The sequence below is a fragment of the Globicephala melas genome, chromosome 3 (genome assembly GCF_963455315.2).
Source record: "Globicephala melas chromosome 3, mGloMel1.2, whole genome shotgun sequence".
Taxonomy (NCBI): domain Eukaryota; kingdom Metazoa; phylum Chordata; class Mammalia; order Artiodactyla; family Delphinidae; genus Globicephala; species Globicephala melas.
In genome coordinates, this window is record NC_083316.1 from 126,782,665 (window position 1) to 126,894,973 (window position 112,309).

The 112,309-nt window shown below is 46.1% G+C and overlaps 2 protein-coding genes across 3 annotated transcripts; one reads left to right on the top strand and one right to left on the bottom strand.

Annotated features, from left to right (window-relative positions):
• Positions 1–30,455: 30,455 nt before the first annotated feature.
• Positions 30,456–100,485, bottom strand: CCDC69 (coiled-coil domain containing 69). 2 transcript variants are annotated; one of them, XM_060296512.1, is made up of 9 exons: positions 100,307–100,485; positions 52,070–52,139; positions 48,935–49,041; positions 48,344–48,431; positions 36,656–36,729; positions 35,655–35,756; positions 35,047–35,166; positions 34,036–34,133; positions 30,456–33,065 (listed from the first exon to the last, which is right to left on the bottom strand). In XM_060296512.1, the coding sequence occupies exons 1-9, from the start codon at positions 100,400–100,402 to the stop codon at positions 32,888–32,890; spliced, it is 933 nt and encodes a 310-aa protein (XP_060152495.1). In that variant the 5' UTR covers positions 100,403–100,485; the 3' UTR covers positions 30,456–32,887. The 2 variants fall into 2 exon arrangements, with proteins under 2 accessions (XP_060152495.1, XP_030689904.2); XM_030834044.2 differs by lacking the exon at positions 100,307–100,485 and adding an exon at positions 68,187–68,336.
• Positions 89,997–103,761, top strand: GM2A (ganglioside GM2 activator). The gene is made up of 4 exons (XM_030834167.3): positions 89,997–90,250; positions 95,386–95,547; positions 100,967–101,149; positions 101,488–103,761. The coding sequence occupies exons 1-4, from the start codon at positions 90,161–90,163 to the stop codon at positions 101,641–101,643; spliced, it is 591 nt and encodes a 196-aa protein (XP_030690027.1). The 5' UTR covers positions 89,997–90,160; the 3' UTR covers positions 101,644–103,761.
• Positions 103,762–112,309: the final 8,548 nt, after the last annotated feature.

The window sequence follows — 112,309 nt, forward strand, 5'->3', positions numbered from 1 at the left end:
GCCAAATGTTTTTCAAGTCCACATGATCTAGGATGAATCTACAGTAAATAAAGCTAATTTAACTTTGTTGTTTTGATTAATACAGATGGGTCTTTAGAGTTATCAACATTAAGTACAATACTTTTATTGTATGTAGATTAACTAAAAGTCAAATAAGTTCATGTTATCTCTGTTACAAGATTTGTCAGCAAGAATAATAACTTGGTATGGTAAAATTTTCTTAAGTAAATGTAAATGTGATAAGAGTTTAGGTGAACTCTTTAAGACTAATTATGTTTTATGGTATGTCTACCTAAAAACAGTTTCCTTAAATCTTTTTGGGAACTTGAAACTGTAGAGTTTTGCTAAATTAAGTTGAATGATGGAAATTTATTGAATATCTAGATCAATCCCAAATAAAAAAGATACTGAGACATTAATTACTGAGCATAGACATCCTTTAATAAAGATGTTTGGAACTATTAGTAAATATCTTTGGTGCCATGCTGAGAAAATTTTCTGTGAGAAAGCACATGTTTCTAGAAATTATAAAAAGTATTTATAAGTTTGCCAATCTACAGAATACTAATGTAAATGTTCATAATTGCTTACTTCTTAGTTTTCACTAGAAATTAAGGTTTTTAAGGGTTAAGAATTTTAATTAATATATATAATTAAAACTACTAAAATTAATAAGGAAAACATCTTTGTATGCAAGGGTTTTTTTGTAAAGGTGTAAGGAATGGAAATGCATTTGTTAAGGGAAAAGAAGGTGATTTTGTCTTAAAGCTGGTTATTTCTAAATGGGAAAGAAAACAAGGGACAAATAAAATGGATATAGAAGGTTATAAAAGGTTTACGAAAAAAGGAATCTTGAGGAAGAACTTTTTGTCTGATCGGGACTGGCTAAAATTGGAATAAATTTAATTAAATGAATGCATTTTAATACCAAAAATAAGCTGGTGCAAAATTTAAATTTGGTTTTTCTGTCTGTTAAAAGGACAGCTTTTTCCTATTGGTCTGCTCTTGATAATAAGAGATTATAAAAGGTAGATCTTATGCTTTGCCAAAATTACACCTTATTTTCTATGTTGTCTTTATCAGGTCTTTAATTACTTAAGTAAACCTAGTCTTCTCGATATTAAAAAAGCTAAGTTTTGCTCAGAACTATATAACCTTTTATGTTTGCCTATGAAGTCTTTGTTATTTTGTTTAAATGGATAGCTAAGCATATTTTCACGGTGACCTATGATCCTGTTTGACCAAGTGTTTTGAAAACTTTTGGTATTTTTAACTAACTTTCCAAAATCAGATTCTAAATGAAGTCTTTCTGACTTAGAACTAACTCTGAGATTTGAAATATTTCAGAGGGCCCCTAAAATGTACCAAAGATTTGTTCTCTCTCCTTGTAAAAAGGGAAATGTTAAACTAATTAGGCTTATTTGATATGTTACATTATATGGGAAGCATTGTTTCCTGTTCTGTGAAGAGCAGACTCAGTGCATTGTTGGTGGTATGGACCTGATAGGAATGGGCTGAGGATAATAAGTATTAGCTACTTATTCCAGGAGCTTTGCTGCAAAGGCCAGCAAAGAAATGGGGCAGTGTCTTGCAGGGGGATAGGGATCGAGAGGAGGGTTTTGGTTCATTTGTTTTTTTAAGATTGGAGGCATCACAGCGTATTTGTGTGCTGATGGGAATGATCAGATAGAGGGGGGCAACACGGATGATGGAGAAAGAGTGGGAACTAGTATACAAGTGTGGGAACTAGTTAGTATCCTTAATTCGCAGTAAAGTTAACTGAAGTTCAGAGAAATCATGGCCTTTGCCCAAAGTCAGCCCAAGGGACTAAAGGCAGGCGTGAAAGCCAGATCCCCTTAACTGCAGAGCCCAGGGCCTTATTCCCTGAGCTACAGAAAAAAGTCTAATATACTCCTGATATTTTTGAGCTGATCATCTCATTTCTGGGAATGAGTCCTAAGAAAACAGTCCTAAGAAATTAGTCCTAAGAAAATAGTTTGAAATACAGGGAAAGCTTTTTTAGGCCCAACAATGTTTTGTTTTTTTAATAAATTTATTTTATTTTTATTGTTTCGCTACGTTGGGTCTTTGTTGCTGTGCATGGGTTTTCTCTGGTTGCAGTGAGCAGGGGCTGCTCTTCGTTGCCGTGCACAGGCTTCTCATTGCAGTGGCTTCTCTTGTTGTGGAGCATGGGCTCTAGGCACGTGGGCTTCAGGAGTTGTGGCTCGCGGGCTCTAGAGCGCAGGCTCAGTAGTTGTGGCGCACGGGCTTAGTTGCTCTGCGGCATGTGGGATCTTCCCGGACCAGGGCTCGAACCCGTGTTCCCTGCATTAGCAGGCGGATTCTTAACCACTGCGCCACCGGGAAGCCCCAACAATGTATTTTTTAACCGCAAAAAGGAAACAACCTAAACATCCAGGGGCTGGAATAGCAAATAAGCACATGTCACACAGCCTCACTGGCTGGTGGAAACAAAGCCTGGAAGGAGGGACAAACAAAGGATGACTATGATAGGAAGAGAGAACAGGCTAAGATGACTTCATCTTTTTGGCACTGACCCAAGCCCCTTCCTCCATGGGGTGGCCCTTCCAAAAGTGTTTGTAAGAGAGACTGTGGTGCTGTGATGCGTACCAGAACAAGGGACTGGGATTCCAGATTTTCTCACTTCCCTTAGCTGGGTTGTGGTTTCTGCAATTTAAGAGAGGAGTTCAAGATCTCCTGGCTGCCAGCTGGGGAAGCTGGAAACAGTCACATACTGCCACCTACTGGCAGTTCCCAGTTCTGCCGGCCTCCGTCCAGAGAGGATGCCCAATGTTGGGTGTTCCCAGAGATGGGTCTCACTTTATTTTATTTTATTTAAAAATTCTTTTTATTTTTGGCCGTGCCATGCAGCTCGTGGGGTCTTAGTTCCCCGACCAGGGATTGAACAGTTTCAGGCCCTGGGCAGTGAAAGTGAGGAGTCCTAACCATTGGGCCGCCAGGGAATCCCCGGGTCTCACTTTAAATTCACTGGAGAGGGACTTCCCTGGTGGCGCAGTGGTTAAGAATCTGCCTGCCAATGCAGGGCACACGGGTTTGATCCTTGGTCCGGGAAGATCCTGCATGCCGCGGAGCAACTAAGTCTGTGCGCCACAACTACTAAACTCTGTGCCCTGGAGCCCGCAAGCCACAACTACTGAGCCCGTGTGCTGCAACTACTGAAGCCCATGCACCTAGAGCCCGCGCTCTGCAACAAGAGAAGCCACCGCAATGAGAAGCCCACGCACTGCAGGGAAGAGTAGCCCCCGATTGCCGCAACCAGAGAAAGCCCATGCACGGCAACGGAGACCCAACGCAGCCAAAAAAAAAAAAAAAAATTCACTGTAGGAAGGGGCCCTAGTCTGTACTGTTCACATGGCCACCAGGAAGGCTCTCTTTCTTCTAACACAATTCCTCTTAAGGCCTGTTTCAGGGGAATTCCATGGCAGTCCCATGGTTAGGGCCCTGGTTCAATCCCTGGTTGGGGAACTAAGATTCCACAAGCTGCGCAGTGCGGCCAGAAGGAAAAAAACCAAAAAGGCCTGTCGCAATGCCTGGCATTTCTCCATAGACTTGAGGGTCGCTTCTGCCTATGGGAGAGCACATAAAGAGCTTCACTTGGCACAAAGCAGATTATTTTCTGCTATGGGGTCTTAGCAACATGAGGACACTTAGTTTCGGGTAGGCATGTCACTTAGAGGATGAAGAGGTGGAGAAGCAGTGTTCAAATGGAAGACAGGCTTAACAATTATCATTATAGATAATCAAAAGATGAAAAAAAATTTAAGTCATAAGTTTACAATCTAAATATGGCCTACATTATCACATCATTCTTTTTTTTTTTAATTTATTTTTGGCTGCATTGGGTCTTCATTGCTCTGCGTGGGCTTTTTCTAGTTGCAGCGAGCGGGGGGTACTCTTCGTTGTGGTGCACGGTCTTCTCATTGCGGTGGTTTCTCTCTGTTGCAGAGCATGGGCTCTAGGTGTGCAGGCTTCAGTAGTTGTGGCACGTGGGCTCAGTAGTTGTGGCTTCTGGGCTCTAGAACACAGGCTCAGTAGTTGTGGCGCATGGGCTTAGCTGCTCTGTGGCATTTGGGATCTTCCCAGACCAGGGATCGAACCCGTGTTCCCTGCATTGGCAGGCGGATTCTTAACTACTGCACCACCACGGAAGTCCCCATCACATCATTCTGTATTATAACAACAACAACAACAATAATAGCAACATTTATGGAGCACTTATGCACCACACACAAACTTTTCTTTGCAAAAAAATTGTAACATATTGCAAATATTATTTCATCTTTTATAAATCTTTATTTTGAACATCTTTTTTTTTTTGCGGTACGCGGGCCTCTCACTGTTGTGGCCTCTCCCGCTGCGGAGCACAGGCTCCGGACGCGCAGGCTCAGCATCCATGGCTCACGGGTCCAGCCGCTCCGCGGCATGTGGGATTTTCCCAGACCGGGGCACGAACCCACGTCCCCTGCATCAGCAGGCGGACTGTCAACCACTGCACCACCAGGGAAGCCCTGAACATCTTTTCATGTGATTAAATATTATTATTCAAAACATTTAAAGTAGCTATATCAAATTCCTTTATATGGTAATACTATTTACCATATACCAGTAAAGTACAATTTACTTATCTAATTGCCTATCGTTGCATGTTTAGGACGAGAGTGTACTGTGGACCTTACAGGCAGTTCATCACTCCACAGCAAAGCAGAGCTAAAAGATTCCCTTGACCCCCCAAGGAGAGAGTTCTAGGAAGCCTGGGTCACAGTGAAAGGGGCAGGCCTGAAAGCCACTGTAATGAGAGAAAGCTATGTAGTACAGTGCTTTAGAGCCCAGTCTTTAAGTTAAAAATAAAATAAGCATAGGGACTTCACTGGTGGCATAGTGGTTAAGAACCCGCCTGCCACTTCAGGGGACATGGGTTCGAGCCCTGGTCCAGGAAGATCCCACGTGCCGCGGAGCAACTAAGCCCATGAGCCATAACTACTGAGCCGCGTGCCACTACTACTGAAGCCCGCGCGCCTAGAACCCATGCTCCGCAACAAGAGAAGCCACAGCAATGAGAAGCCCATGCATCACAACAAAGAGTAGCCCCTGCTCGCCGCAACTAGAGAAAGCCCGCATGCAGCAACGAAGACCCAACGCAGCCAAAAATAAAAAATAAATAAAATTTAAAAAATAAAATAAGCATAAAAGCCTGAGGGGTCTGGTTCCACCACATTCTACCAGAGTGACCCTGAACCATTTAGTTATTTACTTTTCTGAGATTCTGTTTTTTCAGGTTGGAATTCACTGATATAATGATATAAATCATTTAGCAGCAATTAACACTTAGCAATGAGACAATCAATATAAGCATTGTTATTATTTATTAAATGGATACAGTTCTGGTCTATTAATAATAAGAGGTGAGAGCTAATCTGGCTGGGTCATATGACCTTGCACTGTAGTTTTTGTTTTGCTAGAAGGGGATGGGAAGAAATGATCTCTTAAGATTCCCTTTGTTCTTATCTGTGATGCCTCTTAGTCTGTAACATTCTAAGACTCCATTTGCTGTTGAAGAATCTGTGTTTGTCTCAAGATTCTGTAATCCTGAGACCTTCTTTCTGGGATTCCAAGATCCCATGACTCACTCAAAATTCTACTGAAAGATTCCATTTGCATGAAATGAGAGCTCTTCTTCTAAGCCTACCTGACTAGCTTACTGTTCTTGTGGGTTTCTCCTTAAATAGCACTTCTTCAGAAATTCCTTCCCAGTTCTTCCTCCAGAGCATACCCCTCTCCATTGCCTCTCCTGGAATCCTGTTTTCCCATCAAAACAGGTCCCAGCTGGTATTTATCTATTTATTTGTGATTTTGGTTAATGCCTGTCTCCATGTCTCCATTGCTTGGTAAAGTAGATTCTCAATACATATTTGATGAATGAAAAATAAATGAAAGAATGAATCCTACAATTTAAAGATTTCAGGAGTATTTAGTCCCAAGGTCTACCATTCCAGAAACTCCCCACCTGGGCTGACACCTGGGGAGGGAGTGACCTTTCCAATTCCATGATGTTGCCTGGATCATTTGTGTCCTGCCCCCCTCTGCTCCCTGCCCTTCTGTCACTTGCCTCTTTGGGAGCCCTTGGATTAGACAGAAGCCCTGGGCCATGTCTCCGCTATTGAAACTAGCCTGGAGCAGTTCATTCAGCAGATGTTTGTCTAGTGCCCACAAAGTGCCCAGCAGTGTGCTGGGGGGCCGGAACAATGGGGGAGCAAAGCAGACCTGGTCCCAGCTTTCACAGAGCTCATGCCCTAGAGGGACAGAGGTGGACATTCATGGCACGATCACACAAATTATCATAAAATTACAAACTGAGGTAAGTGCTGTGGGACGGAGAGGAACAGGGCTCTCTGAGAGTGTGTAACAGCCTGTGGTCTAGACCCAGGATCTTGGGTGGATCCCCTATGCCCCATTATCTGGGACACATGGCTGCGATCCTGGTGAAATCTCTCCCCTAGGGAATGGTCAGAGAGAACTTGAGTCCAAAGTAGTGACCTGCCCAGCTCCTAGCCCCTCGCTTGAGAGCACTGTGTCCATGAAGCTGGCAGCTAAACCATTACCTCTCAGAATCCTGCCCCTCCTCGCAGGACTCAGCCACTGAAAACAGAATGCGAAAGCCCTGGAAGGCTGGAGCTCTAGGTGTCTGTCACCCTCTTGGAACAGACGGGGAAACTGAGGCCCAGAGGGAAGAGGCTGCTCACAGTCGCACAGCGAGTGGCAAAGTGAAAACCGGACCCCAAGCCCCCCAGGCTCCCCGTGCTCTGCTGTCCCCCAGCCCTCCGCACTACCTCCCTCCTTCCAAGAATGATGGTTACGTTTGTACAGGGGGATCCTGTGTCAACCAAGAGACAGGAAGGTTTCTGCCAGCTTACAAACAGCAGTTAGAATGTTGACCAAACTCTGCAGGAGAGCAAGAGCCCCAGGCTCCGTTTGGAGCGATCTACGCTGCTGTATTCACTTAGGTCACAAACATACATGAGTGAAAACCCATCCATGACATGCCTGTGTTGAATACCATTCTTTCCATTTCACAAACATTTTCTCGGAGTAAACGTAGTGATTTGAGTCTTGAAATGCTAGCTCTTGCTCATTGCAGCGTGGTTTCCTGTAGCAAAAAAAAAGGAAACAACCTCTGAAACAGCCTAATTAACATCCGGTGGTAAGGGAATGGATGGATGGTATAGAACCAAGGCATCAGACACTATGTAGCACTTTACAAGTATAGAGGTAGGTCTACCCAGGGGCCTGCAGCACATTGTTTTGTTAAAAAAACTGAAAAGCAAGTTTAAGAAAAATATGTACAGTGTAAAACTACGTACAGAAAAAAAAAACAGCTCATAAATCAATCCTGTATTCTTCTACAGATACACACGTGCTTATATAAATGCAGGAAAAAATCTGGAAAAACACACACCAAGGCAATAAATAACCTCTTAGGCAAGGGGAGGGGGGCCATGTGTTGGGGGGAAGGGCTGGTCAAATGAAACCTCATCGGTAATTTTTTTTTGAGAATGAATTTTATTTACATATTATTTACTTAAATAAAACTATGTTTTAGAAATACCATACTTTATTTTTTTATTTTTATTTTATATTGGAGTATAGTTGATTTACAATGTTGTGTTAGTTTCAAGTGTACAGCAAAGTGATTCAGTTATACATATACATGTATCTATTCTTTTTCAGATTCTTTTCCCATTTAGGTTATTACAAAATATTGAGCAGAGTTCCCTGTGCTGTACAGTAGTAAGTCCTTGCTGGTTATCTATTTTATATACAGTAGTGTGTATATGTCAATCCCAAACTTCTAATTTATCTCTCCCCCCACCTTTCCCCTTTGGTAAATTTGTTTTCTAAGCCTGTGAGTCTGTTTCTGTTTTGTAAATAAGTTCATTTGTATCATTTTTTTATATTCCACATATAAGCGATGTCATATATTTGTCTTTCTCTGACTTACTTCACTTAGTATGATAATCTCTAGCTCCATCCATGTTGCTGCAAATGGCATTAAGAAATAACATCCTTGGGCTTCCCTGGTGGCGCAGTGGTTGAGAGTCCGCCTGCCGATGCAGGGGACACGGGTTCGTGCCCCGGTCCGGTAAGATCCCACGTGCCGCAGAGTGGCTAGGCCCGTGAGCCATGGCCGCTGACTGCGCGTCCGGAGCCTGTGCTCTGCAACGGGAGAGGCCACAACAGTGAGAGGCCTGCGCACCGCAAAAAAAAAAAAAAAGAAAGAAAAAAAAGAAATAACATCCTTTAGAGCAAGGGTTGGCAAAGTTTTCCTGCCAAGGGCAGCAGTAAATATTTTAGGATCTGTGGGCCACATGTGCTGTCATAAGTGCAAACACAGCCCTAGACAGTACATACAGGAAGGAGTGTGGCCGTTTTCAAATATGACTTTATTTATGGACACAGAAATTTGAATTTCACATAATTTTCATGTGTCACCAAATATTTTCTTTAACCATTTAAAATGTTAAAACCAGGGACTTCCCTGGTGGCACAGTGGCTAAGACTCCACACTCCCAGTGCAGGGGGCCCAGGTTCAATCCCTGGTCAGGGAACTAGATCCCACATACATGCTGCAACTAAGAGTTTGCATGCTGCAACTAAGGAGGCCTGGATCCGCAACTAAGACCCAGCGCAACTAAATATCTAAATAAATATTTTTGGAAAATAAAATAAAAATGTTAAAACCATTCTTAGGCCACAGGCTCTCTAGAAGCCAGCAGCAGGCAGATCTGGCCCTGGGGCACTGGCCAAACCCTGCTCTAAATCCAGTTCAAGCTTTTCCCTCCTACCACACTCATTTGTTTCGTCCTCAGATATTCCTGTCCTTCAGGCCCCCTCATGACCCTCCTGTGACCTGCAGTGGTCCCTCCAGCTGCCTCCCAGCTCTACCTGTCTGCCCTTGGAGACCTTCTCTCAGGGCCGCAGGGCTAGTTTTTCCTGAGCAGGGCTCCGAATGGCTCCATTCACCTTAGCAGGGGGAACCCAGAGAAAAGAATTTTGTGTGGAGTCCACTGGAGAAGAGCCAGAACTTTGATTTGCCTTTGAAATTAGCTCCCCTCCTCTCCCATTCCCAGGGGTCCCTCGCCACTTCCCTGATCACACCTGGCTGGCACCGACCATCTCTCCCCTGCAGCCCCACGGTCTCATCAGCATCTCAGCTCCAGGTGGCTCCACCATGTACCCCAGAGCCCTCTGCTTCCTGTGCCTGCTCACCTGAGTCATGTCAGGTATGGGCATCTTCTTCCATCTTGGCAGATCTTTTTCCTCCCTTGGGACTCTTGAGGACACCCCGCCCCATTGTCTCTGCCTTTCCCAGGACTGCCCTGTCGACAGCAGGGGGAGGGAAGTGAGCCCTGGATCTGAGCACTCAGCTCAGCTCCTCCCCTCACTGTCTGTGCCCCGTGGCTGGGTACTGTCGCCTCCGTGAGCTCAGCTTCCTCCTCTTATGGTGACAAGGACGGACCGTGTGTGTTATCACCCAAGTCCTTTCCAGACCCAACAGCCCTCTTTGATCTGAAAGTCAGAGGCTATAATTTTAAGTCTAGCAATGTGGGATTCATCGGTGGTACAGTGTGTGCAACTCTGAAATCTGACGGTGTAAACCCTGGCTCCTGCGATCCCTGGAAAGATTTAATAAAACCAAGACTCAGTTTATTCAGGAGTAGAGTGGGAATAACAGTAATCTTACAATTATAGGGTAGTTTCGACGATTAGATGATGTATATAAACATCTGGCCTGGAGCCTAGCACGAAAACAATAAGTGGTAGCAGTATTATTTTAATTTAAAGGAACCTGATTATACCAAGATTATGTAATTCTAAGAGTTTGAGTGTTTATTTCAGATCCTTTGACTCTAAGAATCTATGATTTTGCTTACAAATATCAACAGCTGTAGGGAGGGTCCAGCAGGGGCACAGCCTGAAGGACTTCTGGCCCAGTAGGTAAATACCCAGGGGAGGCTGAGGCCCCAGGGAGACTGTCCCTCTATCTCTCTGCTTCCAGCCATCCCAGGAAGAGGTTAGGGCTGTAATAATCTCTGCAAGAGAACAGCTGTGCTTGAAACAGGATTTAGAGAGCTGGTGTCATCCCAGACGTCCTCTTCCAGATCTGTCACGTCATTGGCAATAGCTATTCCCACGTGGTGCTATCACATGCCCTTTAGGGAGCCTCAGGTGGAAGGGAAGGGACAGGCACCCTCCTGATAAGAAGTAGCAGTTTATGAAAGGGCTGATGGTTGAGATTGGAGGGTTTATTTGAAGGAGTAGGAGTTGGAGGATGGGGGATACTGGAGGTGACGTGATCATTCATTTAGAACATGGGCACTGAGAAGGATGCTTGAGAGCTCATATAGTCCAGGAATTTAAAAACTATGCTCTGAGGAATTAATGCTATTGCCTTACTGCCTGCCTTGGGGTGGGGACAAGAGAGGAGGGGGAGAGCAGTGATTGAAAAGCTGATTGGGTGAGTCTCAGCCCCCCATCTTCTTCAACCAGAACAATCCTATTACTATTTTTCGACATTTCAAGAGAGGGTTCTGTTATCTAGACTCTGTCTATTGCTTGGTTTGTTTTTAAACTTGAAAATCTCAGTTTAGTCTAACCTCTTCATTTTATAACTGCAAAAACTGAGATCCAGGGCCAGCAAGATGAAGAATACAAAGAAGTAGCATAAGACAGGATCTCTCTAATTTGGTGACCTTGGGCAAACTATGTAACTTATGTGCTACTCATTTTTCTCATCTGTAAAACGGGGCGTGAGTGAAAGCTTCCTGGCAGGGCTTCGTAGGGTTAGGTCAGATAATGCATGGAAAGCACTCTGCACAGTGCCTGGGTTCCCAATTTTTGAGTTATGATCGTTATCATCCAAACCTGAAGTCAAGCTTGACATCTTCCTTTAATTTGCTTCAGCGACTTGTTGGCTTGGCGAACCCGTGAGCTCCAAACCTGTAGGCATCTTGTGATGGCTCCCGCAGAACCCCATCTTCCATGAAAGCGCTCCATCCTGGGAGGTAGGGCCTCTGCTATTGAAGTGTTTGCAGCCACCCTGTAATCAGGGTTTGCTGTGGGCCCTGGCAGAATCCAGCCAGGACAGCCCCAGCTCTGAGAGCTACAGGATTCCAGATTCCAAAGGTACCTCCAGCTGGCTGCTCAGACAACAGCTTCTCAATTAGGGCAATCAAAGAACCAGGGGGCGTTCCTGGCCCCTCTCTCATCCTGCCCACTGACTGGCTGGCTTCTGTTTCATGGAAGGCCCCTATCCATAGACGTTTGGCTATTAAAGCATTAGCGTTATATTTAGATTTTAAAAAATATACTGTGGTCTTGCAAAGATATCCACATCCTCACACCCAGAACTTTATACAGCAGAGAGGAGTTAAGGCCGTAGATGCAGTTAAGGTTGCCAATCAACGGACCTTAAACTAGGGAGCGTATGCTGGATTATTCATTCAGGTGGGCCTGATGTAATAACAAGCATCCTTAAATGTGGAAGAAATGAAACCATGGGTTAAATCCAGTTCACCTGCCTTCACTGATCCAGGTCATGTCCTCCAAGCAGCACGTAGCCTAAACAATGTTTGCCCGAGTTATTTTCCGGGAACTTGGAATCAGCCGTGTCTAGCTCGAGCTGGGTTGGTTTGGACTGGATAGGACCACTGACCCTTCAACAGGACATGCGCGAGTGATCTTTCGCCCGCAGAGGGCCGAAAACGCCTCAGAACGTGCAGAACGTGTAGCCTAGTTACGCCTGCGCAGAAAAGCACTTATCGCACCTTTTTCCAATCACCTTTCCCCAGGCTTCCCACGCTCTCCCCGCTCCGCACGCCTCAGACCGCGCTGCTGCTTTATCCTTTATTCGATACGTACTCTGAGCCACTTTGCCTTTGGGGATGTGGATTCGAGACTTGAACTCCCTGTTCTCAAACCCCGCGTCTCAGCGTTTTGGCTGGCTGTTCGATGAGATAACAAACCTGGTTCTGAAACCAAGGGACTCACATCAGAGAACCAGAGAGATGGCACCGTGAGGAAGCCTTGGTTCAACGATGCTGGCTTTGAAGATGGAGAAAAGGGGGCCGTAAGCCAAGGAATATGGGCAGCCTCTAGAAGCCAGAAAAGGCAAGTTAAAATCTCCCAAGAGCCCCTGCTGACGCCATGATTTTAGCCCAGTGAGACCCATTTCAGGCTTCTGACCTTCAGAACTGTCAGATAATAAGTTTGGGTCGTCCTAAGCCACTGAGTTTGTGGCGGGTTGTTACAGCAGTGATAGGAAATGAATGAGCTATTCATGATAACTGTTTATTGAACGTGTATCATAACCCAGGCATTGTGCTGTTTCACGCTTATCATTTAATACATACAGTAGCTCTGCCAAGCAGGGGTTCTTGTTCCCATTTTCTAAATGAAGCAAAAGAGACTCAGGGAAATTATTGACCTGGCCAAGGTCACACAGCTAGTGTGTAGCAGAGCAAAGGTTCAAAGCCCGGCACCACCGGCTCTAAAGGCCATATTGCCGTCAGTTCGCCCAGGCTTATCCCCACTTCTCTGGAGTGACTTAGAGAATACCTCCTTAGAGAATCTTTGTTTTCAGATGCCAGACCTCAGTGTTCTAGGCCACCTCTTCAGTATGTTGAGTCCAGCTGTTCTCTCGGAGGCTTAGTTTCTCAACTTGTAAAAAGGGGATAATAATGCTCATTGGGTGCCCTTTTGGGGCTACAGCAAGGGTTAAACCAGAATGTGGGTGGAAAAATTCTCTGCTCTGTGAAGTGCTCTCCATGTAAGAACTTCAGGATAAACCTCCCCCAAACTACCAAAACTTGCCCCACACCATTGCAACTTCCTTTCCCTCCAAGGCTGGGCATGGCTCTCAGGATATATCCCTGCCAGGGACACTAGGGAAACCTTTTACACTGTAGTGAAATTACAGAAAAAAGAAATATTGGTCTCTGTCCCCCGTTCCTGGCATGAGCTTCTAAAAACCCTTGGAATTTCCCAAGTGACAGGAGTGTCTTTTGTTCTAATGAGGTGACTCTTGGGGGCTCCTGGATGAGGGCTGGTCACCATCAAGAGCAAGCCATGACTAGAAGCTTGGAACTTTCAACTCTACCCCCATCCTCTGGGAAGGGGAGAGGGGCTGGAGAGTGAGTTGATGGATCATGCCTACGTGAAGAAGCCTCCTCCATAAATATCCCCCAAGTATGGGGTTTGGAGAGCTTCTGGAGCTAATGGGCAAGTTCTGGGAGAGTGGGGCACCACAGGAGGGCATGGAAGCTGCAAGCCCCTTCCTACACACCTCGTCCTACGTATCTCTTCCATCTGGATATTTATCTGTATCCTTCGTCACATCTTTTGGTTTTTATTTTATTATTATTTTTTAACTTTTATATTGGAGTATAGTTGATTTACAATGTTGTGTTAGTTTCAGGTGGACAGCAAAGTGATCCAGTTATACGTATATTCTTTTTCAGATTCTTTTCCTATTTAGGTTATTACAGAATACTGAGCACAGTTCCCTGGGCTACACAGTAGGTCCTTGTTGGTTATCTATTTTAATATTTATTTATTTGGCTGTGCTGGGTCTTAGTTGCGCAAGTGGGATCTTTAGTTGCGGCGTGCAGGATCTAGTTCCCTGACCAGGGATCAAACCTGGGCTCCCTGCATTGGGAGCATGGAGTCTTAACCACTGGACCACCAGGGAAGTCCCGGTTATCTACTTTAAATATAGCACTGTGTATATGTCAATCCCAAACTCCCAATTTATCCCCCCCTCCACCTTTCCCCTTTGGTAACCATAAGTTTGCTTTCTAAATCTGTGAGTCTGTTTTGTAAATAAGTTTATTTGTATAATTTTTTTAAATTCTGCATGTAAGTGATATCATATGATATTTGTCTTTCTCTGTGTGACTTCACCTAGTATGATAATCTCCAGGTCCATCCATGTTGCTGCAAATGGCATTATTTCATTATTTTTAATGGCTGAGTAATAGTCCACTGTATATATATACCACATCTTCTTTATCCACACCCCTGTCCATGGACACTAAGTTTGCTTGCATGTCTTGGGTATTGTAAATAGTGCTGCTATGAACATTGGGAGTACATGTATCTTTTTGGATTAGAGTTTTGTCTGGACATGTGCCCAGGAGTGGCATTGCTGGATCATATGGTAGCTCTATTTTTAGTTAGTTAAGGAACCTCCATACGGTTCTCCATAGTGGCTGTACCAATTTATATTCCCACCAACACTGTAGGAGGATTCCTGTTTCTCCACATCCTCTCCAGCATTTATTGTTTGTAGACTTTTTGGTGATGGCCATTCTGACTGGTGTGAGGTGATATCTCATTGTAGTTTTGATTTGCATTTCTCTAATAATTAGTGATGTTGAGCATCTTTTCATGTGCCTTTTGGCCATCTGTATGTCTCCTCTGGAGAAATGTCTATTAAGATCTTGTGCTCATTTTTTGATTGGGTTGTTTGTTTTTTTGATATTGAGCTGCCTGAGCTTGTAGATTTTGGAGATTATTTCCTCTTCAGTCACATCATTTGCAAATATTTTCTCCCATTCTGTGGGCTGCCTTTTCATTTTGTTGATGGTTTCCTTTGCTATGCAAAAGCTTTTAAGTCCCATTTGTTTGTTTTTGTTTTTATTTCCATTACTCTAGGACATGGATTGAAAAAAGATATTCCTGTGATTTATGTCAAAGAGTGTTCTGCCTATCTTTTCCTCTAAGAGTTTTATAGTGTCCAGTCTTACATTTAGGTCTTTAATCCATTTTGAGTTTATTTTTGTGTATGGTGTTAGAGAATGTTCTAATTTCATTCTTCTAAATGTAGCTGTTCAGTTTTCCCAGCCCCATTTATTGAAGAGACTGCCTTTTCTCCATTGTATAATCTTGCCTCCTTTGTTGTAGATTAATTGGCCATAGGTGCATGGGTTTATTTCTGGGCTTTCTATCCTGTTCCATTGATCGATATTTCTGTTTTTGTGCCAGCACCATACTGTTGATTACTGTAGCTTTGTAGTATACAAAGTCAGGAATCATAATATCTTTTTTTTTTTTTAACAAATCCTGGGCACAAATTTTGTTTTATTTAATTTTATTTATTTATTTTTGGCCGTTGTTGGGTCTTTGTTGCTGCGCGCAGGCTCTCTCTAGTTGCAGCAAGCGGGGGCCACCCCTCGTTGCGGTGCGCGGGCTTCTCATCGTGGTGGCTTCTCTTGTTGCGGAGCACGGGCTCTAGGAGCACGGGCTTCAGTAGTTGTGGCTCGTGGGCTCTACAGTGCAGTCTCAGCAGCTGTGGCTCACGGGCCCAGTTGCTCCATGGCATGTGGGATCTTCCCAGATCAGGGCTCGAACCCGTGTCCCCTGCATTAGCAGGCGGATTCCCAACCACTGTGCCACCAGGGAAGCCCCCATCATATCTTTTTATAATAAGCTGGTAAACATGTTTCCCTCAGTTCTGTAAACCATTCTAGCAAGTTAACAAGCCCCCAGGAGGTGGTTGTGGGAACCCTGATTTGCAGCTGGTTGGTCACAAGCATAGGTGACAGCCTGGGACTTAAGTCTGTCATCTGAAGTAGGGGGGCAGGGGTAGTCTTTTAGAACTGAGCCCTTAACCTATGGTGGTGGTGGTGGTGGGGAAATCTGATGCTCTCTCCAGGTGGATATTGTCAGAATTGAGTTGAATTGTAGGACATGCAGCTGGTGTCCCAGAATCGTTTAGGGTAGGGGTGGAAAAATCCACACATCTCGTGTCAGAAATGTTGTGAGTGTGGTCATAGTGTAAGAACAAAGGAGAAGCAAACAGGAGTGTAGTTTTTTCTTAACAGTGGTGAAAACCAGAGGACTCAGGTTTGAAAGTGGTGGTTTGGATCCTTTGTTGTTTTGTTTCTGCCCATTGGGTGCCTGTGTGTTGGTGATGGTGGTTTGGGACCATAAAAAAAGGACGATTGCTAAACTCCATTGGGACTTTTTACTATTACTGATGCCCAGACACTGTACCAGAGTCTCCTTGCCCCGATTGGCCCCTACCATCCATACCAGTGAAGGGGTTGCCCAAGGCTTTTGTAACATGGTGGTTTAAGAAGATGCATCTGATGTTGTGTGTAAGATAGTAGAACAGAGGCGAGAAGACTAGCTGGGAGGTACTGCAACAGTCTAGATGCGATCTGATCACAGGTTTGACTGTGTGGTGTTAACAGTGGTGATAGAAAAGGATGAATCTGGTAACTATTAGGAAGGAAAAGAGCCTCGGGACTTAGTATAAATTTACAACTTCCTCTGTATGAAGAGAGATTTGGGGGCTGCCGTGGCAGGCAGGCATGTGGAATGATTCCACTTCCTCTTCCACAGGGAAGATAATTAGCTCAGTGGTAAAAGCTGGAGATAGTGAGTCCATATCTGAAAGGACTGCTTTGCAGCCAGAGCCACTCAGCGTCAAGATCACTGCTGGTGGAATTACCGTGGGCTCTGGAGTCAGGCTGAGCTAGGTCTGAGTTCTGGGTCTCCTACTTCCCCACATACCCTGGGAAAGTTAGCCTCCGTGAGCCTCAAGTTCCTCATCTGTAAAATCAGAATAATACTTTGCAGCCATTAAGAGGATGAAATAAGATGTATATAAAGGGCTAGTCCTGTTCCAGAAACACTAACATTAAAGGTAGCTATTGGTATATTTAAATACCAAGCTCCCGATCATGAGACATATCTAAGTGCAGGTTAAGCTCCCTCTTTTGGAACATGCTTAGAAGGTTTTGAAATACTGGTGGAAGCTTGGGTACGAACACGTGTAAGGTCCCTTGCATAGCCTACCATCAGTTCCGCTTCTAAGGAATTCGTTCTAAGGAAGCAACCTGACTGAAGGTGCATGAACAAGATGATAATTGCAAAATGGTTTATTTGGGCTAAGAATGAAAACCCAAATACCCCCAAATCAAGATACATCACTGTCATGAAATACCATTCAAGTTATTAAAAATGTTGGTCCGCATGTGTTTGACATGGAATGGTAATCACATACTAACTGAAAATGCAGATTATTAATATGTATTATATTCCATTTTAACAATATTTATTTAAAATATTTGCATTAGAAAGCCCTGGGAAAATATGCTTCAAATACTCATGGTGGTTATCTCTGGATGGTAAGTTTTGGGGCAAATTTAATTCTTTTTCTTGGTTTGTCTGTATTTTATAATTTTTCTTTAAAGAGTGAGAATTACTTGTGTAGTAGTAGTAAGTATAAAAAACAACAGAGCTCTGTGGTTCTGTCAACTGCTCGGGTGAGGAAAGGACAGAATGGTGGAGGCTGACCCCAGACTCACCCTTTCTTCCCTGCAGCTGAAATCCAAGAGTGTGGCAGAACTCCAAAGCCCAGAAAAGAGGAGCCTCAAAGCAGCCAGCCCTGGTGAGGCGAAGGCCCCTGGAGCTCCAGGTGATAGAACCCAAATCAGACCAGAGCCAGAAGTCCCTGCAGATGAAGACGCCTGTGGAGGCCGCAGCCCCAAGCCGCCCAGCTCCCTCCATCCTGACCCAGGTGCTAAGGAGAGGCCAATTCCAAAAGGTGGGGGACTCTGAGCCTGTGGGCTGGGGAGCCCCCAGAGCTGCCAGCGGAAGGTGGTCTGCTGGAGGGCCCCTGTGAACCTGGAAGAGGAGGGTTAGGGATGCCTGAGGTATGGGATGGAAGAACTCCTGTGACAGCCTAAATGGATGCAGGGGGTGGGTCAGAGGATGTCAGGCAGTAGTTGTCAAGCACTTTGATAAGTCTTTACAGGGATTAAAATGGCCCAGAACCCACACTGGGCATCCCATTACAAGCAACTATAGGCATTTAAAAGGCACAGTAAGATGGGCTCACAGGACCCGTCAGATGCCTAGTGGTTTTACAGAATGGGAGGTAAGGCTGTCCACAGTCTTGGGATGTCAATTGTGGAGGCAGCAAACAGTGCCTGTGGGGAAAACGGTGGCAATGGTAAGGCCAAAAGACTGACCTATCTGTGCTTAGAGGTCAGGCTGGAGACCACCCTCCTGTCAGGTGCTCCATCGCAGGGAAGGCATAAATAAAGGCAAAGTTGGTCCCACAGTGTTGCCCACCCAAGTCCGGAAGAAAATCGGGCAAAGGTTGGGATATAAAACCGGGTTCAGAAAATTTGTCCTCCCTTAACTGAGTCTTTTTTTTTTTTTTTTTTTTTTGCTGCACCACACGGCATGCTGGATCTTAGTTTCCCGACCAAGGATCGAACCCATGACCCCTGCAGTGGGAGCTTGGAGTCCTAATCACCAGACCACCAGGGAAGTCCCTCAACAGAGTCTCTTAAAATGAGAGTTCTGTGGACTCTGCATCTTTTGGCAGGTGGAGGCATTCAGAGGGCATTTGCTGGCCTGAACAAAGGGACACAAGAAAGGAGCCAAGAAGGGCAAAGGAGTTTGGGAGATTTCATTTGCAATGTGTGGGCAACGTCAGTGCGGGGGAAGATGGACCAATCAGAAGTTGCACTTGAGGTCAGTGGGATAGGAGAGCCGATCAAACTGTGGGTAGGGCCAATACAAATCCTGATAGCTCGATCGGGGAAGACAGGGTGGGTGGAGTGATAAAAATTGGGGAAGGGCACTGTCAGCTAAACAGACGCTGCTCACTCGGTGTCTCAGGTTATCCCCATCTCCTGCCCGCCCCGGCCCACTGCCCACCGACTGTCTTTCAGAATCAAGCCCTTCAGCCAGCACAGTCACTTACAGCTGGTGGAATCTAAGGGCACAGAGATGGGAATACAGCTGGTGGGCTTGGCACTGCCAGGACAGCATGTGTGTAGACAGCAAGGACCTCCAGGGGAAGACCTTCATCTTCACAGGTGCCCTGGAGTCAGGGTCTCCAAGAAACAACTCAGAAAGCCCTTCAAACCTGTCTTCAGTATTTCTCCTTAGACCCACCTATAAAATGAGAGGATTGCACTCGTGGATCTCTAAGGTCCTTCTTGTGACATTTTGGGATTTTATGGCTAGTTGCATGTAGAATGGAGGAATCAGAGTCCACCTTTGTGCAACGGAGGAAAGAGATGACTCTTCTAGACTCAGCATGGTCTCTCTCTTCCTCAGTTCCAACCCTAGCAGTAATGGTAAGCTAATCTAGAGGGTCTTGATCATGACTGTCAGCTTCACCTGGGAGCCTGTTAAAAACAGATTCTTAGGCCCCACTGCCATTAACTCTGGACAGAATCTAGAAGCCTACCAAGTCCTATAGCTGATTCCAATCTTCAGGAAGATATGGGAACCAACAGCCAGTGTGTCCCAGCTATGGCTGCACATCAGGGTCACCTGGGGAGCTTTAAAACCGCTGATACCAACCCCCCGCCTCAAGCCAGGTCCCCATGGACTTAGTCTGCAGCTGGGGCCCAGGGACTGGTTACCTTAAAAACACCTCAGGTGACTCTACTGTGCAGCCAGGTTAAGAACCTTTGCATTTGTCTAATTCTAGAGCTTCTTCACCCAATACAGAAGCCACTCAACAGATAGGGCTATTTAAACCTAAATGAACTAAAAGCTGAAAATTCAGTTAAGTTGCACTAGCTACATTCATAGAGCCCTATAGCCACATGTGGCTAGTGGTTACATCTTCAACAACACAGATACAGGTACAGAAAGTTCTATTGGCAGCACTGCTTTAGAAAGCTAGTCCCCAGTTAATTCCTACTCAGTGCACCATTATGCACCGAAGAATCTGACTTGAGATTGTGTTGCTAAAAGTACCGTGAAAGAGTTTGATGAACGTTTGCCTCCCACAGGCCTGGTGCCTCATATCCAGTATCTCATTTGCTTGTTATCAACTCTGCAAAATAGGCCAGAGTGGAATTATTGCTCCTACTTGATGAAAAAAAAACAAACAAGAACCAAGGCTCGGAGGAAGAAAGTGATTCGCTTTAAGATCCCACACGTAGTGGGTGGCAAGATTAGGAAATCTGGACTTCTACTTCAGTATTTCCTATGATATTTTTCACAGAGAAGGGCCCTTAGAGACTGAGTGGTCTGAACCCCTTGTTGTACAAATGAAGACACTAAAGATCAGAGAGGGAAAGAGACTGAAGATGCACAGCAAACTGATGACAAAACTGAAACTAGCAGACTGGTCTTTAGCCTTCAGTACAGGACACCATGTGAGCCAAGAGCGTAGAGAATGGGGATAGGCAGGTAAAGTAGGATTTCAAGTCCCCACCAGGGACCTTATGCTTGTGGGTGGTGGTAGAGCATCAGGAAGCAACAAATCTGTCAAGCTCATTCTCTCTCCTTCCAGACCCAGAGGAACTCTTTGTCCTCACAGAGGATTATATGAGGTGGTGCAGCTATCAGCCAGTTCCAGTTCTCTGTCAGGTGACCAACGCCCTGGCCCAGGTGACACTGCATTGGGAGTTAGCCCCTAAGGAGGTCCCCATGGATGAGACCGACGTCTCCTTTTCAAGTTTTACTATTTTTTTATTGAAGTACAGTTGGTGTATAAGTTACAAGTGTACAATAGAGTGATTTACAATTTTTAAATGTTATACTCCATTTATAGTTTTTGTAAAATATTGGCTATAGTCTCTGTATTGTACAGTATATCCATGTAGCTTATTTACTACATGATAATTTGTATCTCTTAATCCCTTACCCCTGTATAGTAACCCCTTCTTCCCTCTCCCCACGGGTAACCACTAGTTTGTTCTCTGTATCTGTGAGGACAGACATCTCCTTTGTTGTGAAGAGGGCTTCACCATCCACTGGCCCTGAGCTTCCTTGGCTGGCTCTCTCTTCTGCTTGGCAAGCCTGGGTGGCACGAGACGAATCTCTACCAAGTACGTGCTGATCTGCATCCACTGTGCATGAACCTAGGGCTCTGGGTGGGCAGGGAAGGGGGAGGTTATGGGGAGAGATGCCTCCTTTGGGCACCTCAGGTTGGGGTTCTATGGATTATGGAGCTCTAAACAACCAACCAGATTTAACAATGCTCCACATGTTCAACCACCTTGTCTGACTGCCAGCCAATCAGCTTAAGCTAGCTTGCATCAGGTCATCCTGTTTATTCACCCACCCATTCTCCAACTGTTCCACTGATTCACCCTTCCTCCAACCAACCATTCCATTCATCCATCCTCCATTAATTCATTATACCCATTCACACGGCCTCTATCAATTCAACCATCTCAACCATTGATCCTCTTATCAATTTAACTATTCCACCTATTCATTCTATTCAACTATTCTCCCATTCTGTAGGTAGTCTTTCCATTTTGTCAGTGGTTTCCTTTGCTGTGCAAAAGCTTTTAAGTTTAATTAGGTTCCATTTGTTTATTTTTTGCTTTTATTTTTTTTTGTCTTAGGAGACTGATCCAAGAAAATTGCTATGATTTATGTCAAGGAGTGTTCTGCCTATGTTACCCTCTAGGAGTTTTATGGTTTCAGGTCTTACATTTAGGTCTTTAAAACATTTTGAGGGTTATTTTTGGTATATTTTTGTATATGGTTTGAGGGAATATTCTAATCTCATTGTTTCACATATGCTTTCCAGTTTATTCAGCACCGCTTCTTGGAGAGACTGCCTTTTCTCCATTGTATATTCTTGCCTCCTTTGTCATAGGTTAATTGACTGTAGGTGTGTGGGTTTATTTCTGGGCTCTCTGTTCTTTTCCATTGATCTATGCGTCTGTTTTTGTGTCAAGATCATGCTGGTTGATTACTGTAGCTTTGCAGTATAATCTGGTGTCTGCAAGGGTTATACCTCCAGCTTTGTTCTTTTTTCTCAGGATTGCTTTGGCAATTCTGGGTCTTTTGTGGTTCCATACAAATTTTAGGATTCTTCTAGTTCTGTGAAAAATGTCCTGGGTAGTTCGGTATGGATTGCATTAAATCTGTAGATTGTTTTGGGTGGTATGGCCATTTTACTAATATTAATTCTTCTAATCCAAGAGCATGGGGTATCTTTCCATTGCTTTGAATCATCAGTCTCCTTCATCAGTATTTTACAGTTTGCAGAGTATAGGTTTCTCACCTCATTAGTTAAGTTTATTCCTAAGTATTAATTTTTTGATGTAATTTTAAATGGGATTTTTTTTCTTTTTACTTTCTCTGATATTCCATTATGAATGTATAGAAACACAACAGATTTCTGTATATTAATCTTTTATCTTGCTACCTTGGTGAACTCATTCTCATAGTTTTGGGGTGAAGACATAAGCGTTCTCTAGAGTATCATGTCATAAGTAAATAGTGACAGGTTAACCTCTTCCCTTCCAATTTGGATACATTTTATTTCTTTTTCTTGTCTGATTGCTGTAGCTAGGACTTCCACTACTATGTTGAATAGAAGTGGTGAGAGTGGACATTCTTGTCTTGTTCCTGAATTTAGTGGGAAAGCTTTCAGCTTTTCACCGTTGAGTATTATGATGGCTGTTGTTTTGTTGTAAATGGCCTTTATTTGTTGAGATATGTTCCCTCTTTGACAGTTTTTATCATGAGTGGATGTTGAATTTTGTCAAATCCTTTTTCTGTGTCTATTGAGATCATGTGAGTTTTGTCTTTTGTTAACATTGTGTATCACACTGATTTTGCATATATTGAACAAACCAGCCTTTTGTGACTCAATCATGGTATATGATTCCTTTTATGTATTGTTGAATTCAGGTTGGTAATATTTTGAGGATTTTTGCATCTATACTGAAAGATATTGACCTGTAATTCTCCTTTTTGGTAGTATCTTTGTCTGGTTTTGGTATCAGGGTAATTGTGGCCTTGTAGAATGACTTTGACAGTGTTCCCTCCTCTTCAGTCTTTTGGAATAGTTTGAGAAGGATCAGTATAAGTTCTTCTTTAAATTTGGTAGAATTCCCCAGTGAAGCCATCTGGTCCTGGAATTTTGTTTGCTGGGAGTTTTTTAAATTACAGTTTCACTACTAATGATCAGTTTGTTCTTTTTTTTTTGGCCATGCCACATGGCTTGCAGAATTAGTTCCCTGACCAGGGATCCCCTGCACTGGAAGCGTGGAGTCCCAACCACTAGACCGCCAGGGAATTCCTGGTCAGCTTGTTTTAATTGTCTGTTTCTTTTAATATTTTATTTATTTATTTATTTGGTTTCACTGGGTCTTAGTTGTGGCACATGGGTTCCTTTGTTGTGGCATGCAAACTCTAGTTTGGCATGCACATGCGATCTATTTCCCTGACGAAGGATAGAACCTGAGCCCCCTGCATTGGGAGCACAGAGTCTTAACCACTGCATCACCAGGGAAGTGCCCCATCTGTTTCTTCTTGACTCAAGTCCTGGCATGCCATTTGTTTCTAGAAATTGGTACATTTCTTCTAGGTGTCCAATTTGTTGGTGTATAATGTTCATAGTGTTCCCTTAATGATTTTTTGTATTGCTGTGGTATCAGTTGTTATTTCTCCTCTTTCATTTCTTATTTTATTTGAGTCCCCTCTTTTCTTGGTGAGCCTGGCTAAAGGTTTGTCAATTTTGTTTATCTTTTCAAAAAAAACAGTTCTCGGTTTCCTTTCTATTTTTTTTTTTTTTGATCTGTTTTATTTCCTCTCTGAACTTTTATTCCTTCTTTCTACTGACTTTGGGCTTTGTTCTTTTTATTATTCTTTTAAGTTGTAGGTTAGGTTGTTTGAGATTTTTCTTGTTTCTTAAGGAAGGCGTGTATCACTATGAACTTCCCTCTTAGAACTGCTTTTGCTGTATCCCATAGATACTGGAAAGTAGTGTTTTCATTTTCGTTTGCCTTGAGGTATTTTCTGGTTTCTTCTTTGCTTTCATTGCTGACATGCTGGCTTTTTTTAGGAGCATATTGTTTAATTCTCACATGTTTTTCCATTTCTCTTTCTGTAGTTGATTTCTAGCTTCATATTGTTGTGGTCAGAAAAGATGCTTGATATAATTTCTAGCCTCTTAAATTTGTTGAGGCTTGTTTGTGACCTAGTATGTGATCTATCCTGGAGAACATTCCATGCAGGCTTAAAAGAATATATATTATGCTTTTTTTTCTATGTAGTGTCCTGTGGATATCAATTAAGTCCACCTGCTCTATTGTGTCTCTTAGGATCTCTGCCTTATTGGTTTTTTCTGTCTGGATGATCTGTCCATTGATGTCAGTGAGGTGTTATAGTCTCTATTATTGTATTATTGTCAGTTTGTCCCCTTATGTCTGTTAGTGTTTGCTTTATATATTTAAGTGTGCCTATGTTGGGTATGTATGTTAACGAGTATAATATCCTCTTCTTGTATTGCTCCTTTTATCATTATATAATGCTCTTTGTCTTTTGTTATAGTCTTTGTTTTAAAGTCTGTTTTGTCTAAGTATTGCTACCCCTGCTTTGTTGTCATTTCTATTTGCATAAAATAGCTTTTTCTATCACCTTGCTTTTAGTCTGTTCGTCTTTGACCCTGAAGTGAGTCTCTTGTAGGCAGCATATTAAAAGGTCTTGTTTTTATCCAATCAGCCACCCTGTGTGTTTTGATTGGAACATGTAGTCCATTGACATTTTTTCATACATATTAATTTTAATTTTTATGGGAGTATAGTTGATTTACAATGTTGTGTTACTTTCAGGTGCATGGCATATATATATATATATATATATATATATATATATATATATATATATCCATATCCATTCTTTTTTTTTAGACTCTTTTCCCATATAGGCCATTACAGAGCATTGAGTAGATTTCCCTGTGCTATATAGCAGGTTATTATTAGTTATCTCTTTTATATATAGTACTGTGTATATGTCAGTCCCAGTCTCCCAATTTATCCCTCCCCCACCATCCCTGGTAACCATAAGTTTGTTTTCAACATCCATGACTTGACTTGTGTTTTGTAAATAAGTTCATTTGTACCCATTTTTTTAGAGTCCACATATAAGGGATATCATATTTCTCTTTTTCTGACTTACTCAGTATGACAATCTCTAGGTCCATCCATGTTGCTGAAAATGGAATTATTTTGTTCTTTTTTATGGCTGAGTAATATTCCATTGTATATATATATCATATCTTCTTTATCCATTCCTCTGCTGATGGACCTTTAGTTTGCTTCCATGTCCTGGCTATTGTAAAAGTGCTGCAATGAACATTGGGGTGCATGTATCTTTATGAACTCTGTTTTTTCCTGGGTATATGCCCAGGAGTGGGATTGCTGTGTCATATGGTAGTTCTGTTTTTAGTTTTTAAGGAACTTCCATACTATTCTCTGTAGTGGCTGTACCAGTCCTTTGACATTTAAAGTAATTTTTGATAGGTATGTGCTTATTACCACTTTATTCCTTGTTTTCCAGTTGTTTTTGTAGTTCTTTGTTCATTTCTTCTTTTTGTTTCTCCCATTGTGGTTTGTTTGCTTATTTATTTAGGCAAAATCACATGGTTTGTGGGATCTTAGTTTCCCTTGGCAGTGAAAGCACAGAGTCCTAACCACTGGACCACCAGGGAATTCCCTCATTATGGTTTAATTTTCTTTTGTAGTATGCTTGAGTTCCTTTCTTCTTGATTTGTGTATCTGTTATAGATTTTTGATTTGTGGTTACCATGATCTAGTTTAAATTGATAATCATTTAAGTTCAAACACATTCGAAAAGATCTATATTTTTACTCCCCCTCCCCAGATTTTGCTCTTGATGTCATATTTTACATCTTCATCCTTAACTATTTACTGTTTGTTTTAGTTGTAGTTGCTTTAAAATTTTTTTTGATCTAAGTACTGGCTTATTTAAGTGATCTTCAATCTTTATATTTGCTTTTCTTATTGGGATTTTCTCTTTCCTGCAGAGTCTTACTACTTTTCCATTTAGTGAAGACCCTTCAACATTTCTTTTAGGGTAGGTTTAGTATTGATGAATTCTTTTAGTTTTTGCTTGTCTGAGAAATTCTTAGTTCTGCCTTCTATTCTAAATGATAATCTTATTGGGTAGAGTATCCTAGGTTGCAGCGTTTTCCCTTTTAGGACTTTGAATATGTCATGCCACTTCCTTCTGGCTTGCAAAGTTTCTGCAGAGAAAGCAGCTGATAGCCTTATGGAGTTCCTTTGTATATGAATCTTCGTTTTTCCTCTTGCTGCCTTTAGAATTCTCTTTAACTTTTGCTGTTTTGATTATGATATATTTTGGTATGGGTCTGTTTGATTTCATCTTGTTTGGGACTCTCTGTTCTTTCTGTACCTGGATATCTGTTTTTTTAGACTTGGGAGGTTTTCAGGCATAATTTCTTCAAATATATTTTTGATCCCTTCTCTCCCTTCTTCTTCTCTGGAACCCCTGTAATGTGGATGTTAGCACATTTTATTTTATCCCATAGATCTTGCATATTTCTTCCTTCCTTTCTCCCTCCCTCCCTCCCTTCCTTTCTCTTTCTTTCTTTCTCTCTCCCTCCCTCCCTCCCCCTCCCTTTCTCTCTCTCTCTCTCTCTCTCTCTCTCTCTCTCTCTCTTTCTTTCTTTCTTTCTTCTCACTTATCCTTCTGCCTGCTGTTCTGATTAGGTGATTTGCATTATTCTGTCTTCCAGATCACTTAGGCATTCTGTGTCATTTAGTCTGCTATTCATTGCTTTTAGATTGCTTTTAATCTCAGAGACTGAATTATCTATTTTTGCTTGGGTCTTTATAGTTTCTAGTTCCTTATTAAAATGATCTGTGCATAGATCAATTCTCTTAACTCAGCATTTTTATTACCAACTTTTTGAACTCATTGTCTGGTAGTCTGATTTATCTGTTTCATTATTTTTTCAAGGGTTTTCTCTTGCTCTTTAAACTGGGAGTAGTTCCTCTGCCTTTTCATTTTATTTAACTTTCTCTCTGTATGAATTTAGGCAAAACAGTTACTTATTGTGGTCTCAAAGTGGTGTTTTTATGTGGGAGCATCCCTATGTAGACTGTGTGTGCCAGTGTCTTCAGTGTGAGGGCTGGATTTGATGTGGACACCAGCCACATCTTTCCTCAGGGTGTGCTGACCACTATGACCTTGAGAAAGGGGTGTGATTGGTATTGGAGAAGCCAGAGCCTGCACAGGGTGTGAGGTGGGACTCACTGTCTGCTCAGTGGTGGTCATAGGCCTGTTGGGTGGGGCCCGCTCCCAAGTTGATGGAGTAGATGACTTGAGGGTCAGGCTCAAGCTGGCTCTGTTGCCTTTTAAGTGTGTTTTCCTCCTCCCTGCACTGGGGCCTTTGCCCCAAAGGAGGGTAACGCTGAAACAAGTGGGGCTCCCGTGCTTACAGGGGTCTGATGCACTGCCTGTGTAGGTGGCTGCTGCTCCATTCAGACCCAGCCCATGATCGCGTCGCTCCCGTTGTGTTCGTCTGTCCCAGATCTAGTGCAAAGCTGTGGTACGGGGTGGGTGGAGCTGGAGCATTCACTAGGCTGCTACTGGGGATGGTGGCCTTGTGGTGGCGGGAACTGAAGTGGCTGCGCTGCAGTCAGAAGTCTGGGCTGCTTCTGTGGTGCTGTTTAAGTAAGCGCCGGCAGTGGCCACTGCTACCCCACTTGGACCACACCCCAGGCCCCCAGGTCACCTCTGCAGCCCTAGATAGTCTTTTCCCAGGTCCGGGCTTTCCTAGATCCAGCGCCAGGCCGTGGTGTGGAGCGAGTGGGGCCAGGGTGTTCGCTCAGCTCAGGTTGGGGATTGTGGCGAGGCAGTTGCTGCTAGGGTAGACCTCTCCACCCTGTCTGTTGGCAGGCTGGTAGCCCTGTACTCCTCATGAGTGGAGTCCTGGCTTTGCCAGCATTTCTGTCCGTCCCACTGGTTCTGCAAGCAGCCAAGAGGGCTTGTCCCCTCCGTGTAGGACCCCAGGACTGGGACACCCAGTATGTGGCTCAACCTACTCACTCTCCAGGGCAAGCATCCACCTCTCTGATTTACCTTAGTCCCCTCCCAGGCTCACAGGTGCTGACCCAATGCTTTTCTTCTCACCCTACCCGATTCTGCAGGAATCTTTTCATAGCCTTGATTATACAGGAACTCTTCCAGTTTCCAGTTAGTATTCTGAGAGACTTGTTGCACACGTAGATGTATTTTTTTTTAATTTTTTAAAAAAATTATTTATGGCTGTGTTGGGTCTTCATTTCCATGCGAGGGCTTTCTCTAGTTGCAGTAAGTGGGGGGGGGGGTCATTCTTCATCGCGGTGCGCGCGCCTCTCACTATCATGGCCTCTCTTGTTGCGGAGCACAGGCTCCAGACGCACAGGCTCAGTAGTTGTGGCTCACGGGCCTAGTTGCTCTGCGGCATGTGGGATCTTCCCAGACCAGGGCTCCAACCCGTGTCCCCTGCATTGGCAGGCAGATTCTCTACCACTGTGCCACCAGGGAAGCCCCGCAGATGTATTTTTGATGTGTTTGTGGGAGGGACGTGAGCTCCATGTCCTCTTGCGCAGCCATCTTGTTCAGGCTCTGACCCAGACCTTCACTCCAGCCATTCTAACAATAATCCAACATATGTGTCCCCATCTCTCTCCCCTACTCTCCATGGCAGACCCTTCTTTCTCACCCGAACCCACCATCCAAGCTTCAGCAACATCAGTACGACTGGGAGAGAACTTCAGTGTGATCTACATAGTTCTGAGTGAGCCAGAGGTGGCTGTGGACTTGAGTTGGGAATATCCAGGGCAGAAGGTAAGAGGAGGCAGAGTGTGTATGTGGTGGTGGTGTATCGGGGCAGGGGCGTGGGAGTGAAGGCTTGGGATCAGGGCCAGGAGCCAGAGGGGAGACATGGCTTGACTGGGAATCTGAGCAATCTGCATTCTAGTCCCAACTCTGACACTGCTGCTTTGAGTGACCTTGGGGAAGTCACTTCCTTTTCTGGGCCTCAGTTTCCTCATTTGTCAAGTAGAACTACTTATCAGCTTATTGTATAAAAATATATAATTTGTTTTAATTTGTCTGACAATTATTGAGCACCTACCACAGAGCAGACGCTGAACTAGGTGCTGAGACTACAATGACGAATTAAAGAGAAAGATGGCTGCCCCCGCTCTGCAAGCTTACAGTCTAAATGGGGAGGAAGAAGTGGGAGGTGAACAAACACGATCATCTACACAATACTAAGTGCTCTATCGAGGATACAATGTGAGAGGGTCTACTGAGATAGTGGTCAGGGAGTCTTCTGAGGTGACACTCAAGCTGAGACCAAAGTGGCCCAAATCCCATGAAAATGGGTCTTGAACAAATGCTCATGCCCTGAGGCTGGGTGTGTATGTGATGGGAAATGGACTAAATGCATTAGTAACGGTTTCGTGACCAACCCATGTGGGCCCAGACCTTCCCCAGGTGGTGGTGGTGATGTTCTTTTCTCTCAAAGAACTTAACCCATAACCTCAAGCATCTAAAGAACTGTGCTAAGCAGTAGGCTACCAACCATGCGGACTTTAGGAATTCTTAAAAGACCTTCCTGGAGGGGCCGGAATTTGAGGTGCAGAGACTTGAAGGTGAGGCCCCCAGAGGCCTTAGGAAGTAGAGAGAGTGAGGTATTATTCTCCCACTTGTCAAAAGTGGAAACTTGAGACCCAACAAAGGGAAAAGAACACCCCGATGGCTGGGAGACACTGGCTTTGCTGGGCCAGCATTTCCACAGACATGTTCCTTGGAATGGCAGAAAACCAAAAAAATCATACCACCCCCTTCTCCAAAAAAAAGCGTCTTAGGAAAACACTGCCTCTTAAAGGCATTTGCCTTGGAGCTTCAAAACATACAGGGACACGTGCTAGACTCAGTGGTCTGAGTCTCCCCAGTTTCACTTTGCTTGACTATTTACCAAACAATTTTGCCCCCGCTCTGCGGAGGGAACACCCCTTAACATCCCCACAGAAGCAGAGTGCAATAAAACCCACACCGGAAAGTGCTGTTACCTCCTGCTTCTCCTTGAGTCGGGGAGGAGACCCCAGCTTCCCCCCAGGGACTTGAACAGCTTGTTTTTCCACAGAGAACCTGGCCTTTCAGGTGCTCTAATACTGAGGTATGACCTTGGCCAAGTCGCTCCTCCTTTCCCTGAAGGGGTACATTGTGCCTCTAACCTGCCCACTGTGCCCCAGTCAGAGATGGCACCTGGGGCAGCTGATGGACAGGTTTTTTTTTTGTCTCTGCAGCTGGATCCACCCGCTCATGTCAGTGAGCAGGCCCATGGCGATGTGAACAGGTACGCCAGGAAAGCCAGGTAGGATGCAGGGAACACCCTATATGTGGAAGAGACCTGGGCCGGGGACGCTGGCATTGACACCTGCCAGGCCATGAACCTTCAGGGCCCAGGGACAGCTACCACCCATGTCCTTGTGTTCCCTCGCTCCCTGGCATCCAGGTGTAGAGCAGTAGGTAGAAGCAGGGGTAGGTGACCGTATGAACCTCGGTGGTTTTGATGCCAAGGAGGTGCCCCTTGCAGAGCAGAAAGAACCTTCACGTTCACCCCCTACACTCTGCCAGCCCATCACTGCTTTCACCTCTTGTTTCAGCCTCGTGGCCTCACTCCAGGCCTCACCCTATTCTGACAGCCAGCCTTTATGCCAAGCCTGAGCAAAGCCAGGGCCCGTGGGGCCCCAGTACCTGAGGAGGAGCCCAGAACTTCTGGTGAGTCCCCCCAGGCCCCAGGACTTACTCCTCAAGGATCCCTGCCCCTAGCAGAGGCCTTGAGTAAGGACCCACCTCCACCCTCTCCCAGAAAAACAGGGGCCAAATCAAGGCAGTATCACGTGGTTTTTTTTGTTTTTTTGTGGTACGTGGGCCTCTCACTGTCGTGGCCTCTCCCATTGCGGAGCACAGGCTCCGGACGCGCAGGCTCAGCGGCCATGGCTCAAGGGCCCAGCCGGTCCGTGGCATGTGGGATCTTCCTGGACCGGGGCATGAACCTGTGTCCCCTGGATCGGCAGGCGGACTCTCAACCACTGGGCCACCAGGGAAGCCCTATCACGTGTTTTTTAGTTTCCATAGCTTGCCTGCCCCAGGGTGAGGGTAGGACCTCAGTTCACCTCCTCACAACCACCACGGGCTGCATGAGGGAAACCCCACTTCCCACAACCTGCCCCTTTTCCAGCCCTCAGCTCTCTCAATTAGAACGATGTTTTCTAAAGTGCATTCTGCAGCCTGAAGTGCTCAGGTTGGGGGAGAAACTTGTTTAGGAGATGCTGGACGCTTTGCTTCCTCCTTGGGAGTTTGCAGTGCATGTTAGCATCTTAAAGGCTCTGAGAAATCCTGCGGTTTGCAGAGCTGTTTAACTTGAGTGAACCTAGAGTTTCCCAAATTACTTGGCTACCCATTCTTTTCTTGGTTGTGACCATTAACGTCCAATGAACTAGCCTATCCTAGTCAGGCTTTGGGAAAAGTTATAGGAAGAAGTATGTGTGTGTTTCACTCCAGAGCTGTCCCCAAGGCGCCTGGAAAACCTGTTTGCCCAGGGCTGAAGAAACAGAGTCACATCTGAACCCCTAGAACTAGAAATGGATGAAGCCCACATCTGGGGGAATGAAGAAGGCAGTCTGGGATGACAGAGGAAACCTCAGTTCCTGTGAGTTGACTTTTCCTACGTGATGGTCCGGGGGGCTGGGGGACCCCAGGCATGGCCCATTGGCTCCTGTGATCTCAGTTTGCTCTCTGCTAAAGCTGGGTAAGAACCTGCTTTGAGGATCTTCTGCAAATCAAGGAGAGAGGTGTGTATGAAAGCATTTAATTAAAATGCTTATAACAGGGGTGGGATTGTTATTGGTTCCAGATGACCCAACACTTCCTGAGAAGAATCTTGAATCCACAGTCAGGATTGGACAGGCCTGCTGGGGTTAGTTATTTGAGCCACCCCTTTGCACTGACGGGAAGGCTGAGGGCCAGGATCCGTGGGCCTGGGGTCAGGGGTGGTAGAAGGAATTAAGTGGAGAGCAGGAATGAAAGAGAGCACTGGTAAGGGTGGGGGGCAGTCAGAGCAAGGAGGAGAAAGACCAAGTCTCAGACGTGACCTCCCAGAGCCTGGGGAGGAAGAAAAAGTATGATAAGGTGAAACCTGGATGACAGGTGAGGCCCTAGTCCTGGCTCTGCGGGTCCCACTCCCCGCCTTGGTTTCCTCATCAGTACAGGGATGAGGTACCAGCTCTGGCTGTCGAGGGTACTTAGATCCACTAGGTGGCCCCCGTGTCCTGATGGCACTGAGGCCGAGGGACCGGGAGTGCAGGGCAGTGAGCCTTGCCCGGTCCAGGAGCAGCAGCTCTGCCGGTAACCCCTAGACTGACCGGATTCTGGGCCTGGGACCGGTGCCATGCCCGATTCACTGCCCAGTCGGCAGGGCCTCCAGTGCCCCCCTCCCAGCCACTCACCCGCCCCAGTTTGATTCACAGCATGTGGCCCCTGTCCTCCCCTGCCCCCCAGCCCCTAGTCTAAACTTCAGACAAGCCTAGAATGGGACACTAGGGCCTTCTGTTCAGTTCCCCCAACCGGTTCTGCGGCTGAGAAAAGACCGGGGTGGGAGTGGGGCTTGGGGGGATGGCTGCGGGAAGTGAGGACCAGTGGGTTGTCTCCTCTTGGTCAGATGACCAATATGGCATGGCTGCCCCTGGGGAAAGCCTCAGAACCCCCCGATCTGAACAGACAGAAGGGGAGGGAGGAAAGGGCTCTTCTTCCTTGTCCGCTGCGCCAACTTGAGGGGCCTCCGAAGCCCCGAGGGTGAGTGTACGTGGCCCAAGCCCCCAGGGCTGACTGGCTGCACATCCTGGCTCCCCATCTCACTCTCACCCTTGTCCCCTCCTAGGGACAAGAGGCCCCTGCTGTTTTCTCTGCCAAGTCCTCGAGAGAAAGCTGTGACCACAGCATCCCGGCGGTCCAGGCGCTATGTGGCGAGGTAGGAGACCTCAGTGGGGGTGAGAGAGGCCAGCGGGAAGGCGGGGGAGGCGTCGGCCCCGAGGACCCGGTACAGCAGCTGCTCCTTCTCCTGCTGGAGCTGCCGGCGCAACTGCGACTCCTTCTCCAGGGCCTCTCGGGCGAGAAGCAGGTCCTCAGAGAGCTGCCTGTGGACACAGACAGAGCCCAGGGTTGCCTGCGGGGAACTGCCCCTCGGGGTCTCCATCAACTGCAGCGACCAGCCCACTTCTCCAGGAAGCCTTCCCCGGGGTCCCACCGCCCCGTCTGCCTGTCCCAAAAGGCAACTCTGTTTGTCTCCATCCTGGCTAAGTGGGCTCCACGGGAAAGCCCAATCCAGGAAGAAGGAAAGGAAGCTTAGGGTTCAAGAGGCCCAATGAATGAATGAATCGGTTGTAAGGGATCCGTAAATGAGAACTAAGATCATGTGTCGGATGTAATTTGTTGGTCTGTTGAAAAAAAAGCTGTTGACCAAGGAGTGTGGCCCTCAGCCACCGCCCCCCCACAAGCCCCACTCCCACCCCGGCCTTTTCTCAGCCTCTGAACCAGTTGGGGGAACTGAACAGACAGCCCTAGTATCCCATTCTAGGCTTGTCTAAAGTTTAGCAGACAGCTCTGGGTTCAGATCTGCTCCACCACTGAGACGTGTAACTCTGGACAAGGTATTCAGTCTTGGTGAATTTGTAAAATGGGAATGATAACGGGACTGGCTGTTAGAGTAATTACGAGGATTCGATGAGATAATATGTAGTCAACAAATTACATCTGACATGTGATCTTAGTTCTTATTTACGGATCCCTTACAACCGATTCATTCATTCATTGGGCCTCTTGAACCCTACGCTTCCTGTTCCTTCTTCCTGGATTGGGCTTTCCCATGAAGCCCACTTAGCCAGGATGGAGACAAACAGATATTAATCAGCCCTGTGACTTCTGTTTCCGGGCAGAGCCGGTCCCTTGGGATTTCCCTTTGCTGACCCCCCAAGCAAAGAGGAGCCGCCTTCCCCAGACAGGCCTGGGCCCACGTCAATCCATTCCCAGGGCCTCTTGGAGACTCTCCCAACTGGAAGGTCACAAAAAAAGCGGTGGGGATGGGAGGAGGGGGGTGGGAGCAGCTACCTGGACACAGCCATCTGGTTGCGGCCTCGGGCATGGAGGTCCTCGTTCTCCTGCTGCAGGGTGGTGATTTTCTCCTCCAACAGCAGGTTTTTTTCTTTCTGTGACAAATAAGAGCGAGCTCAGAAAGCCACCAACCTCGCTCGACACAATGTGTGCTGTCACCTCCCTCTTATCTGTGCTCACTGAAAACACTGATTTACTTGAGACCAAATGTCACATTTCGTGAAGCAACAAGATTACTTGGAACAATACAGCTAAGGCATGAACACAGGACTGCCAGCTTTTCGCTTTGCCAGATGAGTATTAAAAAAAGAAGAGCGCCACTACTATTTAAAATCTCCATCAGTTCACAGGAGTCTTTTGGTTCTCCAAAAGTCGGAAGTATCTAATGTATAAAAATGTAAGTGTATCTGTTATGCTATTCCACAGAAATGGTTGAAAAAAATTTATAGGGAAGCTCTGAGGTGGTCTGATTTAAAATTTAGGTTGTGCACCACACAAGAGGACAGGGAACTTCTTCCAGGACAACGTAACATAATCCGTTTGGATTCAACCCTAGGTTCCCAAGGCCTCCCTTCTCCTGGAGACAAAGCCACCTGTGTCCCCAATGCCCACCACTGCCCAGGCCTGTCCTTGCTGACTCTGGCTTTCCAAATCTGTCTGACTTTTTTTTTTTTTCAGCCTTGACTTCTTCCTCAGCCCCTGCCCGACCTGTGACATCTGCCAGCCCCTCCTGATTAGCCCGGCTACCTGCCCAGCGTCACCCAAGTGACAGCAACATGAGCAGTCAAGAAATGTATAGGACCCGGATGACAAGGAGTCACTGTTGGACCCAGACCAGCCTCAGCGGCTCAAGGGCCGGCACAGGTGGCAGGTCACAGCTGGTATGGACCAGGCTGGGCCCTCCTCAAAGTGCCTTCCCTCTGCACACCTGACAGAGGAAGTGCCCAGAAAGTAGAAGCATGAGCTGCCCCCGCTACCATCCCCCACCAGCCGCTGCCAGCCACGGACCACTGTCTCCATGAGGATGAGCCGCTTGTCTAGCTCGTGGATTCGCTCGTTCTTCATCTCGATGACAAAGTGTAAGCTCTCCAGCTCCTGCTCCCAGAACTGGCTGGGGCTCCCGTACTCCTAGACAGGAGCACAGAGCGATCTCAGCAGACCATCCGGCAGAGGGGGCAGCGGGGCACGGGCGACCTCCCTCCTCCCCACTCTGCCCCCAGCTCTGACTTTCACAAGTCACCTCCCTCTCTTGGCCCATGGAAAGTGCTTAATGTGCTTTATCTTACTCTATTCAATAGTGCATGTTGTGCTCACACCATCACAGATGGGGAAACCGTGGTTCACAGAGGTCAAGTCGCTTGTGCTAAGTGGTAGGTTTGCTCTTTGCGCCTAGTTCTGAGTCCAGAGCCTGAGCTCTTGACCATCCTATATGCCTCTCTCTGAACCTTACCTTCCCCCTCAGTGACACGGGGACACCGTTTCTTCCAGACCCTTGTGAAGGTAAGAGTGTCAGGTCTGAGCCCTGTCCTTGAAGAGGGACTGGCCTTTCCTGTTGCCCAGACCTGGACCTCCCTGGAGATGGAAGAAGGAGAAGCTGCGGGTGAACTGCTGCCTACCTGGATGTGCTTCTTGTAGTCCTGGCTTAGGATGGACTCCTCTACCCTCTTCACCTTGGCCTGGAAGGCCTCCAGCTGTGCGGTCAGTCTGTCCGTGGTCTCCTGGAGAAGGGAGGTGATGAACCCCTGGCCCATAAGGCTGGAGGTGGACTTCTCCACCCCACAGAGAGGGGTCAGTATTGGGTTCTTCAGTCTGTTGTTGCTCTGCCCAACAGTGCAGGCTCTAGCTACTTCAACCACTGCTCGAAACACACAGCCCCACCTCTCCATACCCTTGGGGACGATGTCAGGGCATTCAAGGCCGGTGGTAGTCTGGCATTCAAAATACATGCAAACCGGGCTCAGTGTCCTTGCCCTTTCTCTTCTCTCACTGCTTCCTCTACACGCTTCTCCTGCAGCCAACGTCACATCACTCTTCCAGCTGCCAGGTGCATTCCTGTCTCCATACTGCTCCCCTGCCAAGGATTTCTTCCCCCCGAACCTTGCCCATTGCCTTTAGGACAGTGCACCCCCTTACTATGGCTCACAGACTCCCACCGTCTGCTCCTTGCCTCCCTCTCTGGCCTCAGCTGTCTCCCACTTACACTCTATACCCAGTCATCTTGGACTTGTTTCAGTTCCACAGGTACTCTATATTTTTTCCCTTTCCTCATGGCTTTAAACACTTTTTATTTTATTTTTCCTACCTAAGGCACTCTTCCTACCCTTCTTCATCTGAAAAATTCTAACCCACCCTCAGACTCCCGCTTAGATCTCAATCCCTCTTGGAAGTCCCTGACCAGCCAGATTGGCTCGGACACCTCCTCTCCTGCTTCCACAGGTCCCTGTGCATCCACCCATCGCTCTAATCACACTGTGGCCCCAGGCCCATGAAGTCTCCAAGATGCTCCCAGCGGTCCTTGAAAAACAGGCCAACCCTCATCTCAGACCAAGTCCTCCTGAGCTAACATAATAGTGTGGTGGCCACATCACAGAAACTGACATGGCCCAACCCGTCTCACCTGCAGGGCTGCCTTGGCCTCCTGGAAGGAGCGGGTAAGGGCTTCTTTATCCTGCTCATGGGAGGCCTGGAGGACTGGAGGGAAAGGAGACCACTGTGAGCTCAGATCCCTGACACTTCACCCTAAAGCTGTCCGGCAGGCCCCATGAGCTTCAGAGAGCCCAGGTGACCCCCTGGGATCATGGGGACCAGGAGTCTGAGAATGCTTTTATTCCTCCTCCTATCTCATGGGCTTGGGGCTGTACCAGAACTATAGTAGATATTTAATAGAAGCTCATGGAAGGGGAAACAAATGAGATCCTGGGAAGAACTGTGAACCCTACCAGATTGTGGGTGCCACCCACACCTGGCTGAGGGGAAGATCCAAAGGTCTGCGGCAGGCTGTTAATCTCAGGCCACAGCGTGCTGTGGAAAATGCACAGGGCCAATGTTCTATAAGTTGGGTTAGCCAAATCAAAAAATCATTGACTCATTAGTTGTCAAACTGTGGCACAAAACTACAGTAAGTACATTAGATTTGGGGCCAGGAAATCTACCTGGTCCTAATTCTGCTTCTCTAAAACTGGAGGAGATCACTTGAAATACCTAAAACTCCTGTTGACTCAGTTGTGAAATGGGTCAAAAGAAGCCTGGCCTAGTTGTCTCTAAGGGGTGAGAAAAGGACATGCAAGGGCTCTCCAGGCTGGGCAGTGCTGTGCAGAGCTGGACTTATCACTCTCCAAATTCACAGAGTTTACTTTTCATCCTGCCTCCTCTACAAAGTTCCTTTTGGAAAATTCCAACCTTCTCTTGGCTGAAAGAAGATAAGAGGGAAATGACTAGTCACTGGGTGGGATGGGAAATAGGACAGACAACAGGAAAGTGTAGTACAGCCAAAGGCCCAGGTATATAAGGGGCCTGTGTCACAGTGGGCAGTGACACAAGGAAAAGAATGTTCAGTAACATAAATGTGATCGAGCTGTCAAAAATGGATAAGATCAGCTATATAAAAACCACAGGCTTAATTTTTATAAATTATGGGCTTAATTAATTGGCCTATCAAGACAGGTTTGTTTCCAGGTAAGATGGAGGAAGCACACTCCATGCAGTCTACTGAATTTAGCTATAAAACCAGGACAGAATGAATGCAACAACTATTTTCAGACTCTGAAAGGTAAATGGTAGCAGGCAGACTGGGCAAGAAGATCAGAATTCAAAGTACCACTCAACCAGTACATTTAATTTAAACAAGACCCAGAATCTGATGTATTCAAACATCCAATATATCCAGAATGCAATACAAAATTGCTCAGCTTGCACTTCTCAATACTCAGCATACAAAGAAGTGGGAAAATCTCAATCCTCCTGAGAAAAGACATTCAACAGATGCCAACAGTGAGGTGCCACAGATGTTGGAATTATTAAGGGACTTTAAGGAAGCCACTATACAAATGCTCTGAAATAAGGGTGAACACTCTTCGAAAGGATGGAAAACTAGAAAGTGTAACCAAACATTAAAACTAGGAGGGGGCTTCCCTGGTGGTGCAGTGGTTGAGAGTCTGCCTGCTAATGCAGGGGACACGGGTTTGAGCCCTGGTCTGGGAGGATCCCACATGCCGTGGAGCAACTAGGCCCATGAGCCACAACTACTGAGCCTGCGCGTCTGGAGCCTGTGCTCCGCAACAAGAGAGGCCGCCATAGTGAGAGGCCCGCGCACCGCGATGAAGAGTGGCCCCCGCTTGTCACAACTAGAGAAAGCCCTCGCACAGAAACGAAGACCCAACACAGCCAAAAATTAATTAATTAATTAATAAACTCCTACCCCCAACATCTTCTTAAAAAAAAAAAAGGAGGGAATTTTACAACAAAAAAATGAAGTAAAAAACTCACTTGGTGGGCTCAATAGAAGAACAGAAATGACATAAAAAAGAGCTAGTGAACTTTTGAAGATCAATAGAAATTACCCAATCTGAAAGAAAGTGAAAAGATATTGGAAAAAAATGGACAGAGCCTCAGGAACCCAAAAGATAATCCCAGGATATCTGACATTTGAGTCAAAGACTCAGAAAGGATGCAGCGCAGAAAAACTATAGGAAGGAATGGTTGAATGCTTCCCAAATTTGGCAAAACATAATCCTACAGATTAAAGATGCTCACTGAACATCAAAGTAAACCCAACGAAATCCACACTCAGACGTATCATTTTTAAAAACGAATAACAGCCATAAAAAGCAACGAAATTGAGTTATTTGTAGCAAGGTGGATGGACCTAGAGACTCATACAGAGTGAAGTAAGTCAAAGAGAAAAACAAATACCGTATGCTAACACATATATATGGAATCTAAAAAAAAAAGGTTCTGAAGAACCTAGGGGCAGGACAGGAATAAAGACGCAGATGTAGAGAATGGACTTGAGGAGGGGGAAGGGGAAGGTGGGACAAAGTGAGAGAGTGGCATGGACTTATATATACTACCAAATGTAAAATAGATAGCTAATGGGAAACAGCTGCATAGCACAGGGAGCTCAGCTTAGTACTTTGTGTCCACCTAGAGGGGTGGAATAGGGAGGGTGGGAGGGAGATGCAAGAGGGAGGGGATATGGGGATATATGTATATGTATAGCTGATTCACTTTGTTAAAAAGCAGAAACTAACACACCATTGTAAAGCAATTATACTCCAATAAAGGTGTTAAAAAAACTAATAAAAAATCTGTAACAGAATCAAAGAAAAATGGTGCATTACATAGAAGAAGTAAGTTTGAATGAGTTGTGGATTTCTCATTAGAAAGCTTAGAGACTAGAAGGCATAAGAACATTTTAAAACTGCTGAAATAAAAGAACTGTAAATCAAGAATCCTATCTTCAATAAAAATATCCTTCAGGAAAGAAGGTGAAATAAAGACATTCTAGATGAAGAAACACTAAAAATTCATCACCAATGGACCTGCTCTAAAAGAACTGCTCAAGGAAATTCTTTAAATAGAAGGCAAATGGTACCAGAGGGCAACTTGAAACTTCAGGAATTTAGGAAGAACAACAGAACTGGTAAACACCTGGGTAAATGTAATAGACTATTCTTTTTCCTTTGAGCTCTTTAAAATATGATGGGTAAAAGCAAAAATTATAACATTGTCTGACGGGGTATTCAGTGTATGCAGATGTAATACATAAGACTAAGTACAACAAAAAGGAGAGATGATAGACCTATATGATGATAAGGTTTGTACATTCCACTTGAACTGGTAAGATATTAATTCTAAGTAGACTGTTACACATATTGTAATTCTTAGTGCAATCACTAATACATACATACACATACACACACACACATATATACATACACAAAGAGATACAGTAAAAGAGAATAGGGGGGCTTCCCTGGCGGCAAAGTGGTTGAGAATCTGCCTGCTAATGCAGGGGACATGGGTTCAAGCCCTGGTCTGGGAGGATCCCACATGCCACGGAGCCACTAGGCCCGTGAGCCACAACTACTGAGCCTGCCTGGAGCCTGTGCTCCGCAACAAGAGAGGCCGCGATAGTGAGTGGCCCCGCTTGCCACAACTACAGAAAGCCCTCGCACAGAAACGAAGACCCAACACAGCAAAAATTAATTAATTAATTAATAAACTCCTACCCCCAACATCTAAAAAAAAAAAAAAGAGAGAATAGGTAAGTTAAAAAGGAATACTAAAAAATGTTCAGATACTCCAGAAGAAAGCAGGGAAGGGAAAATAGAGGATAAAAAACAGAACAAACAGAAGACAAACACCAAAACAACATCCATATCAATAACAACATTAAACTGCCTAAACACTCCAAATAAAAGAAACCCCAACTATGTGCTATTGACATGATATAACACCTATTTTTTTGTTTGTTTTTGGCCGTGCCGTGAGGCTCACAGGATCTTAGTTCCCCGACCAGGGATCGAACCCATGCCCTCAGCAGTGAAAGCACAGAGTTGTAACCACTGGACCACCAGGGTCCCTACAAAAACCTACGTTAAATGTCATAGGTGGGTTAAAAGTAAGAGTGGAAAAGAAACATTTAAAAATAAGGAAGATTCTCGGGTCTTCCCTGGTGGTGCAGTGGTTAAGAATCCACCTCCCACTGCAGGGGATGCAGGTTCGATCCCTGGTCAGGGAACTAGATCTCACATGCATGCCGCAACTAAGGAGCCTGCGAGCTACAACTAAGGAGCTGGTGAGCCGCAACTAAAGAGCCCTCCTGCTGCGACTAAGACCTGGCACAACAAAAAAATAAGTAAATTAAATTTAAAAAAAAAAGAATAAGGTAGATTCTCAGGGATGAAGACGTACACTACATCATGATAAAGGGGTCCATTCTCCAGGAAGACATAACAAACCTTAAATATTTATACATGAACAGTCATTCTTCAAATTACATGAAGCAAAAACTGACAGAACTGAAAGGAGAAACAAATACACAATTACAGTTGAAGATGTCAACACTCCTCAGTATTCGATAGAAAAGGTAGACAGAGAGTAAAAATATAAACTGAACAATACTGTCAGTGACTTGTTTTAATTGATTCATTTATAAAATACTCAATACACATTCTTTCCAAGTGCACATGAAACTTTCACAAGATAGACCATATCCTGAATCATAAAACAAGCTGAAAAATATTATAAAAGAAATGAAATACAAACTGTGTTCTCTGACCATAATGGAATCAAACTGGAAACCAGTAACAAAAAGAGAACTGGAAAATGTCCAAACACTTGGAAGGAAATACACTTCTAAATATTCAGTGAGCCAAAGAGGAAGTCTCAAGGTAATCTCCCCTGAATATATTTTGAACTGAACAAAAATAAAAATATAAAACATCAATTTGTAGGATGCAGATAATGCAGTGCTGAGGGGGAAATTTATAGCACCAAGTGCTTATGTTAGAAAAGGAGATAGGTCTCAAATCAATAAACTTCTAGTTTAAGAAACTAGAAAAAAAAAAGAGCTAACTAGATACAAAGCAAGCAAGCAGGAGGAAGGAAATAAAAAGAGAAGTCAGTGAGATTGAAAATAGAAAAATAGGAAAAAGAAATCAATGAAACCGAAAGCTGATTTTTGGAAAGGATTAATAAAATCGATAAACCTCAAGCAAGACTGACAGAGAAAAAAAATTAAATGCACAGATTACCAATTACAGAAACTTAAGAGGGGATAGCATTATAGATACAGAAGATATTTAAAACAATACTAAGGGACCACTATGAACAATTCCTATGCACATAAACTTGACAACTTAGATAAAGAGTACCAATTACTGAAAAACTACAAACTTGCAAAACTCATCCAAGAAAAAATACATAACCTGGACATTCCTCTAACTATTGAAGTTAAATCTGTACTTAAATACTTTCTGGAAAGGAAATGTCCAAGCCCATCTTTTCTTGTGTTTATTTGCTGTCTGTATATCCTCTTTGGTCAAGTATCTGTTTAAATCTTTAGGTTTCTCTGACAAATTCTACTGAATATTTAAAAATGATATAGGACCAACTCTATACAATCTCTTTTAGAGATAGAAGAGGAAGGAGCATTTCCCAACTCATTCCATGAGGCAAGCTTTACCCTGATACTAAAACCAGACACATGGTACAAGAAAAAAACTACAGACCAGTAGCCCTTATGAACATAGAAACAAACATCTTCAGTAAAATATTAGCAAATCAAATTCAGCAATATATAAAAAGACCAAGTGGGGTTTTGTAACACAAGTCCAAAATTTGAAAACTCAAATCAATGCAATCTACCATGTTGACAGTATAAAGAAAAATCACATGATTATATGGATCATAGATCTAAATGTAAAACTTAAAACCATATATCTTTTGGGAGAAAACATAGAAGATCTTTGTTACCTAGAGTTCAGCAAAGAGTTCTTAGATATGACACCAAAAGCATAACTGATAAAAGAAAAAATAACTTTGGAATTTATCAAAGTTAAAGCTTTGCTTTGTGAAAGTCATTAAGAGAATGAAAAAGAAAACAAAACAAAACAAAACCAAAACACCCACACAGACTAGGAGAAAATATTTGCAAATACAGAGGACTTGTAACCAAAATATATAAATATCTCTCAAAACTCTACAGTAAGAACAAACAAGCTACTTAAAATGGGCAAAGGATTTGAACAGGCATTTTACCAAAGAGGTTATACAGACAGCAAATAAACACAAGAAGAGATGTTCTACATGATTAGTCATTACTGAAATGCAAATTACACCCACAGTGAGTCATCATGCTTATTTATTAGAACAGCAAAAAATAAAAAGTATTGACAAGTGTTGGTGAAAAGGAACAGTGGAACTCATCCGTCGCTGATGGGAATGTAAAATGATGGTCCCTTAGGAAAGCAGTTTAGTCATTTGTCATAAAGCTGAACATATATTTATCATATCCATTCCACTCCTAGGTGTTTACGCAAGAAACTAAAGAACACACAGAGACATGTACACAAATGTTTATGAAATTAGAACACTCCCTAACAGCATACACAAAAATAAACTCAAAATGAATTAAAGACCTAAATGTAAGGCCAGACACTATCAAACTCTTAGAGGAAAGCGTAGGCAGAACATTCTATGACATAAATCACAGCAAGATCCTTTTTGACCCACTTCCTAGAGAAATGGAAATAAAAACAAAAATAAACAAATGGAACCTAATGAAACTTCAAAGCTTTTGCACAGCAAAGGAAACCATAAACAAAACCAAAAGGCAACCCTCAGAATAGGAGAAAATATTTGCAAATGAAGCAACTGACAAAGGATTAATCTCCAAGATTTACAAGCAGCTCATGCAGCTCAATAACAAAAAAACAAACAACCCAATCCAAAAATGGGCAGAAGACCTAAACAGACATTTCTCCAAAGAAGATATACAGATTGCCAACAAACACATGAAAGAATGCTCAACATCATTAATCATTAGAGAAATGCAAATCAAAACTACAGTGAGGTATCAACTCACACCGGTCAGAATGGCCATCATCAAAAAATCTAGAAACAATAAATGCTGGAGAGGGTGTGAAGAAAAGGGAACCCTCTTGCACTGTTGGTGGGAATGTAAATTGATAAAGCCACTGTGAGAACAGTATGGAGGTTCCTTAAAAAACTAAAAATAGAACTACCATACGACCCAGCAATCCCACTACTGGTCATATACCCTGAGAAAACCATAATTCAAAGAGAGTCATGTACCAAAATGTTCATTGCAGCTCTATTTACAATAGCCCGGAGATGGAAACAACCTAAGTGTCCATCATCAGATGAATGGGTAAAGAAGATGTGGCACATATATACAATGGAATATTACTCAGCCATAAAAGGAAACAATATGAGATATTTGTAGTGAGGTGGATGGACCTAGAGTCTGTCATACAGAGTGAAGTAAGTCAGAGAAAAACAAATACCGTATGCCAACACATATATATGGAATCTAAGAAAAAAAAAAAGGTCATGAAGAACCTAGGGGTAAGACGGGAACAAAGACACAGATCTACTAGAGAATGGACTTGAGGATATGGGGAGGGGGAAGGGTAAGCTGTGACAAAGTGAGAGAGTGGCATGGACATATATACGCTACCAAACGTAAAATAGATAGCTAGTGGGAAGCAGCCACATAGCACAGGGAGATCAGCTCCGTGGTTTGTGACCACCTAGAGGGGTGGGAGGGAGACGCAAGAGGGAAGAGATATGGGAACATATGTATATGTATAACTGATTCACTTTGTTATAAAGCAGAAACTAACACACCATTGTAAAGCAATTATACTCCAATAAAGATGTTAAAAAAAACACAAAACTCTACAGTAAGAACAAACAAGTTAATTAAAATGGGCAAAGGATTTGAACAGACATTTTACCAAAGAAGTTATACAGACAGCAAATAAACACAAGAAGAGATGTTCTACATGATTAGTCATTACTGAAATGCAAATTACACCCACAGTGAGTCATCACTGCTTATTTATTAGAACAGCAAAAAATAAAAAGTATTGACAAGTGTTGGTGAAAAGGAACAGTGGAACTCATCCGTCGCTGATGGGAATGTAAAATGATGGTCCCTTAGGAAAGCAGTTTAGTCATTTGTCATAAAGCTGAACATACATTTATCATATCCATTCCACTCCTAGGTGTTTACCCAAGAAACTTAAGAACACACAGAGACCTGTACACGAATGTTTAGAAGAGCTCTATTCATAATTGCCTCAAGTTGGAAACGACCTGTCCCCCCAGGGACAAGGGGATGAGTGAACACTAGATCACAACTCAGCCATGATAAAGAAGGTACTATTGACACACCCAGCCACTTGGATGACTCTCAAAGGCATCATGATGAGGGAAAGAAGACAATGTTAAAAATTATATTGTATTATTTTGTTTCTCTAACAGCCTCAAAAAGACAAAACCATAGTGGTGGAGAACAGATCAGCGGTTGTCAGGGGTTGGGGTGGGAGAAGATGTGAATACAAATGGGCAGCCTGAGAGAGTGTTTTGGGGGTGATGGAACTGTTCTATATTGGATTATGGTGATGGTTGTACGAATCTACACATGTGTTAAAGTTTATGAAACTGTATATCAGAAAGTCAATTTTAATGTATAATAATTAAAAAATAAAAACAAAAATAGAAAATAAAAGACAACGAGGTTATCAAATGTGAATAACCACCACTAGCCTCTCCCAGTTATACTTCCCCCATGCTGTGCTTTTAGTCATTCATTTAATACACACTTAGGCAGCACCTAATTGGTGCCAAGCAATTCAAAAGTAACTATGAAAGAATTCTGACTGATGGGAAGAACTCGAGACAGGCAGTCCCTTCCCCTCTGGGGTTGTTACAGTAGGAAAATTTTCTTATCAATATATTTACAATGCTAAAATTAATATCAAAGCAATGCTCTGCTTGGAGAAGAAAGTTCTTTTCCCATAATAGCCTTGAGAGGGAGGGAAGGAAGATTTTAGAGATACACATACTGAAAGGAGATTCAAGGTAGGTTTTAGAGATACAGAAAGTGAACTAAGGTCCAGTGACAGACCCAGTTTCACGGGGTGTATTAGTATTAAAGTGCAACCCTTCAAATTCCCAGGGCAAGGGCTTCAATTCTATTTCAAAATTGCGCTAATGTTGCAATATGTTTCAAGATTCTTAAAATTGTTCAGACCTCTGTTCTAGTTATTCCATTTCTGGAAATCTAAGGATATAATGTAAAATGTGGGCACATCTTTACGCAAAACACGTTTAGTGCAGTGTTACTTACAATAGTTAAAAATCTATATGTCTAGACTCACAGGAAATAAGGAAAACCATGTATGCAGTGGTCTAGATTTTACATTTTAGTAGCAGAAGAATTACTTGGAAACATGTTTGATACAATGTTAAATAAAAAGAACAAGATATAAAATTTTACATATAAAATAATCTTAACTGTGTTTTTAAAAAGATAAATAACTCTGGGGGAAAGTCATACAAATACTGATGATTAAAGAAAAACTGGCTTAACATTTTCAAGGTCAATTTCAATAGCATCAAAAATCTAGATAGGGCTTCCCTGGTGGCACAGTGGTTGAGAGTCCGCCTGCCGATGCAGGGGACACGGGTTTGGGCCCCGGTCCAGGAAGATCCCACATGCCGCGGAGCGGCTGGGCCCGTGAGCCATGGCTGCTGAGCCTGCGCGTCCAGAGCCTGTGCTCCGCAACGGCAGAGGCCACAACAGTGAGAGGCCCGCGTACAGCAAAAAAAAAAAAAAAAAAAATCTAGATAACCTTCCCCAAAGAAGCTATACAAATGGCCAACATGCACATGAAAAGATGCTCAGAAAAATTAGTCATTAGGGAAATGCAAATCAAAACCATGATGAGATACCACTTTGCACTCACTAGGATGGCAATAATAATAATAGCAACAACAGTGGAAACTAACAAGTGTTGGCAAGGATGTGGTGCAATTGGAACCCTTGTGCAATGATGTTGGAACTGAAAAGTGGTGCAGCCACTGTGGAAAACAGTTTGGTGGTTTCTCAAAAAGTTAAGCATAGAATTACCATGGGACCCAGCAGTTCTACTCCTAAGCGTACACCCAGGGGAACTGAAAGCAGGTGTTCAAGCAGGTGCTTGTCCTGGTGGCACTGGTTCATAGCCCAGGCATCCATCAGCTGATGAATGGATAAGAGAGTGTGGGGTGCCCAGGCAATGGGATATTATTCAGCCACAAGAAGGAATGGAATAATTTTAAAAATGGGGGGAGAAAAAGGAATGGAGTGCAAATGCACACTGCGGCATGGATGAGCCTTGGAAGTGTTATGCTGGGTGAAGGAAGCCAGATGCAGGGGTTGTATGATTCCATTTACACGAGTGTCCGCAGTGGCACAGCCATGAGACTCAGAGCAGAGTGATAGTTGCTGGGGGGTTGGAAGGGGGAGGGTGGGGTTTGGGAGTGACTGCTTAGTGGGTATGGGGTTTGCCTTTAGGATGAGAGAGTTCTGGAAGTGGACAGTGGTGATGGTTGCAGGGCACTGTGAATGGAGTAAATGTCACTAATGGTAAATCTTAGGTGTATTTTACCAAACTAAAAGATATATGTACATAAACTTTGCCATACCAGCCCTACTAGGATGTTATTCTAATGATAAAATCATGAGTGTGGCAAAGATTTTACAAAATGAGGTTCACCGTGTAAGAATCACTGCTATTATAAACAATGGCAAAAGTTTGAAACTGCCGAAATGCCTAACCAGAGGGGCTCAGTTAAATGAGCAAAGGTACACACCGGAATGCTACGTAGTTACTAAAACTGTGCTACAGGAGTTTAATGACAAGATGTTAATACAGTTCAAAGTGAAAAAATCCATTTATCTCCTCCCCCCAAAGTGTGTGTGTGCGCACAGATATATATTCTAGGTAAATACACACAAAGGAAGTAAAAGGGATCTATATCAAAGGGGTAGCAGTGATTAGTTCTGGGTGGAATTACACACAATTTTAATTTTCTCAGTAATAAAAATATACTAATAAATACTTGCTAAGTATCTTGTGAACTATCAGGGACTGTTCTAGATTCCTTCATCTACCTATCTATCTATCTATCTATCTATCTAACTAACTATAAATTAAATTGTTTGATTCTCATAAAGACCCTATGAACAAGGGTTAACTAACTTCTTCAAGGTTACACAGCTGGTAAATGGTGAAGCTGGGATTCACCAGCTCTGGGATTCACCAGAGACCATTTGCAGAGTCTGAGATCCAACCATTATGCTGTAAGATGTTTTTGTTTAATCCATACATTCTAAATTTTCTTTGATGAGCACATCACATGTAAAAGGAAAGAAAGTTCCTTGAAAAAAATAATCAACCTAACCATAAATTGTAAGAGCCGTCATCATCGTGGGGAAGGAAAACAGATATTTTTAAATTCTCCTATTTGTCAAGGTTTTCCAAATGTCCTGTAATGCATACAAATTGCTTTTAAAATGGAAAGGAAAAACACCTCTCAAAACAAAGGATGGGGTCAGATTTTACATGCCTGAAAGGACAAGTCGAAGGACGCTGCAAACTCCAGCCCTGAAGTGACCAACTGCTTATGGACCAGAGCTGGGAGGGAGGGGACAGTGGGAGTCCCGTGTGAACTCAGCTGGTGGAACAGGAGTCCGTTCCACACCCTCCCAAGTGCATCTTGTCCTTACCTCTCAGGGCCTCCGCGTGCTCTCCCTCCAGGACTCTTCGCTGTTCATTCAGTTTCTCTCCAAGCTCTAGTTCCCTCTCCTTCTCCACCTGGGGGCGGAGGGTCCAGAGCAGGATGAGATTGAGTAGGTTCAGGGCAGCCTCACTTATTCACTCACCGACACTGGAGCCCTTTGGAGGTTGGTGATCAGAGTCCTACCCGCTGATCGGAGTGATGGGAATGACATGTGCCCAGAGAGGGCACAAGGCCTCCAAGACACAGCAGGTGTGGCTGACTTTGCCCTCTTTAGGGCTTAGAAGGGGGTTCCCAGAGATTTACCAGGTGGAAGGGATTTTGGAATCTTCTAATCCTGATGCCACTGAGGGCAGGAAGACCTTTGTTATGTTAGTGTTTCCCCACCTTTTATTGCATAGAATGAATATAATGAATTATATGCCAGCAGTTACAAATATCTGTTCAACAGATAAAGGACTCTCTTCCCGGCAAAACAAGTAAGAGATACTCACACCAACAATAAGAACAAAAGATGGCCTCACTCTGGGATTTAACATGGTCAGCAGAGCAGGAGGAAAAGAGAGGGGCTGGGCCTTACCTTCTGTGCCCATTTCTTCTTGTCCTCTTCGTGTTGCTGGAGAATTCTGGTGAGAGCCTTCTGGTGCTGCCCAGCCTCCTCAGATGTACAGAGATGGACAGTTGTGGCTATAGGTGAGGGAGGAAAAAAACAATCACAGAGCAGAGGCTGGGACCAGGCCCAGCAGAGAGGGTGTAAGGGCTGGGGAGCCTGTCTCCTCCTCAAGAATGGTCTCAGCTCGGGGGTCAACCTCCAGAGGCAGCTCCTTAAATCTCCCTGGCTTTGGAGACCCTCCTTCATAAAGTGCAGAAGCCAGGGGTCTCATTTTGCCCCTGGGATCTATAGCAGAGCCGGTAACTCACGGGACACATTCAGCCCATAAAGGTGCTATTTGCTCTACCCCAGGGGTCCCCAACCGCCGGGATCTAATGCCCGATGATCGGAAACGGAGCTGATGTAATAATAATAGAAATAAAGTGCACAATAACAGTAATGCACTTGAGTCATCTCAAAACCATCCCCCCTGCCCCCGTCATGCCCCAGTCGTTGGAAAAATTGTCTTCCACGAAAACGGTCCCTGGTACCAAAAAGGTTGGGGATGCTGCTCTACCCAATATCTAAATTAAAAACAAATAGTGGCTGACGCTTAATAACTGGCAGATTCTACTTAATACGACAGATTTCCAACTTATCTTGAAGAAGCCAAAGAAGTGGCGGTGTGTGCCTTAGTGTCGAAGCAGGAGCTGGGCTGAGGGGCAGCTGCCTTCCCCTCCGTCCAGGATGTGGCTCTGCCCTTTGCTCACAGAGGACGCGTGTAAGGGCCACTTGGTCACACACGTTACCTGCTGGACCCTGTGTCTGAGTGTGTGACCCCTCACCTTCAGCATCCCCCGAAGCGGGGGGCAGAGAGGCTGCTGTGAACAGTGAGGAGACGCAAACAGGAAACCCCCAAACAGGCCTGGTGATGCCACTCTGAGTCCAACAGGCTCTGGGTCTCACCTAAGGCAGGGACCCACCCTCTCGGGGCTTCAATTAAATCAGGATAATGATAATACCTACCTCATGGGGCTACTGAGATCGTTAAGTCAGAAAACAATGGCGATAAAAATAACAACAGCAGGTAAACAATAAAGAGCGCTTACCATGCTCAGAAACACGCCCAGCTCTGTCCCAAGTATCTCACAGGTATTACTCACTGAATCCTCACAACCACCCAGAGTGGTGGGCACTGTGATTATCCCCATGTCACGGATGAGGGAACTGAGGGACAAAGAAATCATGCAACCTGCGCAAGATTACCCAGTTCACAATCGGGATAAAGGACTGTGAACCTACACGATGTGATTCCACAGCAGACATTCTGAACTACCACCTTGTTCTACCAGCTTATGCATAACAAGCAGTAATTGTACAACAGCCAACACGTGGAAGCAACCTAAGCGTCCATCAACACATGAATGGATAAAGTAGATGCAGTATATACGTGTAAAGGAGTATTACTCAGCCATAAAAAAGGATGAAATTCTGCCATTTGCAACAACATGGATGGACCTAGAGGGTATTATGCTTAGTGCACTAAGTCAGAGTAAGGCCAATACTGTATGTTACCACTTATATGTAGAATCTAAAAAATACAACAAATGAATGAATTTTAAAAAGCACTAAGTGTAGTGCCAGGCATTTGGAGGTGATCAATAAGTACTCTTCATTGTTCACTAAATGTTCTCTAAATATTCCTCGGTGCTCATGACAAGCATTGGAGGCTAATACTAGCATTGCTAGCATTATTATAAATATAGTAGTAATAGGGACTTCCCTGGTGGCACAGTGGTTAAGAATCCTCCTGCCAATGCAGGGGACACGGGTTCGATCCCTGGTCCGGGAAGATCCCACATGCCACGGAGCAACAAAGTCCGTGTGCGCCACAACTACTGAGCCTGTGCTCTAGAGCCTGCGAGCCACAACTACTGAGCCCACGTGCCACAACTACTGAAGCCTGCGCACCTAGAGCCCATGCTCTGAAACAAGAGAGGCCATTGCAATGAGAATCCAGCTCACTGCGACGAAGAGTAGCCCCTGCTCACTGCAACTAGAGAAAGCCCGTGAGCAGCAATGAAGACCCAACACAGCCATAAATAAATAAATAAATAAAAGGAAATGTAGTAGTAATATTACTACAGAACTTCATAGGCCAGGTTGGGTACAAGATATGACGAGAAATGTGAGGAAAGAGGCTGTGGTCAGTCCATCAGATAGGAAGTCTGAGCCCTGGGTCCTGGGCGGAGGCGGTGGTCATGATCAGCTCTCATAAATCATCTGGCTCGGGGTCCCAAACGTTGGTCAGCAGTACCAGACTGGCCCCAACTGGGGAGAAGCTTATTAAAAAGATTTATCATCCCTAACAATGCAGAGTCTTCAGCCCCGCTCCCAGAGATCCTTATTTAGTTGGCCTGTGGTGAGGCCCCAGAATCTGTACTTTTGAAAATCACCCACCCCAGGTAATTCTTATGTACATTCAGATTGGAGAACCTCTGAATTCTGACCCAGTTGCTTATCTGGTACTTGAACTTCATCTACAATATCCCTGACAGCCTCCAGGTGTTCATGAAACACTTTCAGAGATGGAGAGCTCATCCTAGTAGGAAGTACCTCTGATGATGTTAAACCAACAACCGCATGAAAAATCCTTTGAGATTAAACTGAATTCTGCCAGCCTGTTTCTGCTACACTGAGGCCCTAGTACTGATCTCTGGGTCACTGAACAAGCCTCATCTTTCTTCTCCATGAGGACACTTCAGTCACTTGGAGAGAACTGTTGTGTTTTATTGCAACATCCTCTGTTTCTTTAACTGTTCCTTCAAGACATGGTTTCCAGATTCCTCACCAGCCTCATCTTTCTCCATTGTACTCTCTCCAATTGTTCTGGATTCCTCTGAAGATGTATTTTCCAGAAATAAACTCAGCACTCCAGGTGTGGTATGAATAGTCAGGAACAGGGAAGAACTATCACCTCCCTGATTTTAGACATGATACTCCTATTAATGTAACCTAAGTAAAATCTTGTGAGATAATTAAATAGCCATATCATGTCTGCTGATTATAAAGTAGGAAATCTCATAGATGTCAGGGAGGGCATTTACAGGGCTGCCTACTCACCTGTGTCACCATTGAGGGGACCCAGTTCCTGCAGCTCTGGTTTGGGAGGCTGATCTGGTCCTTGGCACCTCTGGAAGAGATGAGACAATAATGAGGATGAAGGAAGAAGGTAGGAGGTCAGTGTGAGGATGGATGCTATGGTAAGATTCTTCTAAAGGCAAGACAGGAATTCCAGTCGTGCCAAACCCGGCTCTAGGCCCAGTTCACTTAGGCTTCCTTCCTCACCATGCCGAGGCAGCACTCCCTTTGTGGGGAAAGGGTTCTCAGAGCAGAATTTCTCATCTTGGCCAGGGAAACCCTCCGCGGGGAGTTTGATGCTGGTTGGTCTCTCCTTAGATTCTTGTGATTTGGCTTGGCCACCAACCATGGGCCCCTCTCTGCCCTTATCTTCCTTCTCTAGGGACTTGGCCAGACCTTCTGCTATTACCCTCACCCCAGTTATGGCCTTTAGGTGTCCTAAAACTTCCTAACCCCCAGTTCAGAGACAATTCCCCTTCCCTCTCGGGGCTTGTGGCTACCACAACTTCCAGCCAACTTCCCTGTATTGAAAGCAGAGCTTCAAAGTTCGTGCCATGTTTTACTATGCTTCTTCTCTGCTAGAAGGGCTGTTTCCCCAACTATAAGGAGACAGCAGTACTTAACGTGACAGATGGGGGTGAGATACTGCAGCCAGGATGTACCAGGCACTATGCTGTCTTATCTATACTATCTCAGGTAATCTTTAGAAGGACCCTGGGAAATACGAATGCCCCCCAATTTAAAGATGACAAGGCTGAGGCAGGTGAGGAGCCCATCAAGGTAAAGCAGGGGACAACTAGCAGAGTCAAGGATTTGAGCCATACCTAGTGGGCACTGTAACCAACCTTGGCCAGTGTGGGTTGAATCTGATCATAGGAGAGAACTGAGGCAAAAGGGCCTTCTGTACCACAAGGCCGTGTCAGTGGCTCCCAGATTTCAGTGTTCATAAATAATATTTTGAAATAGGAGAATTGATATGGGTTGACAAGAAAGGCTGCTGACAAAAATTATTTGCAGACTATCACTATCATTTCATAAAACAGAAGACATTTTAACCTTCCAAAGTATATTAAGGAAAGCTCAAGATAGTTCTTCCAGGAAAGGTGAAGTAACATCTTACTCAACGTTACACACACATTCACACCTTTCATTTTCTCATTTCACCCCAGAGAGGTGAAAAGTTGGTCAAAGTCTGGCACTGGCCACTGGACCAGGATCTGGGGTAGAAAAAAAATTTAAGCTATTTTGTATACTTTTCAAAATGCTCTAGGATGTTAGCTAGACTTATTGTGATCATTTCACAATGTACATAAATATTGAATCCTTAGGCTGTACACCTGAAATTAATATGTTACTTCTCAACTATACCTTGAAAAAGTGTTCTGATTTTAAAAAAAAGATATTCTAGGCCCCATTTAATTTTTATTAATTAAAATTTATTTATTTTTGGCTGCGTTGGGTCTTCGTTGCTGCATGCGGGCTTTCTCTGGTTGCGGTGAGCGGGGGCTACTCTTTGTTGCAGTGTGCGGGCTTCTCATTGCAGTGGCTTCTCTTGTTGCAGAGCACGGGCTCTAGGTGCGTGGGCTTTAGTAGTTGTGGTGCATAGGCTTAGTTGCTCCACAGCATGTGGGATTTTCCCAGACCGGGGCTCAAACCCGTGACCCCTGCATTGGCAGGCGGATTCTTAACCACTGCGCCACCAGGTAAGTCCCTAGGCCCCATTTTCAAAATCACTTCAATAAGTCAGCCTGTGAAAAGGCTATGAAAGCATTCAATTGTGAATTATCATTGTGAAGGAAAAGCTTTACTTTTTTCTGTAATAATAGATTGCTAAAATAAAAATTATTAACAATTTCCTGAACGTGAGAATGAATGAAATGCTGCTAGAAAGCATACTTCCGGTTGAGGAAGGAAGAGAAGGGAAGGCTTCTAGAACATTCTGCTCCTGCCCCACAGTGCCTGGCACAGGGCCTGGTGCTGCGTGAAATCCCGGCAAACTGAGCAAGGCACAGTGCTTCCCCCAGGCCCTGGTCCCCACATCTGCTCAGTGGCTGGCACGCCTGTCACCCTCCCTCCACCCACCCTGTGAAGTCTCCGCCCTCCTGCCCATGGGAGAGGGGACGCCTGGCCCAGGCACAAGCTGTCAACACAGGATTCTGGGGAAATGACAGGAGGCAGCCTCTCCACCCTGGGCCGGAGGAAGGAGGGAGATAAACACCAACGGTTGTCTTGTCCCTGTTGCCACCACTCGTTACGCTAATCTGGTCAACGTTTTTATGAGAGTGAGATTTCCAGAATTCCAGTCTTGGCTTTTCCACAAATTTGGACAAGTCTCCTTCCTCCTCCGGGCTCCCACTTCCTCCTTTGTGAAGTGGAGGTGAGGAGGTCTTAGTTTCACCCAACGACGCCCATGGCATTCAAACTCTGAGTGTCTGATTTCAGATCCTCTCAACCGCACTGAGAGGCAAGGGTTATTACAAGGGAGGAAACTGGAGCTGGGGAGGTAAGACACCGTCTAACGGGACCTCGATGTCAAAATCAGCATAAGAACAAGGTCTCAGAACAGTAGAGACCAGAACAGTATGGTTAAGAACTGTGGGAGTCTAAAATCACCCAGATCTGATTCAAATACTAAATCCAACACTGTGTGACTACATGGCCTCTCCAAGCCTTGGTTTCCTCAGGAGGTTATTTTAAGGATTAGATGAGATAAGGCACCTATAACGTCTGGCATATTCTAAGATCTCAAACATGGCATTATGACAGTTATCACGTTATGTTTGAAAAGCACGGCAAGAGCAAAGACGCACAGCGCTTTCCTAGATCTTCTGGGCTGCCACTGGCCTCAGGTTGCCTGAAAAAAGTTCATAAAGCTCATGAGAAACTGTCTTCTCCCAAATAACCACCACAGAAGGTGGAAAACTCTTCTCCACTAACAGCTTCCAGACCTTAGGCAGGACATGGCCTTGTGCTTGAGTCTCCAGATCCTGATGGTACCCCTGCCCCCAGGATAACTCCTTCAGAATGACATTCAACACTCATAATCTGTCCACACTCTACTGTTCTCCTCTCCATTTTCTTGATATTTAAATATTGGTAAACATCTTCTTCCAATTATAGTGGTAATAAATAATACATATTTATTCATTATTGGAATATTATACTTTCTTACATCTTACTTTTTCAAATATGAGCATTTACTACATGGCATTAAATATTCTGTAAATATATTAATTTTAATGACTTGAGTATGACATCCTTACAGGTGAATTTAATCATTTAATCAATAAACCACAGTTGAATGGTTTTTTAATCCATACAACCTCCACTGGTTTTAAATCATTAATTATTACTCAATATCTAATTGAGTGTTTCATTTTCAAAATAGTTTGCAAGAATATGTTGACCGCAAAGAATTTGCTTTTTAAAAAAAATAATGCCTTCATGTATCTCCTTCCACTCTCTAACATTTCTATGAAGCTCCCACTTTGAGTAGCTTTCTGATATTTGTGATCTAACTGTAAAATGTTATTCCCTCCCACATGTGAATAAACATAAATCCAGATGTGAAAAAAAATCCACATCTTTTTTTTTTCACATTGAGGGAAAAAAAGTTGAGGGACTTCCCTGGTGGTCCAGTGGTTAAGACTCCGCGCTCCCAATGCAGGGAGCACAGGTTCAATCCCTGGTTGGGGAACTAAGATCCCACATGCCACAGCCAAAAAAAAAAAAAATCCACTGTTGAATATATACATTATTTCCATTTTTTAATTTCCAAATCATGCTTTAGAGAACATACTGATTTATAAAATTTTTCACACATCTAAAATTACTGGCTCCGCCTGTGCTCTGCAACAAGAGAAGTCACCATAATGAGAAGCCCGGGCACCGCAATGAAGAGTAGCCCCCGCTTGCCTCAACTAGAGAAAGCCCGCGTGCAGCAATGAAGACCCAATGCAGCCAAAAATAAATAAAATTTTTAAAAAAAGAAATATAAGATTAAAAAATAATAATAATAAAATAAAATTACTGGCTCTACTCTCCAGAAAGTTCTATCAATTAACTCACCCACTAATAACACACAGAAGGCCAGTTTCACTGCAACCTTGTCTACATGGACTAGTGTCTTTTTTTTTCTTTAATTAAAAATTTTTTTTTTCATGTTGACCAATTTGCTAGGCCAAAACCAAACCAAAACAACCTACTGTGCTCCTGGCCACAAGATGCACAACTGTGTGTTCAAGACCATCCCAGCATGACACATGGTCAATAATTTCTCAGGCCTCCAGGCCCCGCTCATCTATTATTTCTACTTGGTCTCTCCCCAGGGCTGAGTTAGCTCCTGTCAGCGCTACGCTCCAGGGTCTGTTCAGACACCTATGTGAGTAGCTACCCAGTTACCTGTACTTCTGCTAGTCCAAGGGGCTCCCTGAGGACAGGGACCATTTTTGAAATTGACTTTGGATTTGCCCCAGTATCTGTTATGATGCCCAGAACAATATTTCTAGGAATTTCCAGGCCTAATAGAGGGTCTCCTGTATTAGAACCACCTGAAGTCCTTGCTTAACACAGCTCCCAGGCCCAGTTCTAGACCTACAGCATCCGAGGGTGGTGTGTGTGTGCTGGGAAGCTCTGATCTACCAACCCATCCAGGTGATTTTGAGGCTTGCCAAAGCCTGAGGACACACAGCCCAGAGCTGAGCGGGAATCGATAAGCAACTACTGCATGGAAAATTCCCACGGTGGGGCCTTGGCTACTTCCTCCTCAGAGGTCATGCAGCAGAGTTCACCCTGCAGTGGGAGAGGACAGGAGCTGGGAGGGGGCCACAAAAATTTTCCCTTCCAAAAGCAGAGTGAGGCAGGCCTCAGACTGGGAGGGGCATCCGGTCTGAGCTCTGGAAGAGGAATGGCAGCTTCCTGTGTCAATGGAAACTTGGGCGAAGAAAGCTATGAGGTGGCAGCTGGCAGCACGGGTTAGAGGGAGAACCCAGGACTGGGAGAGAGGCCAGGAGACCCAGGTTCCAGCTTCACTGTGTGACTTGAGGGAAGTGCTGTCCCCTCTCTGGACCTATCTGTGATGGGTCAGGGTTGGAACAGACGTTCTCCTCAGTCCTTCTGGGCTCCAGGGCAGCCCTTCAACTAAGAGGGCTGGAAACAGGGCCCCTCTATCTTGGTGACATGCACCGTTCGGGGGCCCAGCTCCTTGCTGTCAAGCAGACCAGAGCTCTGCTCTGGGGTCAACCAGAAGCAAACCTGGTCCGCGGTAGAACATGGCTCCGAAAGCAGACAGGGTCCAGGCAGAGCATGAGGACAGGGCCCAGAGCCATGAGGAAACCAGGTAAGCTCGGACTGGGCCTGGTGAGACCCTCTCGAATATGCTTGCATTTTGGAGGGTAAACTGACCGAATGGAAGGTGTGCAAGAGTAGCTGACAGGATGTGGTAGGAGATTCAAACTAAGTGACAGGAGGGACTGTTAACAATAGTTGATCAGCCTCGAGAATAGGCAAAAAACAAAAACAAAAAGAAAAAACTCTGGACTCCGTCTTCAAACCTCTGCAGGACTGCCATGAGGTAGAAGCTGCTAGTGTGTAGTCCACAGCCTTGAAGGGCAAGATGGTGCCCAAGGACTAGAAGTTTCAAGTGCAATATGAAGAATCTCAGAACTGTCCCAAATAGAGAGAGGCTGCCTTATTGGAGGGTGGGGTGGTGGTAGTGAGCTCTCTGTCACTGGTAGCATACAAGAAGAGGCAAACTTCATTTTGCAGGTTGGACTGACTGAGTGATCTCAGAGGGCCCTCAACTCCAACCATCAATAATTCTATAAAATATCTCTGATGTTCAACAAGTAAAGACCTCTGGTAAGCATCAAGTGTTTAGCTAGTGCAGGCGGTACGTAAAACCCACCAACGTTAACAGAGTCCCAGGGGGCTCTGTTGAGTATTATTCAGGTTGCAGTACTTTGGGGTGAATTTTCATAGTCTCATACTGAAGTGTCCAGGATAGACCCCTCACTTCCCTCAAATTCCGAGCCTCATCAGGAAAGAATGAGGAAGGCAGAAGCAACTTGGATAGAAACTTCCCAGCTATTCCTTCCCTTGGGAATCCCGCTAGGATGGAAGCCAAGCCCTGAAGCTGGCTCGGCCTTTCCTGAAGACACTTGGTCTAACCTTGCTTTAGGGACCATCACTCCATCTTCTTCATGGGCCTTTAGGCATTGTGTATTTCTGATTGAACGGCGTGATTTATGGCCTCATTAATCCTGCTTAGCTTCCAGAATTTAGTAATCAAAGGACCCTTAAGAGTTCACCAAGCTCCTCTGCCATCCCCATAAACCACAGCCCTGGCTTCCCGTGGCCGCATAGTTCTGTCACACCCACCTTACTGTCACACCCAGTAAGCTGAGGAAGGCTTACTGGGACCCAGAAGACAGGGATGGAAGGGCCCCTGGAGACAGTTTATTCCAATCCTCACCTCCTATTTCCAGATGGAAAAATTGAGGCCCAGAGGGGAGGTGAGCAGTGCTTGTCAGAGGCCACAAAGCAGGGAGCAGAGCCCTAAAGGGAATCCAGACTCGAGGCGGAGCCCCTTCCGCGTCCTTCGTGCACGCGCCAGATTGATCCAAGTAGCCAAACGATTAGGGGATTCTGAGCCTCAAGGGACTCATGTCACAACCCTCTGCAGTATCAGAGCTGCTTTCCGGTGTCAGGACTCAGCGTGGGTGGGGCCCCTGGCACCACCACTGGTTTCGGGATCTGAACAACCACAGCAGAGCCCATTGGCTGAGGGTAGAGGCAGGAAGGAGGTGGCGGCGGAGGCCTGTGGAGGCGGAGGCCCAAGGGGCCCCTCCAGGACTTCGGGTGGGGGAGAGGCAGGACCAAAATATTCAGGGCTGTTGAGAAATGTTAGCGTTCACACCCAAACTACAGAGCCTCGGATGTAAGAACACCATAACCACAGGCCTCAGCTTCCCCATCTCTAAGATGGGCAGAAGTATTTTGCCAAAGCAATGCCTGAATGTGATTTCACTTTCACGCGGCCAGGGACGCCAAAGATTTACTTCAACTTGTTCATTTTACACATGACGGCGTCAGCATCAGCCAGTGCCTGCCTGGGGACATACCGACGTGACCACGCAACCGAATGAAAGGTAGGAGCACCAGCCAGTACCTCTCAGCTGTGTCAGGAGGCCCCGCCTATTCTCTGAATAACTGCAATGCCCCTAGGACACCCCAAGTCAGAGGCGGATGTGGCCTCCATCCCTCCCATCTGACCAGCTGACGAAAGAGATCTCAGGGGAGGACAGAACCACTTCCCTCCCACGCACCTGCTGAGCCCACCCATGGCAGACAGTGAGCGCAGGGCCCAACCCCTCATTCACAGATGGAGGGGCTGAGGCCTAGGAAAGGGTTTCCAGTATACCACATCCCCTTCCTTCCTCCCGAGAGCCCACCTTTTCCTGTCCTGTATCAGCCTCCCAGGGGGTCTGCCAGCTCTGCTCGCCTGAGAGCGCCTGGAGCTGGCAGGAGCACTCGGTACCATCTCCAGCATTTGGGTCAGTCCGCCAGGCAGAAGGACCCTGAAGGAGTGGGACAGAAAACGGTGTCAGTGGCCACAGCGGGGGAAGGGACGGGCTGAGGGCATAGATACACAGCTGGATATCCACCTGTCTCAGCAACCCAATGGCAAACTCCCCAGTCAGAGTCCAGAGTCAGGCCCCTGACTTGCTACTTGCTTGCTGTGTGACCTTGGGGAAGCACCCTCCCCTCTCTGGGCTTCTGTTTCCTCCTCTCTCTGGCATGGAGTTGGGCAATGGGATACATCAGGGTCCTTCTGGTTTTGGTATGCTGTGGGTTGAAAACAAGGGGCAGAGTGAGGTCACCCTGACACCTCATCCCCTATCAGTCCTGTCACGCTCGCTGGCTCCAGGCATGGCAGAGCTGACAGTTGGACACACTCAGCTGTCAGCCCCTGCACGGAGAGGGCTTCTCTGCAGGACAAGGAAGGAGGGGCCCTTGCTCAGAAGGGTCTGGGGGGTGTCCTGAACCCTTCATACCACCCTCTGTTCTTGAGCAGCTCCTGTGGAGAGGATGTAAAAGGGGGGGCTGCAGTGCCTGGAGCAGATGACAGAGCCCAGCAGCCACCTCGCAAGGTACACGCGGCAAGCACCCCCACCCCTGCCATAGCACAGCCAGCAGAGACCGGCACCCATTAGCGAGGATGGTGGCTCCTCCAGGGTGCTCAGGGCGGGGTCACTTGTAACAGGGAAACGCTGGCAACCAGGCTCATATCCACAGCGGGGCACCAGCTCAATACACTAAGGTATATAACACTACGCAATGCCACTCATATGTTTAAAAAAACCAAGTAGGAATTTACCGACAACAGTGGAAAGCCATTTGGTAGAATATGAATAGGCAAAATAAACTATTTCTACTGTACGTAAATGCACAGGAAAAACTACCTAGAAAAGCGCACACTGATGGCAATCAGTCATCATCTCTAGAGAAAGGACTAGAATTACTGCAGTCAAGGAGGGGGAGCTTCAGTTTTGCCTAAATTCTTAGAATTTTTCAAACAATAGTGTACTCACGTTTGACTTGCATACAATGAACAACAACAGGCAGAATAAATACCTCTCTTGGAACCTAAAAGCAGCCATGGCGATCATTTTACTGGTGGGGAGATCAAGGCCCGGGGACAGAACCAGCTGAGATCACACAGCAAGTTAGTGACAGAGGCAGGAGTGGGACCCACTCCTGACCCCTGGCCCAGTGCGCTTTCCTCTGCAGATGCTGCAGCTGGTGTCCAACAGCATTTGGGCCTTGTCCAAGCACCTCCTTGTTTGCAGTGCTCCCTACCTTTCTGCCAAGCCACGGTTCCAAAGGGGAGGCACTGGGCTCTTCCTGCCCATTTCTACTGGTGGCAAGGTGGGGGAGGGGTGAGAGAGGGTGGGGAGTAATTAACCTTAAAATATATGTTTCCTAGGGCTGCTGTAACAAATCACCACGAAGTTGGTGACTTAAAACAACAGAATGGTTGGGGGTCCGCCTGCCGATGCAGGGGACACGGGTTCGTGCCCCGGTCCGGGAAGATCCCACATGTCGCGGAGCGGCTGGGCCCGTGAGCCATGGCCGCCGAGCCTGCGTGTCCGGAGCCTGTGCTCCGCAACGGGAGAGGCCACAACAGTGAGAGGCCCGCGTACCGAAAAAAAAAATAAAAATAAAAATAAAAAATAAAACAACAGAAGTTTATTCTCTTCCAGTTCTGAAGGCTAGAAGTCCCAAACCAAGGTATCAGGTGGGTTGGGTCCTGCTGGAGGCTCTGAGGGAGTTTCTGTTCCATCCCTCTCTCCCAGCTTCCAGTGCTTGTCAGCAATCCTTGGCGTTCCTGGGCTTGGAGCTGCATGACTCCAATCTCTGCTTCTGTCATCACATGGCCTTCTCCCCGTGTATCTGTGTCCAAAGTTCCCTCTTCTTACAAGGACACCAGTCCTTGGATTAGGGCCCACCATCATCCAGTATGACCTCATCTTGACTGATTACATTGGCAAAAACCCTGTTTCAAATAAGGTCATACTCATAGGTTCTGGGTGTACATGAGTTTGGGTAGGGACACTAATCAACCCATTAAAGGGACTTCCCTGGCGGTCCAGTGGTTAAGACTCCGTGCTTCCACGGTAGGGGGTACGGGTTTGATCCCTGGTCAGGGAACTATGATCCCGCATGCCACGTGGCACGGCCACAAATAAACAAACATAAAAAAATCCATTACACATAACTTTTCTGATGTCAGAGCTGTTTTCTCAAGGAGAGGGCAGGGGGTAGGGTTGCACGGGGCGGTGGAGAAATGACAAGGTTCGTTGTACACTCTGAAAAAGAACTTCACTGCTGGGGAGTGAAGGAAAACTGGAAGTAGGTCAGTTTGTACATCATGTATCTGGGGGGAAAGCATGGGTGTGGGATGGATGTATTGTGAGGCATTTGGCCTAGATGTTCTGGAAGATTCAGATTTGAAAATAAAGTGACACAAGATAAATGATTTTTAAGGATTCACATTTACTTGGTGAGAAGTCGATGGCTTGTCTTCGGGTGATGGATAGATTTAGATCTATCTATGCTAAAGATAGGTGGAATTTCTCATTTTCTCTCTCTCCTTCTCTCTGCCTGGGGCGGGGCCCTGGGAGCTCCCCCTGCACCCACCTGCAGGTCCTGCTCCCTTCCTGGCCCAGTCCCTGGTCGATCAGTCATCCGGGGTGGCTCACAGTGCTCTGAGGGCGGAGGACACTGAGAGGACGAAGTGCAGGCCTTGAGGAGGGAAACCCAAGTGCACCCCGAGATGTCAGAGCCAGGACTCAGGCCATCCATCAGACTCTTCCTTTTATTGGGGCTACCCAAATTTTTCCAAGTTTGGTTTTTGAACATGAATGCTCATGAATGTTACACTGAGGTCTCTTGGAACTCTTTTTCAGACCTTTGCTTACTAGCCAACCTACGAACACTGAGATGTCTAGTGGCAGCCCCTCCTACCAGGAGTGTCACCATCTTGACTTATATGGCATCCTGTTTCCGGATGAACAATTTGAAGTTTTATCTTTTCGGCCCTTTTTATAATAAAAAAAACATACGTGATGACGTGAAGCATGGGCCCCAAACTCAACACCCAACTGAGGCAGCAGTGGAAGTCCTGAGGTGCCTGGGGGCATCTCAGGCTCTCAGGGACCTATGGTAGCTGATTGGGAATTCAGCTACAAAGGAACAGAATTAAAAAACATGTACATGTGCAGAAAGTGTGTTACCAAAGGTTGTGTGTCCAAGGCAAGAGTTTATTAGGAATTATTCTGATGGGTTTCACGTCACAGGGCACAGGTGTCTCTTTATAACATAGAAATCTGGCACTGAACCTCACAAGGTCGTCAGAGGTCATATATATGGAAGCCTGTATTGACTTTAACTAGCATGATTTTTCCGGTGTGGGGGGGCATCATTTGGGGGGTTGGGCAAAGCTCAGAGGCCACATACACAGCAACGTCCCCACAATGTTTGGGACAGAGGACTCAGTGCCAGGGAAAGGCAGTTTCCTTTCGTAGACCCTCTGTCCCACCCTCAGCAAAGCAAGTTCAAAGGTCAGATTTGCCCTGCTCCTACCGACCAGGTGTCAGGGGCCCTGCCTCTTGTGTACCTCATTCACCCTGACACAGTGTCTGGCCCCCATTCACCTTCAAAACCCAGCCAAGATGACATCTCTCCCTGGAGGCCCTCCCTCCCCCAACCTCTCCCCTCTGACAAAAAGGCACAGTCTCCCGGCTTAGGAGGAAAACACAAGGGTGGGTAGGAGTGGGGAGTGTAAATAACCAAGTGTCCAAACTGGTTCAATAAGCCACAGAACATCCACAGGACATTAGGTGGCCATTAAAAATCACATTTCCGCGGACTATTTAACATGGGAGAACGCCCCCAACAAAATAGTAAGTAACTAGAATATAATCATTTAAAATACATTCCCAGGGACTTCCCTGGCAGTCCAGTGGTTAAGAATCCACCTTCCAATGCAGGGGACGCGGGTTCGATCCCTGGTCGGGGAACTAAGATCCCACACGCCGTGGGGCAACTAAGCCCCCGCACTACAACTACAGAGCCCACGAGCTCAGGAGCCCTCGCGCCACAACTAGAGAGAAGCCCGCACGCTGCAACCAAGACCCGACGCAGCCAAAAAACAAATGCATAAATATATATCAAATAAATAAATAAGATAAAATATCTTCCCAATTCTGCAAAAACAGTCACATTCACATACATCATACATGGAGGAAAACAGTAGAAAGAATGCCACTGAAATGTACACAGAGGCTACCTCTTCGTGGTGAGATTAAAAACTCCTTTAAAACTTCTTTATACTTTTCCAAATTCTGAAATTTTTAGTCATCACAATAATGAGGTGTCTTGCGTGGAATCCTAAGTGCTTCCTCGTCCGAGGCTTGCGTCCCCTCTTCTATTTTTGCCACAATCGCAGCTGACCTCTGCTTGAACTACTCCAGGATGGGGAACTCACTACCCTTCTTCCTGGTGAGAAGTAGAATCTGGCTCCCTGTAGCTTCCCCTCATTGGCCACAACTCTGCCTCCTGAAACCAGAGAACAAGGCCGTGCCCTGTGCCCGTGCCTCTTGACAACACTTCAGAGGTTGGAAGGCAGTGGCCAGGCTCCAGGCTTCATCTTCCTAACCCAACAGCCTGCCAAGGACATTAACGTCCCCCTGTCTTCCGCAACCCTGTTTGCTTTCCTTGGGTACAATCCAGGCGGTGATGTCCTCACCCACATTCTGTCTTATCGAGGGTGTGCCACTTACCAGTTGGTGTATCAGGGGCTCTACTACATGCATTCTTTCATCTAATCTTAGAACCCTATGACTCAGGAGCTAACATCACACGTATTTTACAGATGAGGAAACTGAGGCACGGAAAAGCCAAGTCCCTTCCACGGTCACTTAATGGATCCATGACGGAGCCAGGACTGAAGTGGCACCTGGCCCAGAGTCGGACAGCTGAGTTAATAAATGAATATGTGGACCCAGTTCTAAAGCCCATGTCCTTAGTGTCTATGGTTTTGTTTCAGAATTAGCTGTGCCCGTGCCAGGCTCTCCCATGGTGTTCACTTCTGCATCTCTGCCTCTCACCTGGCCTGCTACAATGGAAACCCTCCTGAAGGGCTACTGACCACAGAGAACCTGTTGCACGAGGCATGTCTCCGGGAGCAGTGCTGAGCCAGGGTCTCTGATGCGCTGCTCAGAGCTGTGGCACCAGAGCTGAAGCCCTGGGGGCACCAGGCACACATACAGGGGACTGACCATGAGGCACTAGCTGTCCCTCCCCACGTTGGGCCCAGACGGGTAACCTGTTGGGGATGGAAGGCCCCTGCGTACTCTCCATGTCACTCCTACAGGCAAGTCCGTGGGCTTGCTTCCTCGGCCCTTCCCCTTTACGTCCGGCCTTCTCCCAAATCCTCCCAGGGATGTGGCCACATCAGCCACAGTCTCTGCCAAAAAGGGTTTCGGAAGGACCACACAATGCAGGTGGTTCTTTGGTATCCACATCCAGCCTGCTAGGCATCCTCACTCATTTTTTCACCAGGATTTCAACTTTCCCCAAAAGTCCCCGTAACAGCCCCAGGTCAGGCCTCTCCGTGGGATCTAGGACGGCTGGTCAGCTAAGGCCACCAGGCACTGTTGACCACAGGACTCAGCAAGCCCTCAGGGCCTGGCCCCTGGAGGGACCTTGAGAAGTCCTAGTGGTCAAGCCCGTCCCTGGCCAGCGAAGTCCCCGCTGAGAGCGCCGGCCTCATTCCTCACAGCTGGCCACGCCCACTCTCCACAACCAGCACTGTCACTCTGCTTCTCGGGCTCAGCCGCTGCTCAGACTGACCTTTCTACCTCGACTGGGCAACTCCTACCAAGCCTTCAACACTCAGCCACGGCGTGCTCAGCCCTCATCCAAGACGTCTTCCTGTGTCTCTCAAAGCCGGATGAGATACTCCTGCTGCACCCTGGGCTAACCCCTAGTCTGGCTCTCCTGTGGCCCTCATTCACTCACTCAAATATTTATGTAGCACCCGCTCTGGGCTCTGTGCGGGGCAGTGGGCACTAGCCGGGGAGGGCAGAAAACCAGGCCCCACTGCAAAGCTTGGCCACCAACTGGCTAGGGGACATCACTCCTCCCTTGAACCTCAGTCTCCTCCCCCATAAAGTGGGGAAGATTCGGCAGCTCAACCTGGCTTCCAGGCTGCCGTGAGGTCGGCAGGATGTGAAAGTACTCTGTCAACTGCCACTCAGGGTGAGTCACTGTTGTGACCTGAGCCTCCTGCGGTCTGAGCTCATTTTTGTACATCCCATCCTCAGAGGCCCCCTCCCCCCCAGGGGGCTGAGAGCCTACTGGGGATGAGCTTGGAAGCTCACGCCTTCTAGCGGTTGGCACTTGGATGAGAAACTGGGCAGAAGCACAGCACAAAGGGATGGAAACGGGCGTGAACTTTAAACAAAATCAGCTTATAAATCCTGCCACTCAGGGGCAGGGGCCTGGCACTGCTGGGGCAGGAAGAAAAGCCAGGCTGCTCTGAGGCAACAGGGTAAAGGCTTTAAATGCCAAAGGGCTTTGGAATCAACAAGAAGCCACTGGAAGCACCGAGTAGGGGCAGAGACAAAGAACACTGGGCTAGGGGACTGGACACCTGGGCTCTACTCTAAGTTGCTCTGTGACCTCAGTCAAGACCCTTCCTTCTCCAGGCTTTAATCTCCTATCTGTATGTTGGGTGCATCAGCCCAGGTGGTACCCAAGGCCCTTTCCCACAGGGATAGTCTCTGCTGACTTCACTTGCCCTTCACAGCTTGAGACAGGGGGTCCAGTTCAGGCTGTGCCAGGGACAGACAGGGACAGCTGGCGAGGCTTTCAGAAAGGCCACGAGGCCAGGGAACCCATGCTCACTGTGGTCTCCTCTTCTGGACTATGGAAGAGTCAAGGCCTGGAACAGGGCTCCTCCTCCAGTCTCCTCCCACCACTGTGTAGATGGAATTCACCCTTGGCCCACTTTGCAGACTGAGAGAGCAGAGAACACCGGTGCAGAGAACACAGATTCTCAGACTCTTAGAAATCATCCTGCTCATCGCCCTCCCTCTCCATATAGAGGGAGAAACTGAGGCCCAGAGAGTACTAATGGCTCACTTGGGGTCACACAGGATGCTTGTGGCAGAGCTAGGATTAACACTGCGGATCATGCCCACCTATCACCAGTTTGTTCTAAGTCTCAAGCCAGGCTCAGGTTTACGTGCGCATCATCCCATCAGCCAGCCTCTGCTTCCACTGATGGAGGCAAGCCTCAGTTTCCCTGTTGGAGCCAGGGAAGACAGGAGGGTTTCTGGGTCAGAGCTCGGTGAGGTTTCTTGAACTGGGAATAAAGGAAGAGCAAGGAAAGTGGAGGAGGCACTGTACTTGGGACAGAAACTCTTCTCCCTGGACTAGGCACAGGGCAGGAAATAGAATCACCCAGGTTGGGGACAGTCCTGCATTCTCAATAAGTAGAAAAGCTTGTGCTCAAGCACAGGCAACGCAGCAGACACTCAAGTTCAATGAAAAATGACTAAATAGTGTCACAGGGTGTGTGGGGGGGGCGGGGGGGGGCTCTTGAGGTCTCAGGGGACTGATCATCAAGTTTATAGGACCACCTATTCCCTCCTGGCTGGAGGGCAGGCAGTCGTAGGAAAAAGGCTCAGGACTTGAGGGTCCTCCCTTCCCTCTCTGTGCCTCAGGGTGTCCTCTGGTTCCAGACTCTGAACCTTCTGGGCTTGTCAGAACCCAAGGGGCAGCTGGTCCCACTGCAAGAAACCCGAGTAGAGTCTCCTGGGCCCTGCCCCAGCTCGGAGGCCTCTTGGGGGAGGGACAGGAAGGGAGGGAAGGGGAGCAGAAGGCGATAAATCTCCCCCCTCGTTGGCCCCTCCCAGCTACCCTTAGGACAGCCCACATGCACCGGCTCCGGGGCCTGAAAAGGCTCTATACCAGCACTTCTCAAACTTGTAATCACCTGGGCATCTTGTTAAAAGGTTCTATTTTAGTAAGTCTGGGGCACAGCCAGAGATTCTGCATTTCTAACAGGTCCCAGGTGATGCCGATGATGTAAAGCCGTGGACCACTCTGCGTCCGAGTAGCGGCCCTAGAGATAATCTGCCTCTTAAAGGTGGGAAAACCCAAGGCCCAGAGAGGTCGAGTCACATGTCCACGGCCACACAGCGAGCAGCCCCAGACCGAAGGAAAAGGCACCTGCCATAGGCACTAGACATTTCCCCAGCCCACCAGCCGGAATCAGCTGCCCTTCCCGGGCCCTGGGGCCGTGTTTGTAAACTCGGCTGCCCCGCGCGGCTGAGCCCAGGGCCGTGAGGGAAAGAGCGCCGCCCGGCCGAGTCTTCCCCGCCTCCCTCCGCGCCGGCCTCTAGCTGTTCTGCGTCCGGCATCCCCGGCCGACCCGAGGGAACCCGGGGCACCGAGGGTCCCCTGAGGCGGAGTGGTTCCGCACCCTCCTTCCCCTCCGAAGACAAACTTCTCCGCCGGCGCCCTTTACCTTTTTGGGGGGTTTGCAGCAGCTCAGCCTGCTGTCTCCGCAGCCCATCCTCCTCGGGGGACTCCCGGACGCCGCCTCCCAACTCCGGGGCCCCCAGAGGACCCTGCCGTTCTGGCCCCGCTGCCGGCTCCGCGCCCGCCGGCCGGGGCTGCCGGCGAGACCCTGAGACTGAACCTGGAAGCGCAGACTTGAGCGGGAGCTAGGACGGCCGCGCGCCGTAAATACTCGAAAATCAGGGCCTCAGCGAAGCCGGCTGGGCGCGCGGAGCCGCCGCCTGAGCAGGTGACCAGAATCCTTGTAAATGATAGAAAACTCGGGCCAGGGCCGAAAAGATCCCTACGATCAATGGATTCCTTTCCAGGCCCGCAGCAGAGAAAAGGCCAGGAAAAAAAAAATTAAAACAATTATTTAGTAAACGCAACAGCTACCATTTATTGAGTTGTCTCTGTCCCGGCTTCTCTGCACATATTATTTCGATTTCTTGCAATCTCCTTGCAACAAAGGTATTAGTTCCTCCATTTTACAGGTGAGGAAAATCAGGCTCCGATATGTGATTTGCCTAAGCTCACAAAGCTAGTAAGTATCAGAGCCCAGATAAAAATCCAGTTCTAACTCCAGAACCTAAGCTTCCAACCATTTCCCTACAAATACATAATAATGGGAAGTTTAATTGTAATGCCTCCCCACTTCTGGGTCCACAGCTCCTTCCAGCTCACAAACACCTGTAATATTCTACTCTATCCATTTTGAATCGATGTTGCCCATCACAACTTCGTGAGGCAGACAGGCAGATGCAGGGAGAATAAGGGATGTAACATGTCAGAGTCTGGAAAAAAGAACTTTTGTTTACCCTTGCTTTGTTACTAGCTGAGGTTTCTGGGAGTGGCAATGCAGGAAAAAGACACCTAACTTTGAAAATCAGTGTGAGTGTGTACCACTTGGAAAGATGTGCTGATGAAAGGGACTTACAGTCTTGAAAGGGAAAAGAAAGTGAGACCACTACAGAACTTTCCCCTCCACAGAGTAAAAACCCAATTGCAGCAGGTTCAAAGAAAGGAAACTGAGGACACAGGTGATATTAGTTTCTCGGGAAGAAGAATAAGACGGTGGTTCACAAGGTGTGGCCCCCAAATCAACAGCATAAGCACTACCAGAAATCTTTGATAGAAATACAAATTCTCAGACCCCACCCAGACCTACAGATCCTAAACTCTGGAGATGGGGCTCAGCAATCTCTAGCTTCCTAAGCCCTCCCAGTGATCCTGAGCCATGCTTATGTGTGAGAACCACTGCTGTAGGACGCGCTGAACAGGTAATGAGTAAAGAGTATCTATTTAAATTAACAATGATTATGAAACAGTGCTCATGATTTACTAAAAACCCAAACCAACAAACAAGCAAAAAACCAGAACAAAGTAAATATCCAAGAAAAGGAGCTTGGTTAAAAAAATTATGATATATCCATAAAAATAGAATATCATGTAACCTGCTAAAATACTTATGAGGATGAGGTTTTTAAATGTCATAAAATGTAACAAATTCATTCTTATTTTTAAAAAGTGTTCATAGTGATTACCTATGAACACCCTCTCATGAGGGTGAGAGTTTGGATATTCATTTTCTTATGTTAAAAAAATGAGTATACACTTCTATTATAATAAGAAAATTATTGTCATAATAAGAAAAATGTTCTCGAAAAAATATGTTTTTAGGGCTTCCCTGGTGGCGCAGTGGTTAAGAATCCGCCTGCCAATGCAGGGGACACGGGTTCAAGCCCTGGTCAGGGAAGATCCCACATGCCGCGGAGCAACTAAGCCCGTGTGCCACAACTACTGAGCCCACGTGCCACAACTAGAAGCCACCGCAGTGAGAAGCCCACACACTGCGCAGCAACGAAGACCCAATGCAACCAAAAATAAATAAATTTTAAAAATATATATGTTTTTAAACCCAGGCACGAGATTGAGACTAGTTTTTCACCATCAAGTGGGTAAGGATGTGAAATCCCAAGGAAATAGACAATGATTGTGAGGAGCTAGGTAGGAAAGCAGTGTAAAGGACAAACAGGGCCAAAAATGTGTAGGGAGATCATAACCAGTAATGTCTTGGGTGATCCTGAACCTGTTGTTTCTCTTTTTGGAGAGTTTCCCATCTGAACATCGAAGAGTTGAACTTTCTAAAAATGATCTGGAATTTTAACGTCAGCAGTTGGAATCAGTAACTTGGGCTGGTGGGTAGGAACCAGGAAGGCAAATTCTGTTCCCAGAGACTCTGTTCTCAGGAGCTCTTGCCTCCGGCTTCTTTAAGCTTCCTGGGAGACCAGGCTCAGATTTCCTATGTTCACACAACTGGCTTTTTGGTTATGTGCTTTGAAGTTCCACCTGAGAAAAAACCCTAAGGAGTTTTTTTTTTTTTGCTTTAGGAACTTGAGTTTAAATAAGTTACTAATGAGATTTCTGGTGGTGGTCGTGCCAGTCAGGTTATGTAAGGTTTTGCTGCAGTGATGAAAAACATGCAAATCTCAGCAACTTATGAGTGAAGCTAAGTTTTGCTCACACGACCCGTCTGGCATGGGGAGGCCGAGGCCTCTGCTTCACAGAGATATCCGACACCATTCTAAGATGCAGCCATCCCAACTCCATGGCTTCAGGGTTTGCCAGGCCAAGAGAAGACAGTGTATGGAGAATGGCGCATGGGGTCTTAAATTCTTCCACTCAGGAGTGACACACATTAAGTCCACTCACATTTTATTGGCTAAAGCAAGTCACATGGTCATGCACAACTTCAAGGGGATGGAGAAGTGTAATGTGTGCCCAGAAGGAGAAGAGAACCAGAAATACTGGTGAACAGCAGAAATGTCTACCACAGTTAGCCATCAACAAGCAGGTACTATGATGTGCCCATTTCTTGGGCAAGTAGGGTAACTGACTCATCCTGGTCTGCTCAGGATTTCCCCACTTTCAGCACTGAAAATCCCATGTCTCAGGAAACTCCTCAGTCCTAGGCACACTGGGATGGTTGGTCACCCTATGGGCAAGGACAGTGAAGACTCAGTTCTTATCTTGAATTAGTTATAATCTATTTTCTTGACATTAGACCTATACATAGGAAAAAGATGGGAAACTTACAAAAACAGGTTACAAAGCAAATGTCAAGTTGAATATTGCATGCAGGAAGTATTAGCATTAAAAGGAGATAAGAGACAGTGGTGGATGGGGATGGGAAAGGAAGACTTCCTGGAGAAATACTAAAGCCAAAAGCCATTCATGGCAAAAGGAATCCTAGAATCTCAGGCTGGGATGGGATCTGATGCTTCACTTCTGTTGCTTCTAACTCAGATAAATCTCTTTTATAATTTCCCTTCTATAATTACCTTTCCTACTGTATTTGTGCAGTCTATGTTTGAATACTTCCAGTGATGGGGAAATCACTACCTATCTTTCCATATCTAGGGGGAAGAGGAGAAGCAGGAAGGAGTAATCACAAGAGGGAGGAACAGCATGGGTCAAGTGGGGGTAGAGTGTGGAGGCTGGGGAGTTGGGGAAAAAGGAGGAATTAGTGTTGGTGACTAAGTTGTGTGTAAAGGGACAAAAGTGGAGGATGGGGTGAGCAATTTTGGGGAAAGATTGGAAAGAACAATATGGGAATTATCTTGAACACCTTTCATATGAAAAGTACAATACACTCACACATAAAAAGTTTCGCCTAGAATTTCAGGAATTTCAGGGCTCCCTGCAGCCCACACAGTGGGGCTGTGTGTGGATCCCAGGTTAAGAACCTCTCAATGCAATGGTCGCTAAACATCATTCTAGCCCTGAAAGCTTTCTCTATGTGGGTTCCGACTGAGCCCAATTGTTTCCCAAACATGTTGTCTGCCCAGGGTAACTTTCTTTACTATCCACCTGTGTGAGTTACCATTCTACCTGTACATCAGGAAACAACTCAAATGCCCTCTCCTGACAAAAGCCCTGCAGCACCTGTTCTACAACTCTTTTACTTGTTTGTGTGCTCTGTGAGTCCTCCCTAATGGACTACGGGTTACACAGCTCTGCCTCCTGCCTCCTTATGCCACCTGGTCCTTAGTAGGTCATGGCAGAGACTTCCAGTCACCTTACTCAACTTCCATTCTTCTCTCTTCCTTAGTGATGGAATCCTGATAGTCTCTGGGTCAGGGGTGTGCTACTTCCTCAGCTTCACTTGCATCAAGGGGTGCTCAGTGATATGTAAGGGGGCATTACTGGTTGGGGCTTCCAGGACAACAAGGACAACATTTAACAGAAGAATGACTCAGCTGGGAGCAGGTCTCCCCCTTTTCTTGTCCCCGCTTTTCCTGCCTAGAATACAGACATGATGGAATACAGCCATTTTATTACCCTGAGCAAGAAGGTGGAAGGAGCCTTGATCTCTGATGAACTGATGGAGCCCCAGTCCCAGCTTTTTTTTTTTTTTTTTTTTTTGCGGTACGCGGGCCTCTCACTGCTGTGGCCTCTCCCGTTTCGGAGCACAGGCTCCGGACGCGCAGGCTCAGTGGCCATGGCTCATGGGTCCAGCCGCTCCGCGGCATGTGGGATCTTCCCGGACCGGGGCACGAACCCGTGTCCCCTGCATCGGCAGGCGGACTCTCAACCACTGCGCCACCAGGGAAGCCCCCAGTCCCAGCTTTGATCAACCACTTCCTAATATTTTCACGTAATAGAATAAACAACAAATTTGTTTAAGCCACCGCCACTGAGATCACTGCCACTGAGATTCTGTCCCTAGCAGCAGAATGCAATTTCTAACCAATTCATAGGTCACTAATTAACATTTGTTATATTGAATTTAATTAGAATAATTTACTCTTGGAGATACTGTAGGTACCCCAGCTTCAGTTCTGGAAGTGGGACACGAGGCTCTGCTGAGAAAGTTATCCTGGATTTGCCAGACTCTTGATGGAAATGTTGGTTTTGACAACTTCCTCCTGGAAATATATGTAAGAGAAGGAAATGAGTGGGGACCTAAAATTGTCGAGTTCTTAGGCTTCTACTGGAGTGTTTCTCAGGGAACGGGCAGGCTCATGTGCTTCAGAATCACCTGGATCCTTTTCCCATCTATTCAGTCAGGCCCTGGAGGGCTGAGTCTGAGGAATTTTCACAATAACATTTGAAGCTTATTGCTCCGGTTGTTGTGGTAGGTTATCTCACCAGGGAATCAAATTATTACATTAATTATATCGAATTGTGTTGAACTGAATTAATAGGGAGGTCCTTGGAAAGGAGAATTGAGTCTGAGTAATGCTAATGAGCAAGAAGCCATCCCTGCCAATTTTCCCAGAAGACCTGTGGCTTGAGTCTTGGGGCTGCCTTGGGAGAGGAGGCAAGATTCACTTTACCACTTTCTTTATGCCAAGAGTGAATTCATGCCACCAATCATTGGTTAATGCTTTCTCTGTTCGATGAAGTTTGGATGGAGGTCTTCAAGGAGCTTCTGTGGTGATGCAGATTAGGAGGGTACAGAGCATCACCTAGGGATTCTAGGGAAAATTACACATCACCTCTTTAAGTGGGCTCTAGGGTCTGGAGGCTGCTAGTAAACATTTCTTTACATCAGTAGTTCTCAAAATGTGGTCTGGGGATCAGCAGCATCGGCATCTCTTGGAAATGGTTAGAAATGCAAATTTGGGGGCTCCACCCCAGATGAGCTGCCTCAGAAACACTGGGTATGGGGCCCAGGAATCTGTGTTTTATGAGTCCTCCAGGTAATTCTGATGTGTGCTTATGTTTGAGCTACTTCCAGCCTTTATGTCCTCCTGCCAGCCATTTAAAAAAAATTAATTTTAGGGCTTCCCTGGTGGTGCAGTGGTTGAGAGTCCGCCTGCCGATGCAGGGGACACGGGTTCGTGCCCCGGTCTGGGAAGATCCCACATGCCACGGAGCGGCTGGGCCCGTGAGCCGTGGCCGCTGAGCCTGTGCCTCCGGAGCCTGTGCTCCGCAACGGGAGGGGCCACAGCAGTGAGAGGCCCGCATACTGCAAAAAAAAAAAAAAAAATTAATTAATTTTATTTATTTATTTTTGGCTGTTGGGTCTTCCTTGCTGCACACGGGCTTTCTCTAGTTGCGGCGAGTGGGGGCTACTCTTCGTTGTGGTGCGCGGGCTTCTCATTGCTGTGGCTTCTCTTGTTGCGGAGCACAGGCTCTAGGCGCACGGGGTTCAGTAGTTGTGGCACGCAAGTTCAGTAGTTGTGGCGCGCGAGTTCAGTAGTTGTGGCGCATGGGCTCTAGAACTCAGGCTCAGTAGCTGTGGCACATGGGTTTAGTTGCTCCACGGCATGTGGGATCTTCCCGGACCAGGGATCGAACCCGTGTGCCCTGCATTCGTAGGCGGATTCTTAACCACTGCACCACCAGGGAAGTCCCTGTCATCCATTTTTTAATGGGCACAGAGATGAGAGATGGAGTGAGGTCCTGGGCTCAGTGAGTCTCCAGTAAGCCCCATTTTCCATGTTTGAGACATCCTTGGCTGGGCTGAGTGTCTGGTTTCCAGGCCACTCCTAACCGTGCCCTTCCTGTGACACACAGAGGACTGTTCCATGGGTTCTGAGCCAGGCCCTGAGCCATCTCACATCTAGGGACTAAGGGTGAGTCCTTCCAGATAGAGTCCCCTGATGATCAGCTTGTTCGTTTAAATGTAATTGAATCATGGGACTTCCCTGGTGCTCCAGTGGCTAAGGCTCCACGCTCCCAATGCAGGGGGCCCGGGCTCTATCCCTGGTCAGGGAACTAGATCCACATGCCGCAACTAAGAGTTCGCATACCGCAACGAAGATCCCGCATGCCACAACTAAGACCCGGCACAGCCAAATAAATAAATATCAAAAAATTTTAAAAATGTAATTGAATGAGCAGGACTTCAACACTAGCTGAGCTTTCCGGGCCTACCTATATCAAGGATGGATATTGACTTGTCTGGCTGGAAGTCGGCCATCTACCTGTCCCCTCCTGTATGCCCCAGACTGTTTGCACCTTCCGCACGTTCCCACCCAACATCATGTTCTCAATTCCATTTGGTTCCAAACAAACTTACTGTATATTTTTAGTGCAATCCCAGTTTCCACCAGCCCATCTCATTTGAAAAATGAATATTTTTCCACCTATATCATTTGCTATGTAATCAAAATTTAAGCAACCCTTTTTGAACAGATAACTGCCCTAAACCTCTCCTTTCTGGAAAACTCGTGTTTCCTGCCCTGTGCCACCTTCCTTGCTCCACTCCAATGGGAGCATCTTACCCACAGGGAACTAACTGCAGGGAGAGTTGGAAGATGGTGAGGCAGGGACTGTTTTCCAAGTCAAAAATTGGAGCACACGATTTAACAAAGGAATTTGTGACATTTATATTCTTTATTGATCTGATTCTATTCATTTACTCTTTGCCAACATATTGGAATTTCTAGGACAGCTAAATGGTTTATGGGGACAAGGAGGTGGAATATTTGTAAACGGGAACAGAACACATGAGAAGCATGATCCAGCTCCAAGGCTTAAAACCTAACTGTCTACAAGGCTGGGCAGGTACGTAAATGAGAAGAGGGCATAAGACAGGGGTGGGGTTAAACTGGGGCCACACACCCCTCTAAAAGGAGCACAAGTGGATGTGTTGCGGTGGATGGTTGTTAGAAGGAAGTGAAACTCCAAGCTGGCCTGACCTTCCGATTTGTCAAGAGAAATTAGAAATCTGGGGTTTTTTTTTAATGTAAAATTTTTCTCTCTCTCTCTCTCTTTCACACACACACACACACACACACACACACACACACACACCATCATGCAAGCTAAACAAAATATTTGCAGGAGGTTACATAGCTTCTGGTTTAGGTAGACAAATAATGTAACAAGGGGTATGGAAAAATACCATGGAAGCAAAAGGAGTAACGAACTCTATCTGGGAGGAAAGGGAAGGGCAGGCTTCCTCAGGGATGTGATGGTTGACCTGGGCTGTGTAGATTAGGCCAGGATTCTTCTTGTCAAGAAAGTGGGGAAGTGTAACTCTGTGAGGGGATGACTGTGTTAACTTACATTATTGTGCTGATCATTTTGCAATATATATATATATATATATACACACACATACATACTTATGTATACATATATGTATAAAATTTTAAAAAAAAGAAAGTGGAGAGAACATGCGTGCCCAGTGAGCAGTACTGCATTGGTTTTTAGGGGGGCTCAGCCACTCTGTGTGGCTGGAGTACTGGGTGAGGTTAGGGAAGGAGTGGGACACAGATGGAGAGGACAGCCTCGAAGGCCCTTCTCATGCCGCATGTGGGATCTTAGTTCCCCGACCAGGGAATGAACCCATGACCCCTGCAGTGAAAGCGCAGAGTCTTAACCACTGGACCGCCAGGGAGGTCCCTGACCAAGACATTCTTTTTTTTTTTTAACATCTTTATTGGAGTATAATTGCTTTACAATGGTGTGTTAGTCTCTGCTGTATAACAAAGTGAATCAGCTATACATATACATATATCCCCATATCTCTTCCCTCTTGCATCTCCCTCCCTCCCACCCTCCCTATCCCACCCCTCTAGGTGGTCACAAAGCACCAAGCTGATCTCCCTGTGCTATGCAGCTGCTTCCCACTAGCTATCTATTTTACATTTGGTAGTGTATATATGTCCATGCCACTCTCTCACTTTGTCCCAGCTTACCCTTCCCCCTCCCCGTACCCTCAAGTCCATTCTCTAGTAGGTATGCGTCTGTATTCTCATCTTGCCCCTAGGTTCTTCTGACCATTTTTTTGGTTTGCTTTTTAGATTCCATATATATGTGTTAGCATACGGTATTTGTTTTTCTCTTGCTGACTTACTTCACTCTGTAGGACAGACTCTAGGTCCGTCCACCTCACTACAAATAACTCAATTTCGTTTCTTTTTATGGTTGAGTAATATTCCATTGTATATATGTGCCACATCTTCTTTACCCATTCATCTGTTGATGGACACTTAGGTTGCTTCCATGTCCTGACTACTGTAAATAGAGCTGCAATGAACGTTGTGGTACATGAGTCTTTTTGAATTATGGTTTTCTCAGACGTTCTTACTTTATCCTGTGGGCAATGGCAGTGGCACGATCAGATTGGCATTATTCACGGTCACTCTGGGGACTCAGGTGGAGGGCAGACAGAAAGCTCTCTCCTGGAGCCGTCAAACATCTCCTGGAATGGTTCAGGAGGGAACCGGGGCGGTTCCTAAAGGCACTTCGGTCCAGAAGGCCTGCAGCCCTCAGGTCCAACTCTGGCCCTGCCCCCACTGGGCTCCCAGCCTAAGATACTATGGTAATGAGGCAGGTACTGCAAAGGAGGCAGCGGAGCTTGGGTGCCATGGGGTAGGCAGTGGGCAGTTTCCTTTCCTCTTGGCCTGGGAAGTGGCTGTAGCAGCCAGCAGTGCTGTGGTTACCAGGGCCTTGGGTTTCAACACGTTTGTTTTTGAAGAAACGTTGCAATACCTTTTAAATCAGCGCCTTGGACAGGATCCAAGGACAGTAGCAAGGACCAGCCTCTGTGGTACTTCTTAAAGAAGTAGCTGCAGAGGGAGGGAGCCTCGGAACCTGGATTGCTGGGAGAGCCCGAGTTCAGGCAGGGCTTGGAAGGTGGGCAAGGTGGAAGGAGCTCAGATCTCCAGGTCACCCCATTTCCACTCTTCCTTCCTTAGGACACTTTTGCATCCAGAGCACTTGAAGATGAACAGTGTTCCGAGCTGTCCTGGAAAACCAGAACTAGTGGGTAGGGTAGCCCAGGAATGTGGGGTCCAGCTCCTTGGGAAGGAAGACCTTCCAACTGGTCCAAGATTCAGGGGTCTGGCTTGACAGGGAGTGAGGTCCCCATTGTGGGAGGTATGCAAGGAGAGGCTAACATTGATAGGGCATGTTGGAGAAAGTACTGCAAGGGCCTGCTGAGATAGGGGTCCTGGGGGAATGGGTGCTCAGATCCACTGTGATTGTGACTGGAAGGGGTATTTATTGTGGTCCCCCTTCAGAGACAGTAGTTCTTCCTCAAAGGAATCAAGATTGGCATTCAAGGGGTTTCCCTGGTGGCGCTGTGGTTGAGAGTCCGCCTGCCGATGCAGGGGACATGGGTTCGTGTCCCGGTCTGGGAAGATCCCCCATGCCGCGGAGCAGCTGGGCCCGTGAGCCATGGCCGCTGAGCCTGCGCGTCTGGAGCCTGTGCTCCGCAACGGGAGAGGCCACAACAGTGAGAGGCCCGCGTACCGCGAAAAAAAAAAAAAAAAGATTGGCATTCAAGAGACTTTCATTTTGGGCCTCCCTGGTGGCGCAGTGGTTGAGAGTCCGCCTGCCGATGCAGGGGACGCGGGTTCATGCCCCGGTCCGGGAAGATCCCACGTGCCGCGGAGCGGCTGGGCCCGTGAGCCATGGACGCTGAGCCTGCGCGTCTGGAGCCTGTGCTCCGCAACGGGAGAGGCCACAACAGTGAGAGGCCCGCGTACCGCAAAAAAAAAAAAAAAAAAAAAAAAAAAAAGAGACTTTCATTCTAGTACACGTTGATGGGAATGTAAAATGGTACAGTCCCTATGGAAAACAATGTGGACAGTTCTCAAAAAATTAAAAAATATGGTAATATGATCCAGCAGTCTCACTTCTGGGTATATAGCCAAAAGAATTGAAATCAGGACCATGAAGAGTTATCTGCACTCCCAATGTTCACTGAAACATTATTAACAAAAGCCAAGATATGGAAACACCCAAATGTCCACTGACAGATAAATGGTTGTATGCATACAACCAAAGTTTAGTTAGCCTTTAAAAAGAGAGAAATTCTGCCACTTGTGACAACATGGCTGAACCTGGAGGACATTATGCTAAGTGAAATAAACCAGGCACAGAAGGATACTGCATGATTCCACTTGTATCTCAAACAGTCTCAGAGAAGCAGGGAAAGGTGGTTCTAGGGACCTGTGGTACAACATAGGGTCTGCAGTTAACGATACTAAAGTATTGTGCTCTGAAACACTTGTTAAGAGAGTGGATCTCATGTTTCGTGTTCTTACCACAAAAACGAAACCAAAAAACAAAGGGGCACAAGGAAACTTTCGGAAGTGATGGCCATGTCTATTACCTTGCCTGTGGTGATGGTATCAGGGGTGCGTGCATATGTCCAAACTCATCTAATCATGTATGTTAAATATGTACCTTTTTTTTATATATCATTTATACCTCAAGAAAGTTGTTTTAGAAAAGAGAGAGACTTTCATTCTGATCCTTGGCTTGCTATCGATTTGCATTTTGACCCTGGATAATTCACATACATTCACTTCTCTAGCCTCACATCTCCCCACCCCACACTTTACCCAGTGCCTGGCATGGAGTAAGCACTAGCAAAGATTTGGTTTTTGTTTGTTTTGTTTTTGTAAATTTTAAAAACTCCTACAGTATATATACATATATTTTTTGGCCGTACCACACTGCTTGTGGGATCTTTTTTTTTTTTTTTTTTTTGCAGTACGCGGGCCTCTCACTGTTGTGGCCTCTCCCATTACGGAGCACAGGCTCCGGACACGCAGGCCCAGCGGCCATGGCCCACGGGCCCAGCCGCTCCGCGGCACGTGGGACCCTCCGGGACCGGGGCACAAACCCGCATTCCCCGCATCGGCAGGCGGACTCTCAACCACTGCGCCACCAGGGAAGCCCAGCTTGCGGGATCTTAATTCCCTGACCAGGGACTGAACCCGGCCCCCAGCAGTGGAAGCGTGGAGTCCTAACCACTGGACCACCAGAACATTCCCAGCAAAGGTTCGTTGAACAAATGAATGAATGGATGAATTAGCTGGATTGGGTCCGAAGTTGGACTGGGATCAGCAGGCCTCAGAGGCTGCCTGAACCTCCTGAAATTACATTTACAGCTCTGCATGTATGAGCAATTCAGGTTTTTTCTGGGTAGAGGGTCTGTAGCTTTAATCACTATTGCCATCATTTATGGAGGATTTGTTACAGCAAGCTAAGGTCTGTACATATTTTATCACATTTAATCTTCAGGAACCATGAGGGAGGTTGGAGGGGTTACTATTTCCACTGTACTAAAGTGGAAACTTGGGTTTGGGGAGTGTAAGGACTCGCTTAGGGTCATATACTGGAGTCGAACCCAGGTGCACGAGACTCCACAAAATAAGCTGTAAGCCACTGCGGTAAATTACTACAGCTTCTCAGAGGGATCTGCGACCGCAGAAGATGAAAACATTCTAGGACCCTGGAGTTCTATTTCTCTGTGGGACTGTGGGGAATGGGGAGAAAGGGGTGGAGGTGGAGGAGGAAGCCAGCCAGCCAGCCGGAGCAGGACAGCGCCCATGCCAGCAAGGGCTGCTATTTAGAGCAGCCCCAGAGCCCCCAGAAAGGATGATAAGGGGTAGGCAGGGAAGAGCAGTTGTAAGAGGAGCCCGGGGAGGGGGAGGCAGCCATCTCCTCCCCCGCCCCTGCTGCCTCCAGCTCACCCTGCCGCCTGATGTCTAAATAAGGCTTAGAAGCACATTCTAGGCAGCTAAAAATAAACTCTGGCTCCCCCTCCTGCCCTTGGGCTTTGGCGACCTCCCCAGCCCCGTCAGGGCTCCCCTGGGCAGGACCAGCTCTCGGAGCCCGCCCTTGCCGGAGCTATAGAATCTTGTGTCGCTGAGGACCCCAGGGTTCTGGTGGGAAAGCTTCCCACCGCAAGAAGACCTGGACCAGAAGTCAGGACGCCCGACTCCAACTCTCGGCTCTGCCCTAACAAAGCTGGGCAAGTCCCTTTTTTCTTTGAACCTCAGTCTCCCCACATGTCAAATGCGGGCGCTTGACAATGATGTAAAGCGCTGGCATTCTTGAATGAATTCAGGATCCCACACTCAAAACTTCAGAGAGTGCCCACCAGAGTTCTTTAGGGTACATCTGTCCTGCAGACCCATGCCGTCTTTTACTAGGATCTTAATTCGCTGCCCAGTCCTTAACGATTTGAAACATTCACATAAAAATCTGGATTTCCAGCTTCTCTTGAAATATCGGGTCTGTCCACACTGGGCCAGTGTGTCAGGAAACAAGAAGCCCGAATTGGGTAGCTGTCGCCTCCTGCTGGCAGAATTAACGTACTACAGGTGGCGGCTGACGCCCTCACTCACATTTCCGCCCAGCCTTGCAGTTGTGCGAGGCACCTGGAGCAATACGAGTGAGTACTCTGCGTGCTGGCCGGTTCAGTTTTACAGCCTAGGGTCGGGACATTGGCATTGCTCTGCCCAGCAAATGCTAACATGTTATCGACAACAGCAATTTTAGTTATCTGACTCTAGCTGATTAGTGTTCAGTTAGCACAGCCTTGAGGTCAGAGGGGACAAGAAAGGGAATAAAGTTTTGGATAGAGAAGGAACTCAGTTTTAGGCGGACTCGGTTTCAACTGTCAAGGTCCCCATGAAGGAGTTTTGACCGTGGTGCTGCTCGGCTGAAATCTGTTGCCAGCGCATTGCAAGCCTGTCCCTGAGTCCAGGTCCCAAGCCCTCAGAAAGCACAAGATCCTCATACCCTCCCCCTTAACCCCACCCCTGGTGGGAGTCATCAGACAAGTAAGGTTCTTAAGTATTGCCCTCCTTCCTGATAAGTCAGTAGGATTGTCCTTGGTTGAAAAATTACTGGCAAAAACAATCAGGGTCGGGCTTCCCTGGTGGCGCAGTGGTTGAGAGTCCGACTGCCGATGCAGGGGACACGCGTTTGTGCCCCGGTCCGGGGATATCCCACATGCTGCGGAGCGGCTAGGCCTGTGAGCCATGGCCGCTGAGCATGCGCGTCCGGAGCCTGTGCTCCGCAACGGGAGAGGCCCCAACAGTGAGAGGCCCGCGTACCACAAAAACAAAAAAGCAGAACAGTCAGGGTCTGTTAAACTCAAATTATCTTTAGCACCACTTTGGAGACCAGCCAAGGGGCAGGGAAGGAATCAGGAGGGAGGGTAGCAAAGGTTGAGCAGACCTGTTCAAAGAACAGGCTTCGGGACAGCCTGCTTGGATTCACCCAGCTCTCCTTGAGAAACTCACTGAAGCTAGACACTTCACAGAACCAAAGGATGTTGCATGTGGACTGACCTTCAGACATCATGGAATCCATCCTGCCTCTACAAGCAGTAGGGCGATGAGGTGTAGAGTGAGAACCTGTGAACAGCTGAGGCTTTGTCCTTTCTGCTGGGTTTCAGTAAACAGAGGAGAAGGGGAAAGTTCACCAGATGCCTTCCTTGGAAGGAAATAGTGACTCCATCTGTATCCCAACCCTGCAACTCAGTGGTGGAGACAGTGTCTGGTACTGACCCTTGCTACTCTGTGGTCTTCTGGGTAACAGCCTTGGCCTCATCATCAGCTTCTTAGAAATGCAAATTCTTGGGCTCTGCCCAGCACTGCTGAATCATAATCTGCATTTTAATGAGATCCCAGGTGTTTTGCATGTGTATTACCACTAGTGAAAAGCTGCTTTAGTCCAGTAGTTCTCCAAGTTGGCTGCACCTTGGAATCCTCTGGGGGTTACTTTAAAAAATGTTGCTGCATGTGTCCCACCATGGGCAGCAGTCTGGGCCTGGGCTCCCAGGTGATTTGTTTAAAGCTCTCCAGGTGCTACAGCCATTAAAAAGAAGGATTTAGGGACATCCCTGGTGGCGCAGTGGTTAAGAATCGCCTGCCAATGCAGAGGACACGGGTTTGAGCCCTGGTCCGGGAAGATCCCACATGCCGCAGAGCAACTAAGCCCATGCGCCACAACAACTGAGCCTGCGCTCCAGAGCCCGCGAGCCACAACTACTGAGCCCACATGCCACAACTACTGAAGCCCGCGCGCCTAGAGCCCGTGCTCCACAACAAGAGAAGCCACCGCAATGAGAAGCCTGCGCACCACAACGAAGAGTAGTCCCCGCTTGCCGCAACTAGAGAAAGCCCGAGCGCAGCAATGAAGACCTAATGCAGCCCAAAATTTTTAAATTAAATAAATAAATAAATAAAAATAAAGCTCTCGAGGTGATTCCAGCATGTAACCAGCATTGAGAATCACAGCTCCAGGCAAAGGCTCTAATGAGATGAAAATCTGGGGGTATCAAGGCAATGCAAATTTGGGTGGGGCTTCCCACCCTGGGCCTTCCCTTGGCACCTTTCCCAGCCCTGCTGGGCCTGCCCAACCAGTCCAACCCCTGCTCCCCAAGGCACTGTCAGGCCTCCAGCTGCTCTCAGGTTTCAGAAGGGTGAGGTGAGAAAGGGGTTCGTGCTCTTATTAGCTTTGCAATTCTGCCCAGGGGTGTGGCCCTGAGCCGAGAGGCCAGAAACCTGGATTCTCATCCCATTTCAGCTGGGTGGCCTTCAGCAAGGTCTGTCCCTCTCTGGGCTTCAATTTCTTGATCTCTAAAATGGGCTAGTCAGAGGAGATTGAAATAACTTCTAGTGTTCCTTCCAGTTTTCTACTATGTAGACAGACTCTCAAAGTTGAAAGGGAACTTGGAGGTCATCTAGTTTAATCGGACCTTCTTACAAATGGGGAAACTGAGGCCCGGTAAGGTTAAAGGCATTGTTTAAGTCAGAAATACCATTACCTTGGCTTCCTTGGTGGCGCAGTGGTTGAGAATCCACCTGCCAATGCAGGGGACATGGGTTCGAGCCCTGGTCCGGGAAGATCCCACATGCCGCGGAGCAACTAAGCCCGTGTGCTACAACTACTGAGCCTGTGCTCTAGAGCCCACGAGCCACAACTACTGAGCCCGTGTGCCACAATGACTGAAACCTGCGCGGCTAGAGCCCGTGCTCCGCAACAAGAGGAGCCACCACAATGAGAAGCCCGTGCACCGCAATGAAGAGTAGCCCCGCTCGCCACAACTAGAGAAAGCCCGCACACAGCAACAAAGACCCAATGCAGCCATAAATAAATAGATACATTTATATATAAAAAAAGAAATACCATTACCACTGAGAGAAAATTTTTGACTTCAATGGAAAACCCTTCATTGTCTAGAGCATACCCTTCTACATATCTGCTTCTGGTTCTATGGAGGCTCTGTGTCTGTCATTGAAGGTTATCTACATCTGAAGTTGTAGATAACCCATAACAATAGAAAATAACCTTTGCCTATAGACATTTCATTTTTGTCCTGTGGAGGTTAAATTGACTTCCCTCCCCCACTATGGAAGAGGCTGATTTTGCCTCCATTTCTACTTTTATCTCAATATTCCTGATCCATATTTGTGTTTGTTCTTTGAACTCTCCTTTGCACTGGTTGTAACATCTCACAGGTTCCCTCATTGAAGGAGTTAAAAATAAAATCACTACTGCATTTCATATCTGTACGAGAGTTATGATTTTACCTTCTTTTTAAAAATTACCCTTGGGCTTCCCTGGTGGTGCAGTGGTTAAGAATACGCCTGCCAGTGCAAGGGACATGGGTTTGAGCCCTGGTCCGGGAAGATCCCACATGCCGCGGAGCAGCTAAGCCCGTGCGCCACAACTACTGAGCCGGTGCTCTAGAGCCCATGCTCCACAACAAGAGAAGCCACCGCAATGAGAAGCCCGTGCACCGCAACGAAGAGTAGCCCCCGCTCGCCGCAATTAGGGAAAGCCCGCACGCAGCAAAGAAGACCCAATGCATACAAAAATAAATAAATTAAGTAAATAATTTTTTTAAACAAATAAAAAATACCCTTTAGGGCTTCCCTGGTGGCACAGTGGTTGAGAGTCCGCCTGCTGATTCAGGGGACGCGGGTTCGGGCCCCGGTCCGGGAGGATCCCACATGCCGCGGAGTGGCTGGGCCTGTGGGCCATGGCCGCTGGGCCTGCGCATCCGGAGCCTGTGCTCCACAACGGGAGAGGCCACAGCAGTGAGAGGCCCGCGTACCGCAAAAAAACAAACAAACAAAAAACCTTTAATAACAAAAAGAGTTAAGATTTTAAAACCAGAGGTCCAGGCTAAATTTGTGATTGAAACCCACAGAGACCAGGCAGTAACAAAAGTGAGAGATGCACAGCTTGTAGGGGCTGTTGGAGGCTGCAGAATCCCATCAGTGACAACTCAGCTTCAACAGACTGTTGCCCTGTAGAAATGCAGGCCAGTGTTTCCAGATTCTCTGAGTTTTTCAGGAAAGCTGGAAGTCCATAATTTAATGAGAAATCACCTGCTTTTTTTATACACTGACAACCAAGTAAAAACCAACTACACACACCACTATCTATAAAATAGGTAAATAACAAGGTCCTACTGTATAGCACAGGGAACTATATTCAATGTCTTGTAATAACCTATAATGGAAAAGAATCTGAAAAAGAATACATACATATATATGTATATACATCTGAATCACTATATGTATATAGTTTCTGAATCAGAAACTAACACATTGTAAACCAACTATACTTCAATTAAAAAAAAAAGTAAAAATTCTAAGAAACACCACATAGACAAACAAATGATATTTGAGGCTTGTGTTGCTGTCTGTGACGTCTTCACATGCATTTGAGGTGGTAAGCATTCCTCACTAAATCTGAAATTGAGCAGGACCCTGCGGGACACTCCCGGGTACAACAACCTTTCCATGTCCCCCGTTTCTTGTTTGTAGAAAAAGGGTTTTAGTCTCCTAGACCTTCCCTGAGTTCCAAAGAGCAGATTCAAGCAGCTACTAATCAGGGAAGTGAGGGAGTGCAAAAACAAAGGAAAAGTAGCCAGCAAAAAGTAGTTCAGCGATGAAACAGAGTCCTAGCTTCTCAGGGGATGGACACAACAATCTGACACATGTCTCTGAGTTGTTCTGCAAGAACTAAGGCTCCCACCCAGATGGAGGGTGGTGAGGACCTGCTGAGACCCCAGACTGGTCAGAGCCAGGAGGCTGATGGTTGAGATTCCTGGGACACCACCCTGTGACCTCACTACCAACCAATCAGAAGAAAGTCATGCACCCTGCAGCCGGCACCCAAATGTTGCCTTTAAAAACTATTCCCTGAAAACCACTGGGAGGTTCTGGTCTTTTGAGCAGGCACTGCCTCTTCACCTTGCTTGGCCCTGCAATAAAACTTTCTCAGCTCCACACTCCAATGTTTCCGTTTGTTTGGCCTCACTGTGTGTCAGGTGCGTGACCTTTGGGTTCAGCAACAAGGGCACTTCCCACACCAGGCTTTGCGCTCACACTGGGTCTCCAACCACACACAAGCAAGGCTGGGAGGTCATCCTGAGCCATGTTATTCCAGGGCTCAGACCCAGTTGCTCCTCCAGGAAGCCCATGATGATGAACATTAGAGTGGCAACAACTTTCAAGTTGCAACCCATCACTCGTAGAGTGTGGGTTCTTCAAGGATAATGGTCTTGTTTTAGTAATTGTCACTTTTGTTTGTTTGGGTTTTTTTTTGGCCGCACCATGCAGCATGCAGAATCTTAGTTCCTGACCAGGGATCGAACCCGCGCCCCTTGCAGTGGAAGCGTGGAGTCTTAACCACTGGAACACCAGGGAAGTCCCGTAATTGCCACTTTGATGTACGTGTGCGTCTATTGTATGCCAGGTGCTTTATGTCAACCTTGGTCATACATTTGAATCATCTGGGATTAAAAAAAAAAACAAAAACCAACCTTGGGTCCCACCTCCAGAGATTTAGGTGTAGTTGGTCCGGAGTATGGCCTGGCGATTGGGAATTGTAAACGTCCTGCAGAGAAGTGCAGTGTGCAGTCCTGGCTAAGAATGATGGCCTGATGGTCTGGACCATTTAAAATTTTACAATGGTTCTTCTCCCAGATGTTTCTATTTCTCCCAGATGGTCTGAGAGTTATTAGACTCAAGAATGCCGACCACCTGCACTTTGTATTACTTTAACCTGATTTCTTGTCTTTTGGTATTAATACTCTTGGATAGTATCTTGTTTGTCTTGTCAATAAGAAAAAAAAAACAACCAATCAAACAAACCCAAAAATGAGAGTTGTGAGTTTCAGTTTTCTTTGAGGACTTACTGAGGACTGTAGCCGAGGAGACAGCCTCTCAGTCCTGAGCAACTGCTCTGAAGAGGTGGAGGGAGTTGAGGGAGAGGTCAGTATATGTGTAATTCTGGTGAAAGTGTTCATGCAATCAAGCACACATCTCTTGAATAGACCCTAGTTTTTGTGGAGGTGGGGTAGGGTTATAGGAATGGGGGCAGGGCCTTTATTTTGTCAATTCCAAACTCCCTAACTATCCCTTCTGTTCACCCTTCCCCACTGGTAACAATAAGTTCATTTCCTAAGTCTGTGAGTCTGTTTCTGTTTGGTAAATAAGTTCATTTGTATCATTTCTTTTTAGATTCCGCATATCCTTTGATATTTCTCTTTCTCTGTCTGACGTAACTTCATTCAGTATGACTGACAATCTCCATGTCATGCCTGTTGCTGCAAATGGCATTATTTCATTCTTTTTAATGGCTGAGTAACATTCCATTGTGTATATGTATAAGGTGAAAGGTTAATCAGCAACTACCTGCATGATCGGCTGGACACCCAGCTAATGATGTTTCTAGTCCTCGAAGTAGAACGGCTCCAGTATGTTCAGTTATCAACAGGAAACAGTGGCCCCCTTGCAAGGGTTACTAACCCAACGAGCTGGGTGGGGGGGAGGCTCCAACAGTCCCCCTGGCAACTAAGGAGCCCTTCTGACGTCATGCCCCCTGTAACTAATAGCCTCCTCCTCCCCTGCGTAGCGGAGATTGCAGCTGTGCCCTGCCAGCTGCCATCCGTACACAGTGGGGGGTCGTTCCAGGACATTTGCCTCTGACTTGCAAGATTCCCTGTCCAATAGTTGATGCCTCTGCCCCTGACTCCCTCTGGGTTCTTTCTTCAGTCTCATGGCTGGGCGACTGCAAGGACTGCAGGACTTCGGGGTGCAGCCCTACATCATTTCCTCCCAGCTCCTAAAGTCTCCATTCTCTCAGCCTCAGGCACACTCCTTCACACAAGAAGTCAATGGTCTTGGGCAGTAAAAGGTCAAATCTCCTGGCCACTTAGGAGAACCTCTCAATGAGGGGGCACATCCCTTGGGAATTAGAGTGCCTGACATCTCCATCTGGAGGGCTTTGGAGGAGATTGTGCAAAGCCAGAGACACAGTGACTGGAAACCAAGACCATAAGGAAGATGCAAGAAAGAACAGGACAGTAGCTTGTTCAGGGTGCTTGCTTCCAGTCAGGCAGACCCAGGCTTGTCTTGTAAGAGCCTGAGCAGGGGCCTTAACCTCTCTGGGCTCAGTTTCCTCATTTGCAAAACAAGGATTAATAATAATAATAATAACAACAACAAACTACCTCCCAGTACTAAGCTATTCACTCATTCAAAAAATATTTATAGATTCAAGTCAGACAAAATAAAGGCCCTGCCCCCATTCCTATAACCCTACCCCACCTCCACAAAAACTAGGGTCTATTCAAGAAAAGCAATCCGCAAGTAAAGAGTAAAACAAAGAATGTTGCCCACCATCCAGTTCTACCTACAGTGCAGCCTGAAAGGGGTTCAGGGAGGAGATTAGGATGAGACACTCTGTGCTCTGGGAAAACTGACAGAACAGGCCTTAGATATTTAGATATGTTCAGGAAGAATTTTTATGAACCTGATTCTTGCATCTTCCTGTAATTAGAAAAGCACTAAAACCATTGACTAAGATATCTGTTCTTTGTGACTAGCAGCAACCTTCTACCGAGATGTGTGCTTGATTGCATGAACCCTTTCATTAGTTTGACACCTCTTATACCTCTGAGGGAACAGCCTCAGGAGAAGTGAGTTCCAGTTTTGCTTCTGCTATGTGACATTGGACAAGTCCTCTCACTCAGGGGGCCTGAAATTGCACTTGTGTATAATGAAGAGGTTGTGCTAGATGAGAGAGGGAAGGGATTATCAGAATGGGAGGAAGGTGTGCAATTAGAAAAGCATATTAAAAGATCAGGTAAAGTCTAGAGCTTAGTTAATACATCAATGCTGGTTCCTAGTTTTTATAAAAAATACCCTTATATCTTAATGTTAAGAATGGGGAAACTAGGAGAGAGTTTTGCACTATTTTTGCAACTTTTCTGTAATCTAAAATTAATTCCAAAATTAAAAATTTATTTTAAAAGATGATCAGGTTGTTTTAAATTCTATTAATGCGTTCATTTACTCAACAAAGATTGCCTATTATGTGTCACATTACTAGTGACCAGAAGTCATGGTTCCACCCCTTGTGGGGTTTACAATCTAGTGGTAATTTGGCAGGAATAGGGTCCCTATTGCTTTTAAAAAAAATTAAACCTCAACTACGAAGTGTAGTAGCTTAGGGAAATCTTGGTTGATGAGGTATATATAAGCAGAATCCTTGCTCTATCTCTTCTTAGCTGTGTGACCTTGGCAAAGCTAACCTGCCTTATCATGTATGTTTGCTCAGTGGTAAAGTGGAGCAAAAAAATGGATCCCCTCGTTAAGTGCTTAACAGCGCTTGGCATGCATTAAAGCACTTACTAAAAATTATCATTATCATTATAATAATTATTTAAAAGACACAGTGATTTGTAACACAGCTAAGGGGAAGCGTAGTATCGACAGGGAGCATGATATTTTTGTCAAGAAGGACTTGGGCGAACAAAAACATGACGGCCCTTCCAGCAGCGACGGGTCACAGCGCGAGTTCAGAAACAACAGCCCCGCCCCGCCTCGCGCTCCGGCCCCGCCCCGCCCCGTACTCGACCCGCCCCTTTTCTCCTCTGGCTCTTCCTTCGCCACTGAAGGCGGGGCCTGTCGCCCACGGGCGAAGTGCGGGGCTAAAGGAGGAACCTTTGGGGGGCGGATCCGGGAGAGTTCTGTCCAATCCCCGGCCCCGAAATCTCAGATCCGGAGGGGACGGGACGCACGGGGAAGTGGCCGCACTCAGCTTTGCCTAGAAATGCACAGCTTTGCATAACCAATACAGGCAGGCATTTAAAGGCGTCGTCGCCTCCACGAACCTTGTAGTTAACCCGGTGAGGACTCACCCTTTGCGATGAACCCTCTGATGCAGGCTCCTCTCCTCATCTCCCTAGGCTTGCTTCTCGCCGGCCCAGCGGCTGCTGCACGCGTCTTCTCGAACCGGGTGAGCATCCTATCCTTTAGGAGGCTGCTTCCAGCATCCCAGCCCAGCTCGGGATGTGCGGGCTGGGGTGGGATATGGGGGTGGCCTTTCCGGTCTCTAGAATTACTTCTTTTCAGCAGAGCCTCCCAAAGTCACTAACTGTGGGATTCTGAGTGGGTCCTTTGCTCTCTGCGGGTTTCAGTTTCCCCATCTGTACAGAGGGGTGGGCTGTAAGGCTTTGCTCTGCTCCAGACTGTTTTGGAAGGGTTAATCTCAGTCCCGTCTGTACTCCTGTCCTCTTTCCAAACGTCTGAGTGAAATTTTACGGAACTGCAAGACCAAGGCTCTAATCCCAGGCCCAGAGACGCAGCCCCGTTTACGTGCCCTCTCTTTTCCGCCATGAAAATGCCTGGAACCTTTTCCCTCCCCTCTGTACTGCTCTGAGGCGCTGCTCCTCCTCGTGGGTGGGTGGGTTTGAGAGGCTTTTCAGGCCAGAAGGTCCATTCTTGCTCCTCTGGCGACAAAGGTGCAGCCCTGCTCCTGGGTGTGAGGCATGCAGAGGCAACAGCCTACAAGCTTCTCCCTTATCTTCTCACGCACCCTGTGCTCCAGACCCTGGGAAAGGGGAAGTTCTGTCATTCTGAGAAGTAGAGAAGCCTAGTTCCATGGCCTCTTTGCTGCATACCTGGGGGCCAGACACTTGGTATCTCTGGCAGCAGTCAAAGAGAGAGGCCCAGCCTAGGTCCCCTCCTGCCAACCTCCTTGGAAATATTTGTCAGAGCCAGGAACAGGGCGGTGTGAGGGAAAGTGGGATAGGACTAGGAGGCTTGGCTTCTGATTCCTCCTCTGTCTCTAATCCATGGGAGTGGCATTTGGGTTCCTTAAGCCTTGGTCTCCTTATCTGTACAATGGGCTGGATAGTGCCAACCTGCCTTTCTTTGATGGTTGTGGGTGAGGGGAAATGCTTCCGTGGATGGAAAAGCTCTTATATCTTAAACTCATAAAGTGATAGAAGCCAGTGGGCTCGGCCTCACCCTGCCCCAGGGGCAAGGAGTCTATTTTGCCTATTGAATGGAGGAGCAAAGAACTCTTGGCCTTATTGGCCCGGAGGGTTCACAGTTAGTCCCTGAGTGTAGGTTGAGAATGTTCCTCTTGGCTCCAGGTCTGACCACTATGAGGTGGTGTGGCTAAGTCTGGAACCAGTCCTACATCCCCGCTCTCCTACACGTCTTGGCTCTGGATGCCGTCCCAGACCAGAGGGTCTTACGTTGACAGTTTTAGAGAGGCCATGAGACATCAGGGAGTTCACCCACCTTACCCAGCCCCATAGAGGATGGGGGACTCATCTGAGGTTACACAGCAAGGGGCACTTTCCATTCTTATCTGCTATCACCGGGTCTTCTCTGGGCTCATGTGATGCGGAACTTTACCCTGAAACCCTGGGCCACATGAAGGCTGTGGGGTGATAGTGAGTGTTTGAGCATCAGGAAACGGGCAGTTCCAGTTCCTCCAAAAGCATTAACCCGGTCTCATGCCCCTGGGCTGTGGTGATCCTTAGATAAAAGGGGAGAATGTCTAGCCCCAGGCTGGGTGCAAAATAGGTACTTAATAGACTCTCTGATAACTGTCTAATAGACTCTCTTATAGCTGTCTAATAGACTCTCTGATAACTGTCTAATGTCATTTATTGTGCACATACTGTGTGCTATGTGTTGAGCCAAGTGCTTTGCTCTTTATTTCCCTAATAAACGTTTTTAGGGGAGTAATTTTAGACTTACAGAAAAGTTGCAAAGACAGTACAGAGTTCCCACACACTCCTCACTCGGTTTCCCCTAATGTTAACATTTTGTATTACCATGGTACATTTGTCAAGACTGAGAAACCAGCTTAGGTACATGACCACTCGCTAAACTCTAGACTTTATTTGAATTCTACCAGTTTTCCCATTAACATCCTCTTTCTGTTCCAGGATCCAGTCTCGGGCACCACATTGCATGCGTTGTCCTGTCTCCCCAGTCTCCTCTGGTCTGTGACAGTTTCTCAGACTTGTGTTTTCATGGCCGTGACAGTGTCGAGGAGTTGTGACCTGTACTTTCTGTATACAAACTTCTCACTCTTACAGTAGCCCTGTGAGAAGATATAGTTATGCCCATTTAATATATGAGGAAATTGAGCCTCAAGAGGGGTCAACTGACGCATGCTCTCAGCTAGTGAGAGTGGCTGAGGTGTGGTTTTAATCCAGGTCTGTGATTTGGACGCATATTTCCGCCTCCACAGCTGTGCCTTTGCCCTCTGCTATACGTTGCCTCTTCCCACGTTAGCCTAGGCTGGGATGACAAGTATCTGGTGCCAGGCTTGCCCTTAGTGGGCATTGCTAACACATCATGCTTCCTTTTCCGGATGAGACTGGACTCAGCTGCAGAATTCACTGCGACAGAAGCCTCTAGTCAGCCATCGAGAAACCACCTTGTTAAGTCTCCCCAGAGCCTGAGGGCGGGAGGAATGGGGTACTCTGGACACTTCCTCCAGCCTGGAATCAATCCTCGCTGTGAATCAGGCTGCCTTGGAATTTGTGAAAGCAGCTCTAGAAGATGGCTAGTCCTCCTACCCATCCTCCAGCCCAACTCTTAATCCCAGGCATGCTTTCATTTGATAGTGGCCTTCTCATTGATCTCCCGTGTTCTAAACGTAACCCTCTGCAGTCCATTCTCAACCATAAACCAGAGCGTGGCCCTCTCCTGCAATGGCGTTCCATTGCACTTATAGGAAATCCAGCCTCCTGAGGATGACCTATGAGGTCTGGCAGGAATTAAATGACCCTGCCACCCCTCTAAGCTTACTTGGGTGCCTCATCCACTACATCTAGCCCACTGGCCTTGCAGGGCCCAGAGCAGCTGAGCATCTTCCCAGTGCGGGGCCTTTGCCCATGTTCCCTCTGCCTGGACATTCCTTCAGTACTTGCGTGGCTGACTCCTCATCCTGCAGGATTATAACTTCCTCATCACCCTATTTAAGTGAGTCTTGTTACTCTCAACACGACCCTCTGTTTGTTTCTTTTATGGCACCCAGAGATCATAGTGGGTAATAGTTATTTACATTGGACTGTAAGCTCCTCACCGAAGGGCAGGCACATTTCTAATTGTTTACCTCTGTGAACAGCCCTTGGCCCCGGGCCTGTGATCACTGTTTCATAAATATCTGCGCAATGAATGTTGAAGGAAACATTTGTTGGTACCTACCCTGTCTAAGGGGCTGTGGTCAATGCAGGCATGAATCAGGCCTTTCTTAGTCATGGCCCAATGCTTCATTCCAAGGGACAGAAGCCCATTTCAAGAAGCTCAAGTAAAGGGAAGTTTATTCCAGGTAATCTCGTGGAACTAATGGCAGGAAGTGGCGGCTGGGATGTCTAATGGCTATCATTTAGGGAGCCAGCTCATGCTTTGTGCCTGGCATTGTGTTATGAGCTTTACGTACATGCTCTCACCCTCGCACCAGGTCTGGGAGGAAAGTAGAAATGACTGCACTTAAAAGATGTGGAAGTTGCAGCTCCAAAGGGGAAACTGGCCTGTAGAGTCACATGATATGGTGGTCGAGCTATGATTTCAAGCCATGTCTAACTAAAGCCTTGATTTACCTATAGCTTAGTCTAAAACCATGCCCCTGGCTGTCCCCCCTCACTGCCTATTTAGATAGGGGGCCGGAGGCAGGGGGCGACTCTGTTCTCTTTTCCACAGACCAGCAGAGCCCTTAGTTCTTGTCCCTTTGGCTTGGTCATGAGTCTGGGTGTTCTGGCTCTGGCTTAAAGCTTATGACCCCATAACAGCTCAAAGCCCAAAGTCCTCTGAATGATTTTGCCTCTGTCTCACTTCCCAAATTGGAGGCAGGGAGAATCTGTCCACCTGGCCTGGGTTAAGTATTCTCTTTTGGCCCACCTACCCGTGGCTGTGTTGATGACGGGGGTCAACTTGGGGACGTGGTACTGGCAGGTTTTCCTTCTAAGATGGGATGTGTGTGGTGGGAATGTTGAAAGTCTCGCAGGTGGCCTTCAGGGGGCTGGGAAAGGTGTGAGTGGGTGGGCAGAGTCTGCATGGTATAGGAAGTGTTAAAGATCATAGACAGGGTTCTGTGGGAGTGGGGAGTCAGTGGTCATGTGTAGTTGGACGCGATGGTGGAATGAGGAATCAGGAGACCTCTTGGGGGATGTGGAGGAAGAGGAGGAGATATGGCTCAGCAGAGGGGAGGGGAAGGACGTGGGGTGTGGGACAGGGCAGGGCATGCGCAATGGGAGTTAAGAAAGCACTGGTTAGGGCTTCCCTGGTGGCGCAGTGGTTGAGAGTCTGCCTGCCGATGCAGGGGACACGGGTTCGTGCCTCGGTCTGGGAAGATCCCACATGCCGTGGAGCGGCTGGGCCCGTGAGCCATGGCCACTGAGCCTGCACGTCCGGAGCCTGTGCTCCGCAACGGGAGAGGCCACAACAGTGAGAGGCCTGCATACCGCAAAAAAAAAAAAAAAGAGGAAAAGAAAAAGAAAGCACTGGTTAGGATTGTGCAAGTTTGTTCACTAGGGATTGTTCATCAACAGATGGCCCACTGGGGATCTTTTCAGGTGTGTCCTAGTCCCTCCCTGGGCTTATTGTGCCTCCTTGAGGGTAGGGTGTTAGATGTTGTTATGTTTCCCACTGTGTTTTGTGTTCCCTATTGTTCCTGGCCCTGGATTGGGCCTGGGCTGTGACGTGAATAAGGTTCTGGGCATGGGCTGCCAAGCCGAATCCTCCAAAAGCCTCCCTCTAAGGAGATGCCAAGACTAGTTGGAGAGGAGTGGAGAGCAGGGAGGTGAGAGATCAGAGAAGGTATCTACCAAAGGTGGATATGGTTAGTCTCCTATTTTGAAGTTCAAGGTCTGTGATTCTGTGCTCCATAGTTCACGGCACACTTTTGGGAGATTGTCTTTTAGTTTAGTCCTGCCTATGGAATGGGTAGGACCGATGTTATTCCAGGTTTACGGATGTGGAGTTGCAGATGAAGCTCATAGAGGGCAGGTACCTCGCCGATGGGCACACTGTCAGTAAACTGCTCTGTTAATCCTTCTAACCTGTGACAGTTCCTTTTGTCAACTTTTCTTTTCTCTTCTTTTCTTGCTGCCTTATTGTCCTTAGCTCTCCCAGCTCAGTAGCTTTTCCTGGGATAACTGCGATGAGGGGAAGGACCCTGTGGTGATCAACAGCCTGACTGTGGAACCTGACCCCATTGTCATTCCTGGGAACATGACCGTCAGTGCTGAGGTCAGGACCACTGCGTACCTCAAAGATCCTCTGAAGGTGAGCTCAGGGGTGGGCAGGTTCAGGGAGGTGCTGGAGGGAAGGTGCTATGGGCCAGAGGGAGGGCCCTGAGGCATGTATGCTCAGGGAACTGAATAATTTTGGAATGCTGGAATCCCAGAGCAGCAAAAGCAGCATAGATTTGTTAAATGTCCTTTCGTAAGTTTATTTGCCTTTTGTGTTTTTGTTTAGGAATAACCAGTTCATTCATGCCTGTTGCCTGCTTTGGGGGTGGATATTTGCATGTTTTCATACAGAACAATAGAAACTTTCTGTGTATCCATTGCAACTCCATATATTGTAGTCCTTTCCTCACTGGTTTGCATTGCTACCTTTATACCATATTATTATTTTTTTAATATTTATTTGTTTATTTGGCTGCATCAGGTCTTAGTTGCGGCATGCGGGCTCTTCATTGCAGGGCACGGGGCTTCTCTCTAGTTGTGGCACGCGGGCTCCGGAACATGTGGGCTTAGTAGTTGTGATATACACTGTATTCTTGTATGCCTTCAGCCGGTCCTGGTGCAGATCTCTTCTGGCACCAGTTTCCTTTTGACTCTTTAAAAGGATTTCTGATTTGGAATCTGTGTACCTGAAACTACCCTTTGACTTGGTTAATCACAGCCCCTACCTCATACATTTCTCTGAGCGATTACTGAGTTAATAACATGGATAGTTCCTTGCACAGGGCCTGGCACACAAGACCAGCTCGGTACATGTTAGCCCTTGTTAATATTTCTGTTAGTATCAATCTCTTCCTGTGGCTTCTTTGACCCAGACAGAGTCCTGTACGTGCAAACAGCTCTCAGGCTTTGCTTTGCCCAGCACCTCTTCCCGAGTCTTCTCCAGGCTAGGTCACTGCATTTTCTTTAGCTGTTCTTCAAGTGATTTTCTACCAGGGTCACATTTCTACACTACCTCCACTGAGTCTGGAGCAAAGAGCTCTTTAGCGAGCTGGCCATCATGCTTGCTCTTCTGCCACTGCCATGCAAATCAGTTTCCAGGAACACTGATGCAGTACAACTGACTTGGAAGGAAAAAGCTGGTGAACTCGTTTTTCTCCCCCCAGCCTTTTTCTGGCTTCTTTGTAGGCCATTAAGATGGGTTCCCCCTCACCCATCTTCTATTATAGATCTTCCTCAACTTACGTCCCAGTGAACCTAGCATAAGTTGAAAAATCTCGTTAAGTCAAAAATGCATTTAATACACCTAACCTACGACACATCACAGCTTAGCCTCACCTACCTTAACCACACTCAAAACATGTACATTAGCCTACAGTTGGGCAGAATCATTTAACACAAAGCCTATTTTATGATAAGGTGTTGAATATTGAATACTGTACTGAAAGTGAAAACCAGAATGGTTGTCTGGGTACAGGATGGTTTAAGTTGTTTACCCTCGTGATTGCATGGCTGATTGCGAGCTGTGGCTTCCTGTCACTGCCCAGCATCACCAGAGAGAATGGAACTGCATATTGCTAGCCCTGAAAATGATCACAGTTCATAACAGGAAGTACAGTTTCTACTGAATGTGTATTGCTTCTGTACCATCGTAAAGTTGAAAAATTGTAAGTTGAACCATCGTCAGTCTGTACTTTATTACCTGTCCTAAATTTGGGCCGTTGAGCTTTTTAAAACTGGACTCAGATTCCCACTGCCCCTTCCCTTCCTCCTGCATTTCTCTTATGTATATAGTTTTGATTTGGTTCCTTTATCTCTTTAGGGTATGTGCATACTAGCTATTAAATGAAAGCCTCTCACCACTTGGGTAGGAGAAAAGATGATGAGTCTCCTTTTACAGATAAGGGACACTGAAGCTCAGAGAAGGATGCAACTTGCCCCAGGTCAGCATTCAAGGCTGGTGTCCTTATCTGTCTAATGTTTCCTATTCCTGAGCTCTTTCTGGCAGGGAGGTGGAATTAGTGCTTGGAGTTTTAGCAGGGGAGTATGCCAGGACTTTCCCCTTGACAGCAAAGAACCCCGCCCCCCAGGAGAGCTGCTAGGATGCAAGCACTGTATGAGCCTGAAGGGCTCTTAAGGTTAATGGCTTCTCTCCTTGTTACTGGGGCCCAGAGAGGAGTGACTGGTCCAGGCCACGCACCTGTTAGTGGCAAGAGAGAAACCTCCTCCTCTTCTGACCTTGTTGAAGTGAAATTTCTTCAATCAAAAGTCCCATCTGGGGCTTCCCTGGAGCCCGAGCTCTGCAACAAGAGAAGCCACCGCAGTGAGAAGCCCAGGCACTGCAACGAAGAGTAGCCCCCGCTCGCCGCAACTAGAGAAAGCCCACGCGCAGCAATGAAGACTCAACGCAGCCAAAAATAAATTAATTAAATAACAAAAAATTAAGAGGAAAAAAAAGTCCCATTTGGAACCTGGATGGACTTGATGCCACCTACAATTTTTAGAAGTTGGATTCGCCAGATTCTGTGAGCCATGGGCAAGGTTAGAGTCTGTCCAGGAACGCCTTTTTCTTTTGATGTGTTCCACAGGATTTGGCATAATTTAGAACTCCCTTCTTTGAGCTCTCAAGTTCCAGCCTCTGAGACCTTGGTTTCCCCATCCTCAGGAATCGTAAATTGCTACCACATTTGGCATGTACACTTATTTCAGGCTTTTAGACATGTAGCTTTCAGCCCTGATGGTTTACCTTTTTCTTCCCCTCTAAAGTCCTGTACCTGCAATGCCCCTGCCTGAGCCCTGTGATTGAGATATAACTGCCCCTTCCCTGATCTCATCAAAATGTCTCCCCTTCAAGTCAGTTGCCAACAGTGGGTCTTTTTTTTTTTTTAATTAATTTATTTTATATTTGGCTGCATTGGGTCTTTGTTGCTGTGTGTGGGCTTTCTCTAGTTGCGGCGAGCGGGGGCTACTCTTCGTTGCGGTGCATGTGCTTCTCATTGCAGTGGCTTCTCTTGTTGTGGAGCACAGGCTCTAGGAACGTGGGCTTCAATAGTTGTGGCATACAGGCTCAGTAGTTGTGGCTCGTGGGCTCTACAGCACAGGCTCAGTAGTTGTGGCGCACAGGCTTATTTGCCCCACGGCATGTGGGATCTTCCTGGACCAGGGCTCGAACCCGTGTCCCCTGCACTGGCAGGTGGATTCTTAACCACTACACCACCAAGGAAGCCCCTATCAGTGGGTCTTTATCTAGAGCCTTGTGTGCCTAGCCCTGAGCTAGAGGCCAAGAGAAAAGTCATTGTTTTCAACTTGCAAGAAACTTGGACTCTTAGGATGTCAGAACTGGTAGGTCTCTTCAAGATCATGAGATCCAAATACTCCATGGTCAAGATGGAGGAGCAGAGGCCTGAGGGGGGAAGGGACTTGCCCAAGCACCCTGGTGGGTACAGGGATCGTGATTCCATTACCCGTCAGTGCCTCTGTCTGTCTTGTGGAACCAGGTCCCATGACACAGGGGTTTATTTAGGTTGAGCTGTGGAGGTGCTAAGGTAGTCCTGGAGTAGAGGGATTGACGGTCCTTTATTACTCAGCTTTGCTTGAATTTTTTTTTTTTTTTTTTTTTTGCCCACGCGCACGTCTTGTGGGATCTTAGTTCCCCAACCAGGGCTTGAACTCGGGCCCATGGCAGTGAAAGCACAAAGTCCTAACCACTGGACCGCCCAGGGAACTCCCCCTGCTTGCTCTTCTGAGCCCTATGAACAAGTAGACTGAGAACAAGGACTGGAAAATCAGCCATGGTTTGTAATCCCCAAACGGCAGGCATGGCTGTTGCCTTAAGTTCGGGGTGCCCCCGCTGAGTACCTCCTGTGCTGTGCTTGTCCTGGCTGGGAGAGGCCTGGCTCCTGGTGGATGCAGCCCCACAGGCTTCCAGTGTGGTGGGAGGAGCCCAGGCAGGACTTGGTCCCCGCTGGTCCCCTCAGCTGGGTGTTCTTTCTTGTTCAGGGCAGAACTGGCTCAACCATTTTCATTGGGGTGTTAGCAAAACAAGGAGGGGTATGGAGGGGAGAAGTCCAGCAGGAAGTAATTTTTGGATTTCAGGCACTATGCTAAGTGTTTGACAGGCATTGTCTCACTCAGTGGGACCTTGTGAGAGAGGCAGACACTCTTAAAATATCCCATTTTGGAGATAAGGGAATGGAGACAGAAGAAATTCCGCAAGGGCACAAGAGTAGGAAGTGGCCGAAGTAGCATTCTACTCCAGGCCCTCAGCTCTTTCTAGGCAAAGGGGTTGAAGCAGGCTTGGCAGGAGAGGAGACAGGAGGGCTGGGAGGGGACCGTGCATGACTCGGGGTGGGGAATAACATGTGGGTCAGCAGAGTGGGATGAGGCAAATTTGAGTTTGTCCACTCAGGATACAGGCTGCGCGGACTTATCCCTTCCTCCTGGACCTGGATCCTGACACCTGGGGCAGTTGGAAGACTGAGTCCACAGCCCGGGGAGCCAGTCTGAGCCCAGCAGGCTCAAGGGGAATAGTGCCCATCCAGGATTTGTCTCTTAGAAACAAAAGCCCTGAATCAAGTGAGCTTGGGGGCTGGGATTCACAGAATGCTGTGATGTTACAGCCGAGAGTGGTTTCCTGCCATTACACCGACAGAGAATCAGACTTCCTCCTGCCCTTTCCCGACACTTTTCCCTGACACCTTTGGGGGGATACGATCATGGTCCCTAAGACACCACTCATTTGGCTCTCAGGCAGCTAATACTTAGTGAATGCTTAGCCCGTGCCATGCACAACTGGTCAGCCCCCACCTCCAGAACAGGAGCAGAATCGTGGCAGCATAGAGGTGTGAAGTACTCACAGGTCTCCCCATCCAGCTTCTCTCTGGGTGCAGGAGTCCTTTTGTAGCTTCCGCAACAGGGTCCAGGCAGCCCATCTCTTCTTCAGGTAGTTCCATCTGTTGTAACTTCACTATGATTGTTAAGATCTTCCTAATAGCAATCCCAGAATGATCCCTCTGTAAATTCCTATTGTTTTCAGTTCTGTCTTCTATGGCTGTACAGAGAAAATAGGATCCAAGAATAGCAGATGGGTATTCATCTTGGTAACCAACTCCAATCAGTTGGTGGTAGCTGCCTGAAGTCCTCTGAAGGAAAAGGTTCTGAAGCCAAGATTGGGCTGAGAAGGAAAGTCTAGAAGCAGTGCCACAGTTAGCCAATTAGCAGTTAGATGACAAGTGCATTTCAACTTCAACCAATGGGTAGTGACTCCCTAAAGAATTATAAGACTGTGGTTCAGTGCAGGGGGAAAAATGTTACATTTGATTATTAATGTCAGCCACGGGCACAGGAAAGGATAGTGTTGGAGCATGTGCCACAATACTGTCATTTCTCGATCAGAATATCTCCCAGATCCCATCCAATTAAAGACTCTGTTAAAATAAAAGGCTGACCTTTTAAAGAGGCGGAGGAACTGGTATGTTTGCCTTGGAATTTTACACTTTCTCCAACTCTCTCACCAGGTGGTACTAACTCTGGAGAAGGAAGTGGCTGGCTTTTGGGTCAAAGTCCCATGTGTGGAGCAACTTGGCAGCTGCACCTACGAGAACTTCTGTAATGTGCTTGAAGTGTTAACTCCCGATGAGAATCCCTGCCCAGAACCCCTGCACACCTATGGGCTTCCCTGTCACTGTCCCTTCAAACGAGTAAGTATAGGGAGGGGAGAGCATTCCCACCGTGACTAGAGTAGAGACATGGGGTTTGGAGACATTCTCTTGCAGACCTGGATGTCTGTGGGTGTAAATTGATATGATCTATCCTGAATCACTTATCTTTTGGGGGCCTCGGTTTATCCAACTGTGAATGGGAGACCTGAAGCTCGATCTGACCTCTGGTGTCCTTTTGCTGTCACATTCTGTGCTCTGCCTGGCTCTTAGGAGGGTGGGAGGAGGGGCGGTTTGCAGCTGCATTCCTAGAGGTCACTCCAGGAGAGAGTCCCATCTGTAGGTTCTCACTGACCTGTGGTCCACTGCCTTTCCCACAGGGTACCTACTCACTTCCCAAGTCTGACTTCTTCCTGCCTGACCTGGAGCTGCCCAGCTGGCTCAGCAGTGGGAACTACCGCTCGAAGATCACCATAAGCATCAACGGGGAGCATCTGGGCTGTGTCAAAATCTCCGCCTCCCTAAAGAGCAAATAAGGTGGCACCTGCCACAGCAGAATGAAGGGGATGTAGGAAGGCATCCTCTTCTTCTGTCTTACGTTGGCCAAGGCCAGATTCTACTCTCTGTCCTTTCTCAAGCCCCTTTCTACAATGATGACACTCTCCCGCTGAAAGTCATTTTATGCCACCTACAAAATTTTTAGGTGTGGGCCAGCAGCCCTAACCTAAAGGAGAATGAGCCTCGTGGTTTTTTTGTTTGTTTTTTTGCTTTTTTGTTTTGCGGTACACAGGCCTCTCATTGTTGTGGCCTCTCCCGTTGCGGAGCACAGGCTCCGGACGCGCAGGCTCAGCGGCCATAGCTCACGGGCCCAGCCGCTCTGCATGTGGGATCTTCCCGGACTGGGGCACGAACCTGTATCCCCTGCATTGGCAGGCGGACTCTCAACCATTGCGCCACCAGGAAAGCCCCGAGCCTGGTGGTTTTTGACAGCCCAGGACATCTACTGGGCTGGCCACTGCATTTTCCTCCTCACCCCCATGGCTTTCTCTCTAAGAGCTCAACTCATTTTCTAAATGGTCAAGGAAGGGGGCTAACACATTTTGTGACCCCACGTTCAGGCTGACCCAGTCTTGGTCTCCTGAAGTACCTTTATGATTTTTCTCATTGATTTTTTGTGTGCATCGCTGACCTAAAAGCAGAGGGAGAGTACTAACAGTTTTCATTTTACTCCCACCCCCCTCTTACAACGAAGGGTCTGAAGGAGTCAATCTCAGTCTGTTCCTCCATTAACGTCTATGATTTAGTATTCTTTTCTAGACTTGCCCAGTTAACAGTGGGGCACAGTGTATCCTGGAGAGGCAGGGCATGTGATGGGAGAGATATCTGAGAATGCTCTGTGTTTAAGATAGTCTGCGAACTCAGGTACCTGCAGGGCAAAGCGCAAGACATCAGTACGTGATGAGACCACAAGGAACATGTTGTTTGCCAGCACATGTTCCATTTTTTCCTTTGTATAACATAACTGATCTGAGGCAGCTGCTGCCCAGTCTCGAGCTGGGGGTATAATCAGGGATGTGGGGAGTGGGGTGAGTTGGGAAGGGCACATCTGGTCCGTAGGGACAGCTGCTATCTAGCTATAGCTAGTGAGTACCACAGGAGAGTATGGGCCCAGCATTGCCAAATATTCTCAATTTCTTTTTCACTCGAGAAGCCAGAAATCCAGACTTTTATATGAAATCAATTTTTAAATATTGGCAACGAATTATTTTTTTAAATACTGAGCAGGCAAAAGGGGCCAAACAGACTTGTCACTGGGGAAATCTGGTTGGCTCATGGGTGGCCAGTTCGTGGCCTTGGATATAAGAACATGCATGCCTTGTCCTTTTAACCTTGAGACAACTCCTCCACCACTGTGTCTCCCTCCATCGGGTCAAAGCCATAGTGCCTGACCCTAGAATGCTCCTCCAGTGCTGGGGGAGTGGAGGCGGCCTCAGAGCTGTGAGCTCAGGGATCACGAGGCTGCCTGCCCTGGCCTTGGAGCACTGTCAGGGTGAGTGGGGCAGAGGCTGAACAGGCGGACCCACCAGCAGCCACTCTGTGGAGCAGGGATCCAGCGAAGAGAGGTGGACTCATGTCACGTGCCTGGCTTTGTTCACTGTCCTGTCCTCTCATGACAACTTAATCACCCATGACCAGCCCCGGGTTCTGGGCTCACATGAAGGCTAGAATTGTAATAAATCTTTTTAACTTGAGGAGAATTCCTCCTTTGTTGTGGCTGCATATTTTCTCATTGATCACATCTCAGGATTTTTTTCTTTTTCTTTTTTAAACATCTCTACTGGAGTATAATTGCTTTCCAATGGTGTGTTAGTTTCTGCTTTATAACAAAGTGAATCAATTATACATATGTTCCCATATCTCTTCCCTCTTGCGTCTCCCTCCCTCCCACCCCCCCTATCCCACCCCTCTAGGTGGTCACAAAGCACGGAGCTGATCTCCCTGTGCTGTGCAGCTGCTTCCCACTAGCTATCTATTTTACATTTGGTAGAGTATATATGTCCATGCCACTCTCTTACTTCGTCCCAGCTTACCCTTCCCTCTCCCTGTGTCCTCAAGTCCATTCTCTACGTCTGCGTCTTTATCCCTGTCCTGCCCCTAGGTTCTTCAGAACCTTTTTTTTTTTTTAGATTCCATATATATGTGTTAGCATATGGTATTTGTTTTTCTCTTTCTGACTGACTTCACTGTATGACAGACTCTAGGTCCATCTACCTCACTACAAATAACTCAATTTCGTTTCTTTTTATGGCTGAGTAATATTCCATTGTATATATGTGCTACATCTTCTTTATCCATTCATCTGTTGATGGACACTTAGGTTGCTTCCATGTCCTGGCGATTGTAAATAGAGCTGCAATGAACATTGTGGTACATGTCTGTTTTTGAATTTTGGTTTTCTCAGGGTATATGCCCAGTAGTGGGATTGCTGTGTTGTATGGTAGTTCTATTTTTAGTTTTTAAAGGAACTTCCTTACTGTTCTCCATAGTGGCTGTGTCAATTTACATTCTCACCAACAGTGCAAGAGGGTTCCCTTTTCTCCACACCCTCTCCAGCATTTATTGTTTGTAGATTTTTTGATGATGCCCATTCTGACTGGAGTGACATCTCGGGATTTCTGCAGCTTGTTTTCTGGGCTGTTTCTGCCAGAAGAGTTTGTGGCAGTGGGACAGGTGAGCTGAGGTGATGCCAGGGACTGACTCTTCTGTTTCTGTCTCCTGTGCTGCTTGTTATCTCAGCTTCATTCTGTCTCATCACCATCCAGCTTCCTTGGTTGTTTTTTTGCCTTCCCATCGCACTGTGACCTCTCCAGCCCTTTTTTTCCCCCTCCTGGATCTTTGAGTTGAGCCTTATTCTCCCAGTTGCATCCTTGCACGGAAGGAAGCTCGATAGTTCGGTTAGTCTTTGTGTGCCATGCCATGCTCTCGGCTCAGATGCTCCTCCAAGTCTTGGTGGGGGGCAGTGAGAGGTTGTGTGGGGAGATGGTGAGAATCTCAAATCACAGGGAAAAGTGAACTTTTTAATAAATGGTGCTGAGCCAAATGGAAAGCCATTTGGAGAAAGTTGAAATTAGATCTATACTTAATGCCGTATGCAAGAATAAACTCCAAGTGAATCCAGGGTCTAAGTGTTAAAAATGAAACCATACAGATACTAAAAGGAAACATGGGTGAAACATCCAGAGGCAATAAAGACTGATACATTTGACTACATATGAAAAAAAAATGCTTGGCAAGAAACACCAGTCAAAAGACTGGAAGAAAATATTTACAGCACATATCATAGACAAAAGGTTAATAATATTCCTACTATAAAGAATTGTCGGGGCTTCCCTGGTGGCGCAGTGGTTGAGAATCTGCCTGCTAATGCAGGGGACACGGGTTCAAGCCCTGGTCTGGGAAGATCCCACGTGCCGCGGAACAACTAGGCCCGTGAGCCACAACTACTGAGTCTGTGCATCTGGAGCCTGTGCTCCGCAACAGGAGAGGCCGCGATAGCGAGAGGCCCGCGCGCCGCGATGAAGAGTGGCCCCTGCTTGCCACAACTAGAGAAAGCCCTCGCACAGAAACGAAGACCCAACACAGCAAAAATAAATAAATAAACTCCTACCCCCTCCCCCCCCAAAAAAAGAATTGTCAAGGGATCAAAAACCTGATAGAAAAACTGGGAAAAGAATTGAACAGACAAACTCTCACACAAAGGTATAAAAATGACCCTTAAACATGAAAAAAAATGTTGAAACTCACTTCAAGATCAGAAAAATGTAAATTGAAACAATATTGACATAACATTTGTCATTTCTTGGGTTGGTAAAAAATAAGTACACCACCACAACCCACCAGGCAAGGCTGTGTGGAAACAGGTCCTCTCATACACAGCTGGTAGGAATGCAAACTGATTCAGTCCTTGAGGGGAATTTGTCAGTGTTACTTGTCATGTAAGGAAAGAGTGTAAGAAAAATAGACGTGTGTCTGCTCATTTGTACATAAGGAAAAATGAGCCAGGAACTAATGAATTGCTTATTTACAGAGAGTGGAAAGAAGAGGGAAATGATAACAGTTTATAAAGGATGAAGAGGATGGGATGCTTCTGAGTATATCTTTGTTTGTATCTGACTCTTAGAACCATATAATGTTTCTGATTCCCAAATCATGATTAAAATCAACCAGGAGATAAGAGAAATTTAACATGGAATACAAACTAACAAAACCTATTTCAAATGAAAACCCATTTCAAATAATTCAACCACACTGAAGTGGGTGGGGAAAAAATAAAATTACAGTATTTTGATGGGGTACTATAAAGCAACAGAAAAAAGGAACTGCACACAAATACTGAATGTACTCTAATTAGTCAATTAGTTTTTTCACAGGAGTAGCAGTTAGCAATTTTGAAAGTATTTCATGTGTATATTAGGATTGAGAAAATGAATAAGTATATTATGGACACTGAGAGCATAGGGGCATATTGAAAGGACACAGGAATCAACCTGAGCTCTCAGTGGCCAAATCTTGGACAACTTGAGCAAGAAAAGAAATATTGACAGTAATGGGTTATAATCCATTGAATAAACATCCTTGTGTCCCTACACAACAGAATCCCAATTAAATGTAGAAGAAATGGCAAAAATGGGAAAAAAAAACAACGTCATTAGGCAAATGCCATTTTAAGAATTGTTGCAGACAAGAAACATCTATGTGTGCTAAAATTATTGGATAAACGTATGATGAGAAACAGGATTTTGCATGGTCTCAAGATATCTCCTTACAGGATACAATTACAAAGGGGAAAAATATAGTGGAGAAATCTGGCAGACACCACTTAACCAACTGATCAAATTTAACATCACCAGTAAGACATACTGACATTGTGCACTTCCCAATATGGTACACTGATAAAGGACAGTGACACTTCTCTGGTATTGTCCAAAACGTATAATCTCAATTTCATCCCAAGAAAGAGCACACATGGAGAACAGTATGGAGGTTCCTTAAAGAACTACAAATAGAACTACCATATGACCCAGCAATCCCACCACTGGGCATATACCCTGAGAAAACCATAATTCAAAGAGAGTCATGTACCAAAATGTTCATTGCAGCTCTATTTACAATAGCCCGGAGATGGAAACAACCTAAGTGTCCATCATCGGATGAATGGATAAAGAAGATGTGGCACATATATACAATGGAATATTACTCAGCCATAAAAAGAAACGCAATTGAGCTTTTGTAGTGAGGTGGATAGACCTAGAGTCTGTCATACAGAGTGAAGTAAGTCAGAAAGAGAAAGACAAATATCATATGCTAACACATATATATGGAATTTAAGAAAAAAAATGTCATGAAGAACCTAGGGGTAAGACAGGAATAAAGCCACAGACCTACTAGAGAATGGACTTGAGGATATGGGGAGGGGGAAGGGTAAGCTGTGACAAAGCGAGAGAGAGGCATGGACATATATACACTACCAAACGTAAGGTAGATAGCTAGTGGGAAGCAGCCGCATGGCATAGGGATATCGGCTCAGTGCTTTGTGACCACCTGGAGGGGTGGGATAGGGAGGGAGGGAGGGAGGGAGACGCAAGAGGGAGGAGATATGGGGATATATGTATATGTATAGCTGATTCACTTTGTTATAAAGCAGAAACTAACACACCATTGTAAAGCAATTATACTCCAATAAAGATGTAAAAAAAAAAAAAAGAAAGATCACACAAACCTAAATTGAGAAACAATACAAAATAACTGGCTAGTTGTCTTCAAAAGCATCAGGGCCATGAACAGTAAGGGAAGACTGAGGAACAGTCACACATTAGAAGAGAATATAGAAATTGTGAGAACTTGGATTGGATGTTGGATTAGAAAAAGGACCAGAAATAGGATTTCACCAGTGTTAATTACTTAGTTTTGATCACTGTGCTCTGTTTGGGTAAGATGTTAACATTATTGAAAGCTAGGTGAAGGGTATATGGGGACTCTATTATTTTTGCCACTTTAAAGTTTTTTCAAAATAAAAAGTTGTAGGGAAGCAAGAAGAACTACAATCCTGCAGACTGTGGAACAAAAACCACATTCACAGAAAGGTAGACAAGATGAAAAGGCAGAGGGCTATGTACCAGATGAAGGAACAAGATAAAATCCCAGAAAAACAACTACATGAAGTAGAGATAGGCAACCTTCCAGAAAAAGAATTCAGAATAATGATAGTGAAGATGATCCAGGACCTCAGAAAAGGAATGGAGGCAAAGGTCGAGAAGATACAAGAAATGTTTAACAAAGACCTAGAAGAATTAAAGAACAAACAAACAGAGATGAACAATACAATAACTGAAATGAAAAATACACTACAAGGAATCAATAGCAGAATAACTGAGGCAGAAAAACACATAAGTGACCGGGAAGACAGAATGGTGGAATTCACTGCTGCGGAACAGAATAAAGAAAAAAGAACGAAAAGAAATGAAGACAGCCTAAGAGACCTCTGGGACAATATTAAACACAGCAACATTCGCATTACAGGGGTCCCAGAAGGAGAAGAGAGAGAGAAAGGACCAGAGAAAATATTTGAAGAGATTATAGTCAAAAACTTCCTTAACATGGGAAAGGAAATAGCCACCCAAGTCCAGGAAGCACAGAGAGTCTCATACAGGATAAACCCAAGGAGAAACATGCTGAGACACATAGTAATCAAATTGGCAAAAATTAAAGGCAAAGAAAAATTATTGAAAGCAGCAAGGGAAAAACGACAAATAACATACAAGGGAACTCCCATAAGGTTAACAGCTGATTTCTCAGCAGAAACTCTACAAGCCAGAAGGGAGTGGCATGATATACTTAAAGTGATGAAAGGGAAGAACCTACAACCAAGATTACCCTACCCGTCGAGGATCTCATTCAGATTCCATGGAGAAATCAAAAGCTTTACAGACAAGCAAAAGCTAAGAGAATTCAGCACCACCAAACCAGCTCTACAACAAACGCTAAACGAACTTCTCTAAGTGGAAAACACAAGAGAAGAAAAGGACCTATAAAAACAAACCCAAAACAATTAAGAAAATGGCCATAGGAACATACATATCGATAATTACCTTAAATGTGAATGGATTAAATGCTCCAACCAAAAGACACAGGCTTGCTGAATGGATACAAAAACAAGACCCATCTATATGCTGTCTACAAGACACCCACTTCAGGCCTAGGGACACATACAGACTGAAAGTGAGGGGATGAAAAAAGATATTCCATGCAAATGGAAATCAAAAGAAAGCTGGAGTAGTAGCTATAGTCATATCAGACAAAATAGACTTTAAAATAAAGAAGGTTACAAGAGACAAGGAAGAACACTACATAATGATCAAGGGATCAATCCAAGAAGAAGATATAACAACTATAAAAATATATGCACCCAACATAGAAGTACCTCAATACATAAGGCAACTGCTAACAACTATAAAAGAGGAAATTGACAGTAACACAATAATAGTGGGAGACTTTAACTCCTTACTTACACCAATGGACAGATCATCCAAAATGAAAATAAATAAGGAAACAGAAGCTTTAAATGACACAATAGACCAGATAGATTTAATTGATATTTATAGGACATTCCATCCAAAAACAGCAGATTACGCTTTCTTGTCAAGTGCGCACAGAACATTCTCCAGGATAGATCACATCTTGGGTCACAAATCAAGCCTCAGTAAATTTAAGAAAACTGAAATCATATCAAGCATCTTTTCTGACCACAACGCTATGAGATTAGAAATGAATTACAGGGAAAAAAACGTAAAAAACACAAACACATGGAGGCTAAACAATACGTTACTAAATAACCAAGAGATCGCTGAAGAAATCAAAGAGGAAATAAAAAAATATCTAGAGACAAATGACAATGAAAACACGACGATCCAAAACCTATGGGATGCAGCAAAAGCAGTTCTAAGAGAGAAGTTTATAGCTATACAAGCCTATCTCATGAAACAAGAAAAATCTCAAATAAACAATCTAGCCTTACACCTAAAGGAACAAGAGAAAGAAGAAGAAACAAAACCCAACGTTAGCAGAAGGAAAGAAATCATAAAGATCAGGGCAGAAATAAATGAAATAGAAACAAAGAAAACAATAGCAAAGATCAATAAAACTAAAAGCTGGTTCTTTGAGAAGATAAACAAAATTGATACACCTTTAGCCAGACTCATCAAGAAAAAGAGGGAGAGGACTCAATTCAATAAAATTAGAAATGAAAAAGGAGAAGTTACAACAGACACTGCAGAAATACAAAGCATCCTAAGAGACTACTACAAGCAACTCTATGCCAATAAAATGGACAACCTGGAAGAAATGGACAAATTCTTAGAAAGGTATAACCTTCCAAGACTGAACCAGGAAGAAATAGAAAATATGAACAGACCAATCACAAGTAATGTAATTGAAACTGTGATTAAAAATCTTCCAACAAACAAAAGTCCAGGACCAGATGGCTTCACAAGTGAATTCAATCAAACATTTAGAGAAGAGCTAACACCCATCCTTCTCAAACTCTTCCAAAAAATTGCAGAGGAAGGAACACTCCCAAACTCATTCTATGAGGCCACCATTACCCTGATATCAAAACCAGACAAAGATATTACAAAAAAAGAAAATTACAGACCAATATCACCGATGAATATAGATGCAAAAATCCTCAACAAAATACTAGCAAACAGAATCTAACAACACATTAAAAGGATCATACACCATGATCAAGTGGGATTTATCCCAGGGATGCAAGGATTCTTCAATATACACAAATCAATCAATGTGATATACCATATTAACAACCTGAAGAATAAAAACTATATGATTGGGCTTCCCTGGTGGTGCAGTGGTTGAGAGTCCGCCTGGCGATGCAGGGGACACGGGTTCGTGCCCTGGTCCGGGAAGATCCCACCTGCCGCGGAGTGGCTGGGCCCATGAGCCATGGCCGCTGAGCCTGAGCATCTGGAGCCTGTGCTCCGCAACAAGAGAGGCCACAACAGTGAGAGGCCCACGTAATGCAAAAAAAAAACCAAAACAAAACTATACGATCATCTCAATAGATGCAGAAAAAGCTTTTGACAAAATTCAACACCCATTTATGATAAAAACTCTCCAGAAAGTGGGCATAGAGGGAACCTACCTCAACATAATAAAGGCCATATACGACAAACCCACAGCAAACATCATTCTCAATGGTGAAAAACTGAAAGCATTTCCTCTAAGATCAGGAACAAGACAAGGATGTCCACTCTCACCACTATTATTCAACATAGTTTTGGAAGTCCTAGCCAAAACTGTCACTGTTTGCAGGTGACATGATACTATACAAAGAGAATCCTAAAAATGCCACCAGAAAACTACTAGAGCTAATCCATGAATTTGGTAAAGTTGCAGGATACAAAATTAATGCACAGAAATCTCTTGCATTCCTATACACTAATGATGAAAAATCTGAAAGAGAAATTAAGGAAACATTCCCATTTACCATTGCAACAAAAAGAATAAAATACCTAGGAATAAACCTACCTAGGGAGACAAAAGACCTGTATGCAGAAAACTATAAGACACTGATGAAGGAAATTAAAGATGATACCAACAGATGGAGAGATATACCATGTTCTTGGATTGGAAGAATCAATATTGTGAAAATGACTATACTACCCAAAGCAATCTACAGATTCAATGCAATCCCTATCAAATTACCAATGGCATTTTTTATGGATCTAGAACAAAAAAATCTTAAAATCTGTAATGGAGACACAAACGACCCCCCCCAAAAAAATAAAAAATAAAATAAATAAAAAGTTGTAAAAATATACTGCTGAAGTTTTTCTATGACAACTGAGGAGTGTTATGAAATAGAAGCTTATCAGGAATGGCAGAGCCTGGGTCAGTGGGTGAAGTCAGGGAGGGTTCTCCTGAGGAAGTGATAACTGAGATCTGACAAATGAGTAGGAATTAAGTAGGTAGAGAGAGGGGGAAAAGAGTTCAAAGTGGAGGGAATAGCATATGCCGGGGCCCTGCAGGAAGGAGGAGCTGCTTTTTGGAAACTGGACAAAGGCTGGTGCGGATGGAGAGAAAAGGTGCTACTCGTGCCAGAAGAAGCAAGAGAGGTGGGGAAGGACCAGATCACAGGGCCTGTCGTTCACATGTGAATCTCGCTGACCGGCAAGTCCAACTTCCTAAGTTATGGTCCACCTGAAAATTTTCCCTTAAGAAAATTTTCAGTGCAATATCCTAGCAGTGCAATTTCACTTCCAAGTGGTGTCAGATGCCAGGGAGAGGTTCTGTGCTCCCCCAGCCCCCTTTTTATAACATTAGAGCTCAGAGCTCAGGGAATTGCTTGAGGCGCTCCTTCGTGGGTTTGAGTCAGGCACTGTCTGGACATTGTTTGCTAGTCACAAATCTTGTGCATCTTTATAGAGTTCTCTGTCAGTTTCATTCTCAGGGTCATGGTGGCTTATACGCCACTCATGTCACTTGTGTCCACTTGGTAGCCAACTCTTAATGCCTCAGTTTCTCACAGGAAACTTCTGCTGCCACCCCCACGCGGGGCTTGTGTTGCTTAGCAATCTCAACTTTCTCATTCCTCTTTCTTTCGATGAGTTGTTGAAGATCCGAATT

Excerpts from the sequence above, each read along its gene's own strand:
- GM2A (XM_030834167.3), top strand. The coding sequence starts at position 90,161 with ATGAACCCTCTGATGCAGGCTCCTCTCCTCATCTCCCTAGGCTTGCTT. Across the intron at positions 95,548-100,966 it reads ACCTCAAAGATCCTCTGAAG|GTGGTACTAACTCTGGAGAA; the intron begins GTGAGCTCAGGG and ends CTCTCTCACCAG. Across the intron at positions 101,150-101,487 it reads GTCACTGTCCCTTCAAACGA|GGTACCTACTCACTTCCCAA; the intron begins GTAAGTATAGGG and ends CCTTTCCCACAG.
- CCDC69 (XM_060296512.1), bottom strand. The coding sequence starts at position 100,402 with ATGGAACTACCTGAAGAAGAGATGGGCTGCCTGGACCCTGTTGCGGAA. Across the intron at positions 49,042-52,069 it reads TCCCCTCAATGGTGACACAG|CCACAACTGTCCATCTCTGT; the intron begins GTGAGTAGGCAG and ends CCTCACCTATAG. Across the intron at positions 34,134-35,046 it reads TCATCCTCATGGAGACAGTG|AAAGAAAAAAACCTGCTGTT; the intron begins GTCCGTGGCTGG and ends TATTTGTCACAG.